Genomic DNA, 112319 nt, shown 5'->3' with positions numbered 1-112319 from the left:
TTTTCCTTGAAGATACTTTATAATTGCTAATTTTATGTGAAGGTGGTTTATTAGTTACGATTGGAGATGGATCTATACTAGTTCCATTATATGTTAGACGGTGAGTTTAAAACTTAATAACTGCATCTACAATAACGAAAAAAAGTACGAGGATGATCTATACTGTTCAATTTTTACTTTCTTGAACAAAGTAAAGGAAGTATTGTACACGCGAAATATTTTGGTTTCCAGATTTCAACAGAAATCCACTTTGACAATCCCTGAATCCATTTTGATTAGTTTCAGCGTGACTTCTGTACGTATGTATGTATGTATGTGTATCTATCTCGCATAACTCAAAAACGATTAGCCGTAGGATGTTGAAATTTTGAATTTAGGACTGTTGTAACATCTAGTTGTGCTCCTCTCCTTTGATTGCAATCGACTAGACCAAAAGTGTCCAAAAAACCCCCCCAAGAAAAAAAAAATAGGATTTTGGACTTTTTCTTAACTGCAGTAATAAGCCCCCCATTAAGGGCTTTTCAACAATATATCATATTGTGGTATTTATTTTCATTGGTTCCAGATTTATAGCTAAATAAAATTTTAATTAATGAAATATTTGGATCTTACAAGGGAAGGCAGATCGCTTCGAATCTCCTTTTTTTAATTTTTTTTTTAACTTAAATATATTGATTTAATAATAATTATTGAAAATAATAATATAACAATAATAATTTAAAATATTATAATTATAAATATGAAACAATATAAAGTTTTTAATGAAATAAAATTTGATGTACATTTCATTTAAAAAAAAAAATGTAAGTGTAATTTAAAAGGCATACATGGAAGTTATTGTTGTCCACATCAGATTTTTCTTCATAAAATGAATTGAAAAAAACCAAAGAAATGTGCCCTCTTTTTAATTACTCAGAACTCGAACTGGAATTTTAAGCTTGTAAAATTAGCAAAATAAAAAGTAAATATACACTTACACTTCTTAATTGCTTTACGGGTTTTTTACTATCATACTAATCGTTTTTGTTTTTTTAATTCATTTTCGCTCAATTTAGGAGGTTTTGGTCCAAAATTAAATCAGTAATCGATAATTTTTTAAATAATAGTTATTACGGTTAGGAGCAGTTATATTAAAAATGTAAAAAGAAATGTTTCGTTATAAAAATAATAAACATAATAAAAATTATGTATATAAATAAAAAACTATGTCAAGGAGCGAGAGAGAGAGAGAGAGATTAAAAAAAATATTTTTAAATATTAGCAAGCCCACCGGCTTGATCTAGAGGTTAACTCGTCGTCGCAAGTCAGTTGTTTAACAGCTGATTTTTGAATTCGAAGATGCTAAGGTTCAACTCCTATTAAAAGCTAGTTGCTTTTTTTACGGATTTGAATGCTAGATATTGGATACCGGTGTACTTTGGCGGTTGTGGAGTTCAATTAACCACATGTCTCATGAATGGTCGGCCTGGGTCTGTAAAAGATTACACCTCATTTACATGTCATCCTCATCTCATTGGGCCGTGAGAGGTTTGCTCACTAGTTGAACAGATTGCAACGCAAAATACTCTAACGGTCAATTAATAAACTGATTAGATAGCTGTTTTTGTGAACTGTTGGTCATTATATAAAATGCCAGCTATCATTTTCTTGTGAAAGTTATTGTACATCGAACGTACTAGCGCGAAATGTTTAATCACGTTCTTACTTACATTATTATCAATTCATTCTCGAGATAATAATGGTTATTACATATTTTCTAGCTTAGCCAATCTATACGAACTTCTTATAAAAAAATAATTATTTATCATTGAAATAGGTTTGATTTGAAAAACTAGTCTATAACTGGAAAACTATTGACCAAAATCCTTAAATTTGTAGGGAAGATCAAGAATAGATTAGTTATTAGACAGCTGATAAAGAATATACTCCTTATTTATGATTACGAGTATAATTATTAAGATTTATTGTGTAGCGCTTTATAATAGCCAAGCAGGTCAATAGGAAAAACAGAAAGGAAAAGAATATGACATTTGAAATGTGATGTAATAAGAAGATATTGAAAATTATCCATTTTACAAAATTGGATAATTTTTTAAAATGAACTATACAAAGTGAAATACTACCTTACGCAGTTTCTGAAGGGACATGGCGGGTTCAGGTCCAACTGCATAGGTTTGGTCTGGACCACTCCAATTTGTGCCCATTGTGCAATGAAGAAGAAACCGCTCATCACGTATTTTTCTGGTGTACCAGATATGATGATGAGAGAAAGTTACTAGAAGCTCTACACAAGGAGGACATGTTTGCACCAGAAGAGGTGCAAGACATGCTGTTACACTGAGAGAGGAACTGGGTTCCGATTGCTGCACACATCAAAACAATCGTGCATGACCTAAAACCTGGGAGGAGACCCGTGATAGAGTTAAGCTCCGGAGGGCACATGGGCGGACAGGCACCCAGCCGAGTGCCTAGGGGGTCCTCCGAACATGCGGGAATCGCCTGGGTGCGATGAAACTGTGAGCACTCCACTTACATATCATACGGCGGCCTATTGGGAATGACTGATTGGCTTATTAGGGATAAGCGATGTGACTATGGCACAGTTGTGCGTTGAGGCAATGTTCTACTAATTTTGGCAGTAACTGGTATGAAAACTGGTAGTAACTGGTCCTTTGCACCCTGACCTTCTCTTATGTACCTTAATGGATAGTAGGTAATACTATAGGCACCTGTATGTTGTATTTCTCTTACATCTATTGCTCACTTTGTATATTATGTAGTATCATTTTATTTATTGTATTTTTGTATTATTTATTTCTGGTACTAATTTTTTATTGTATTATTTTCCTGCACCAAAATTTTATAATGTATATTGTTTGCGGATGTATTAAGTATATAAGTTTTGCGGATGTATCTTATCTTTATAAGATACATATTTTGTACGAATGTAGTGTACGATTGGTGTATACTGTAAGGGTGATTGTATTGTATAATAATATACATTGTAGTCCCTTTATATGGGGGAGTAATAAATACAATTATCACTATTATTATATTATGATATGTTTTATATCTTGCATTATAATATTGTAAACGGTAAATATTGCCCTGAGGTAGGTAATCCCCACGTCCGGAACACAACAACTACGTTCCACGTCCAGAGCGGCAACAGCTGTACTTATGTACAATACATATAGCTGGCTAACGGGGTTCCGAGTGTTGTTCTCGGATATGTTCATTTTCGGCCGAATTACATCTACAGGCCGAATTTCAGGACTGGATTTCGCGGCCACCTGCGGGTACGAAACGTTTAACGATTATGGACATCGATTGATACCACCTTTAGAGCTGGCGATGTGGCGGCCACGGTCGAAGTTATTTGCAGGTATAACGGAGGCCTTTCGTTGTCCACATGCCCCCCGCGATGGCAAGCATGTAGTTAAGGTGCCCATGTTTTTCGGGGCATGGGAGCCCTGAAAACCTCGGTGTGTAAGGGCCTGGAGTCAGTGCAGAGACTACGCATCCGCTCTCTGCCAAGACATATGCCGGTTCCACCTGAGTACCGGAACGGACCTCCAGGGTTGGTAGCCCTGGAGTGGGAGTGTACCCCGGCGGCTAGTCTTACTACAGAAGGGATTAAACGTTCATGCAAGTTGAACAACCAAACGTGGCAGAGGGTTCACGAAAACATCCTCGTTTAGAACCGGCCGTTTCGCCAGAGGCGAAACGGAGAAAGAGTGCTGAATCTAGGCGTATTGAGGTCGAGGCAAGAAAGAGCTTGCAAAAAGCCTTTTTCAAGAGCAACGTACCGAAACCTAAATACTTAGTGATCACAAAGAAGATGGTAATTTCTCGAAGGTGAGTCCTTTCCTTATTACTCGAGAAATAAATAAATGTGCTGGAGGCCCTGTTAAGGAAATTAGAAAAACTTTCACGGGACTTCAAGTAGAGACTGTAAATGATACACAGTCTCAGAAGATCCTAGGGCTGAAAAAAATAGGAGAATTGGCTACGTGTTGATCCCCATGGCACACTCAACACTTCAAGGGCTGTTGTGGTCTGTCGGGATCTTTTAAATTGTTCGGAACAAGAAATTGTTGAACTAGCAGCACAAGGAGTAATAGAGTGTCGCCGATTGAACATGAGAAGGAATGGCGAAGTCATACCTTCAGCATCTCATGTTCTCACATTTAACCGGCCTGCTTTGCCGGAGAAAGTAAGAGCGGGAATACATCGATTGGATGTGCGGGTATTTGTCCCGCAGCCAATGAGGTGCTTCAAGTGCCAACATTTTGGCCACACCGCTGACAGATGTGAGAGACCACAAATATGTGTGTACGGCGATGAGTTGCATGAGGGAGAGCCATGTAAAGAGCCTCCTACATGCATCAATTGTAAGGGAACACCTCGTCTACAAAGGCGAGGTAGCTGTGCAGGAAGTAAAAACCCTGCAAAAGGTCAGCTACTTCGAAGCAAACAAGATTGTTAACGCCCGCAGGCCTCTAGCAACAACAACTATGCTCAGGCTGCGGCTGCTGTTCCTGCTCCTGCTCCGGTTGCTGTTGATGAAAGCCAGCTCATCAGCAAACTTGCGCCTACTTTGGCTAACATGATTGAAAGGATCATTGAAAACAAGATGAAGCCTTTCAATAGTAAAGAACCTGTAAAGCCAAAGATATTAGTACAGCCTCCTGAAGATAAAACTCCGAAAGTTGCTCTTATTCAGAAGAAAACGGACTTGGCAGAATGCCAAGTCCGTCTTAGTGAGATCCTTGATGATAAGAAAAAAGTGGTGATACCTGCAGATATACCTCTGTTATGGAGGCTTTCAAGCCTCTTTCAACTGAGGTGGCCTCTAAACCAAAGAGGCCACAAAAATCCACACAGGGGGCGCGTGTGTCCCCCTTCCACAGGCGGTGAGTGGTGCGATTTCCGTGTTGGGGGTCAGCCAGGTTGCCGCCTCTCAATCGGCGCCTGAAACCAGCGCCGATCCATGCCCGTCGTCGTCGGCGGCATCGGTTGTCTCCGATTCGGAGACGGGAAGCTACACGGGCAACGACGTTCTCCGCGAACTCGAAGCTGTTCACAGTATGGAGAAAAAAGAAAAGAAAAGTATGGAGAAAAAAAGGCTATAATTTAATTTAAAATCAGCGAGTCGATTGTACAATGGAACATCAAAGGATGTTTTTCAAATATCCATGAACTCCAACGCTTGGTACATGATGTAGACCCGATTTGTATATGTCTGCAAGAAACACATTTCAGCCGAAATGAAAATTTTAAACTAAAGACTATGATACATTTCGGCGAGAAAACCGCCAAAACTAAGAGTTAGAGGTGGAGTAGCCATACTAACATCGACCAGAGCTACCGCCGAAGCTGTTGATCTAAATACAAACCTGCAAGCGGTTGCCATTAGAATGAAGCGCCCGCTTCAGGTCATACTTGCCGAATTTTGATTGGAAGGAGGATGACATAGCGCGACTAATTTCTGAGCTTCCCCACCTATTTTACTGGTGGGTGAATTTAATGTTCATAATTCTCTTTGGGGATCGGATCGAGTAGATCACCGCGGAAGAGAATTGGAAAGGTTCCTGATGAATTCTGAACTTATTCTCTTAAATGATGGGTCAGGAACCTTTTTCAATGCCAGAGATGGATCGATGTCCTGTATAGATCTAGCACTCATAAGCGGATCGATAGCACCGACGTACACCTTCCATGTTTTAGACGATTTGCATGGAAGTGATCATTTCCCGGTGCAAATTGTAACTGATGTTACAAGGAAAATATACCCATCTCTAAAAGATGGTTGTTTGATAAAGCAGATTGGACGAGCTTCACAGCTAGAACGATATTCCCTGAAACAACTGGAGTTATCGGGGACGATGTCGACGCTACAACAAATGCGATACTTGGGTCGGCATCGAGATATATTCCCAAAACATCTGGGAAACTTACGAAGAAACCCGTTCCATGGTGGAACGATGAAATAAGTGAAGCTATTAAAAGAAAGAAAAGAGCGTATAACGCCTTCAAGAAACGTCCTACCCTAGATAATCTTATTGTCATGATAGATTCGAAGAAACGATCCTAGCAGCAATACGTGTTATCCATTGATAGAGCTACCACTGGATCAGATGTTTGGAGGAAGGTGAAGGCGATTTGTGGGCGTAAAAACTTTGCTCCCATAACTAGCCTTCAAGATGAAGATGAAATTAAGGACACTCCAAACGAAATCGCAGTGTTATCCAATCACTTCGAGAAGACCAGCAAAACGGCTAACTACGAAGAAGATTTTCGAGCGAAAACAGAAGAACTTGAAGGTCTACTAAATTTCAGAACTGAGTATAATTACTCATATAATGTACCATTTAAAATGGAAGAATTCGTGAAAGCGTTGGAGAGAGCAGGCAACACAGCTGCTGGTCTGGATGAAATCCACTATAATATGATCAGGCAGCTGAATTCCACTGCAAAACGCAGATTATTAGAACTCTATAATAAAGTATGGCGGGATGGAAGCAACTATGTGAATGACCGTACCTTCCGAGTACGTGTCAACAATGAATATTCGTCTGAAAGAATGTTGGAAAATGGCATACCACAAGGTTCGCCCCTGAGCGGTACCTTGTTTACCATCGCCATTAATAAATTGATATTAGCCATTCCAGTAGAAATCAGCAAAAGCGTCTATGTTGATGATTTGGGAATTATGTATGCCAGCAACAAGACTGCTATGGTGAAATACAAATTGGTGATTAACGCTCTAAATGAAGTTGCAAGGAATAATGGATTCCAATTTTCACCAGAAAAAACGTGCTGTGTACACTTCTGTAGGAAGATAATTCCTCACCAAAGTCCTACGTGGGATTATATATTGGGATATCCCAATTGGGATATTCCCAATTGGGAATAATCCAATACAATATAAGGATAACGTAAGATTTTTAGGACTAGTATTGGATAAATCCCTTACGTGGAGATTACATATACAGGACTTGAGTGATAGATACAAAAGAGCCCTAAACATTATAAAATTTTTATCGAACATCAATTGGGGCTCAGATAAAGAAATATTATTGAAATTGTGTAAGGCATTGGTTCAATCAAAACTAGACTACGGATGTATTGTATATTCATCCGCTAGGAAGTCGCATTTAAGAAAGTTAGACGTTATTCATAAGAGCGGAATAAGATATACGACAGGCGCTTTCTGCACAAGTCCGGCGACTAGTCTAATGTCCGAAGCCGGAATACTGCCACTACATAATAGAAGAGAGATCCTTTTGTTAAGATATGCAGCAAGTATATGGGCTTTCCCTGCTCATATAAATAATAAACTTTTCATGAATCATATTATGGCTGCAGTATATGAACATCGTGCTACCTATTCCAAACCAGCCGGAATTAGGTACCACGAATTAAGAAGTAAATACGAAATTGCTATTCCAGACACATTAGCAATTTCTACGAGAGAAATACCGCCATGGCTCTTGCCAGCGGTAAATACGAGGTTGGATCTCTCTCAGGGAGGAATAAAAAAGAAGCCAGCAGTTATCATCCAACAGCAATTTTTGGCAACCGTCAGTAGTTCGAAGAACATATAAGAATTTATACTGACGGTTCTAAAACCGAACATGGTGTTGGATGCTCCATATATGTAAATGGAGAAGCCCATTGTTGGAAACTGCCAGATATGGCCAGTGTTTATACGGCAGAACTTACTGCCATTCAGCAAGCTCTTCGCTACATAGAACATTATTGCGAAGAGAGCGTGCTAATATGTTCCGATTCTCTAAGTGCACATGTTGCAATTCGGAACAAAAACATTAAGGATATCCTAATTTCAAACATCCTGTCCATTTTGTGCATTCTAAACCAACGAGGACAGCGATGCGTATTTGTATGGACTCCAGGGCATGCTTGTATTACAGGTGGTAATGAAGGCGCAGACGAAGCTGCCAGAAAGGCGACAGTCTGCGATGATTTGGATGCATTTCCTGTAAGAGTGGCAGATGTTAAAAACTGTCTAACGAACATAATAAAAAACAAGTGGAATACTGAATGCAGGAGTTTAAATACAAAATTAAACTCAGTAAAAACTTCTCCATATAAAAGCGACGTGAAGTTGACTCGCCGAGAACAAGCAGCTGTGACCAGACTTAGAATTGGTCACACGCGATTAACAAACTCATATTTGTTAACCGGTGCGGTGTTTGTAATAAAACACTGACAATCAAGCATCTAATAGAAGAGTGTACCATATATGAGGACCTCAGAAAGAGGTTCCTGATGAGAAATGATATTACTGCTGATTTAGCTAATGGAAATGAAAGAAAAATAGTTTCATATTTACATGCCAGTGGACTTCTTAAAAGTATATAAAAATGAAAATTTAAAGCTGTGATAAAAGAAACTCTAAGAGGTAGTTTATATATTATATATATAATATATATATATATGTAAGGGAGTCTCGAAGCGTGGCACGTATAGTGTCGGGAGGTAGCCCTCTTGCCTGGCTCGTCTGGATCCAAGAGCAGTGAGTCGGGGTGTGCCCAATGATGGCATGGGGGACCCTCAAGGGTGGACTGAGGGCGTGGTGCATGCCTGTAACCTGTTTATAAGGAGGAGTCAACTGCCACGACATCCTGGCGTGACTGATATACTGCTCAACGGCGGTTCTGGTCGCCCCGAGGGTCCTAAAATAAACAAATAATCGAGACAGGTAGAAGAAGATAGTATTGATGTATTGATAACTTGTATTTTTTTAATTTCATGGTTTTTTTTGAGAACCTTAATCGGGGCCCTTTACACCCCGTAAGTGTTGTGTTTGTCTTTGTTATTTGTGTCTTAATGTGTTTGTGTAGTTTGTGATTTAAATAAAATGTAAGGGCTCTTTACACCCTTACATATGACGATCCTGATGGTGATACTAACCCCTTTTAAAGAATGTGACGAGGGCTAATGATCTTAGTAGTCTATGCCCATAAAAATAGAAAAAATAAAAAATAAACTCTAAATACAATTATGTATTCATGGTATTCTCTCTTTTACGGTAATATCAACCGTTGAATTGTATTATTATGTATTATTATTTTATTACATTGTATTATTTTTACTGTACCAATATGTATTATTTATATTGTATAATATATTTTAATACATATTTCCGTTATGCATATTATACATGAATGTAGTATAAGATTGGTGTACTAAGTGGGTGATTATATTACATAATCGCATACATTGTAGCATATAATGCATTATACTATTGTATATTATAAAGGATTGATTGTATAATTATGTAAATATTGCAGTATCCCTTTTGGGGTAGTAACAACCGTTGTTTAATAGTATTATGTTTTATTATTTTTATTACATTGTATTATTACTTTACTTTACCAATATGTATTTTGAATATTGTTTTGAAATTATATAACGTACTTTTATTGCTGAATACTATGTATGAATGTGGCGTACGAATGTGTGTATGGGCTATCTCCCCCTATCTGATGGAATGCTTATTAGCTATGCCAGGAGGGCGGATAGCCTGGGGTGGAGGTTTAGTCGGTCGTGTCGTGAATACCATTATTTTCGAGTATGGACTCAGAAAATTTAATTTTTGGGCCAATTTTTTTTAAGCATACTTATTATAGACATACTGAACTCGGACATGTTAGAGAACTTTGTAATTTTTCAACAGACTGGAGCCCCTCCACATCATGCAGATGCGCTCAACGACAGGTTCCCGTAAAACTCCCATCACTTGGCCACTGCGAAGATCCGACTTGACGCCGATGGATTCCTCTTTTGGTACTACGTAAAATACATACAAACCAGGAAAGCATTCAGTCACTTAACCACCTGCACCAAAGAATAACAGCAGCATGGAAGCGATTCCTGCAGACATATTCGTCCGTGGAGTGAGATAGATTATCGATTGAGATCTGCAAGGCTGTAAACAGTGCTCATATTAAGTTACAGTAAGAGGTAAAAAAACTTTGTACTTTCATCAAATAAAACGAATACATTCGTAATTCTAAAAGTAATAAAATTAATTTAATTTAAAACCGCTGAATTTTTTCGGACACCCAATATAATAAATAGATAACTGAAGATGTAGGAGGTAGTAAATATCTCGACGGTAGATTAGCACACAATAGAAAGAAATGGCAAATAACATCAACTAATCAACTAAGTGACGACCCAAAAATATATAAGTAAATAAATGAAAAAGTCGTACAGATAGAAATAGAAATGTTAGAAATAGAAATTATACCTACCGTGATTTATTGTCGCTCTTATGAATTATTATATTAACGTTTAAATTCATTGGAGAAAGTATAATGCGGCAATTAAAATTCTTGATAAAAAGAAAAGAATTATTATTTAAAATTAGCTTCTTCCAGGTGAAAAACAAATAATTTTAACAAAATAAATTTAAAAAACCATAAACAAAATCGACTTAGGATTTATCTATTATATATTTCTATAAAAAGAAAAACAACTTTTTCAATTATTCTTTAGGTTTCGACTTTTTAAATCGATGCCAAACTAAGCACAATACTAACAACTTATTAACCCTTATTTTAATGCAAACATCAGATCTTTAAAACTTAAACAAATTAAAAATAACTATTATTTATCCTTTAGTGCATTTTTGAAGTCGGTACTGTTTTTTTTTTTTTTTTTTTTTTTTTTTAGTTTATTTTAATTATATATATATATATATATATTTAGTTTTAATTTAAAGTAAAGTTAACAAAAATGCGTCCCGTTTCAAAAAAACCGTATGATAGGAAGGTAATTTTGCACATGCCTGTATAAATTCCAGTTTCGAAAAATATTGTTTTTAATAATTTACGAGAATAGTTTGGTGTTCATTGTTTATTTTTTTCCGGTTATAATAATCTTTCTCGTTGTTCACCATAAAAATTAACAAAAACGTTCTTAATAAACGCAGAAAGGAAAACCTGCATCTTATAAATGTAAGAGAAGGAATCCAGAGAAACGGTGAAGAGACAGTTACCGATAATGAGCTAAGATTCTCTGAAACGTAGAAATACAAGGGGATTCAAGGAAACGGGAAAGTTTTAAATTTGTAATGGTAACCTGAGCGAGTGTCAGCAATGAATAACTTAAGCTAGTTCACACCATCTTGCCATTTAGTTATACCATGAATTCTTGGAGTGGTGTACGACGTGATTTGCCATCAAAGCTTTTTATAAAAATGAGTGGAGGCTGCGCGTATAGAGAATTAAGCCTCCATTTAATATAAATAAGACGTCAAGATCGTGAACAGTCATCACATCTAATTATTAAGGAACAGATTCTGCAATGAAAAAGAAATCTTTAGGTGGTGTGCGGACCGATCGTACGCCAGACAATATCAAAACGGTTCGAGCTACTGTCATAAGAAGCCAATACCGTTCAATTCGTCGCCATGCAGTGTCTTTACAGTTGCACAGTTCAAGTGTTCAAAGAACAGTGCTGCAGGACCTAGTTTAGCATCCGTACAACTTGCAGATCGTCCAGGAACTTAAACCAAACTATCACGTATTTGTGCGCCATCAATTCTTTGAACGAATGGTTTTAAAGATAAACGGGGACAGTGACTTTCTTAACAAACTGTGGATGTCGGTCGAAGCCTAATTCTACTTTTAATAGATCCTTCACAACTACATCAGCGCCCCTTCACAGCAACAAAAGTCATTGTGTGGTGTGCTGTGTCATCGTATAGTATAATAAGTCCTTACATTTTTTTAAAACGAGGTTGGTCTCACGACTATGGATACATCAATATGTTAAAACAACTTTGTTGAGCAAAAACTACAAACATTTTCACAGATTATTTATAACGCTTGGATTATTATCACACACAGCACGAATATCGATGGCTGCTGTACGCCAATTGTTAGCAATCATATAATTCCGAGAGATGTTAACATTTTATTGCCTCCCAGGTCCCTTGATTTCAAATCAGCTGATTTCGAAGTCCAGAATTCTAAGGTTCAAATCCTAGTAAAGGCAGTTACTTTTATACGGATTTGAATATCAGATCGTGGATACCGGTATTCTTTGGTGGTTGGGTTTCAATTAACCACAACCACAAGTCTCAGGAATATCGTTCTCTACAAAATAATAAAAATAATTGTCGATTTATAGATGAGTAAGATATGAGCATTTATCTATATAAATGTTCGTTTTGTTCAAAATTTTAAATCTCCGAAAGTTCTTCACAGATTGCTTTTAAATTTTGACATAATATTGCATTCGAATACGCACGGGCTTTTATATACCTACTATTTGTATACCTAAGATGTCACACCTGTGACAGATAAAAATATGTTTTATGAAAAACAACGCTATTTATTGGACATAAAAGCAACACAGGCTTTAGTAAATACGATTCCATTTCAGTGTTTGCTATATGCGTCCGCTATAAACTAAAAACTACTGGACCGAGTCACGCGCGAGGGAAAAGGATAAAGGGAAAGATCGGAAAAGGGAAAGAGGGAAAAATTGAAAAGGTAAAAGGGAAGAAGGGGAAAATTGAAAAAAGAAAAAAGGGAAAAGGAAATGGAAAGGGAAAAGGAAAAAAGAAAAGGGGTAAAGAGGAAGGGGAGAAAGTGAATAAGGGAAAGATAAATGGGGGAAGGAAAAGGAAAGGTGAAAGGGTAATGAGGAAAACGGGAAAAGTGAATATTATAAAAATGAAAACGGGGGATAGGAAAAGTAAAAAATGAAAATTGCGAAAAAGAAAGGGAAAAGGGAAAAGGGGAAAGGTTAAATTACGTGAAGTTCCCTAATGTTCATTTTGTTAATGTTTTAGCAAAATTTCAATTGTGTTCATTTAATCTTCACAGATTGCTTTTAAATTTTGACACAATATTGCATTCGAATACGCACGGGCTTTTATATACCTACTATTTGTATACATAAGATGTCACTACACACGATTCAATTTGATTTCAAACACTTAACCATCTGGTGTGCGGGAATATCTCATATGAATCCCGTTATTGCGGTTTTTAGTTCGTTAATCGTCTATTGCGATACACTGCTTATTCGGCTGCTCCCCATAGAAAGTAATCTGGGGAAGTCAGATGGGAAGATCGTGCAGTATATATATATACACTCAAATTTAGCAATAGCGAAGCATTGCCGTATAAAATAGAATCGTACGTATGGCAGAATTGAGAAGTTTTCCCTTTTACTAAAATGTGTTAAAAATTAATTTAAACACCACCAACATAACAAACTGATAATATTTTAGGGGCAATTATAAATTCATCAAAGGTAGTTTTAGACATACATAAATCACATTAAATTTCTTAAGTAAATTTCTATTCATATTTATTAGCTATAATATTAGTGAATTCAATAGGCTAGTAAATATTAGTGAAATTTAATTAAGTGAAAGGTCAATATTACAGCCTATATATAAATCAATGACGGTTACAGTACTCCTTCTATTAACCCACCCCACCACCAGCCATGGTAGCTCAACTCATCACATTGTAAAGTTCTCTACATTATGAACTGATATTGCCCCATATATTAATCAATTATGTTTAATTTTGACTAATGTTCAATAGACACAGTTTAAATCCGTCATTTTTAAGAAATTTACTTTGAGAGATATGAAAATTTTTAAAATACAATTATTTCTTAACATAATACTAATCCTCACTTTAAACTGGTTCTTTCTTATCGGTTGTTATAAATAGCTTAAAACAAGATGTCGTCAAAGACTGCTCCGTTTAACGTGTAAGGCATTAAATTTATTACAAATTATTATTAAGAATGAAATGTATTAACAAAGTAGATGATGCAAGGTGTTTGCAATGATGCTTTTAATAGATTGTTAATAATTTGAAAGGTTATGTTCACCGTTTAATTAAATTATTCATTAATTATATTATTCTATAGCGCGTTTTGCACTGGAATTATGAAAGTGTAATGAAGAGACTTTAATTTTTACTTTGTATTTTTATTCCATTCCATAAACGAATATTATAATAACTAGAATAGTAATTTATAAAAGTTGTAGAAAATGACCTTCTCCAACTTCAGTATAACACTACACGATTCAATTTGATTTCAAACACTTAACCAGCTGGTGTACGGGAATATCAATAACCGTTATTGCGGTTTTTAGTTCGTTAATCGTCTATTGCGATACACTGCTTATTCGGCTGCTCCCCATAGAAAGTAATCTGGGGAAGTCAGATGGGGCGATCGTGCAGGCCACAAACACCTCGAAATGATTCGTTCACCAAAGACATTTAGTAAAAATGTTGTTTACCTGTTAGCGTTGTGCGCTGTGGCACCATCTTGTTGAAACCGACTGACTTATGTTAACTGACGGATGAAGTTTGTTGAAACAACGCAATAACGATCACTGTTAACTGTATTTTCAAAAAAGATTGGGCTCGCGCGTTCTATTCGCACCGACCCAGATTCCAATTTTCGCTTCGTGTAAAGATTGTTTGAGTAAATCATGTGGGTTAGTTGTCGACCACAGTCGTATATTTTGTGAATTAATATACTCTCCCACATGATAATTTTGGTCAATAAAACGTTTAAATCATTGACTATAATTTAGTCTTTTGGCATGCTCTGTAGGTTTTAGTTCTTGTTAACACATTACTTTGTAGGAGAAAAGTTTCAGTTATTTTCTTACAGCTTCATGTGCGGTAGCAAGTCCGATATCTTGCTGCTGTGCTAACTTACGCATTGACTTTCGCCATGCATCCGAAATATCAAGCTGCTTCTGTTCGTTTAGATTAGATAGTCTTCAACTTCGATCAGCGTCTTCAACAGAGCCTGTCGACCGAAATTTTTCGATAAGAGTACGAGCTGCATTGCAGTCTGAGAAACAAGAGTATTCGGAAACTTTTGAGAAAACTTGTGCTTCGCTAAACCAGTATAATCGTCGCCTTCACGAAGGACATATTCAATGAGAAAAATGCGTTCCTTTACCGAAAGAACCATTCGTTTTTGGTAACTATTTATTACGATAAACAAAACAACACGAAACGTAACGAACCATGTTCAGTTACAACTCAAGAACTGACATCTTGGTTTATTACTGAGCAACACTCAACGAAGCCATAAGGCAACCAACAGAATTCACCACATAATTCTAAAGCATACTGCACATCGAATCTCCGAACGCTCTATTCTACGACATCAGTTCATATATACGTTTCTAAAAATTACATTGTTATTTCGTTCAGTCTATATTATTATTTCTGCGGTACAATTATTACTGTATTACTAGATAATAATTTCAATAAATTAACGGACATTCCCATCATTTAAAAAAAAAAAATTTATTATGTTCTGATTAAACATCTTTTTTTTAAATATAGACACACTGAAAATACAGACTTAGTTTATTGATCTGTATAATTTTTTTAGTTATCTTTCACTGGATTTTATTAATTTTTGTTCTCTTAGAATTAACATATTTTCTGTTATATTCAATTTTTCCGGTTTGTTCCTTGTAACTGTACAAATCTTGTTGATTTAGTTTCTATGAACAGATAATAACCACGTTATGTTATATTGAGTGTTTTATATTTGAAAATGTATTTTACTTAAATACTAGCATACCCGTCTTGGCTTCGCTCGCACTATATGGTTACTTGCATTTCCAGACAGGGGAATATTTAGCCGGACAGGGGATATTTAGCCGGTCATGGTGCGTTTCGCCCGCCCTTCCCGTCTTGACAGACGCCTCTGTCCCCTGGACCCCTCTGAGTTCATTAAACTCTTACTTGTGAGAATAATATGATAAATAAAAATTAAACCCTGTTCAATTTATAAAAAGTATCAATGTATTGTAATTTTTTCAGAGCATCAGTTTGTTCAGTACAGGACCCGAACGAAACTTTGATCTGAAGAATGCAGGTTTCAAAATAGTTGGCTTCCATCTTAAAAATATTAGTTATAGCTGGTTACTGATTCGTACAGGTAAAAATGAACTTTGCCCGGTTCTGAGTGCTACCACTAGGAAGGGGGAGGGGTGATCGTACTTCGTTTCTCATTTTTTTTTAATTAAAAAAAAAAATTGTTTATTTTATGTGTTTTAGTCAAGAAACCGGAGACAGGTGCAGCCAGTCGCGTCGCACATACAGTAGCAATGACAGTGGCTGTATTGGTTGAGCAACCGTACATCGTCGCACCCTTTAAAAAATAGAAATTCAAAAAACCGAAAATTGTTTTTATATATTTATCTGAAAAGTACTTGCAAGTCCAAATCGAGTGAATAGATAGAATATTGAGAAAATTTGTAAAATGTTTTAGCTTTCTTCACTCCTTTTAAGGTCGAATTTCAAAACATTTAGAAATTTGTTTTCTAGATATTTACATGCAGATTTATACATAAAAAATCAAGTTGATATTTTCATTTGTTACTAAGAAATTAAAAAGATACTGGAGTTTCAAAAAAATTCTTTAACTGGGAATTTCAAAAGGTCTACAACTTTGTTTTTAAATATTCATATGAAGATTGTACATATTAAAAATCAAGTTGATATTAAAAAAAATTAAATTTCATTGTTATTCCACTTTAATCCTTTAAACTTGGAATTTCAAAAAATCCTTTCTTAATACCGGTATGCACTTAACACTAAGAAGAACGTGTATACAAATTTTCATCAATTTATCTTAAGTAGTTTTTCTAGGTGTTGATTATGAATCGCTCACAGCAAGTAGATTTTCTGTTAATCGGATTAAAATTAACTAAAAAATATTTTTTAAAAATGATAGTCTACTCTTTTCATTGAACAATTGTGTAAAAAAATTTTACTGTTATAAAACTGGTCGATTTTAGAGCGAGATTGGACTGTATGTTCATAGGTGATGAATGAAGATACGCCTTGTTGCTTGTTGAATAATGATTTAATGAATTGTGGTCTTGACAGTTAATGAAATGAATTGTAGCATAACGTTTTATACGTTATAGCATACGTTTTATACGTATGTAGCATAACGTATAAAACGTTATGCTACAATAACGTAATAATATAATGTATATAATAATAATATAATGTAATAATATAATAATAGAATATTAATAATAATAATTGTCATGCTACGTATAACGTAGCATGACATATAAAAATAAAAAAATATAAAATTAAAGCTAACGTTCATCCGAATAAACAATGGAGTCCATCCGGACTAAGAGTATGATGTGACCGCCTTGGATCAGATTCGAGTACCGAATGCTAGTAACTATGAGTAACACTGATTGTCCATCCGGACGAAATAAAAATTGCGACCGCACTGCGCAGGGGATTCTAAGGTAGAATGCTAGTACGACTTAATTATCCAATGAGCGCTAGCACCTACTAGATCGCAGCATCGGACGGCTCGACGTGGAACGGAACAAAAACAATTACATATTATAGTTGCTTTAGGATTATTTTAAGCTGTTGAGGGAAATCTCTGTAAGAAAGGAGTAGCAACAAATGTATCCTTAATAAGTTCATAGTTTACTTAGATATACGAGGTGCGACAACAAAGTAATGAGACTGATGTGAAAAAAATGTTGCTTACAGTTTGTCATGTTTAGTGTTGTCTCCTTCAAAGTAGTTCCCCTCTGATTGCACACACTTATTCCAGCGCTTCTGCCATTGATGGTAACATTTCTGGAACTCATCTTCTGTAATATCCTCCAAGACCCTCGTCACAGCTTTTTGGACATCTTGTGTTGTTTGAAAATGGTGTCCCTTGACCGCCATTTTGACTCTTGGAAATAGAAAAAAGTCGCACGAAATGATATCTGGTGAATAAGGTGGCTGTGGTAGTACTGAAATTTGTTTTGAGGTTAAAAATTGCTTTACTGACAGAGCAGTATGGGATGGCACATTATCGTGATGCAGAATCCAATTATCAGCAATGTTGGCACGGACACGAAGAACTCGTAGAAATATTGGTTAACTGTTTGTCCAGGAGGCACCCACTCTTTATGAACAATTCCCTTAGAATCGAAGAAGCACACAAACATGCATTTCACTTTTGACTTTGACATGCGAGCTTTTTTTGGTCTGGGTGATCCCTTTGAACACCATTGCGAACTTTGGCGTTTTGTCTCTGGATCGTATTGATTAAACCAACCTTCATCACCAGTGATAACATGGCTCAACAAATCTGGATTGATTTCCGTTTGCTCTAACAGATCGGCTGCCACATTTTTCCGTGTTTCTCACTGTTGTTGTGTGAGATTTTTGAGGACCATTTTTGCACAAATCTTTCTCATACCAAGATCTTCAGTTAATATTAGATGAACCGTTTCTCGATTGATGTTGAGTTCTTCTGCAATCATTTTCACGGATAATCTTCGATCAGATCGTACGATTTCACGCACCCTGGTCGGTTGACATCTGTCCGTGAGGTTGATGGTCGTCCACTGCGGTCTTCATCTTCAACATTCGTTCTGCCTTCACTAAAAATTTTATGCCACCGAAAAACTTGAGCTCTTGACATAACCTCCTCTCCAAAAGCCTTCTGAAGCTTACCATAAGTTGTCGTCGCGTTTTCACCCAATTTAACGCAAAAAGAAATGGCATACCGTTGCGCAATATTTTGCGGTTTCATTTCTGTGACGAGAAACACAAACACGTGTCCACTTATTACAGCACAACTCACGACTGAGCAGTTGCATCAATGTGCCGCTTGGACTAGAAGTAGCTTATAGACCAAGGTCAAAGATAGTGTGCCTACGCAAGCTGCAGGGTTGCCACATCTTGCAAAGAAAAATCAGTCTCATTACTTTATTGTCGCACCTCGTATAAGTATATTTATTTTATCAAACACATGAAAACAAAAGATAGGGAAAATATTGAGTAATTTAGACACGCATACGTGAAAATAGTTCTATCCACTAAGTTTTTTAACTTTTTTTCTGAGTTAAAAACAAAAATTGATTAGGAAATTCAGTATTCATAAAAAATTCAGTTTTCTTTAAGTATCGGTAATGATTTAACCAATAATCATAAAAATTGTTGGTAGCCCGTGCTACCAAAAAAAATTATCATCATTTTGTGGAATGATTAATCATAATTATTAATTATGAATAATTAATTTTTTTTAACCTCCGGGACTACCATTAGGTATTGCTTCAGAGGATGAAATAGATGATTTGTAGCGAGTGAAAATGTAGAGATGGTAAAATAATACGATCTGCTTCAAAAGGGGAATATTGACAACATTTTCCTTTCCTGGGGTAAACTGATTTCTTTTTGCCCAGTCTTTAACTGCATAGTTTTTACCTTTAGTCCAACCGTCCCACAATCACAAGAAACAAATATATTTTGTAAAGCCACTCTGGAGACTGAGAAGAAGCCCTATCACTTTCATATCAGCAATGATTTGCAGTTTGTGTTCATCATATTTAATAGCTTTTAAAATGTTTGATATACTTTCATATGTTTTTTTCATTCCTGCAGGATGTGCTACTGGTATAGAAGAAAACTTACTTGAGTTATGCCACAACACAGCTTCTTTTTTATGAGTCTATAAATGAATGCTGATCATGAATAACATATTCAGTGTCCAGTTCAGACATTAGCCACCTAACATCATGGCAGGAGCAAATTAAATCATCTCTTCTAAAATACTTCAGTAAATTTTTGTTTCAGTTTCTATATACTTAAATTTTAGTATCCTTGTTTAATAAATTCCATTCTTTAATATGTGAACCTAGGAGTTCTGCATGTTGTTTCGACAAACAAGTCATGAATTAGATCACTCTGCTTATATGATGAGCAGTATTTGATTCTTCTGGGATGCAATTAATATCTACTAAAGTTGAGGATTCATCGGTTGAGCCTTCTGAAGAATCAAAAATTTATTTCTTAGAAGTTGCAGCACTCAGAATCAGTAAATCAACACCATGAAGTAGTACTAGTCTCATAGCTGAACGAACATTTGGGTAAGAAATACTGCTTTCATAGTTTGAATTGAAACCAGTAACATTTGTTAAGCAAAAATAGCAGTCATCATAATGGTTAGCAGGTCTCGCCAAATTATAGGTATGCCAAAAGGCAAATGCTCCTTTTTTTCCTTTTAACCACTGTTAGTTTAACGTAGCACTTGATGCAAGCTACATTTGGAGCCCAGGACTTATCTTGTTCTCCCAAGAAACAATCAAAATAATGTTTGTAAGCAGTTTTAACCAGATCGATACTGGTTTTTGTTAACTTTTCATGGTGAATTTTCCGCAATGTAAAAAAAAAAAATTTGGAAAATTTTTACAAGCCTGATTTTTATTCATTGTAAAATTCAAAATGTTTTCATGAATGAAAGTAAACTGAAATATTACACAAATACACTTATTTAATTGTAAAAGTTTTAATTTATGTGCTTAATTATTTAAAATACTAGATAAAATTGTTTCACCATAGGGTCAATAAAACACAGTGTGAAACACACACTCACACCCAACTTAAAAAATCTTGATGTTCAATACAATAAAATCTTTCATTAAATTTATGGCATTACTTATGAAACAAACTTTATAATATGTGTATGATAAAACCACTACCACAACTAAAAGGCACAGCAAGTCATACCAAGAGCTGAACATACAGAATAAAATTTCATCACTTGAATAACTCATTCATTACTTGACTCACTGACATGTCTACAGCCTGCATCACAATATAAATCAGACGTGAATAAGACATAAAGACATACTAACTTATTTGTATTGCTTATTCCATGAATGATGGATGGAACAAATATATTTAACTAGGAACGTTAAGTAATGGGTTGTTTCGGAATACATATTCAGATTCAGCATATAAAATACTATATAGAACACCTACTCCCTTTTCAGTTGCAAATTTTATGCTGACGATTGTTATTAATACAGTAGGGCATCTCTTAATCGAGGTAAGTGGGGATGTTGCCGGCTTGGATAACGGAATCCGCGGCTAACAGAGACCTTAAGTTTCGTTCTTGAATTCGGGCAACAAACCATATTAATATCGAGTTGGTAGTAGAATAAGCCACAAATTAAAAATATAATATTTTTTTTTACTATATTTATTTTGTCACTAATCACTCTTGCATCGACTCACATAAACTTAGTTCGCTTTTTTAACGAAAGGTCTGTCATCTTTTTTTGTCTTAACTGAATAACACGGTCCATAGCAGCACGATCACGTTAGTTTCGTACTACCGTTAAGTCAAGGAAAGGAACTCGTTTGTTTCTTTGTTCTAAATGGAGATTTCATGGAGGTTGTTCACTGGAGGTTTCATTAACCTTTTCGGTCATGCAAGTAAACAACAGAACACACTACACTATTTACGATGCAGCAGATATACACTCAAAATAGACCTATCTTTACGCGTATAGAAGATAACAGAAACTACAGATTAATTATTGTTCTATTTTTCTGCTTTACTGCCACGCGCTGTAAATACGCAACTCTAGTTACTACGCAATAGTAATTACGACAACGAATAATCTTTAGTAATAGAATATAGTAAAATTCGTACATGGAGTAAACGCATCTGGGTTATTTTTTTTTTTTTAGTTTTACTGTACTTTAGACTTTTGTACCTGAGGCTAAGTATCGATTTAATTAATGATTTGTAATATGTGAAATGAAGTCATGCCTGAGCGGGATTTGAACCCGTAACCGCCGGATAAAAGGCAGAGACTCTACTCGACCACGCAGCCGGTCATCTTGATGAAGAGAGACCTCGGTTAAGGGAGGGCCTACTGTAGCTTTTTATTGTGTTGAATTTTATATATGTTGAATTCACCTAATAGAAGATATAAATATGTAATTATAGAATTGTGTACAGACCGATAATGCAGATCCCACGAAAGTCGACTTGACTATAGTATTAATTTTTTTTAGGTTTTTCTGTTAATGTGTTTTGGTGGTTAAGTTGTTATTTTTTTAATTTAATTAGCGCAACGGTCGGTATGTTGATGAATTATTTGAATTTTCAAAGATACATCTTATCTCAATATTCTGTACTAGGTGGTTTATTTACTAAAATATGTGCGTGCGTGTGTGGAGGGCACAACTCTGTGAGAAGTAAAAAATGAATAGAAGGTAAAAGAAAAATGAAAATGATATCATTTATGAAATAAAAGTGTTAAAAATATCTTTAGAAATATACATACTGGTAAACTTTAATATTTATTATATACAGATTTTTATGAAATTATTAATTAACAAATAAAGACCTACATTATTATGTGAATATTAATATGAAAAACTAATTCTAAAAATTAAACATTTTTTTCCATCATAAAATGTTTTTTTTTCCTTTCATTGCAGTGGAATTAGATTATGTACAATATAATTTATTATATTTCTCATTTGACTTACTACATATGTAAAAGTGGTTTCTTTCTCTTCTATTGTTTTTGATGGTTTTATTATGATATCGCTATTAGCTTTAGCAATTTTATTATCAGAATTTGGTTTCTCAGGGATTTCTAAATTTTTATATTTATCTGTACATTCAGAACCCTTGTTCTCATCTTCTTCTGCTGAATTTTTCAGATCATTTACTGAATTAAATATTATTATTTTGCTACCATTCTTTGATACTTCTGTAATACCAACTTTTTCTTTAACTGATGCCATTGGTTCACCATTATCATCCTCATCTTTAGCGCTCTCTTTAAGATATACATTAGCTAAGCCTGTCAATTTATTTGTTAAAGATTGAAAAAATTTATTTTTATCTTTAATCAACGTAATATCAAATGAATCTGGATCTTGCCATTTATCAACTTCTTTTGTATCTTTTAAAATTTCATTTGGTATGTATTTTTCTTCATTTAAATCTGTTTTAGTTTTATTTCTCGTATCCTTTTTTATTTCTCGTGTTGATCTTTTCTTAAAACGAACATCTTTAACAACCATGTTTACCGTACTATCAGTGTTTAATAAACTGCTTCGTGATCTTAAAGGATATTGCATTCTAATTTTTGGATATCTCGGTTGAAACACTCTTTCTTTTCTAAATGATGGTAAGTGAATCATTTCGTTCTTCATTGTTGCAATATCACTTTGTACATTGCGAAAGTAAGGTGCCAGTGATCGTCTGTGTCTATGATAACTTGGATTTGAGCTGTACTTTGGTATGTACATTTCTGGTGACACCATCATAACTGGCATCACTTGATACGGTGAGCTTTTAACATAATGAGGTACGTTGTTTTGTTTCCAACCATGATGATGTCTTTCTATTTTCCCATATACATCACCGGGTATAGAAATGTGTTCTTGGTGATATTTATCACTTCTATGTGATCCTTGATCATTATCGTAATACCTTTCTCTATAACCAGTATTTGGTTGATGTTTATGCATTTTAAATTGTTGTGATTTTATTCTCTGTTTTTGTGCTTCATGTTCATCAACATCATAAACATAATCATCAATGTCTTGTGTTTCTGTCTCTTTTTTCTCTTCAGAATAATCTTCGCTAGTTTCTTTATAATTATTAAAATATGAGTAATCATTCATTGTATCACCATTGTTATTAAATTTCTTATTTCCATGAAAATCTATTGTTTTTTCTGGTCTGACAACTTCACTGGTTTCCTCTGAAAATGTACCTTGATTGTTGTTTTCTTCAGATTGTGTTTTATGCTTTAAAATGTTCATACGATCACTTCTTTCTAATGAAATTGTCCGTTTTAATTGCTTAGGTTTTTTTAAATCCATGTTTTTACTTTTCACATCAATATGAATTTTCATGTCGCTGCCATCATTTTTATGTATTGATTTTTTGTTTTCACTGAAAGTACTCTCTTGTGATTTTGAATAATACTTCCATTGATGTTTTGGTAAATCATCATCATAATTCTTACTTTTTATATTTTCAATACTTTCTGTACTTATTTCACGTGAATCATTTTCTTTTGTTTGAACATTAGTTAGCATTGCTTCTTCATTAATTTTCTGTATATTTATTGCTGGAACTGTGAAATGTATTAATCTTCTATGTCTTCCAATATCTGAATGTTTTTCTAAATTTTGCATTTGTGCTAGTAGTTCTTCAAAATCTTCTATGTATGGTGCTGATCTAGATGCCTTACATGTTGGTGAACCTTCATCTAAATATTCATGAAATTTTGTTAACCCAATATTCTCAGTCTCTCTTCTTTGAATCATCCCTGATTTTTTATGAACTGATTTTTCTAGGGATTCTAACTCATCTTGAATCTGTGCTTGATGTTCATTATTATTCAAATTATGTTTACTTAATGGTGAATTTACTGATTTTATCATTTCTGCACTGTTCTCTAATGTATTCTTTATATTTCCTGTTTTATGTTCAGATCCAATACAAAATGTTCCAAAATTTTTTGTTCTTCCACAAATAATATCCAAGCCATGTTTTGCTATTTCCTCTGCAACATTTTCATCCTTCATAGTTTTAGAATGCTCTTCATTTAAATTTGGATGCAATCTATAACTTTTTTGCATAGGAAGATTGATAGAAAGTGTTTGTTCCATACTTTCATCTTTAATTTCTTTTTTATTAATTAATAAATTAATTCTTTTATTTACTTCAGTTACTGAATCCAAAACTTTTGTATTAGAATCATTGCTGGTTTGCTTATCTTCCCCCAATTTTTCATTTGATTGAAAATGCATATCATACCCTCTAGTTAATCTTTCTTTTTCTTCAATAGGACTTTCATTTTCTAGAACTACTTTTTTATCTTCATTTTTATTCTGTAAAACATTATGAATCTTGAGATTCTTCTCATTTTCATCTTCTCCTACACCCAAAAGTTTTGCATTAGTGTCATTGCTGTTTTGCTTATTTTCCTTTGGTACATAAACCCTATCACCTTCTTTATTTAATCTTTCTTTTTCTTTCACAGAGTTATCATTCTCTAGATGTACTATTTTATTTTCTTCAGTTGCTGAGTCAGACACTGCTTTTTTTTCTTGAATATCAAATTGGAATTTGTAATCCTTGTTCTCTACTTCTGTATTAAAAGATGAATCGTTTTCTTGCTTACTTTTGGCAATTAATTTACTGCTTCCATTATTCAGTGCTTGAAGTAACTCATTATTATGAATGTTAAAATTCTTTTTGTTTTCATCTTTTACTAAATATAAAACTTTTGCATCAGTCTCACTGCTGTTCTGTTTATTTTCTTCAGATTTCTCATTCAATTGAAAATGATTGTTGTTATATCCTCTAGTTAATCTCTCTTTTTCTTCCATAGTACTCTCATTCTCTAAAACTATCTTTTTATCTTCATCTTTATTGTTTTCTACTGTTGAAAAGTTAAGACCTCTTTTTTCAGAAAAAGTTTTATTTTCAGGCTTGGATAGGTTTTTAATTTGTTGGCTGAAGTCAGAGTTTTTCAACACATCACTGTCATTTAATATTTTTTCATGTAGTTTCAGTTCTTTCATTATATTTTTACTATGAAATTCTTTTACAAACTGTTCAGATACTGAGGGTTTAATTTTTTCCGCTTCCTTAGTATTTTCCACTTCTTTATTTTCACTTATATTTTCATCATTTTTGGTATTTTTATCTTCAAAATAGAAGTATGTTCTATTATTCATTTTGTTTAAAATATCATCAGGATTTGAAGTATTAGTGTTTTTCTCCATCATTCTGTCAATTTCTCTTTTTTTCATATGTTTATTATTAACAAAACCTAATTTTTGAATCTGTTTTTTTCCTTCTGTTGACATTCTGTTACCAATAATTGAAGTTTTCTTAAAATCAGAATGTACTTCATGATTTTTTCCCAAACTGTGGTCTTTTTTCTCTGCATTCAATACTGAATATTTCTCAGATTGCTTTACTTTGCTATTATTTCTGTTATGAACTATTCCTTCTTGATGTTTTACTTCAGAATTTGTTTTTCTTTTTTCCCTTAGTCTATCTAATTTTATAGACCTTCCTGAATTTATCCTTTCATTTTTTTCAAAACTTTCATCACTGAGTCCATCACTTCCACTTTCATTATCATCATTGTCATAGTCGTTCATTTCTTCTTTAATGTTATTTTTGTTATTACTTGTAAGTTTATCAAAATAGTTTTTTAGTTGTTTCTCTACCAATTCCTTGATTTTTTTATCTTGTCTTTCATCATTATAACTTTCTGTAACAACAGCTAAGCTTGTTTGATCTTCCTGACAGTTTGTTTCTTCATTATCTTTTTGATTAGCTAATTCTGCTTCCGATAGATCCTCAAGACCAGTAAGTTTGTCATTTATGTGTACTTTGGATAGTTTTCTATGTTCATAAAATTCTACTGGATGATATAGTTCAAAATTATCCATTTTCTCTTCAATAGATTCATTACTTTCATATGATTCTTCTTCTTTACTGACATCTTTTTCAAACCAATTATTTTTGTTAGTTCTATTATCCACTGTACAATCTTCATTACTCTCATTTGAGCTACTTAATCCTTTTAAATGAATATTTTGATGTGGAAATATTTTTTCATTTGAGTGAGTGTCTATTACTTCATGAAAATTTAATTTTCCAGGTCTTTTCAGATTTAACATAAGATGATGATTATTAGGTTTAGCATCATCATGTTCAGCAGTTTCTGCGTAAGATTGTGAATGATTTGATTTGATTTTATTATTTTTTTCATTTGAACCCAGTTCTCGTTTTATTTCTTTTAATGCCTCCAATAACATTGCCTCTTCTGTAATTAAATCTTGAAAAATTCCAGTGTTAAGCAAAGATGATTCATTAATAGCATGTCTTTTCTGTCTTTTTTTGTCTGCTGTTGAAACAGAAGTTTTAGTTGCTACAGCATCAAGTTTATCATTAGTAGAGCGGTGGTGATCATTGACAATTATTACTGCATCTGATGATATTGGATCACTATTGTTGCTGTGGTTCTTGTTATCTTGTTTCCCTAAAACAGAAGCTGTTAGAACAGCAAATTTTTTCTGCCTTAAAGCTTCATTTCCATACTGAATATGATATTTGTCATTTTCTACTTGCAATACTGATTGTTGCTTGGATGCACTTTGTTTTTTCTTCATCACTTCTGCTTCGTCAAAGGCTTCTATTATTTTTTTTGCTGCTTCAACAGCTTTCTTTGCTTGTGAAAAATTAGACATCCAGTCATCATCAGAAAACAAGATAAATTTTGTGTTTGACATTACATCCGACAAATCCTTCTCTTTTTCTTTATCTATATGAATTTCTTTATTTAAATCAGTTTCACTAATTTTATTGGTTTTGATAGAATCTTTTTTTAAATTCTTGAGTCTATCAGTTCGCCTCAAAGAAATTTCTTTCATTGGAGTTTTGTGCACTTTAGATTTTACAAGACTTTCTAAATCCTTTAATGATTTTGGAGAACGATCCAACTCCTTATCTTCACTTTTTTCTGACTCTGGTTCAGGAGATTTTGTTTTCGATAAACTTTCAGCAGTTCCATTATTGTCTTCATTTTCTTCCGAATCAGAAATTTTATTTCTTTTCTTTGAACCAAATCTTACATATACTTCTTTCTCTCCATCAGGAGAATCATTTTTATTCTTATTTATATCTAAAGTATTTCCAAACAAACCTTGTAGCAGATTCTTTTGTTCAGCATTTGAATCATTCACTCGAGAAGTCGGATAAAGTGTGCATTGTCGAACTTTCATATCTGGCAAAACTAAAAAGTAAACTGATCGTGCAGGAATATCAATCATAATGTTACGGCTTGCATTTTTTACTTTTGGAGAAAGGATAGGTAATTCTCCCTCTGAGGATAACGTCAAAAGTTGCCCATTTAGATAAATTTTTCTGAAAAAAGTTATTAAAAAAGGATATTTAGAAAATGTTCATTTTACTGTTTTATGATATTAATTAGGATAGCCAATTTCCATTTCATTTATTATAATTTACTTAACTGAAGACTGTATTTATAATTTTTTATTATCAGATTTATTATTTCATATCACTGATGTAACCCACAAATAATCAGAACATTCAAAATAGTTTTTTTTTTTATTTATCATTTTACTGAAAAACTTATTAATTATGATTACTCTTATTAAAAAAAGCACCATTACTCTTTACAAAAGACCAAATCAAACTTAAATAATACATATATATTATTATTATTAACCAAGCTTGGTTTGGTCTTTTTTTATTCTACTACTGTGTACAAGCAGTGTGGAATCCTTCCTTAATTTCTTGTGTTCTCCATCTTTCTCACAGATGTGACAAGTATATAGAGCATCTGAGTTTCATATGACACTAGTCAGAGATAACCCAAACCCTGCACTAACAAAGTGAGTGTCAGTTAATCAGCTGAATACCACCAGCATTTCATTAATAAAATATGTTTGGATCAGGGAAGAAAACAACAGAAAAGTACTTAATATCTCATTTCCACTAGAGACCTGACATGGATTGCTGCATATTCTTTAAAATCACAATGATATTTTTGTGAGTAACGTCTCTCATCAGATTCCTTAGAACTATTTGGTTAAAGTATTTAACAAACAGGTTTTTTATGGGTAAAGATAAGTTAAAACTGGAAGTTAGTGATCGTGTTTTTAGTATTTAAAGTTCATTAGAATGTACAAGAAAACAGTTAACAATCTCTTGAATTGTTAGTCTAAAGAAAAACATATGTCTGTTAGTGCTTGGAATAGAAGATGATTTCCTGAATTTGATTAATAATAATTATAGTTTCAGAGTTTACTGGTAACGCAATGTGTAAATGTTTTTATTGATATTTTAATATATGTGATGATAAAATATCTGATATTAATGGTATATTAATGAGATAAAATATTGTCACTGGTAATTTGTATAAATTTTCTACAATAATTTGAAGTTAATTCTAAGAAAATTCTCTTACTTAGATGAATTTTTTGTTTTAACTGTTGCTGGCATGAATGAATTTCATGCTGTTAATGAATTTCTCAAAAACATGTTATGATCACTAAGTGGTGATTAAAGCATTAAGTAGTAAGTATTTATTTTTTATTGGGGAATCAAGAGACAGCTCAGTCACAGGCTTTTTGTGTAGCCATTCAACAGGAAGGAAGTTCTTCAGTTAATCTATTTGTAATCCCCCCTATGGCATAGCTCATAGGGACTCTTCAGGAACTCTGACTTCAGGAAAATATGCACTACTTCTTCAGGTTTTATATAAACAATAAGAAAGAAGAATTCAAAGATAAGAAAAAGTAATGGGTAACAAGAAAAGACAATCTACCCATGATGATTTATTAATAATTATCAGGATAATTAACCATCTTAACCAGGACCCACGTAGCCTGTTACAATATATTTTAACAAATATTGCATACTTTTAGATCTGTGAGACTTAAGCTCAGCTGCAAGATACACTGTCTGAAAATTGTTATATTGGCAGCTGTGTGTTACTCTTACTCACATGACATTACTAGTTATCCAATAATTTTGTCTGCCCTGAGCATGTCACCTTACATATATTATTATAATGAAATATACATCATGAAATTATACATCACAACTATATTAAATGAATTTTAATTGCATATTTTAACTGATAGTATACTCTTTACCTCATAAAATCCCCATCTTGATAAACAGAAAAATCTTTATGAAAAGTTAACTATGGTCATTCAAACCTTGCTCTCGTGTTTTTTATTTCTGAATAGACAAATTATATCAGAATCTAGTCTGTTTAGAAAATTTCTTTTCTTTCTGTAAAGAAATTCATCCTAGATATCCATCCATATACATATGCGTAGCAAAAATAAAAAAAGTGTGTGTGTTTCAGTTAGGGAATCGTACTTTTATATACATGCTGGGAACCTTTGACCAATTTTTTAAGCAGTAATTTGTAAAATCTAATGTCCAATTTCCTTTAAATGCAATTCTGAAAAACACAATTGAATTATGTAACTAATTAAAATTATTGCACTTACTCATCATTTTTCTTGTTTTCTGCCGTTAAAATATACATGTGTACAGGTTCATCTTTGTAACTGGCCCGAATATTTAATTTAATATCTTCGTTAGCAAGATTTACACCAAATATGGTTACAGCTCCTCGTTCATATTCATAATCCCCATCAATTATGTTGTTTGCTGACATTTCTGTACAATGAGCAAATGTATGAGATGAATTTTTATCACCCATTACTAGTTTGGTTTCTAAAACAGCACGTCCTACCAGTGATTTATATAGCACTGACACCCAAAAGTCCTATAAAAAATAACATTTTTAAAAATAATCATGTAAGTGTAAAATTAAAAGAAATAATTATTTTTGTAATAATTATATTTTTGACAAACTAGAATTGATTTTATATTTAAATTTAGATATTAAAAAATGGTAAAACTGTTTATAAAAAATTCTTATATTTTAGTGTAATGGCCTCATATTGCAAATTGATGTCAAATATAATATTCTAATTGAAACCATCCTGAGGTGTTGACCATCATTAAAATACAATTGCAGAGAACTGTGTTTACGAATTTGTTTTAATTTTAAGTGATATAGATTGTTATGGCCATTAGTTATTAAATGCCAATAGTTTGCAGCCCTACTCAATGAGTTGTTCATGTAGTTAGACAAGAGAATTCTATTCTACAGCAGATGTAATCACGATATTAAGGTATATCTGGACAACCCCGACAATGAAAATATGTAATTAAACATTTTTTAAAGTGATACATTTTTTATAATTAATATATATATTTTTTATCAATGCAATATATTGCAAAATTCAAAAATTACAATTTTTTTTATTTCTTCTTGGTACTAGTGTACATGGAGAGAAATATCAAACAATATATAATTAAAAAAAAAATTAAAAAATGATAAAAATTACAATACATTGAGCTAGTGATCATAAAACCATCTCAAATTTTTAAATGATAATTTTTGAAATTAGTAACTTTTGAAATGTTGACAGTTCTATTTGAAAATTATTAATTAAATTTAAGCCTGAAACTTGTTAATTTTCTGAATAACAAGTAAAAATATTTGTTTTCTCTCATGCACCTTAGTCTGCTATAAAATATAGTCATGGAATTTTATAGTTGACTTGAGAATTAATATTTTTTAAATTTGTTTAATTACTGCCATTATATACAACTGAAATTTAATGCTAAAAAACATTATTGGCGAAACAAAGGTAGAAAGATGCTGAGATTATTGCATGGGCTCAAACTCAGTTGTGCATGACAGCCAAACCTCCTATCAACTGGATGGACAAAGAATTCAACTTATCGACCTCATCTACAATATTACATAAAACTGGCTGAAATTTGTTTTAATTATAATACTGTTACTGAAAAATTACTACTAGTTGAAACATAATGTCAGAATCGTTCATATCTAATCAAAATTAAAATTGTGTTTAAGACAATGAAAATGTGTATCATTTTTTGGCCATTGCTGGTCACTTTCACTTTACATTTAGTAACTGTTACTAATCGTGGGTCATAAGTATCCCAAACAATAATGCTATAAAACTATCAGGCAGTAAGAAATAGTTTACCATCTTACCCAACATTTTTTGGTTGTGTTAAAATTATGTATGTGAATGATTGTGGTATTTACCTGTATATGTTATGACATATAACATAACTATATGTAGTTATTTGCCCAGAGGCCTTACAATCTCTTGCACCACGTCTGTTTCCATTCTTCCATTCTACTGTTTCCAGTCTACTTTCCACTCAACTTCTAAGATCCTGATGCCTCTCATTTGATTTTAGATCAGCTATAGGTTTTACTTTTGTGACCTCTTTTTTTCACTAATGAAAATAATTTTACTAGTCCCTTAACAGTCACAGACAGTTCACTTAACATTCTTAATTATTTTAATTAAGTTTCTGTTCTTACTTACTCTTTTTACTATTTCTTCATTTTTCACTTTGTCCAGTTAATTTCCTCATCTTCTTGATGTCCACTTGAAATGCTTCCAGTTTTCTTTGCTTCTGTTTCTTAGTGTCCAAGTTTCACATCATGGAGAAGTATCATACTCTGAACTTAACAATTAGCAAGATACTACTACTTCTTCTTACATCACTTTTATTCCATAAGTTGTATTAGTGTAAAAATAAATAAAAAATTTGTTTGTTTTTTGAGTATGTAGCAGTAAGTTCTTTTAGTAACTATTATGTATCTAAAAATGTTTAAGTAAAATACAATGTAAACAAAAAAATAAAAAGTAAAACTTTAGAAAAGTTGAAGAAAAAAGATTAGACAGATGAAATTAAAAGACTACTTACTGGTGTAGACTGCCTAACAGAATTTTGAGTGATTTGCTTCATAAAGACAGGAAAGCCAAGCACTGCAGCTGTTCCTAATCTTTTGGCTAAAGTCAGTGCATCCGAAAAGTTGCCAGAATTTTCATATGGATTTGACTCAGCTGAAATAATTTTTTTAAGATATTAAATAATTGCAATGTTTATAAATTATTCTTGTGCACTTGATATAATCTTAACGTCTATATATAGCCTATAACTTAATATAGATATTAAGTTAATTGTTTAACATGAAACGGATCACGTGCAATGTGATAATGTAAAGCAGTCAAAAATACAGCAAAAAAAAATAAATATGAATATATATATATATATATATATATATATATAAATTTATTTTGTTCAGTGTAAAAATCAATATAATTTTTTGTTTTAAACCAACATAACGTGTTTCTCACTCAATCATAACACGAGGGATATCTCTAAAGTAAAGACCGCTGGGAAATTTCTCTCCTAAGGTCGGCGAACCTTACCTCGTTCATGCCACGCTAGTAATGTACACACTGCACTGTTATCTGTAAGTTGTGGCGTTGTAGTATCTTTGATTACGTGTGAGGTATTAAGTTATAAAATGAACAGGAAAATCAATGTTGCGCCGACTATGAAATACGTGGAGTCATACGTTTTTTAAGCCATCAAAATGTTAAGCCAGCTGAAATTCATAAGCAGTTGGCTGCTGTATATTATGATAAGGTAATGAATAAAAGAAACGTACAAAAATTGTGTGAAAGGTTTAGAAATAACAGAATTAATGTGCTTTATGAGGAACGTTCGGGGAGGCCCTCGATAATCACAGACGACTTGAAACGCGTCGATGACAAAATCAGAAAAATCGTCGCTCAACGATTTCCGACCTGTCTCTTTTTTTTCTGATTTTCCGAAAGCTGTTATTGGTCGCATTGTTCATGACCATTTAGGCTTCAGAAAGGTTTGTGCACGTTGCGTGCCGCACGTCTTAACGGAAACCACAAAAAAATGCGAATGGGTCTTCTTTGGAATTTTTTAATTGTAACACAAAAAAAGGTGATGAATTCCTTAATTCAATCGTTACCGGCGATGAAACATCGATTTCGTATTACACGCCAGAGAGAAAACGGCAGTCAAGTGAATGGCGTCATCCTCAATCAGCAACCAGATCAACAAAGGTCAAGCCACAGCCATTTGCATGCAAACTGATGGCCAGAGTTTTTGGGATCGGTTTGGCATACTGCTGATTGATTTCGTACCACGTGGAACGACTATAAATGCAGAAGTCTACTGCAAAACTCAATGTAAGTTACGGTGCACCATTCAAAATCGGCGATGGGGCCGCTGACCGACGGCGTCGTCCTGCTGCACGATAATGCTTATCGACATGTTGTGGGTCCGACACGTGATTTAATAAGAATAATTGAATGGGAAATTTACGATCACCACCATATAGCCCGGACTTAGCTCCTTCTGATTACCATTTGTTTGGGAAATTGAAAACATTTTTTAGTGGTAAGCGATTCGCGGGTGTACTTAAAAATGAATGATGAACTTAAAAATGCTGTTAATCAGTGGCTAAATGGACTAGCGGCAGAAGAATACGGCGAGGGTTTATTGAAGCTGGTGTATAGCTACGATAAATGTCTTAATTCATGTGGCGATTATATAGATATGTGGTATAAGGTTTGTAGTTTAATAAAGAATATTTATAAAGTTTTCAGAATAATTTTTTTTACAATGAAACGGGTCTTTACTTTGTAGATAACCTTTCGTAGTATGTTTATTAATGTTTTTGTTTATTGTAAAATAAAACTCTGTATGTAACAACATCAAAAAATAAATTGTTGCTTCAAGTTAAGTTTTAGTATCCAGTTGATGGTTAAAATGCTGAAAATTTAAGATAACTAATATTTAATACTATTAAAACAAAATACATAATACAAAATCCTTAAATTTTCTATATGTATATTATATTTTCTCAATCAAATCAAATATCATAATCAAATATGAAATGCACAAAGATCTTAAGTGCACAACATGAAAAATTGAAAAATACTATCTTCCAGTGATACTCCAAATTTTAAGCAACATGGCATAAGTCTTAAACATTCTGGAGATAAAATTGTTTTCCAATTCAGATATCCAGAATAGCAATGTAAGAGATTGCTGTAATCAGCTGTTAAAAAGGAGACATACAAAGATGGCTTGAACAAAAGATGATTGTAATATCCCCTTTTAAGACATTATTAGTGTATAATACACACAGAACTAAAGAAAAGGATAAGAGTAAGTTAGCTGAAATCAACTCATACCTTGCAACAATAATCTTGAAGCTACTAGTATAGAATTTTTTTTTTAATGCTTCAATTATCATTTGATTAACATAATTCTCTTACGGAGAACATTAAAAGAAGATCAGAAATATTTTTTGAAGAAGATTGGACAGGATACCAATTTTTACTTCCTTGTACGAAGTAAAGTAAATACTGTGATCGCGAAAAATGTCGGTTTTCAGATTTCAACCGAAATATCCATTTTGACCATCCCTGAATGCATTTTGACTAGTTTCGCGGTGACGTCTGTACGTATCTCGCAAACTCGAAAATTATTACTGTAGGAAGTTGAAATTTTGGATTTAGGACTGTTGTAACATCTGATTGAGCTCCTTCCCTTTTGATTGAATCGATTAAACCAAAAGTGTCCAAAAAAGCCCAAAATCGAAAAAAAATTGAATTTTGACTTTTTCTTAACAGCAATAATAAGCCCTCATTGAGATCTTTTAAACGATATACATAAGTGGTATTTATTTTCATTGATTCCAGAGTTATAGCCAAATAAAATTTTAACCTCTGATTGTAAAAGATTTTTTACAATTAATAATTCAATAATAACAATGAAATAAAAAATGTATGAAAAAATACCAGAAGTTTTTAATGAAATAAAATTTTACGTACATTTCATTTTAAAAAATTTGTAAATGTAATTTAATAGGTGTACAAGGAAGTCATGTGTTATCCACATAAAATTTTGTGTGTGTGTTTTTAATCTATTTGTGATAAGCATTAATGTAACCAGGGATTATAAAACTGTAAATTAACAGAATAAATGTTACCTATAGTATTCACATTTCTATTCACTTCAGTAACAACCCTTACAAAATAAACAATTAAAATTAAAAAAAAAACAAATTCGGTTACATAAGTAATTAAGCACACATATTTTTGTTTCTTTTAATTTGCTAGCATGGTTTAATTAAAAACAGTCATTAGTAACAAAATTATTAAGTAATACTTACATATCCATACTTCTTTTTTACTGATTTGTTTCATACTGGGTGGTTTCAGTGGATCTCTGGCCCAAATAACATTGTCAAGCTGACGTTGAATTTGTGAAAGCAAATGATAAACATCTTCATTTTCCCTTGCTTCATCAGAAAACTCTCTGTTTTTACATTAGAAATTATGAAATAACAATTATTTTCATATTGAAATGTTAATATGTAATTTTTATGATCAAAAAATTCATAAGAAATTTCAGTTACATGTTTTAGGTATTTTGTTCTTTTATGAAAAGCTGTAAAAGTTTTGCTAAATTGTTATTTAATTAACCTAAATTAAATATATATCTTTTTAAAATTACTTGAAGTAATAATTATTTTTTAATTATTATATCATATGCACTTTTCTGTCCATCAAACTCAAAAATATATCCTAGAAGAATAACATTAATTTTTAAAGATAGATGTATTTTAATGATATAAATAATAAACCCTTTATATATTAGACTTGCAATAAGCAAAATTCTTTGTTAAATAAATTTATAAACTAATAAATATTTTTATCCACTCTTTTGTGCATTGAAATATAATGTATCAGTCATCACATTTCTTGCTGAAAAGACAACCAAAAAAAATTTTCATTTGTCATAAAACAACTAAAAATATCCTATGAGCTTGAAGAATATATATATAGTTATCAACATTGACAACTATAATAATTGTAGCTGAAGTAAAAAGATTTTGTTGTCTTATAATTATAGTATTGGGTAATAAGTTATCTAAGATTGGAGGCAGTCTCTATGTGGGTTGATATTTCTTCTACAATCTACTTTTCCTTGTCCTTCATCCCTTCCTCCTTAAATAGGTACCATGGGAATTGTCAACTACCTATTTGTCTTAAGAGCAAACCTTCCTATTTGTCAAGAGCAAATCTACCTATTTGTCTTTGGCTTGAAGAGTATGTGTATTGTAGCACATTCTGATAGCCAGTAAGGTAGCTTCGTTTTAAATGAGGTAACTCTTGAGATGTGCTAGTAACGTGTGAGTTTTTCTCATTTCTTATATGGGAATTGGACAAAAAGGTAAACTGGTAGCTGGTTAGCAAATTGGGTAAAGCTAGCTCTCACAACCTCGTATTTTAATTTTAATTACTTTTAAATCATCCAGTAACATGATTTTGTTCGTCTGTTTATTTCAGCCTGAAGTACACAAACAATAAAAGATTTTATTTTTAAAATTTAAGTTTATTTTTCATGTACAATATATCATACAATTAAATAATTTGAATGAAAAATGGCTGAAGAAGGAAATGAAATTAACAATTTGCAAAAGATACAGTAATAATTTATTTATTTGCTTTGCCAAGTAGAGGCTGTACCCTCCTTTTTTGTTAAAGAAATGAGTTTTTGAAGCATGCAAAAAATGTTAAGCCTGATTAAGATTCAAAACCAGAACCTTCCAGTATAATCCCTTTCACTTATGTCTGAAACCAATTAAACAAACTACTCTAATGCAAAAGTTGGATTAGTAAAACCATTACTACTGTGGTTTGACAAAGGTGTTATGTTATCACCTATCCTCTGGTACACCAAGAATCAGTAGTGATAAGTAAAATAAAGGTAAGCACCACTTGTAAACAAACAATGTAATTATTATATATTTCACTTAATAATAATGGGATGTGCAATACTAATCACTTTCAGTGAGCTCAAGAGCACACATTCAGAAAGTTTATATCAGTTCTAAACATAAATGGAATGGAACTTTAAGGTAGAGATGCCTTTGTGACAAGAATGCCATTCTGCTTACAAACATACTAGTTACTTATTACTCCATTATGCTTACATTAAAAAAAGTTTGCAAATGATATCATTGACTGTTTGAGAGATTTAAGGTAAATGTTTTCACCTTAACTTCCCATAAATTAGTTACTTTCAAACTAATCACATGCAAATCAGGAAAATAGATTTAGGAGAAAAATTTCTGAGAGAAGAATCACTTTTATGTGAACAATTTTTAAGATGAAAATTCAGAATGATGCCAGATAAAAAGTAACACACCAGGATCGTTAAAAATTTCTCGGCCTGACACAGTGATTGTTCAAGTATGGACAAATGATTATGATATCTGTCAAGTATGATGCTTGAAATGGAAAGTTTTAGATGCATGCATTTGTTTATTTGTGGCAATCAAGTAAAACAAACAAGTTTCAATATTTTCTAAAAGATGGATAAAATTTAAATTCAAACTACAATAAAGTACTTCGTTTTAAAAATTTTAATAGTGATGGACAACATAAAAAGAGAGATTTCAGTTTAAAGGATTCTTCTTCTTCAATTTAAACATGGTCATACATCCATTCAAAATAATGATTGCTAGGGACCCCAAAAACCCCGCTATTATTGTCACAAATATCCACAGTGCTATGTTTAAATGATCCCAATTGAAGATATGTAAGCTTGGTGATATTGCAAATATCTATATAGCTGTGTATACTACATTTTTCAAAATGTTTTCAATATGAAGAAGTTTTCTGCTCATTGAGTACCACATTTGCTAACAATCAATCAAAAACACATTCTGCTGAATACTTCTGAAGAGTGTTTAGACATATTTAATTCCATTGAGTTTCTTAGATGTTTTATAATGCCAGATGAAACACGGATTCACCATTACAGACCAAACAATGGGTGAAGAGGTGAAAGTGGTGCCAAAGATAGCAATTCAATTTGCAAGAAAAGTCATAGCTATAGTGTGGTGGTGCTCATAGACAAGAGGAGGACAAAAGCAAGACCATCACTTGGAAGTATTAAGCTTCACCAGTGGACCAACTGAAGAGTGCAGGACATCCACATCATGCTAAATATCCACATCCACATCAGGCTAAATATCCACATCCACATCAGGCTAAATATCCACATCCACATCTGACCAAAAAAAGTGCTTTTTTACCAAGACAATGAATGAGCCTCCAAAACATTTTAGTTGTTGCTGCTAAACTCTATGATATTTGCTTCAAAATGTTTCCACATTCACTGAATTTAACTTCTATTGATTACTTTCTCTTCCCAAACATGAAGTAATGGCTAGCTAGACAAAGATCCACTTTAAATGATGAGACCAAAGTCTGGACAACCCTTATATTTCAGAGTTGAATAAATCACATTATATTGAGGGTATTAAAAGTTGCAAAGTCTATATAAGTTGGTCTAAATAAATCTAATTACAAGATGACTACAATTAAATAAATATTTCTGAAAAATTTTGTTTTCTTTATCAAACCTAAAACTTTACGAATGACCCTCATAGATGATCTTGTCAGTAAATTAAATAAAATATTTTTTTCAATAATTGCATCATTTTCAGAATGATGTTTTCTATGAATGTTTTTGGTTCACTAGCAAAATTGAGAAGGGTTTTTTTTGGGTTAATAAGTATAATTTTAAACTTCAAAATCATGTGTTGAGAGTTGTGTTCGGAGTAAATTCAAGATGTTCATTCAAGAAATAGTTCAAAACATTTCAATCATATCAGTATCTATTATATTCCACAAGTGATTGAGAGAACAGCTCAACATACGCATTTAAAATTTCAATAACTCATTGCCCGAAGATATTCTTTTTTTTGCTTGATGATAATCACCACATAAGCTTGAAGCTTGTGCGTATGGTATATGGAAATGGAATTTTGTAGCGTATGAAAAATGCCATGCCTGGATTCAAATCTGGGACCTCCCAGATTTTAAATTTTAAAAGGAGTTATGGCACTGAAATACCTATATAAAATGGTTAAGTATTTACAAAGACAATTATTTGTATTGATAATTAAGATGTGACATCTTAACTAAAATGTGATAGTTAAGATGTGTAACATGCCACACATCTTCTTATTGTGAACAATATATGGTAAAATTGTAAGTGATGTAAAAACAAAAATAAAAGTAATTTAAACAAAAGAAATTTTTACAGAACTACATGTGTCATACACTCCTGTAAAAAAAATCTATAAATTGAGAATAATTACAGTTTCTGTAAAAGTTAATAAGATACACTTCCAAGCTGTACTAAGTTAGAATTGTCATTATACAAAACTAAAATCATGTGAGAGAGTTAATTAAAATTGTTTTTCTTTCTTCTTTTTTTATCTCATTTTTATTTTTACCTTTTTTTAATATCCCTTGATTTTTAATCATCTAATACATTTTCAAATATTTTTAATTGTGAGACATTTTTAATTTTGAAGTAATGTATTTAATTACATAATTCTCGTATTATCATTTTTACTTTTTCTAATGTTTTTTAACAATAGACTGCTGTTAAGTCACCAGCAACCTAAATTATGCTTCCTGGAGATATTCATACAAGATTAATTTTGTTAGAACTATAATATTGTTTTATCATTAGATTTTATAATAAATTTATTTTTATGACATTTTATTTTTGCATCAAATCCTTTTCTTTAATCATTATAAATGAATTTGGATTCCAACTATCTAATGATGCCTAGGTCTTTGAAGTTGTTTAATGATAGGTTTGGTTTTGAAACACCACTTCTTAGTTTTACAGCTGGCTTTAACATACTGCATTATGTATATCTATTTCAGACATTTAATGTTTTATTCTTACAAAAAGTTTATTAATGTGTTCATTTGATGTAGTGGTATTTATTGACATTGTTTTTCTTTCTTCTTTTTTATCTCATTTTTATTTTTACCTTTTTTTAATAATATCCCTTGATTTTTTAAAATATTTTTTAAAAATTGATTCTACTCAATAGCACTTAACTTTTATCAACTGGATTTTGTATTATATTTAAATTTTTAATACTAAATAATAACTTTAAAGAATTTTTAAAAAATTAACAGTACATACGGGTGCCATGTCATAACTGAGAGAGCATCACCACTCTCATTAAGATACTCCTTTACAAACTGTACGTCATCAGGATTTGATGCTGAAACAACATCCGGGCCAATTATGAACGATTTAGAATATCGAGGATATGAATCCAGAATTTTACGAAAGCGTACAACATCTCTGCCTAATTCACTACCAGTCAAGGATTCTGATAAATTTCTAAGTCGCTGTAACTCTGTCAAAATAAATAAATAATCAGAAGTTTAGTTTATGTAAGATTCATGGTGAATTTAACATTTAACTATTATATTCATAGTACTTTTCATAGAATAAAAATAAGTATATACTATAATCAGGTAGATCCTCTGCCTGATTATAGTATATAGATTATATGTTTTCTGAACTATTGAGTAAGTAGTGATTTCCAATGGTTTTTATTTTTAAATCAGCAAATTTCCTGTACAGCATTGTTACAACTGAATTATTTTAGCCATATATTTAATACTTATAAATATTTTTAATACTTTTAAATAAGAATTAAGATTAGCATTTTATTCTGAACTCAAATTCTAAGATAAATCTGGTAATTGTATGACAACTAAACTTTAAAAAAAAGAAAAAGACTCGGAAAGAATGGTTTGCTAAATTTTGCAAATATATGCATAACATGGGAATGAAAGATGATATTGGAATGAAATAAAAAATGAATAAAAGTACAATACTTTTATTAACTACAAAATGTATGTCCCGGTTTATACTGACACTTTTCCCAACGTGTGACAAGTTTTTGCATTCAGTCACTAAGAAATTCTGGCTGTCTTTCTCGGATCCAAATGGCCACTGCTTCCTTTGAGATCTCTCTTGAAGTGAGGAAAGAAGTGGAAGTCTCACGGAGCCAAATCTGGCGAGTATGGCAGATGCGGAATAGGCTCAAACTTCAGCTTGCGGAGAGCCATTAGAGAGTTTGCGCGGTACCCATCGTGCACAGATTTTACGGTAACCCAATTGCTCGATAATATGGCCTACTCATTTTTTAGGTATGCATAACTGAATAGCGATGCGTTGCTGGGTAATTCGCCAGTCACTTTGAAGCAAATCGTCCACCTCCATTCGATGTTTCTCGTAAGTCACAGAAACTAGTCGTTCATTACGAGGTGCGTTCTCAATTGTCGCTTTACCAGCTTCACATTCGCAAAATTTCAACGCCCACTTATTCACAGTACTTATTTTAACAGTTTCACTACCGTATTCGCTGCCGATCATAAGAGAGCCGCTTGGCAGGGTGTTCTCGGGGTTCCTTAGCTGGGGTTGCTTTCCGATTTGTTGGAAGGTGGCTTTGGTGAGGGTGCTCTCAAAATCAGGAAAGGATCCGAGTGTGGACAGGAATTATCAACCCATCAGACTCTTGCCGGTATCGGCAAGTTGCTCGAAAGGCTGGTTGTGGAACGGCTCTAGGAAAATATCGAAATGAACGATTTTCTAAATCGTGGCCAATACGGCTTTATGAAAGGGATTGGCGCGAGCATTGCATCTTAAAAGCGAGCATTTAAGATACAAAAGCACAGTCGACGTGGAAAGCGCCGACTGTAAATATGTTATGGCAACTTATTAACATAGAGGCAGCATTTCCTTCCTTGTGTTGGAGTTCTTACTCTATGAGTTGGAGTTCTGTACTCTATGAGTTGGAACGCCGCAATGTTCCCCTAGCCCTGCAGGACATGGTACGTGACTATTTGTCTAAACGTACGGCTCTGTTTAAGGATGCGCACCTAATTGTGGAAAAATCAGTCACCAGGGGAATCCCGCAAAGTACCATTCTCGGGCCCTTGTTGTGGATCCTGGTATTCGACAGATTTCTGGGATTGACGTTCTCAGAAGGGGTTACGGCCCAGGCTTCGCCGATGACTGTCTCCTGTTAGTCCGTGGTAATTAACGACCACAGCTAGAAGACCAGGCGCAGACGGCTTTGTCAACCGCAGAGGTCTTGATGGACGTGCAAGATTTCTGTGCCCAAGACGAAGTGTATGTTTCCCAAGAGTGGAGACAAATTATTGTACAGTCCTAACCCCCATATTAAGTTTAAAGGCTGTGTAATCAGCCGAGTTGCAGTTCATAACTACCTAGGTGTTTTGTTTGATGAGAAGTTGATGTTTAGAAACTACATTAGGTAAGTAGCAGCGGATGCCGTTGAAACATTAAGAGTATGACCTCTTATGTTGCGTCTGTTTGGGCGCATAGGTTGGAAAGAAATCGAGCACTTAATCAAAATTTAAGGAGTAAATACCATGTAGTAGAATTTCTGATATTTTAAAATAGTATTTATTATCTATGTTTGATACAGTAAGGTGACAAAAGTTAAATGACTTGTAGCCATATTCTGCAGTAAAATATAAATTGGGCTGCAATTTGTTGAAGGAATATTGTCTAATGTTTTCTTCATAAAAGAGTGTGATTTTACCAACATAATTATAACAAGACTCTGTCTGCATGTTTCCTTTACCAATGGTTTACTAATTTCTAGTTAACCCTTTTCTTATCAGTTTTCCCTTTACCAGTTTATCAATGGTTTCTTGCACAAGTATATTAGATGAGACACTGGTTATCTAAAAACAGTGTGAAGATAAGGTAGAAAGATAGAAAGAGGTTATCAGAAAGTTAAATCTGTCAGTGTATGTAATTTTAATTTCAGAAAACAACTCATCCATAAAGAGTACAATATACCTTATTATTGCAAATCACCTCATACAAACAGGACACTTATAATCAACACTAAGGTCCAAAATCCAAGGTACAACTGCTTAAACAATATAAAATTTACAAATATCCTAAATCTAAAAAAAATATCCTACTAAATGAACAGATACAAATATTAGTCAATACATTATTCAATTATATCAAAATACATTAGTCAGTTACATTAAATATAATTACATTAAATATATAGTCAAAATACATTATTCAATTACAAATGTTAGGAGTTTATGAATCATTTTAAGACATGCACCATTCATTTACCACTGAGGAGTAATAGTAAATAATTCTCAGTGCTGAAGAATAATCACTAAAAAAATTGTTGATAAAAAATTTATAGTGTTCCAAAAATCATTTGGTTCTTAACCAAATTAGGGGCTTAATGAGTTTAAGGCAATGTTCTCTGCTTTGGTGAATGGATTTGAGGCACTTGCTTTAAAACAACTGAAATACCAGCATCTGTGCCTATTAGGAAGGAGCTTAAAGGCAAGTGGGAGGCCAGCTTAACTCGCAAGCAGCCAGAAATCATCTTTCTGAAAGGAAGGAGGGCTTCACAAAAACAAATGAAGAGATTAGAGAGGAATTTCAGACTGCCCTTCAGGGCAAGAGGTGAAATTTGAAAATTAGGAACATAAAGGATACTAGGAAAGATTTGATGGTCATAGTGGATAACAAAGAGATAGTTGTTAATTTCAGAATCTTGTCATTAGTAAAACGAGGTCAAGGTAGATCAGAAACATAAAAGGAGGCCTCGAATCATATTGTCCATGATGTAGATCATTGCCTGTGCAAGGAGAAGGTTGTGTCTCTCATACAGGAAAATAACACCAACTTGAAGGATAACAAACACTCGATTGATAGTAAGGACTGTGGTTGTTACTTGAGAGCTGTTGAGATGTATTCTAATTCATTGCATGGTTAAGTTTGGACAGATAAATTCTCAAGGTGCTTACATTGCTAAGATCAAGTTAGGTGAAATTGTTAAAAGGAGGTCCCTTGATATAATTCTTCTGCAACATCCATATACCATAAAGGACGATCTGCTAGGTTTTATTGGTTGGAAAAAATTTTATAATGGAAGTAACAGTATGTCTGCAGTTCTACATAGAAGGTCACTGGATTGTGTCTGAGGCAGGTTCCTGATACTCATGTTGCTGTTAAGCGTGTAATTGATGGTCTTGCTTTTGTATTGTTAGTTCATATTTTCAATATAGAGATTCCAGTGAGGAAAGTTTAGAGAAGTGGGATAGAATTCTTGTTCTTGTCCGTATCTGTCCTACGGTGCTAAGTGCTGATGTAAATGCTAAGTCGTTTCTTTGGCATAGTGAATCCGCAAATGATAATAGTAAATTAGTTGTAGACTTTGTTGTGCAGTATGGTCTTTAATGTTTTCAGTGAGTTTAACGTATGCTGGAATATTAGATGAAAGGAGATTGTTTGCTATAACGAATATTGATACAGTGAAACCTGTTCAAAACGGAAACAAACGGGATCGAATTTTTTTTCATTTTAGACAGGTTTCCGTTTTATCCAGTTATGACAGTAATGATGGACACACTGTGTACTGTTTGTGCTATGTAATAATGGCCATGCTGAAAAATTCACGGTAACTTACTTAGAATGCTGTAATCCACTGGAATAATACAGTATATAATTTACTAAAATAATTCAATTTGTAAGCTTACCAGATATTTTTATTACGCAATTAACGTCACAATAATTAATTACAAAAATTATAAAAACACATTCTTTTAAAAATACAGTACGTATGATTAAGTTACATTTTTATCACGATTATTTGTGTGATTTCCATATGTCAACCGATGTTACTTACTTTGTCTTTTTACACTATGCTGTTCTAAAGAAATACGCGCTTTACAAAAACATTACAAAAATTCATTACACTTTTTTCTTGCGGTGAACTTCAGTAAGTCACTTAAGCTTGGAGCACATCGAAATACGAGTTTATTTTGACGTGATCTTCAATTTTGCTTGTTGAATCACCACGTTCCATACGGTCTTCTTCATCTTCGTCAATTGGCGGTTCAATGTCATCATTATCTTCCATGGAACCGACAAAACTACCTCAGTTGCATTGTTAGCCGTAATACTGGTAGCAAATCACTGTCACATGAACCCTACCTCGACGAGTCAGATTCAAAGATATCCCTCGACGAGTGCAGATTTTGAGGAGTTTGGCTGTGAATATGGTTTTGTATGTATTAGTAAAGGTAGATGATGTGTCTGGTGGTGTGGGAGTGCAGAGAGATGTGAGGGCTGAGTATGAGAATTTGGTTGACTGTAGTGATCCTGTGGGTGAGTGTAGTTTGGATGAGATGGAATCGTGTGTAAGGGCCTTTGCCCGAAGTCTACTCTATAGGTGGACGTCTTCTCTTTACGCAAAGGATACTTATGCATAGAAGGGTGAGAGTGAGGTATGAGGGTGTGTGTGTGCGTGTGTGGGTGTGTGGAATGGGAGGTGACCAGTGATTGAGCACAGAAGTTGGTTCTCAGTCCACTGTTTTGGTTGTTATTATTTGATAGATTGTTGGTATGGAGCTTGGTGTGATGTTTCTTGTGTTGCGTATACGGATGATGTGTTTTTGTTGAGTCAGAGGACAAAAATGGTTGTGAAGAAGACAGCGAACATGTTGAAGCGGGTGTGTGATTGGGCGGATGAGTGTAAGTTGTCGTTTTCTGTGGGTAAGTGTCTTTTGATAAGTCTGAGGTGAATGCGCTCACTGAGTGAGTGGAGTTTGGTGCATTTGCGTGGGTGTTCTTTGAAGTATGTAAATGAGGTTAGGTATTTGGGTGTGGAATTATGGTAGGATTTTTGTATGTATGGGAATGTTAGGTATGTTTGTTCGCGTGTGAGCAGGAAGTTTAATTGTGGGTCTGATGAAGAGGGATTGGGAGTTAAGTGGAAGAATGTTGTGTGTGGGTATCGGGTTGTGGAGTCTATGTTTGTGTGTAGTTCTGTGTGTAGGAGTGGTGTTTTAAGTGTAAGGGTGAGAAGTCTTAAGAGTTTTTGAGAGCACAGCAGTTTTGTTTGTTGAGTGTGGCCAAAGAATATCGAACTGTAAGTGTGGATGCGTTGTGTGAGATTTGTCGTGTTTTACCTGCAGATTTGTTGGCGGGGTTGCGTGTGTGGTTGTGGGAGGTGAAGTGGGGGGGGGGGGGGATGAAGCTGAGGGATACAAAGAAGGTTGTGTGGGATGAGTGTCTGGATGTGTGGGAGAAGAGATGGAGTATGTCTGTGAAAGGACGTGTGACTGCGGAGATTTTTCCAAGTGTAAAAGAGCCAATGAAGGAGGGATGGTATGATTGGGGAGATTATGGTACTTAGTTTTTGACTGAGCACTGTAAATTCCGGGAGCGGGAGTAGGTGGTTGTTTAGTATGAGTGTGTATCGTGATTGTGGTTTATTAAGGAGACTTGGCGGCATGTGTTGTTTGAGTGTGAGATGTTTGAGGATGTGAGGTCTGTGCTCCGTGAAGAGTGTGGTAGATTGAGGGTTGAGTGGTCATGTGTGGGCTTGGTGACTTCTATGGTTGCGTGCGAGGCGTTTGTAAGGTTTGCAGATGAGTTGGGTAGGTTTCATGAGGATTTTGTCGGTGTGCGAGTGGTACTTCCTAGTTGTTGTGCATACCCTTGACCGGTGTGTGTGTGTGTGTGTGTGTGTGTGTGTGTGTGTGTGTGTGTGTGTGTGTGGATGCTGTTTCCTTTTGGGAGTAGCTATAGAGGCACGGAGTAGTCTTGGAGGGTCCTTAGCAGGCAATGTTCCCGGACAAGGGTGATGGTCGTCGAGGCCTTTTGGCTTCAGCATAAGGTCCAGGGCCGCTGCTGTCCTGATTCCGGGAGGGGGTTGCCCGCTGGAAAATCTTTCCTTGCCTGCAATGGTGTTGAAGGCCTCTCCTTGTGGTCCCCGCTGGACAACGACCGGTTCGGTTTGTTATGCGTCAATGCCCCTATATTATGGCATCGCTGGCCGCTACGGGCGGTCGAAGTCTTATGACCAATTCAACAGCAGTGCTGTTGAATTGGTTTTGGTTTTGCGCTTTTTTTCGATTTCTTTCCGGGCTCTTGCTGTATTACTGGGTTTCCAGGAAATTGAGTATATACGAGTATGGGCTAGTCGATCACTTGTCACAGTTTACATATGTATCAGCGTCTATTTCAAATTCATTTGTACTGTACAGATTTATTAAAATTCTCATATTTTCCTCTGCTTCATCTATGGTTGTTGCATCGGGAAGTGATAAGAATTTAGCTTTTTTAAAACATTTTGTTGTGTTTTCCTCTTTTATGTTCTTTACTACCATATGAATCCAATAGACAGCATCAAGTACTGAAATTGATTTCGCGATCTTGTTAGCACTTTTCACACAATTAAATTTCGTAATAATCTATTGCAACACCGTTCTTCTGTAAGGATTTTCATAGTGTAAATCACACCCTGATCCTACAGTTGTGTGACGCTTGCAGTGTTAGGTGGAAACCAGACTAATTTAACACCAGAAAAATTAATATGAGGATGACAAGTTGCATTATCAAAAATAACAAAACACGGCGGTTTGAATTTCCATTTTAGAATTAAAATTGTCCAGTCATTCCTCCATTATAGAAGAAGTCATCCGAGATTTTTTGTTAAATCGCCAAGTTACAGAGAGTTCATGAAAATTATTGTGAGAAAAACACCGTGGTCTTGCCGAATTACCGATGATGAACGGTTTTAGAAGTTCCCCGGCCATGTTCGCACAAAGGACAGTCAGGCATTCTTTTGACCTCTTTCCACCGACACATTTTTCTTCTTTTAACGCTAGTATTTTAGTCGGCGAAGTTCTAAAAAATATTCCTGTTTCTCGCAATTAAAAATATATTTTTGATCGTAGCCAGCCAGAACGATAGAAAGTTTTGTCTCCCATTCCTTAACAACAGATTTATCGATATCCTTGCTTCTCCACAAACTTCAATCCAAGCGATGTTAGATCTATTTTTAAAACTTTCAAGTCATCCATTAGAAGCTTTAAAATCAGGTTTGTTTAATTTCTTAGTTAACAGTAAAGCTTGGCTTTGTAAAGTAGGGCCAGAAATCAGCAAATTTTTAGTTCTACTACAACAAACCATTCCCACAATAGTTCGTTTATTTCTTCATATCCAGTAGTTTTCTCTCTCTTTTCATATTAACATTTCCTTTTAACCACTCGGCCATAATTTTTTTTTGTGTGTTTTAGATCTGAGTTTTTCCGCACTTAAACCTGTCCATTAACTGGCGTACAGTTAATTTAACTCTATTATTTAGTTCAATAACTTTAACTTTTGAGACATTTTGGCAAACTTTAAAAAAAAAAAAATTATAAAATTACGATAACCCGACATGTTCACAGGAAGGTACAGTACATTACAGTAATAAGATACAGGCACGATACACAAGAATACAATAAAGCACAAATACATTAATTGTTACACAGTAAAACAGTAACACGATTGTCGGGTAACTCGACATATAACCACTAATTTACAAGCATTTAACTCGACTGTAGTACTGGCAGAAAAGAAGCATAGACAAATTGTCACAAAGTAAACAATGACATTATTTTTGTGGAATGTGTATGTCGCCACGATAGCTGTTCTCGGCTTGGGTGTTCAACCGCCAATTCACGTAAATCTGTCACAGCTTCCTTATAGGTTACTGTTATTTTCTAAAAATAACCTTCTAAAAAATCTGATAAAATAATTTTCCTTACTTAATATCCGTAGTTTATATAGTATATTTTCCGTATTATTCAGGATACCTACCTTTTCGTTTTCGCATTGTGGCGGTTCCGTATTATACAGCTCGATTTACTTTGATTTTTCAAAATGGGAAGTTCCCATCTTGTTTAGGATCTGTTTTGAACAAGTTTCACAGTAATAGTATTGGTAGGAATACTCTTGGTAGGGTTGATGCTTGGTTTGTTGTTGATGATTGTTCTAATCATCATCGATTAATTATCTTAGAGTTGGTTAGGTTGTTGCATTTGACGCTTAAAGATGCAATGTCCCTGATCATCAGGGCGCTTCCTGCAAAGGAAGACCTAAATTTATTAATATTCACTCTCCTGGACTCTGTCGAGAAATAATTGCCCCTTGGTGACTGCACAGTTGTCTTTGTTAAAAAGGTTCGTGAACCATCTCAGGAGAGCTGCTCAGCGGGAGAGTGATCCTGAACAGCAAACGGTGGTCACGTGTGCGGATGATGGACTTTCGCTGGTTAAAGGAAATTCAGGATTGAGATCGAATTCAGGGTAGTCTGGACTTGCAATATGTGGAGTTGCAGTTGTGGAGTTTGCAACAAAAGATGGTGTTTTAGCCCAGAGAAATAACAATGATGTTGCTCAAGGACAGGCTAGCTGTTACACGGACGACCTCGTGGTATCAATGGTGGGTCATCGAATTAAGTATGTCCCACTGCAGAAGTATCTAGGTATTCTTGATGAGAATCTTCGAATCAAGGAGCACCTTCAATATGCTGCCAAAAAGGTCTGTTCTGTACTTCGATGCTTGGGGAGCATTTCACCCGACTGTGGGGGGGGGCGGTTAATTTCAGAATCATGCTTGTTCTATATAAAGCTCTATGCAAAGCTAGAATGCTGCACCTGTCTGGGCTCATCGAATGAGATACAAATGTTATAGGAAGATTTTTTGAGAGCCCAGCATCTCTTGAGAGGCGGTCCTTGTTATTTCTAGCCATTGAGCGCCAATTACGTTATGACCCTAAAAAAAAGACAACTTAGCTCTGAGTGCATAAAAGAAATAAACGACCAAGGTTTCCAGTTGTGGAAGGTAAGGTGGACTGAATTGTATGTCCCAATCGGTTTCTTTTTTAACATGGTGCTTTTCAAGATAGGTTGGCCAGATTTGGTTTGGTTAATTCATGTCTGCCTCAAGTACGAAGCTGAACATACCAAAGTAGCTAGAGAATTTGCAAGGATCAATTCTGGTTTTGATCTGAAGTTAATTGGAAAACCAAAAAGGAATGGAATATAGTTGCTGGCTTCCTTAGATTATTATCCCTGCAAAGGATGGCTGATGGGATCTGATGCTGTTATAGATGTATAGATAAAATAGCAACCCAAGTGGCTAGAGGCCCGCCTGGGTGCTTACTTCACCAAAATAGACGTTTTGGCATTGATCTGAGACACTCTCATCCTGTGGATGTGTAGAGAACTCTTTGATGGAGCTGCGGTGTGGGAGGGTGTAGGCAATGATCTCACTCCCCAAAGTGGACCAGAGCAGAGGGAAATAAGGTATATTTTAATTAAAGGCTTATAATTTATTGGCTTAAAGTAAATTTATTGCAGGGCAAAATTGTTGTTTCAATCAACAATTTGTTTTGTTGGTATGAGGATTGTATTTTTTATGTTTAAAGATACAATTAAGTTATGATCTGAGTGCAAAGTGTAATTGAAGTTAGATATAGGAAGAGTGTTTGTGTGAAACCTTCATGTTAGAGGAAGGCACAGGGATTACACTTCCACGAATCAGTTAAATTGATAGTTGAGGGTTGTAAGTTATAGAAAGTAGTTATGGTTGGAAAAGGTCATACGAAGGCGAGTAGGTTGTAGTAGATTGTGTAAATTCACTGATGGAAATGTCTATATTTGCATGGTGGCAAATGAGACATTTGCATCGGTGGCATCCTTACAGCGGCAAAACTGATGACTAAGCTGAGTTATAAAGTTTAGAGGGTCCAAAAGGCCACTTCCAGTAAAGCCCATCAGGGCTAGGAACAGAAGGGGTGGTGTGGTGACCGAGATCGCCTTGGAATGTTGATTTCAATCTCCATGTTGACTGATATTTTCCCCTATGGTGGTCAGGATGTCACAGATATCAACAACTACAAGATTATCACTTTGTTTAATTGTCATTTGTCCATTTTATTTTAAAAACTGATATAACTTTAAAAACCAAGGACTTCAACAGTAGGAGAGCTAACCAAGAATGAAATTAATAATGCTTGGATTCAACAAAATTCCATGACTGTGCGTACAGGCAGGTAGTCCATGAAGTTACTGCATGAGGATTTCAGAGATCGAATCATTTATAAGGGCTTGTGGCCATCTCGTTCTCAGACTTAAGCCCACCAGATTTTTTTCTGGGGTTATACAAAAAGTAATGATTATTTAGCAAACTTCCACAGCCTCTAAGAACTTAAAACTTCTATTCATGATTTCACCAAGAACATACCACATGAATAATTTGTGAGTCTTCGAGAACAAGAAGAAATATGTGCAGATACGTTTGGATGTACATGGAGATAAGTTCCAGTAACTACCGTAAGGTAAGTTAATGCTGTAGTAATGCAGAACAGGTGTACAGTTACTCTTCAAACTAAGTGTATATATAAATACATATACTTTTAATATAATGTTTCTTGTCTGTCTACAGCACACAATAGAAAACTTCTGTGCTAATGATATGACAGTTTTTATTTTTCTTCTTTATTTTGTCATTCTTTAAAAATTGTCCACCTAAACTACAGACTAGTTACCTGGATGGGCATTTTAATTTGTAAGGTTGTTTTAACAATTTTATTTTGTGATAATGGTTAAGATTCTTTTGATAGTTATGTACACTCACTCTGTTTTACAATAAGTAAATGAATAATACTACTGTAACATACTATACTGATAATAATGTATCAACAAAACTATTATTGTTTAAGTACATATAATTTTAATTTTGGCTCTTTAGAACTTACCATATCCTAGTTGCCACTCCAAATCATGTCCAAGTTTATCAGAAGCATCTATGAACTCAAGTGCCCCTCTTGACTGCCAAACTCCATGAACTCTTTCCATAGGATTTACACAAATTATTAAATCAAGATTAGTATATTGAGCAAATGCATTAAGTGTTTTCCATTGTTCATCTGTGTAAAATAAATTGACAAAAAATCATAAATAATATTTTTAAGTCCATTTCTTATCTGCAAGATTCAAAAGTTAAAAATAAATTATTTATTTTGAAGTTTACTGAAAATTATATTCGCAGTTAAAGACTATTGATAAAAAAATAAACACATTTATTTAAGAGGTCATGGTTCTGCCTAACAGAATCTTGATCATCAGTTAAATTGTATGTAATTTATTTATTTTTTTGGTTAAATCCATAATATTAGATTTCTTAAAAAAAAATCATATATGATGTTTTTATTTTCATGATCTACAAAATTCTAACTGAAGCAAGTAAAGAAATTCACGTATATACAATCACATAAAGTATCTGTTACATAAGTATCAAAATTATAATATATAATGGCAGAATATGGAATGAAATTGAACATTAAGAGAACCAAAGTAGTGAGGACAGGAAACAATAAGCCAATGAATGACTACACAAGAGAAGAAAGAATTGAACAAGTAAAACAGGATATGATGAACCATGTTTACAGAAGATTGTAAAAGTGAAAATGAGATAAAAATCAGAATAGAAATGCTAAAAAAAACTTTTTTTCTTCATCAGAGGAGGGTAAACCTTTTATAGGTATAATGTGGTCTCGTACCCTATAGTAGTGTGGGACTCTGTGAGCCTATCCACTAAAACCCCTCCGCCTCTATAATGTGGGATGCCGAACCCACCTTTTCTTTTTCCTGTTTAGCCTCCAGTAACTACCGTTTAGATAATTCTTCAGAGGATGATATGTATGAGTGTAAATGAAGTGTAGTCTTGTATATTCTCAGTTTGACCATTTCTGAGATGTGTGGTTAATTGAAACCCAACCACCAAAGAACACTGGTATCCACGATCTAGTATTCAAATCCGTGTAAAAATAACTGGCTTTACTAGGACTTGAACACTGTAACTCTCGACTTCCAAATCAGCTGATTTGGGAAGACGCGTTAACCACTAGACCAACTAGGTGGTGAACCCACCTGCATTATTATAACAGCACCCCATGTCTTGTCTCCATCCACATCTCCATTGCTCATTACAGGCCCCACATCTCGAACTCATCAGAATCCTACATTTTTTAAACCTCAATCTTGGGCAGAGACCTACCCCAAAGTAGGCTCCTGAAGGTTCTCAAAGAGGGATTCAGAGGTCTCTCTGAGAGGGTTACCCCTGGAAATCTTCTGCTAACTTTATTCGGATAATCTTATCCAACATTGTGGAAACTGAATGTTACGATTAAACAACATTTAAAAGAATGAAATTGCTACTGTGTATTTAGATGGAGATCTCAATGTTAGGAGTGCACTTTTATACAGTAAGAAACATAGATATTAAATATAAGGGAAAAGAAAGGCTGTGGTAATTTTAATAGAGAACATGAAGAAACTGGAGAAGAGAAATAGTCTGTTGAAAAATGAAAAATTAATGAAGCAAGTGAATGAAAATAGAATTTTAATCAGAATGATTAAAATTAGAAAAGGCTGGGGTACATTCCACAACAATGATGAGAAAAGAATGGTTGATTTGAAACAATGTCAGAAGCATCAATAGAAGGTTAAAAAAAATAATACATGGTATGAAAAAATACATTACAAGGTAAAAACATATATCATGGTATGATTTATACTTTGAAGTTTGAAAATAGGTCTTCACATTTTTACATTTAGTCTATTTCTCTAGTTAATTTTAAAAATCAAACATTTTTATAAATTTTTTTCTATGCAAAAATAATTATATTTTTGATTTTATCTAACTATTCAGGGATCTTCAATTTTTATGTTGGTTTGCAGTAAACTAGAAATTTGATTTTTAAATAAATAATAATGCTTTCAGTTGAAATATCAGTTCATATAATTATTATTGTAGAAAATGTCATTTCTGTATAGTTTAATGGTAGAAACTTCACCTTACTGTATGAATGATTATTTTCAAATATATTTGTATTACATTTGTTACCCCTCATTCTTCATACAAAATTTTTGTATTAGTAAAAAAAAGTGTACTTATTTTTATTCATTGAACAGCATGGCAAATAATGATAATGGTTTAAAATTATGAACAACCTGCTTTCTAAATTACACTCATTGTTTTTCCAGAGGTACTTTCAGAGATAATTATACAGCTCCTTCTCAGTGTCTTGATTAGTCCACTGAAGAAACTGCCAGTTAGCTCCTTCAGAATTTATGAAATTCTAAGTACTCGTAATTTGAAAGTAGTCATTTGTAATTTTTATAATTAATTATAACCTTATTTTTATGACGCTTCATCACCATATTTACCTGAAACTGTGTAATCAGAATTGTTTCCAGGGGTTATGAATGTCATATGATTAATCTCAGGTCCACCAATTCTTAACATGGCAGGTGACATTCCTTTGAACATATTCATAGTGGCAGGACTGAAACATATGAAAAATAGGTATATTATTTTAAAATTATATGATTTTTTTTCTAAATCATAAATTTCTAATGCAAATTGCAATCTTTAATTACTTATAAAAATATATAAATAATTATCATCAGGTACAAATTTCAATGGTCACTAGCAGACCTAGTACAAGACCCCAGAAAGTTTGTATATAAAATGCATGTAAAATATTTATTTATCATAGCCAAATTAAAATTTCTTAAATTCCTGACATATATTGTATAATTAATAAACACCAGGAAGATAGAAGATTTTATTTAAGTACTCAAGCATTAGAAACAACTCTTTATGATCTAAAAAAAATACTGTAGTTCCAAAACTGCAACTGGCTTTGGGTGGGCCATCCTGATTTTTCAGAAAGATAATGTTGCATTATTTTTTATTATTTTTCTATAACTGCTGTGATAATTCTTGAGAAATTTGTACCATTAATAAACAGAATTCTCTATCAATGAAAGAATAAATGCAGATTTTTTTTTTTATGAATTATGTATTATACTAAATTTAACAGTGCAATTACTAGCATTACTTTTTTTTTTTTTTATTTGATAAATTATTTCACTTAACAGCAACAAAATTAGTTATTCTTAGATTGCAAATTCACCAGTTATATAAAAAATAAATCATTATCACTAAAAATATGAGAATCTTTTTGTTTTAGAACAGAAAATGAAGTTCTATAAACTTTATGAACCTGTACTATTTATTACACCAACAAGAAAATGAGGTTTATACTTAAACATTTCTACATTTATTATATCTTAAGAAACATTAACAGGTTCTCCATTGGAGTGGTGCCTCAGTCTTTCTTCTGTAAAATCCGAGGTTTCATTACCAAGCACTTTTTTAGGTTTGTCATTTTCTTATTTACTAAAAAAATTCATTTCATATCCATGCACAAGCTTTGAACTTAAAGATAAATAATCTTAAAAAATTTCATTGAAATGTTTTGTAACATTATTTCTTTAATCAAGTTTACAAGGTTTATTGCAAATGAAAAATTGACCTAGTAACTTTATTATCAAAAGTTCCTCTTTTACTGTCTTCAATATTTTTAGATTTTTTTTTTCAATGCAGTATTAATTATAATTAAGCATTCTACAAAAATAATTTACATGTATTTTTTGATACTACTTTGCAAACAGGTGATGAGATAATTTGTCTAATCAGAATTTAGTATGTTTTATCATACAGCATTCCAGTCCAAATGATCCTATAAAGCCATTACTTGATCTTCAATGACCGAAGTCATTGAAATAAGATCGCACTTTAAAATAATATTAGTAAATAATTTAACTAGCATCTTAGCCTTTCAGGCTAATTTGGAAGGTCCAAGGATTTGAATCTCTTTCAGACATGGAATTTTTTTATACACTACATAATTTTGATTCCATAATTCCAATAAGCTTCAATTAACCAAATATGGTCATTTACCAAAAAAAATACTTTGTTTCAAAATAATGGAATTTCGTCTTCCAAATAATCTCTCAGAAATAATTAATAGAACCTTCTTCCCTTGAGTTATTGGTAGCAATGATAATGGTGTCTTCAACCATTAATATAAAATTATAATTAAAATCTATTTTTAAATAAATATTTATTTTCATTTACTTTTTTATTAAAATTATTTATTTTAATTATACTTAAAGTTTATTTTTTTATTTTTGTAGGGAATTAGAAGATTGCTTTTACCAATAGGCACTTCAACCTTTAAGAAACAGGTTATATTGAAAGAAATTTTCAAAAAATTTCACCTACAACTTTCACATCTAGATGAAAATACTGGTTCTGTAAAGGTGTTTGCAGATCTGCAATTTCTTAACCTGGATGCTTCAGGAGTAATTGCGTCATAATTAGTAAGTGATCAAGATTTTGAAAGTTGTAATGTAAATTAAGGAACCCAGATTTAATCATACAACAATCTGAAGACTAAAATAATAATACAGATGATGAAACTACAGATATGATTGCATGACGATTGAGGACACCTCAATCAGTGTGTTGAAAAAAACATTTACAAAGGATGTCCAAAAAAAGGCCGTAAGAGGAAATATGATGATTAGTCTTGAAATTATCGACAAATTAAGTGCCAAAAAAAAAAGATTACATTAATGCCAAAAGAAAATTTGTTGAATCTAGAGATTTCAGGGAAAATGTGCATAATTGCAAGTATAACCAAATAGTATCAGTGGAAGATCATAAGAAAGAGTTCTTGAAATTCTGGAATTTAAAGACCTACACTCCTGAATGCTTATTCATAGGAAATAAAGTGATAGTCAAGCCAGTTGAAAGGAAAAGAAAGAAAGGCCCTTCTGTCAAATTAAATTTGCGAGAATATTCATTAGTTGGTGTGACAGTCAGTAAAAATTTATTCCTTCAGACTTCAAGAAGATCAAGTTGCCATGTGAATACTTATCTGAAAAGAGTTGTAAATCTTGATTTAATTGAAGAAAGAGTAGATAAAGAAGGAGGACACAATAGAATTTCAGAAAAAAAGAAATAATTGACCGTACAGAAAAATATCCAATATATGTCACATTAATGCCATGAGAAATCAAGACTATCTTACTACTGAAACCACATTACCAGTAATGTTTGATGTGTACAAAGAAGGATATACCAACCCAGTATCACTTTCCATGGACAAAAAAGACTTTTTATTCAAAAGTCAATTTAAAAAAAAAACCCTTGATAAAGGACAAAAAATCAATTTAAAAAGAAAGCCCTTGAAAAATGCCACATGTAATTCTTGTGACCGCTTGACGGCTCAATAAACAATACCAGCTCAGATAAAACTAAACAAGAACTCTGATCAAAACATTCTGAACATCTAAAGAAAGTCACTTTTCCTCAGTCATTAATGAAAAGTGATTTACAAAGGACCAAACAGGATGTGCAATTAGAAATATTGATTTTCGATTTACAGAAAACATTGCCTCTGATTTTGACTTAATATATTCTTCTCAAATGACAGTTACGGGTGTACGATTTGGAAATACACTTGGATAAGAAAAATAAAGGATACTGTTACTTGTGATTGGAAGATGAAGCAGGCAGAGGTCTGTAAGAAGTAGGTTCATGTTTAAGAAAACACCTAACATGACAACTTGTTCAAAGTGTGAAAGAGGTGATATTATGGTCTGATTCATGTGGTGCCCAGAACCAAAATATAAGCAATGTTTTTTATTCAAGAACCTTTTGGCATCACATCTAATGCTTGAGAAAATTACACTTCAATATCTTGTTCCTGGTCACACATTCTGCCAAATGATTTTGAGTTTAGCAACATTGAATTTGCGCTTAAATTGCATTACTTTTTTGTCTTTAGTCATTTTACTGGTTTGAAGCAGCTCTCCAAGATTCCCTATTTTTCTTTCTTTTTTTCCTGTTTAGCCTCTGGTAATTACCTTTCAGATAGTACTTCAGAGGATGAATGAGGATGATATGTATGAGTGTAAATGAAGTTTAGTCTTGTACAGTCTCAGTTCAACCAGTTCTGAGATGTGTGGCTAATTGAAACCCAACCACCAAAGAACACCGGTATCCATGATCTAGTATTCAAATCCATATAAAAGTAACTGCTTTTTCTAGGACTTGAATGCTGGAACTCTCGACTTCCAAATCAGCTGATTTGGGAAGACACATTCACCACTAGAAAAACAAGTTATTAGTATATAAACGAAATATTTTCCTGGTCGATTTATTTCGCACAAGAAATATTTTCCTCAAAAGCTTCCAACCCCCTCAAAAGCCCTAATGTTAAACCCATTTCAAACAAAAAATTAACAGACATCAAGTCCTTTTGCAAAATACCAGAAGAAGATGCGAAGGAGTTTTACAAAAGATTAATTGGAAGTATAATATTGAAGCTTACCATACGTCCAGGAGTAGCCTGGACAGTCCTGGTTTTATAATGCTGTTTGGGGTAATGTCCAGGGTTTGAGAATTTTACGACTGGCGAGGATATTTTTTTTAATTTTAGACCTATATGTTCAACATCGCGTTTTTAAATATTTTCTTGCAGCCGTGCATCTCTCAGTCAACCTTGGAGTAAGTGCTGATGTTGATTTTGACAGAGGCGTGATTACAGGTCTCGCCACAACTTTTTATTTAGTTATTTAGCAAGACAACAGGGGTAATGTGTTTATGTTGTTTTCATGTGTGAAATAACTCGCCTACACGTTTTTCATAATTTTATCTCTATTCGTTTTTTGTTTCATCATTTAGCAATGGACAAAAAATAATGTGTGTTTAATGTTAACCTGCAACAGGAATACAAATTTTTGGAATTGTGTAATAACAGTAACAATGAACGTGTTTACTGGACACTACGTACTGGAGAATTTTCTGTTGTACATAAAGGAAAGGGTGATATTGATATATAAAAACAGCTATACATAGGTGTGCTATTACTGCTACTGCTTCAGCAAACATAAGAGATTTTTTAAAGCCAAAGATGGGAATAACAATAACAGTAATATAGTGTGCTGCTAAAGAAGCTACATTTTCATATCACACTGCTAGACACGAGCTCACTTTCAAAACATAAGACTGCACATCTAAACTGGTTAAAAAATTATATGACCCAAAATTTTCATCTGCTAGAACCAAAACCGAGGCAATTATTGTTAACATTATTTCACCATTTATATTTGATAATGTGTTGTGTTCTTTGGAAAACATTAATTATATAACAGTAACGATGAGTAGATCAAACAGAAGTGAAGTAAAACTTGTTCTGATTGTTGTGAGATATTTCAGTCTGGAGGAGAGAATTCAGATTAAATTTTTAAATTTTGATGAAGTGTCAGGTGAAACTGCTCAAATTTTGACTCAGTATCTTTTGTAGTGTGTGAAAAAATACAAACTTGAAGAAAAGTTGGTTTGTTATACTGTTAATAACAGTAATTTTGGTGGGGTGAAGAGAAAGGGAATGAAAATGTGTTCAGAAAAGTTCAAAGTGATTTAGATAGACCTATTTTAGGAACTGGTTGTTCAGCCCACATTGTACACAGTTCAGTACAAACAGCATATGATTCACTACCTCTGGACATAGAAGTTATCATTAAAAAAATGTTTAAATATTTTCACATATACACAATAAGAGAAACGAAACTTCTGTGAATTTGAGGAAACAGATTACAAAAAAGTATTAACTCATTGCAATACAAGGTTCCTTAGTTTGTTACCTGCAATAGAAAGAATTCTTTCCATTTTTGATGGCCTAAAATCATACTTCTTATCTTGTGACAAATGCCCAGAATTATTATTTGATTTTTTGAAAATCTAGAAAGTGAACTGTTTTTGAAATTTTTATATGGTACTCTACAGTTATTTAATAATGTAGTTCTGAAATCGGAAGCTAATTCTATCACAGCATCAGAAAAATTTCAGACATATTCTGAATTAATTTGTCAACTTCAGAAAAGAAAAACCCACAAGTTTATACCATCTTCTGCCAAAGAATTGCTATCCACTCTAAAAGAAATTAATGATCTTCAGGAAAAAAATTCTCTTCAAGTGTAGACAATTTTTATAATAATAGTATTCATATTTAGAATTGTGGAGAACCAGTTTTGATAAAGTTAGGAAGTTTCAGTGGATAAATTTATGAACTGAAATTGCCTGGTCTAGAAGAGAAAATTGCCTATTTAGAAGAGAGTGCATAAGTTGTTCATGAAATTTTCAATATACCATAAATATTGATGACCTATTTGATGAACATACATTGTTGAACAAGGTAATTCAAACCAAAGGAAAGGTTGTGGTTCAAGTTCTGAAAAAATACCAGCTACTATAGAAGAGAAGTGGAAAGCAATTTTTAAGGCATTTCAAAAGATTGATATTTCATGTTGCAATATTTCTAAAATGGTTGAGTTTGCAATGTCTTTGCATGGGACATATGCTTCAGCTGAGAGAGTTTTTTTCAATTATGGGGAACATTTGGTCTGCAGAAAGGGGTAGTCGTTCAGTATCTGGTGTTATATGTTAAAATTAATTCACAACTCTCTTGTTGTGAATTTTATGATGTAATTAAAACAAACAAACAATTTCTGAAAAAAGTCATGTGTAGTGAAAAATAAATAAAATAAAACTGAATAAATAAAGTTTAATGTTTCAGTAAAATGTTAAGACTTTTTAGCAATTTAGGTTGGACCCAAAAAAAAAATGGTAAGCCTAAGTGTTGAAGACAATGTAGAAGGATGTGATGGCTCTCTTGACTTTAAAGTTGAATTTGAAGATGAATAAGGAATTATTCATCACTGAGCTTTTTGTTTTTAAGTTTTATTAATGATTCATTTACAACAATATTTAAATACGTATTTGATGAAAAGGTATCATAAAAATTTCATTTTTGTATTTTTGTTTTTAGTATTTTATTTTAATTTCAGAAATTTTTGTTTGATTTTGGCACTGTTTTGTACTGAACCAATTTTGTTATTTTTTACTGTATGCATTTTTCTTCTTTGTATTGTCATGTAAGGATTCAAACAGCTTATGTTTATTAAGGATTTTTTTTTTTTAAAAAAGAGAATATTTTGTTTTAATTTCAGACTATTATAGATAGTTATTTTGTATATACATTATACAAATAATAGTTATGTATGCATTATTTTGTATTGATATTTGGATATATATTTTTTTTACATTGTATTGCGAGGTTTTTTGTTATTAAATTATATTGAACCATTTTTGGTTTTTTGGGGTTTTTTTTTACTGTATTCATTTTTCTTCTTTGTATTACTATTGTAAAAATTCAAAAACCTTATGTTTATTAAGATTTTTTTTATTTTTTAGAGTAAAGAGAATATTTTGTTTTAATATGTCAAATACTATTATAATTTTTGCAAAAGAAATCAGCACATGAAATAAAATATTTCTAAAACACACAAAAATGCTATTGTAATATTATTGTTGATATAAATAATACATTTAGTCTCTTGTATGTGAAACTAAATATTTTAATATGGAGATATGCTTTAATAGACCAAGAACCAATTTTTAAAGATATCAGACTACATGAATGATATTTTCATTTTTTTATATATTATTTTTAAAGTCTTTAGCTAACTTCATTTTGCAACCAAAAAAAAAAAATCTAAGTAAAAGTAGGACATGAATTATACTGTAAGCATTCACCAAAATAGCTTTATGAAAATACACAAGTAGGTGGTGCTTGGTCTGTTATTGCATAATGCAGTCCAATTGTAATAATAATTATTTGCTCACCCGTATTCTTGGAATTCAAGAGCAATATGTGGTTGTAATGTATAACTAAGGAATTTTTCATTTAAAAGGTGGGTCCATTTTCTTGTTATTACATTGATAATAACTTCTTTTGGTGGTGTTAATGAGGGTGCTGCAATGCTTTCTGGAAGCCAACATGATGACAATAACACTAACCACAGCTTCATTCCTGCAAGTTAATCTGAAATATAAGAAAAAGGAAAGATTTATTTATTTAAATTACATGTATTAATATGGCACCATAAAAAATCAGTTGTTTTTTATAAACATCAATTAAACAAATATTCTTTTCATATCACCATTAGCTTTATTTAATTATAAGCTGTAAATACACTTCAAATATTCAGAATTTCAGTATATTTAAATATTGTTTTTACTTCAATATAAAAAAGCACAACTTCTTTAAAGCACAATGTTGCTCAGTGTTTAGAGCCTCCTAATAGTCATTAATTCACACTGAATGAACCTTCATTAAAGAGCTTACTATAAAGCAGTTCAATCTATTTTGACTTTCTCTTTCAGTAAAACTGTCTGCTCTTATTCAACTGTGCAACTATATACAATAATACCAACTACTGGCAAGAGTAAAGAGCCTATATTAGAATATATATTTAGTTTGGTTCTCCCAAAAAAATAATTAGTTGAGTTAATTAAAATATTTTCGCTCTTTTCAAGAGACCATAACACCATTTACCCAAATTTCAAACCAACTAACTATTAAAGAATCTTGTACTATATTTTACTCTTATTTCTTATACTATTTGTACTAGACTTTATTTGATTCACAGTATAATGATGAGGATCAATTTATTAAGTTTTGTTCCTCTTATGAAAAACAGGGATTGTTAAAAAAAAAGAAAATTGTTGTCATTTAGAGTCATACATATATTTTTTTAAATCTCTAATTCAATCTCAATCAATAAACAATAAAGTTTATGTTTATGGATACATATTTATGATGTTCAGTGACCCTAGCTGAGATGGTAAACCAAATTTGTCAATTCCCAATTGGGGAAATGTCCAGAAGCCAGTCACCAGAAGTCGGATCAGTCTAATCTCTTTGCTCATATTTTTTGTTTGATAAATTTTCTAAATTTTTTACTATCGCTACATATTCTTAACTGGAGAATGTAAACAAATGCAAATTTACTTATTTAATTAATAAGTAACTTAATGTTTATTTAAGTTTTTAAGTGATAAGCTTAATTTGGTGGACTTTTTATTCACTTACATAATAAACTGATATTAGTTTTAACTACTGTAGTTGATGGAGGTTATTACAGCTGGTTTTAGGCCAACTATTTCTGAAATAGCTGTTAATTACCCAGCAGCTACTAAATATTATACTGGTACTTTAAGACCTAAATTGCTATCTATAATAAATTAATATCTATATTAAATTGCTATCCCAAAATTTCTTAATTTTTTTTTCATTGTCACAAATTTTCTTCTGTTCAGTTAATATACTGTTGACAGTTGCCAGTTGCTACAAAAAAATCCAGTTATTCAAGATGACATTAATTGAAATTTTTTTTTATCGGAGAACTGAAAAATTTATAATAGCAGCATTGGGAAGCTTATTATATCTAATTAACTTTTGTTACTTAAGCTCCTATGAAATAATTACAACAAATAAATAGAAAGTGTAAACAAAAAAAAACTACTATTACATCCACAAATTTAAAAAAAAAAAACATTTAATATTTTTGTTTAAATTTAACATGTAATAAATATTATAAGCATTTAGATATTGGAATTGGTATTTATAGTATAAAGTTATACTTAGTGTTACTTTATACTTAAATTTAATGTTAATTTATCTAATAATTTTTCCTTGTGTAAGTATATTAATATACTTCGTTAAATCTATATTTTAATAGATTTTATTAAAAATATATATATATATATATAAATTACAAAAATAAAAATTGATAAATTATAAAACTTACACTCTTGTAACTCTGACTTTGTATATGACTTTTGTATACAAAGGATGACAAGCAATACAAGCATAACACTTATTGTTTTGTGGAATGAATTCAATAAAACCTGATTTTTTTAACTGATGAGCTTATTTCTTATTGTCTATGAAAAAATGGTTTTATCTGATAAATCAGTAAAGAGAAAAAATAGTATTTTAACAATTAAATATACACAATAAAAGTGTTCATAATCGGAGGTCAAAAAATGTCTGCTATCTGAAAGTGTTTGTAATTTTAAGGATGCCTAAGAAAAAATGTTATTTCAGTTCTAGTTAATGACAAATTTAAATATATTTTTTTATTGGGCATTGTACGCATAAGCTTAATATAATCTTGTTAAATTATCCAATGTAATTTTAACATTTTTTATAACTGTTGGATACTGCATCAACACTGGTCCTGTGCTATTTCATTGAGAATGGAAAGGAAAATTTCTTGCATGAATTTTAAACATTTTTTAATAATGCAATTATTATAGAATAATGTATTCAGTTCATTAGTTTATTCGTTTTTTTTTTGCTTTATTATTTTATTCATTTCAAAATTTCTAAAAAGATTATTTTGTGTAATTTTAGTGTAAAATGGATCAAGGTCTTTGGCTCTCATATTTAACAGAATTGAGACATCCACGAGTTAAGTGAGGTTGAAGCTACACTAAGTATTTTTGGAAACTAGACAGTTGTACCATTTCCGCTTATTGTAATTTTTACTTTCTTGGCTGTATACAGTATTCTAAATGAGGGAAAGAATGTTAATTGCTTCAAATCTTGCATGTTGGTGTTTTTGCAGATCTTGACATTTCATATCCCCTTAAACAAAAAAATACAACTTTAGCATTGAAAAATTCCAGAAGGTGTATGGATGTAAATGTATCCTTTTGTTTTATATCTACAGATTTAAATGGATCGATTTGGAAGAAATTCAGCATAATTATTTCTATATATGAGGCATTAATGGCGGTAAACGGCAATTAATTGTGGTTAACTTTAACCACAATTGGTCAAAGAGACAGAAAGATATGGACCAAATGAATTCCATATCTCAGAGATTTTACTTTAAGTACTTTAATTCTGATTAAATAGCCAAGATACTTTCTGATGATGTTTGGTCTTATTCAAATCCTATAAGGGATGGGAACAAAAAATCATTTTTTTGTCATCTTTGAAGTCAAAGTCACTTTCTTATACCTAATTAAATCATTCCATTAGTATGTCACTTTGATTATCTGTTTTGCCAATTTCATTTTAGGAGTTTGGAAAATAAGCATATTTTTTGGCTTTTTTACATCTGCTATTGTTTTGCTTGATATCTTTAGATTAGATTAACCAATTTTTATGAAATTTTGTATGATAAATTTCTGAACACAGTTCATTGATCCCATTTAATTTTGGTTACTATTGGTCAAGGGGAAGGGTAGATACAGTCACCATGGGTCCCTTTATCTCAAAATGTTACTCAAACAAAAGTGTAACATTCCTTTTTACACAATTTTTTACTTACATTTTTACATACTTAATGTTCCACTTTTTCTTCTGACTAATAGTCTATAAGAGGACGAAGATCTTAAGTAGTCAGAATTGCATGTTTCATAACTTTCTCGACGAACCCGGAAAAGATTTTGCCAGCTTTTAAAGAACTAGAGCTTATTGCAAACCACAATAAGTTTGAACGGGAAGTGATTGATGTAGAAGAAAGTACAAAGGAGGAGAAATAGCATGGGATGTAATAAACTACTTATGAACATTGATCTGAACTACTACTTACCAAATCAAATCATAATGTTTCAATTCATCATCTCTTATATAGTCATCATTGATATTTAAACCAAAATCATCATTTAGCCATCATCACCATCTCTATTTAGTTAAATATATTTTCAGTGGCATTTCTATTTTCTTGAGATGTTCACACCTTGAATCCATTCGCCATTCAAAACTCAATTGACTCATTCTTCAATTAATGTAATATCATTCATCTAATTTAAAATTAGTTTTTTCGTGACAGTTTTTTAAAACCGCTTAAATTTTCCAATCGGATTTCATTCCAGAGAATAAGGAGGTAATCTCAAAACACTATGACCTTTCTTGACTAAAACTACATAGATTTTAAATAATGTAATACGCGGATTTTGCACTTTTATTAAACTGTACAGTTTTGGTTTCAATATTGTAGTCTTAAATAACGTGTTATTTTGTATAAGCCAATCGATCATGTCTGCTTTTCGCATGTTCGAATTCGGAGCGCGGTTCAGATGCGCTTTATGGTACGAAACATTATTTATGACGATAAGTGGCTTAAGATTAGGAATTAATTGTTGTTTTACCCACCGCTTGTAATTAACAGAATTCATATCGCCGTGGTAATCTCCTGTTTTGGTATCAGATAACTATAAGAAGAAATAATTGTATCTCCTGTACTTGGCCTTTGATATTACGATTCTATACAACAATGTTTTGATATTAATTAGTTTAATTGAAAGAAATTCGTTTCTGCTATATTTTGTCATCAGACAAGTTTGGTTATCTAATTACAAAATTATAAACATTGTACCTTTCAAAATCAGGAGTTTGTCTTTTTTCGATTTCATAATTAAATTCAGCTTCATGTTAAATCACTTTTTACACAATTTAATGTTCGGGGGATTTTCATTACCTAGCCTCACCTGCAAACTATCTGTGACTATTTTCATTGTTTTCTCGCTGTTTCACAATGTTAGTAAACTTATGATTTCACAACGTAACTCAATCTATGAATCATTTCTTTCACAAAACGAAATCATATTTCTTTTAAGAAACATACTTTATAAAAGAATTTTAATTTTAAATGTAAAATGTTCTGTAGTGATATTGGATGCGTGTATGCACATAGCTGAATAAATAAACATCAATAAATATGATACGCGTATGAAGAAAAACGGTTTAAGCAACATCATCCTGTGCATTTCAAAATTGTAGACTGCCTCCTCATTAAAGAACATAAATTATCAATTTGATTAAAACACTATATATTTATAAACACTGTAAAAAACATCTCGCTACTTGAAATATATTAATAAGAAACCCTTTGTCGAAGGTCTTTTTTCTTCTTTTGTTTAGCCTCAGGAAGCACCGTAACGTATTACTTCACAGGATGAAGTAGTACAGTGTGTATGAATGTAAATGAATTTTAGTGACTTTTACAGTCTCAGGTCGACCATTCCTGAGATGTGTGGTTGATTGAAACCCAACCATCAGAGAACACCGATATCCAAGATCTACTATTCAAATCCGTGTCGAAGGACTGGGATTTAAAAACTGTCCGTTATTTAGAGTATCCGCACTTCGAAGGTTAATAGAAGTTTCACTGCTTTTATCTTCCATTTAAAAAAAAAAAAACTAAAATTAGTTAATCCGTTAGATTGATATCTTTCCATTTGTCATAATCATTAAATAATTGCTTAACTGACTTCATTGCAGGATTAATTTATTATAATTCTAACTGACATCTAGGTTATGTTTTAATCTTAACGTTTTTAAAAAGTATAGTACCGTTCATATCATATCATCTCATCCAAATACAATTTTTTGGCATCTGTTTACTCATTCGGGATGGACTTTATAAAGAAAAAAAAATCAATGATAATTAATTATCGATAAGAAGAATTAAAGATCCTTTTGTCTGAAACATTTTTAAATTCAAACAATTTAAAAAATTTTAAACAATTTTAAATTCACCACAGCTCTCATTTGGGGGAAACTATTTTTTTTTTCTTTTTAAGGCAATATATTATTATTATTATTTTTTTATTTTTTTATCTGAATTTTACGGGCATCGACTGTTAAGGTCATTAGCCCTCGTCACAATCTTTAAAAGAAATTACTATCACCATCTGGATCGTCATATATAAGGGTGTAAAGGGCCCATACATTTTATTTAAAAGAACAAACTACATAAAACATTAAGACATAAAAGACAAGGACAATCACAAACACTTACAGGGTTAAAGGGTTTTAATATCGGGTAAAGGGCCCCGATATTAAAATTTGAGATAAGGTTCTCAAAAGACCATGAAATTAAAATTTCAACTTATCAATACCATTTCTTTCTTTATATATATATAGAGATACTTTTATCACAGCTTTAAACTTTCATTTTATAGACTTTTAAGAAGTCCACTGGCGTGTAAAAATGCAACTATATTTTCTTCATTTCCATTATCCAGATCAGCACTAATATTATTTGTAAGACGGAACCTCTTTCTGGCCCTCATACATGGTACACTCTTCTATTAGATGCTTGATTGTCAGTGTTTTATTACAAACACCGCACATTGGTCTCACTTCGCCGGTTAACAAATATAAATTTGTTAATCACGTGTGACCGATTCTAAGTCTGGTCACCGCTACTTGTTCTCGGCGAGTCAACTTAAAGTCGCTTTTCCATTTATAAGGAGAAGTTTTTACTGAGTTTAATTTTGTATTTAAACTCCTCCATTCAGCATTCCACTTGTTTTTTACTATGTTCGTTAGACGGTTTTTAACATCTACCACTCTTACAGGAAATGCATCCAAATCATCGCAGACTGTTGCCTTTCTGGCAGCTTCGTCTGCGATTTCATTACCTGTAATACCAGCATGCCCCGGAGTCCATACAAATACGCATCGCTGTCCTCGTTGTTTTAGAACGTATAAAATGTACAGGATGTTTGCAATTAGGACATCCTTAATGTTCTTGTTCCGAATTGCGACAAGTGCACTTAGAGAATCGGAACATATTAGCACTCTCTCTTCGCAATAATGTTCTATGAAGCGAAGAAATTGCTGAATGGCAGTAAGTTCTGCCGTATAAACACTGGCCATATCTGGCAGTTTCCAACAATGGGCTTCTCCATTTACATATATGGAGCATCCAACACCATGTTCGGTTTTAGAACCGTCAGTATAAATTCTTATATGTTCTTCGTATCTACTGACGGTTGCCAAAAATTCCTGTTGGATGATCACTGCTGGTTTCTTTTTTATTTCTCCTTGAGAGAGATCCAAACTTGTATTTACCGCTGGCAAGAGCCATGGCGGTATTTCTCTAGTAGAAATTGCCAATGTATCTGGAATGGCAATTTCGTATTTACTTCTTAATTCGTGGTACCTAATTCCGGCTGGTCTGGAATAGGTAGCACGACGTTCTTATAATGCAGCCATAGGATGGTTGTTGAAAAGTTTATTTTTTATATGGGCAGGATAAGCCCATATATTTGCTGCGTATCTTAGTGAAAGGATATCTCTTCTATAATGTAGTGGCATTATTCCGGCTTCAGCCATCAGACTAGCCGGCGGACTTGTGCGGAAAGCCCCTGTTGCATATCTTATTCCGCTATTATGAACTACGTCTAACTTTTTTAAATGCGACTTTCTAGCGGATGAATAAACGATACATCCGTAGTCTAGTTTAGATTGAACCAATGCTTTATACAATCACAATAATGTCTTTTTGTCTGAGTCCCAATTTAAGTTCGATAAACATTTTATAATGTTTAGGGCTCTTTTGCATCTATCACTCAAGTCCTGTATATGTAATCCCCATGTAAGGGATTTATCCAATACTAGTCCTAAATATCTTGCATTGTCTTTATATTGTATTGGATTATCATCAGTTGTCAACGCAGGACTTTGATGAATTCTCTTCCTACAAAAGTGTACACAGCACGTTTTTTCTGGTGAGAATTGGAATCCGTTATTCCTTGCAACTTCATTTAGAGAATTGATCGCTCGTTGCAATTTGTACCTCACCATAGCAGTCTTGTTGCTGGCATACACAATTGCCAGATCATCAACATAGACGCTTTTGCTGATTTCTACTGGAATGGCTAATATCAATTTATTAATTGCAATGGTAAACAAGATACCGCTCAACGGCGAACCCTGCGGTATGCCATTTTCCAAGATTCTTTCGCATGAATATTCATTGTTGACCGTACTTGGAAGGTACGGTCATTCATATAGTTGCTGAGCAGTACAGGCAGATTGCCACGAATGCCCCAGTCATATATCTGGAGCATTACTCCATAACGCCAGGTCATATCGAAAGCCTTCTGCAGATCGAAGAAGACTCCGACACAATGTTTCCTTGTAATAAAGCTGTTATATATAATATTCTCCAAGTTGATCATTTGATCGGTGGTGGAATGGTAATGTCGAAAACCTGCTTGGTATGGTGATATCAGGATTTTTTTCTAATACCCAGACGAGTCGATTATTAATCATTTTTCCAGTATTTTTCCCATAGCACACGTCAAAGAAATAGGACGGTAGCTATTGGGATCTGTTAAATTTTTATTTTTCTTTGGTACTGGAACAACATGAGCTTTTTTCCACTGCTGCGGGTACGTTCCATCCCGCCATATTTGATTATAAAGTTCTAATAATCTGCGTTTTGCAGTGGTATTCAGCTGCCTGATCATATTATAATGGATTTCATCCGGACCAGCAGCTGTGTTACCTGTTTTTTCCAACGCTTTCACGAACTCTTCCATTTTAAATGGTACATTATATGAGTAATTATACTCAGTTCTAAAATTTAGTAGACCTTCGAGTTCTTCTTTTTTGGTTCGAAAACCTTCCTCGTAGTTGTCCGTTTTGCTGGCCTTCTCGAAGTGATTGGACAATAGCTCTGCTATTTCGTTTGGAGTATCCTTAATTCCATCTTCTTCTTGAAGGCTAGTTATGGGAGCAACATTTTTACGCACACAAATCGCCTTCACTTTCCTCCAAACATCTGATGCAGTAGTGGTTCTGTCGATGGATGACACGTATTGCTGCCAGGAACGTTTTTTCGAGTCAATCATAAGACGTTTTGCATACGCCCTGTATTTTTTAAAGGCAACAAGATTTTCTATGCTAGGACGCTTCTTGAAGGCGTTATACGCTCTTTTCTTTCTTTTAATAGCTTCACTTATTTCATCGTTCCACCATGGTACGGGTTTCTTCGTAAGTTTCCCAGATGTTTTGGGAATATATCTCGATGCCGACTCAATTATTGCATTTGTTATGGCGTCGACATCGTCTCCGATAACTCCAGTTGTTTCAGGGAGTATCGTTCTAGCTGTGAAGCTCGTCCAGTCTGCCTTTTCAAATAACCATCTTTTAGAGATGGGATATATTATTCTTGTAACATCAGTTACAATTTGCACCGGGAAATGATTGCTTCCATGCAGATCGTCTAAGACATGGAAGCTGTACCTCGGTGCTATCGATCCGCTTATGTGCAAGATCTATACAGGACGTCGATCCATCTCTGGCATTGAAAAAGGTCCCTGATCCATCGTTTAAAATAATAAGTTCTGAATTCATCAGGAACCCTTCCAGTTCTCTTCCGCGGGGATCTGTTCGATCCGATCCCCAAAGAGAATTATGAGCATTAAAGTCACCCACCAGTAAAACAGGTGGGGGAAGCTCAAAAATTAATCTTGCTATGTCATCCTTATTCCAATCAAAATTCGGCAATTATATGCTGCAGACAGTGACCTGAAGCGGACGCTTCATTCTAATGGCTACCGCTTGCAGGTTTGTATTTAGATCAACAGCTTCGGCGGTAGCTCTGGTGGATGTTAGTATGGCTACTCCACCTCTAACTCTTATATTTGGCGGTTGATCTCGCCGAAATTTATCATATCCTTTTAATTTAAATTTTTCATTTCGGCTGAAATGCGTTTCTTGCAGACATATACAAATCGGGTCTACATCATGTACCAAGCGTTGGAGCTCATGGATGTTTGAATAACATCCATTGATGTTCCACTGTACTATCGACTCGCTAATTTTAAATTAAATTATAGCCTAGGTTTTCCTTTCGGCCATCCTTTTTTTCTCTTTTTCTCCATATTGCGAACGGCATCGTGTTCGCGGAGAACGTTGTCGCCCGTGTAGCTTCCGGTCTCCGAATCGGAGACCACCGAAGCCGCCGACGACGACGGGCATGGATCGGCACCGGTTTCAGGCGCCGATTGAGAGGCGGCAACCTGGCCGCTCCCCGACTCGAGGATAGCACCGGTCACCGCCTGTGGGAGGGGGGACACTCGCCCCCCTGTGTGATTTTTTATTATTATTATTATTATTATTATTATTATTATTATTATTATTATTATTATTATTATTATTATTATTATTATTATTATTATTATTATTATTATTATTATTATTATTATTATTATTATTATTATTATTATTATTATTATTATTATTATTATTATTATTCTCGTCAGGGGTGGTAGCCCCTGAAAACTTCGCCAACGGGGGGGACGCTGGCGCTGAAGCCGTAGTTGCTGCGACTATGCGGCTGATCGCTTCTGCATGCGACGCCTCCATGCCCCACGGGGGGCCGAGGCACCAGAAGCGACCCGTGTACTGGTGGACACCGGAGATTGCGGGGTTTCGCCGGGAGTGTCTTCGACTAAGACGAGTGGCGCAACGTGCGAGGAATCGCATAGACGCGAACGCCAGGTCAGCCGAGTACAAGACGGCAAAGAAGCGGCTCCGTCGAGCCATCAACGTGAGCAAGGCACGCTGCTGGAGAGAACTGACGGAGACCGTGGATGCAGACCCTTGGGGGCTAGGTTACAAGATAGTAACTCGGCGATTGGGGGTCTCGCGGTCACCAGCTCCACTAGACGAAGCTAAAGCGGAACACGTCGTTAAGACGTTGTTCCCGGCGCACTCGGTCCGTGCCGAACGGGACTTCAGCGACGTGGGCGACTTTTCGCTCTTCTCGATGGAGGAATTGGAAGGAGTCCTACGGTCGCTGAAATGTAAAAAAGCCCCTGGTCCCGACGGTATAACGGCCGAGGTGCTCAAACTAGTGGGGCGCTGCAGGCCCCGTCTTCTACTAGACATGTATAATGCATGTCTGAAGGCTGGGTCTTTTAGCGCCAGGTGGAAGACCGCGCGTCTTGTGCTAATTCCCAAAGGAAAAGAAAACCCAGAGTCGCCGTCCTCCTACCGCCCATTGTGTATGCTTGACACAGCTGGGAAGGTATTGGAGAAGCTGTTAAAAAAAAGACTGGTTACGGCGATGAATCAGGCAGGTGGCCTGTCACCTAACCAGTACGGTTTCCGGCAGGGTCGATCGACCCTAGACGCAATCCAGGAGGTTGTTGAGGCAGTGCGGCGAGCAGAGGACCACAATCATTTTTCGCGACGTGTGGTCCTTCTCGTTACGTTGGACGTAAAAAACGCGTTCAACTCCGCACGATGGAGCGATATGATTCGGGCCCTGGAGCATTCGTTCCATGTGCCTCAATACCTTCTGAGAATGGTAGACGCATACCTGAGGAACCGCGGTCTCATTTACGAGACCGCAGCAGGCTGGCGTAGGACTACGATCACGTCAGGGGCGGCGCAGGGGTCGATTCTCGGCCCCGACCTTTGGAACGCCGTCTACGATGGCTTGCTGAGGCTGGAGATGCCTGAAGAGTCTGCCTTGGTTGGGTACGCTGACGACGTTGCGCTACTTGTCGCGGACCGCGACGTGGAGCGCGCCCAACTCAGGCTCAGTCGGGCCATGCACAGAGTCGGTGCCTGGCTGGACGATCATGGATTGTCTCTAGCTCTCAGCAAAACGGAGATCGTAGTTCTCACGAAGAAACGTATCGACACCCTTCTTTCCCTGCGGGTCGGGGTAGAGGTTGTCGAGACCAAGCCGGCCGCAAAGTACCTCGGTATGATGATTGACCGGAAACTCAGCTTTGCTGAGCAGCTTCGTACAGCCGCCGACAAAGCTGCGAGAGCCGTAACTGCTCTCAGCCGGCTTATGGCGAATGTCGGCGGACCGAAGGCCAGCAGACGGCGATTGCTGATGTCCACGGTACATTCCATCCTGCTATACGGGTCGGAAGTGTGGGCCCAGGCATTAAGAGTGGCGAGAAACCGGAAGCGGCTCGCGCAGGTGCAACGCACCGCTGCCTTGCGAGTCGCTTCCGCGTATCGGACGGTCTCCGAGCCTGCAGTACTTGTGGTCGCCGGCGTCATACCGATTGCTATTTTAGCAAGGGAGCGCCAGGCGATCTACGGGAGGCGGCGGGCAGGCGGAGACCGGGTGACCATTGCCAACGAGGAACGCACTCGCACATACCTCGCATGGCAAGAGACCTGGGACCACGAGACCAGAGGACGATGGACCGCAAGGCTTATTCCTCTGGTCAGACCGTGGACGGAGCGACGGCATGGAGAAGTGGAGTACTACATGACCCAATTTTTAACGGGTCACGGGTACTTCCGTGCTTACCTCCATGTCATAGGGAAAGCGCCGTCCCCCGACTGCCTGTATTGTCCCGGTGTACGGGACGACGCCGAGCACACCTTTTTCAAATGTGCTCGGTGGGTGGCAGATCGAGGGACATTAGAGGCGGATCACGGAGCACTGAGTCCCCACAACGTGGTTGCGATGATGCTCCGTGACCTGGGCAGCTGGGAAAGAGTAGCCCGATTCGTCGGCAACATACTCAGGGCCAAAAAGGTTGACCTGGACAGTCCTGAAAATTAGGTAGCACCAAACAGGCTAGTATAGGAGGACTCGACCGGAAGTAATGTGATAAACGGTTCCGGGTCGAGCCCTGGTAGAAAGGGGGGTGGTTTTAGTCGGTAGTCCGCTGATGGTGATTGGATAATACCAACAGCGGGAGCCCGACACTCCGTGCGTAAATGCATTTCCACCTCCCTCCTCAAAAAAAAAAAAAAAAAAAAAAAAAAAAAAAAAAAAAAAAAATTATTATTATTATTATTATTATTATTATGCTTTTACGGCCAACATGGGACCACTTAAGTCAATTTTAGTTAGATCTATTCTGAGAAAATCGTGTTATTTTACTCTTCCGTGCTGCCCAGTATTTCTTCATCCGTTCAGATCTTGCTTTCTTTTCTTCATCTGTAAACACCCTCTTCGTTGTATTTTGTCGTTTGTCTGTCTTTTGTTTAAATCTAATGTTTTTGTCTTTTAGCTTTGTAATTTTTCCAGTTTTATTCTGTAGGTCAGTCAGGAAAATTCACAATTCTTTCATATCTTCTCTAATTTCTTTGATCCATCCTACTTCTAGTTTTTGGAACCAGAGCTTTTCAATGATATTTCTTGACAGTCTTGTTTCCGGTGTCCTTATGAGATGACCAAAGAAAGAGATTCTTTTTTTCCGCATAGTATCAGTAACAGGCTCTATTTCTCGATACACCACCTCATTTGGCACAATCCACTATTGGCCTTCTTTTTGGTGTTTTTTATTGATACACGTTCTGACAATTCTCTATTTTCAGAATTTTGTCCCTGTAAGTATATATATATATATATATATATATATATATATATATATATACTTTCAGGATCATTTTATCAAAATATCTAAATATATTAAAAAAATATATATATAAAATAATTTGAAAAAATGTTGAATGATGTTTCGTCCCTCTCTCCTACAAAAACTCGTTTTAATTAGTTATTCGTAGAATACACATTTTAGTAAAAATCTTTACCGGTTACAAAATAAAAGCAAAATTTTTTAAACAATGTTCACTGGATTGTTTTTTTTTTAACATTAAATGTAACCTACGTTTCTCATTTGAAAGTTTTTTTTTTTTAATACTTATTCCTGTTAACAACGTAGAATTTAGATAACACGAAATTCATCGTCCCTATAACAGTCCCTAACATTTCGAATTAAGCATTGTATACTTTTAACATTTTTTTTTTTTTAATTACCTCAAAATAAAGTAATGATTGTTTTATACTTTTGTAAATTTAACTTAAAAAAAGTAATATTTTAAGTATTTTAACCTAGAATTCTAAAAATATTTCTATAAATTAATAAATTTATATAAATTACGTTTGAGAATGTTAAAAATCAGATGGGTGGATAAAGTGACAAATGAATAGGTATTGCGGCAAATAGATGAAGAAAGAAGCATTTGGAAAAATATAGTTAAAAGAAGAGACAGACTTATAGGCCACATACTAAGGCATCCTGGAATAATCGCTCTAATATTGGAAGGACAGGTAGAAGGGAAAAATTGTGTAGGCAGGCCACGTTTGGAATATGTAAAACAAATTGTTAGGGATGTAGGATGTAGAGGGTATACTGAAATGAAACGACTAGCACTAGATAGGGAATCTTGGAGAGCTGCATCAAACCAGTCAAATGACTGAACACAAAAAAAAAATTACGTTTAAATTGAAGAGATTAATAAAATATACGTATTATCTATTTATTATTTTGGCGGTAATAGGCTAACATCTAGTTATAGACATCCTTTCTTTCTTTTTCCTGTTTAGCCTCCGGTAATTACCTTTCAGACAGTACTTCAGAGGATGAATGAGGATGATATGCATGAGTGTAAATGAAGCGTAGTCTTGTACAGTCTCAGTTCGACTATTCCTGAGATGTGTGGTTAATTGAAACCCAACCACCAAAGAACACCAGTATCCACGATCTAGTATTCAAATCCGTGTAAATATAATTGACTTTACTAGGACTTGAACGCTGGAACTATCGACATCCAAATAAGCTGTTTTAGGAGGACGCGTTCACCACTAGACCAAGACGGTGGGTTAGTAATAGATATCCTATGATGAGATAAATTTTTTTTAGCGTACGAGTAGTGCCAAGATTGACTGGGATTCGAACCCAAAACTTATCTTGGATGAATTGGAGACAGTTCATTACAGAGGTAGACTAGGACTGACATCCGTGGCGAAGTGGTAGCGTGTTTTGTAAAATAAGTAAAATAGTATATTATTAAAATAAGTAGTATATATAAGTATAATTTTATCAACTAATAATTTTTACCGTTTTTAATCAAGTCAATAAAAAAAAATGGTAAAACAAATCAAACAGCTAAAGTGTAATGTATAAATATAAATTAGTAAATTAAATGTAAATGTACTTTAAAAAAAATAATTACTTACAAAAACCAGATAGTTACAATGAATAACAGTAGCCTACTTGTCAAAATAACACAACTGAAATAAATGATACATTAAAACATACTGAAAATGAATCGAGTATGATGTAGTGCAATAAGAAAAACAAACAATATAATAAGTCAGCAAAAAACAAGTTATTTCCTCAGCATTATAAAATAATTTCAAATTCGCGCTGTATCAGCGGTTCTGGTTTATAAAACAAAACATTTATCGTACGCAATAACTTCCATAATGTTTTTAATATTATTATTTACTTAGTTTTATAAATTAATAAATATTTCTTCAGCTTGCACACGTGTCCGTTCTTTAATTAATGTTAACATAAAGTAGTACCTTTTTACAGACATATACGAAATTTTATTTGATCTTATTTTCTTTTAAATTACAAAAGTTCGAGGTTGAACAAGTTTTAAACAACTTATTGTATTGAAATTTTTTTTTAATCTGATTTTAATAAAGGGGAAAGAGGTTTTTTTAATGTTTGTTTACATCTTAAAATAATTTTTTTTAAGGAATTTCTCTGGTAATTCCATAGTAAATTTCCAAATACTTTAACGTGAAGATTATGCAGAAGAAAAATTAGACGATAAATTAAATAATTATAAATTAATTAAATAAATATAAATTACGATCATAATTTATATTACTATATAACAGTAGTTTATGATGATTTCCCTGAGAGTAATAATGCTAATTATATAACCAGTTTCTGTGGTGAAAAGAGTGAAGATGGATCGCTTATAGGGCTGAATATTACCTGCATATAGAGGTAATGACATATTTATTTACAAAAAAAAATATTATATATTACTGAAGAAACGTTCCACTCTTTCCTTGTAAGCCTGACATGAGATAATTTTCATCCTTGGTAATGCCTAAATTATTTTTGAGGGTAATTTATTACTTATGTCTAGTTACATACAATCATACATTTATGGTACTTGGTACATTCGTACATCGGATGATTCTTGCATGAATGACCATATAACATGAATGCAATAAAAAGTTCAATAATCCGTTTTAATTAAGACAGTGCTGTTCACTAACGAAATTATGATGATGATGGTGATATTAAAGAATCCGTGGAGTGATTAATCAGTAAAACTGATTGGTCAGTTCCTTGACAAGTTAATATACTGTACACTAAAAAAAAAAACTGCTGGTCTCTTTCCAAGTACTGTTAAACTTAATGATTACAATTTATGAACAAATAATATTAAAAATCAACGATTTAATTTAATTTATCAATAAAAATAACCCTCCGGGTTGATTTAGTTTCAAATTCGTCTTCGTAAAATCAGCTGATTTTCGAAATCGAGAGTTCTAAGGTTCGAGTTCTTGTAAAGGTTTTACATGGATTTAAATGTTGGACTATGGATACCGGTATTCTTTGGCGGTTGGGATTTTATTTAACCATACGTCTCAGGTGGTCGACCTAAGTTTGTTCCAGATTAGATGTTTATATCGGTAAATTTACCCTTACATTGCACTACGTCTGCATCTACGTCAGGCCTGGCAAGCCTCAGCGGTGACTGCAGTTGTTAATCCACGCGCGCGCGCATACCCACACACACACACAGATAGAGAGAGATAGTCAGACAGACATGACAGTAGCTGGATGTCTGATGTAACTGGATGGCTAAACAAAATCTTTATAAATAAAAATCAATTTTTATTCATATAATTAAAAAAATCAAGACGAATTTTCAAAAATTATGTAAAATAATTCAATTTTTATTTTTTGTGAAATATAATGCTTTATGAAAAAACAAAGTTCTTTTCCTTTTTGTTTTTCCTGTTTCAGGAAAAACAAAAACAAGGAAAAAAAATATAAACATGTTTATATTCTTTCCCTTTCTGTTTCAGGAAAAACAAAAAGGAAAAGAATATAAACATAGAGTTAAAGCAAATATGTTAGATATAATGTGGATTGATAAAAATTTGATATCAAGAGATATTATTATACGATTATGAGAAGAGAGGAGTTTGAAACAGAATTTCATAGAGCCGACTTAAGTTGGAGGTCATCCATTCTCTAATTTAGTCAATCTGTGGGTAGAGGAATGTACTGACAAGATTAATAATATATAAAAGAGATACTTAAGGACGTAGGATGTAGTAAATACATTGAGGTTAAAAGAATAGCACAGAACAGAAAAGAATGGAGCATAACATCAAACAATTGACTAATTACAAAAAAATACATATATACTTCTTTTTTTTAATTTTATTAAGAGAAAAAAGTTATTCAACGTCAGTAAATTAATTCAATTAACTAAACTGTTATTTACGATATTTATTCCGCCAGTGTTTGTTCCCAAATAAACGGACCCGGATTCTGATCGATAGAATGCTACTGATTATGTTTATTAGACTGAAGCCTCTAATAAAACTTTAAAATACACTAAAATTAGATTAGAGGGTAGTCAAACGGCTGTTAAAGCGCTAATCAGTGTGTTTACTCTAAAAATACACTATCACAAGCTGCAATATATGGAACAAATAAATGTAATTTATGTCATACCAATCTAGTGAGAATTGTTTTTACAATTATCATAAAAATTTGTTGCATCCAAAAAGATAACAGTAGGGGTTGAACCGATTTAACGATTCATGTTAGTGATTTCACTTTCCAGATGCATAGAATATAGAAACTGAACTTTTCAATTTATTTTAATTATTAATCCTTGTTGAATTTTAAATACTAATCCCCGAGAGGATTAAAGGATTTGATCTTTCACGATAGTAACTCCTTATTACTAAAGTATTGAATTTTATTGAATGCTAAAATTTGGTATAGTTATTATTCTTCTGAAATAACTTTTAAAAAAAACTTGCAAAGAATAAAACAATGTTTGTTTAATTTTCCTAAAGGAATAAGAATAAGTTTGACCGCACTTGTTTATATTTACAGATCTGCGGTCTACAAAAATAAACTCGCTTGCTCTTCACATTGTCAACGAAATTTCTAGTTTAGCGAAGTGAACCTTTTTCAGGGGTGTTAACGTAAAATATTTGGTACTATGAATCTGGTTATATTACGAGAAAAATTTTTAATGTTGTAAATAGCGTGAATTCAGATGCTATAATTTATACAGACGGCTCCAGACATAATAATTCTCTTGGTTGTACTTTTGTGATCACCAATAGAACATACATGTTTGGTCTCCCCATCAGTGTTTTCGTCGTCGCGGAGCTGTATGCTATTAATAAGGCCCTAAATATTATTAGCCCAACATTCTGACACGTACTTTTCTGTGCAGACTCCATGAGTGCCTTGCAGGCGATAAGTAACATGTACTCCAGACACCCTATTGTCTGCGATATACAGTCTGTTATCTCTGATATGACTCGGCGTAACACAACTGTGAGCTTTTGCTGGTTCCCTAAACATATTGGCGTTTCAGGCAAAGAGCGCCGCACTGATCCCTTAGGCAAAACTTTTAGCTGATAAGACACGAATTAAAATAGGCTGGCACTCCAACAGAGTGGAGCTTATGCATTATTATTATTATTATTATTATTATTATTATTATTATTATTATTATTATTATTATTATTTATGGAGCTTATGCATTAAATATTACAGATGTTGAGGTATTCGCCGTGGAAGCTCTGTTGTGGGCCGAACCGGTCGGCCCTCTGCTACAACTACGGGGGCAATGGCCACAAAGCTGATAGCTGCATAGAAACTAAAAAATTCCTGGACTGTGGCACCGTAGGACACCGTACGGGAGACCGGGATGTGTAAAGCTTTACCGAAATGTTAAGGTTATTACTGTCCAATGCTGGCAGGAGTAACGCAAGGTAAAATGAAGGGGAAAAACGGCCGACTGGCTGATCCATGTGGAGTCATCTGGATGTCAACTAACATAAACAGGGAAGGAGTTAAGACCATTGCCCCGGTGGAGGTTCCCCATTAGAGGCTACGGCATCCAAAAGACCGAGACCTGGCCTCTGGTGCAGGGGTGTCAGTGTCGGTATAGCCGGTTCTGCACTAGGGGTTAGAGGCAGGCGTAAAACAGAAGATCCAACTGGTGGACGGACCTATCATGCCAGATGTAAAGCTGGTAGGTGGGGAGACCCGTTAGAGTTAGGGACACTCCTCTGGGCTGAGTAATACTTAATTGTGGGTCCAACCCAGGGAAGGAAAAAAAGCTCACTTATAGATATCTGATGACTCAGACAGATACACCCGTTTGCGTTCGCTGTGACTACCGACTAACGGTGCACCGCATCCTTGTTGACTTGTCTGTTATACGGCATTGCGTCGAAAGTTTAAACTAGGTTCGAACATATCAAATATCTTAGGCAACAATATATCGATGTTATCTAATATCTTACGATTTTTTAAGGCCGTGCATCTGGATTCAAATATTTGATTAAAACTGTCATATGCTTTTGAAATTGACAATTTTATTGGTTTATGTTAAATTTTTAATATTGTTTTTATTTTGGTTTTATTTCGAGCTTAGTATTCCGCATAGGCGTTTTCCATCGTTTTAATCTTAAGTTAAATTTTAATTGTTAATTTTTAATCATCTACTATAGTAATTTTGTGTCCAAAAAAACGCACAATGAAAAAATATTTTCTAGAGAATTCCTTTTAGTTAAAAGACCTTCAGTTTCTGGTGAAAGATGTTTTTCATGAGACCAGTCAACAAGGGGTACTGGGACACTGCCATGATTTAATGGAAAACAACTTCTTTTCTAACCTTCGTTAAGTAACCCAGTTCCACGTTTCTTTCCTTATAATCTCGTCCTAGAAAAGCAAATAACCAGGGAAGTCTAGTCAGCAGTTCTTAGAATGATTGGTATCTTCAGCCGTTACCTTTTGCTTTGTTTGAACATTGTATTTTGCTTTACCATAAAAGAAAATTCAAAGTAAACCTGTTTTAATTAAGTTTTTTTGTAATTATTCTTTCATTACATACGTATCATTAAAAGTAATTTTCAACTTATTTATCGAATAATGTTCTTATTTAAATTTTTTTTTTTTTGTTCCTACTTTATAAAAATAAACAGTACTCTCACAACTAACTTTACCTTTTCTTTAAAAAAAAAAAAAAAACAAAGTTTAGATATTGCTTATTTTTTTATTTTTTTTAAATTAGTAACAAAAATATGTTATTACTGTTGAAATAACAATTTTTCAGCCGGAATTTGAAAATATTTTACTTATATAAATAATTTTGAGATTGCTTCAATAATGTTACATTTATTTGAGTAAATTTAACTGTCTAGACTTCATGGTCTCATTTGATATAATACGTTTTCAAAAATTCTAATATTTCTTTGTTTGATTTTATGACATTGATTGAAAACAAGGTTAGTTTGCGTATATGCTACAAGTTTATAAACAAAATTGAAATTCGATATTCATCTCGTTATCATTTAGTATAAGAAATATTTAAACATAATCATTCATTCTGATAAAAGTAAATCGTTTAGGATAGAAGTGAAATACAAACAAATAGACGAAGGAAATTTGGATTTACTAGTTCGCTAAAAGATTTCGAACATCTTGGTACCTCACTGTTAAAAGAGTGCATTTATTCTGGTGAACTGATTACTCTCTACTACCGTACGTAAAATTATTTCATGTTCTTTTAAATTTTAATTATTTTTAAATACTTTAACGTTTTGAGTTTGAATAATATTCTAAAAAAATAATCTATAGCACTTTTAACGTCAGAAAATTTCATTTTATTTTATAATATATTCGTATAACATCCCAACCCCGTAGGGGAAGACACACACCTTATGGCGATTTCGGTCGCCACACCAATTCCTCCTTTCCGAGCCCTGAGGGGCTTTACTGGAGGTCGTCTTTAGACCCTCTAACTGATTACATCTCACAGTCATCAGCCAGGCCTTAGTCGGTATGCCACCGATGCCTCTGCCTCGGCAGACATTTAGAATAAAAATTTGAATTATTTTTTATTTCTAATTATATTTGATAAATAATAAAATAATTTTAACTGACTTCAAAAACATATGGGCTTAATTCAACCCTATGTATTTGTTTTTTTTTTATGTTCAAATTCAACTCTTCAGTTTATGATTTGATTTCAATGATTATTTGTGTAGGAATTTCCATTGGTGTTCGTGATCAGTTTTTTTCAGATAAAAATAAAAATAACACTCTACCTAAATAAGGGAATTAAAGGTAATTTTCTTCTTTTATTTTGACGCTATTATTACTTAGTGGTGGATTATTTTAATGTAAAAATTTATTTTATCGCTTGAATAATTCTAATACTGAAAATATTTTTGCATGAAAATTCGAGAAAGTTTAATGTTTTTACGAACTTAGGGTAAAAAAATAATCGATTTTTGGGAGTACAGAAAAGCCAGAGATAACTATTTATTTATTTTCTTTCTTTTAATTTTTTTCATGTTTATTTAGATATAGTTTTATAGATTTTTACGTTTTTTTTTTAATGGTGTAATTTCATACAGGCAGCATTTTTTCTTGGCCTATCTATATTTAAATAAAAATATATTAAAAAATATTAATTAATATAAACTTCAAAAAGATAGATCATAAAACTGGCTTCAAAAAATTAAAAAAAATTTAATTTTAAAATAAATGATCATTTTTTTAAAAATATTTTAATTTATAGCGCATCAATAATTAGTCATTAGCGACTTTTCACTGTAATGAAACTGTACCTGTACAGTTTAGGCTGTACAGTTTATACCTGTACCTGTAAAGGTATAGGCTAGAAAAATCTCAGGCCGATCATTCCTGAAACGTATAGTTAACTGGAAAACCCAACCATCAGCAAAGAACACCGGTATTCACGATCTAATAATTAAATTCGTATATATGTTTTAAAATCCTACCTTTATTAGGATTCGAACCTGAGAACTCTCGACTTTTAAATCAGCTTATTTACGACGACGAGTTTACCGCTAAACCAAGCCGGTGGATAATATATTTTTAATCTTCTTTTTTGCTTAATTTCTAAAATGGTGGGCTGGCTATAGTTTTTCGGATTCTACTTGTAAAACTAAACAATAAATATTCTTAGGAAAAATGGCAGCAAAAGTCAAGCAAATAACAAAATGGCGGCCATGTTTATTTTTCAATCTGTTATATCTCTATAAATATAAGTTTTATCAAAATGTATGTCAATTACTAAAATATTAAACCTTTTATTTTGAACAAAATGATATTTTATTTTTTGAAATCGGTTAAAAAATAGCCGAGTTATGACAGAAAATTGAAGTTGTAATTTAGTGTCTGTTTTCATGTCCTCCACTTTACGTTCTATTCGATTAAATATTAATTATTTTTATTTAGTGTTAATTCTAATATTGTAAATTAGTGTCAAATTAAGTAATAATTTTCTCACAATAATAGACCTAATAATTAAAAAATGTTTAAAATCACTGTTAAATATTTATTGTAAGAATTGTTTTTTAATACTGAATTGAATCATAGCTGATTCAAATATAAGACAATTACTTTTAATATGAGTTGACTAACCGTGCTACTAATGCGCTATGAATATTAAATTAACAGTATTGTTTCGGGGATGGTCAGCTCACTTATGCTAGTTTTTTTTTAATTTGTACCTTATTTCGTCCATCCTTTGTGTTTTTACTCCCTCAATATAAAAATTCTGTATATTTTGTATATTTTGTTTTCCGATCTTAATATATAATTTCTCATAATCCTCATTTTTGACACATTTCTTTGATTTGTTGTAATTTTAATTATTTCCGAAGTTCATTATTTTCCTTACAATAAAACTGTCATTCATAATTTCTCTCAATTCATTTGCAGTTAAGTGGAAAACTATTCGGTTCTTTATCAAAGTCCGACAGCCATTTTTTAAAAGTACACTTACACAATTTTCATTTTTTTTAAGATTTTTAAAAATTTTACCATTAGCAGAGAAATTATAAATATAATCTAACCAAAGTTAACAGTTTACTCGCTTCACTCGTTAGTCAAGGTTAGCGAGCTAAGCGATCGTACGTTAAGTTTGGTTAGATTATATTTATAATTATAAGCAATTTTAAATTTAAAAAAATTGCCTGTTGGATTCCGAAAAAGTGCCAACTGTTCTACTTATTTGAAATAGATAAATATAGAGAAAGTATTCTTTGATTAATAGAATGCATTGTTTGAAGGAAACTATCGTAAAACAAGAAAAAACACGATTGTATTGGATAGTGTAAAGTATTCTGGCAGCGTAAATTAATTAATTATTTTAATTTAAAGAGTTTTTTTATTATTTTGATAGTAATTCTCAACACGGAATATTCTAAAGGAGATACCTAATTTCTTACATTAAATATGTTTTTTATATTAATATATAAGAAATTTAGGTTTGTAATGTAAAACAATTGTATTATGTAACAACTTGTATTAAGTAAAACAAAATTTAAAAAATAACCCACAGGGTTGGTCTAGTGGTAAACTCGTCGTCGTAAATCAGCTGATTTCGAAGTCGTATTTCTCAGGTTCAAATCCTAATAAAGGTGGTTACTTTTATTCGGAATTGAAACTAGATCGTGGATACCGGTGTTCTTTGGTGGTTGGGTTTCAATTAACCACTCGTCTCAGGAGTAGTCGACCTGAGTTTGTTCAAGACTACAAATTTACCAGTACAGTTACATTACACTGATAAGTCGTTAATGACTTAATTGTTGATGTGACTATAAATAAAAGTATTAAAAAAAAAATTTTTTTTTAATTTTATTTTTGCCAAAGGAACAATCAAATCTTAACAGTTTTAGTTTTAGTCTTTTGAAGTTTCTCTACTCTAATGTTATGTTTAATTCCTTCGACGCTTCTTCTTTGTATAAATTAAAAAGTTATGACAACATCCTCGTCTGACTCTTTTCTGGATTAGCTTTAATTTTCTTCACCTTCTATTCTTATTACTATCACCATACTTGATTCTTATTTTAATTGAATAAATGTCTTTTTTCTCTACATTTTAGTCTGATTGTCCTCAAACTTTTAAACCTTTCATTCCATTCTAGATAATCAAATGCCTTCAGATCTGCAAATACTTCATTTTTCTAAAGCTGCCTCCTAGTCTGATGGCCGAAACAGCTATTCGTATACCCATTTTCTTAAATCACTCAGATTCAATTAATCATCCAGATCAGATTTCGACGAAATATAAACAGAAAAGACCACAACGTCTGGAAGCTCAACCCATACGAATCCATTTCTCTCACTGGTGGTTAGGGTCGGCACACCGCTCCCATAAACCGCCGCACTCCTCAGCCCATCAAATTATTCACAGACAATAACAGAAGGTCTGCTCCCTTCCGCCTTCACAATTCCAGGAGCGCATCATGTGATGCCGCGCTCCTATTCGTGTTTAACTGCAGAACTCTAAGCATTTCTCTTACCGCAAAGGCGCTATCAATCCGATGCCCAGTTCCACACCTCAAACACTTCGTCATGACCTTGCACCCTTTGGCCTGGTGCCCTTCCTCACCAAAGTTATGACAGATTGCCGACCTATCAGGGCCACTGCATCTGGTCGCCATATGTCCCACCTCGAAGCACCTGTAGCACCTTGACTCCTCCATATTCAGGCACACCCTGCAGTGGATCCATCCCACGTGAATTCTTCTCCTCCCCGCTAACGCCATCGCCGACACTGCTGACAGTGTGACTGTGGCTCTGTTCGTGCCACCAAAGGCCGAGCGTAAGGAGGTTACCCTCTTATCCTCCATTTTTCCATTGTCACCAATGGCCTTACTAATGGAGTTTAGAAGCTCCACTTCTGTCACTTCCGCCTCGATCCTTAACGATAATGAGGCCTCTCCTACGCGACCCACTTGTGATACTCACACTCTCTAGTTTACGCGACATCTTCTTCTAAACCTCTACAGCTTCTTCTTTGTTGGCCATCACTTTCATATGCAAGTATTCTCCACTACCTCTCCTGATGGACAGTTTGTTCCCGATCTCTTCCTTGGTCATACCATTTTTGACTTTTTTGAAGAGCTCCGTATACATAGCCCCCTCCGCCTTAATCACAAGTGTACTGGTGGGCTGCTGCGGCCGTTTACTCGCCGCCCCGTCCGCTATCGCTTCGTCCAGATACACAACCCTATTACCACCAGTCCTTCTACCATGGTACTCTAGCATTTTCTTAAGAAGTACGCCTACCTTGTTCGTCATTGAGCTATATCTAACCACGGCATTAATCTCCTGCATTTTCTTTACAGCCCTGTGTAAGTCCTCAACAACTACTCTTTCCCCAGCCCAAGTGTCCGCTACCACCGTGTACATTCTGTCCTGGATATCTTCTTCGATATCCCCTATTAATACTTCTGCTAGGCATTGTTCCTCTACCGGCTGTCTTCAGCTTAGATTGCCTCACTAGCCTAAGCATGGTGGCGACTCTGTCCAGCAGTTTCCTACCATGGCTTGTCCTGCCATCCTCCACTAACTCATATGTAGCTAAAGTATCACCACTGGCCTCAAAGATGGACCCCTTTACCTCCTCACGATTATTAAAGTACTCCCCTGACCACCTCCTGGTAACCAGGCCGGGGACTTCCTCGTCTTGCACACCCTCCTCTATTTGTGACAACGCGATAATGCGTACAGCTCTTTCATCACAAGTTCCACATCCCTCGCTTTCTCACTGACCAGAACCGCGCACTTCTTAATTTCTTTTTTGGTGTTTGTGTACCGGCAACAAAGTTCTATCGATCTGGTAATGATCTCCAGAAGGTGGTCCATACCCCCTCTTCTGTGAGATCCCCTTCACTGCTAGTTTCAATGACTTCCACCTTCCTTTTGGGGCCCTCACCACTGTATCGTCAGTGTTTACTGTTAGATCCATCATACTAGACGCCGGCGTCGACCTAGACGACCTTGACTAAAAAACATAAAATAAAAATAATTGGCCGCGACGGGAAACGCAAGTACACCATATACAGCGATCGAAACCGCAACAAGGAAGCTAGTTTATAAACATATATAATTAGATATGAATACTGTAATTTTTTATAGTACATCTGTACTTACATAATGTACTTACTTTACAAGGCATTTTTATTTCTTGTGTTTATGGGATAACCGTGTTATCAATCTAGCATTGCTTAATTAAAGACTAAGCAAAAATAAGTACATGTTCACTTCACGAAAGAGAAATATAAAGAACATTCCGTTTGCTGAATCTCACCGAGTTATTTTACCGCATTTACAAATAAAAGTAGGAATAATAAAAATACTAAGTTGAAAGAGCCTATTCATTGAGCCTGAAATCAGAGAATTAATAGGTAATCATATATTTGATAACAAATTGAACTCTAACGATTTTGCAGCATGAAAATCACTTAAAAACGTTGTTCAAGGTTTTCTTATAAACAAACAGATTTTAAAAAGTGTTTTGTTAATACGGAAACTCTCAGTGAACTACAAAATTTAAGTTGAAGAACATTTTTTGTACTCTAATCTTGACATCTTCCCTCTAAATTTCGGTGCTGTGAGCAACGAAAAAAAGAAAGAGGCTCCATCAAAATACGAGGCATGTTTTTTAAGTAAGTATCATTTTTTGTATAAAAAAATAACAAGCAATTTGTTTTTTAAAACGTTTTTATTCATCTCAAGTTCTGGGTCTTAATATACAATTCTACATAATTCCGCCTACGTTAAGACATTTGTATATCGTGTGATCAGCTTCTGCACTCCCGTTTCATAGAAATCCACCCTCCGAGAAGATAACTATTGCTGAACGGCTGTTTTGTGTTTTGACGTCCTCACCGTGGTCGTGGCGCTGACCGTTACTTTAAATGCAGGAACAAGTGATAGTCACTGGGCTCCAGGTCAGGACTACACCGGGGATGATCAATCATCCCCATCAAACCTAGGATGTTCCCAGCACTTTGACGCGATGAGATCTTGGGTGCGATGAGCCGCGTGGGGTCAAACATTGTCGTGAAGCAGCACGATTCTCTTATTAAGTAAGCCTAGTCTTCTGTTCTGGATTGCGCGACGAAGTTTAGTCAAGGTCTCACAATATGTATCGGGCATTTATCATTTTATACCGAGGTAAAAAATCAACCAACAAAGGCCCCTGTCTATTCCAAAACACACTCCACATGATTTTCCGGGCTGAGATTATTTGCTAGAACTTCATTTTCTTGGAAGGTGTTGAATGTCTCCATTCCATGGATTTTAGCTTCGATTCCAATGTAATATTATTTACCCATGTCTGGTCACCAGTAGCAATTCGGCTTAAATATGGACCGCTTTCATTGCTGTATCTCGTGGGAAAATTCAAACCACTGATTGTTTTTGTGCAACTCAACCAGCATTTTTGGTACCCAGCGTGAGATGAACTTCCGATAATTTAAGCGTACCGGCATAATTTCATAGAGAACACTTTGTGAAATTAAAGGAAATTTATTACATAGTGATGAAATCGTAAATCGTCTATTCTCCCGGACTTTTCCGTGCAAACAAGTTTTCTCTACACAAGTAGCAAACCTTAGCAGGATTTGCTACTTGTGTAGAGAATGATTTAAGGAAGATTACTGCTTTTTCTACTCTCAGACAATCAAGATTTATATTTTTTATTCCTTCTCTGGGTTCTTTGATTCTTTGTTTTTTACACTTACTAATTCACGCGATCTTTAAGTCTCTACTTTTTTGTGTTCTGGATTATTTATCACCAGATCATTAGTAATGACAAACGGTTGCACACTCCGTGCCACATCGTATACGTTTGTACCCTTTTTCTCACCATTCCATCGGATATAACGTTATCCCCCGTACACTTCACTAATCTGTAATTTTCACTTCAGTTCATTAATTTCCGCCGCTTTTGTACCTCTTGCATTTAAGTAATGAATGTATTTCACAATCGATAGCACTGTCTATAGTCAGAGACATTTAAATCAAGACAGGAAACTGTAAACAAAGACTAACAATCACGTAATAGCGTCTGTAGCAAGCAAATAGATGTAGTTATTCAGTGCACATGCACGAAACGACAACAGTCCCGCTGCAGCGGACATATATCAGAACGATACTTTATTACAAATAAAAAAGAGTCGAGACAATGGGATGAACCTATGACGAATGACCACTGCTGGTTTTTACAAGAGTAGACTTCGAGGTACATAAAAATACCTAAGTTTATCTTTTTTATATATGTATATATATTTTTTTTTTTTTTTTGTCTTCAGTCATTTGACTGGTTTGATGCAGCTCTCCAAGATTCCCTATCTAGTGCTAGTCGTTTCATTTCAGTATACCCTCTACATCCTACATCCCCAACAATTTGTTTTACATACTCCGAACGTGGCCTGCCTACACAATTTTTCCCTTCTACCTGTCCTTCCAATATTAAAGCGACTATTCCAGGATGCCTTAGTATGTGGCCTATAAGTCTGTCTCTTCTTTTAACTATATTTTTCCAAATGCTTCTTTCTTCATCTATTTGCCGCAATACCTATTCATTTGTCACTTTATCCACCCATCTGATTTTTAACATTCTCCTATAGCACCACATTTCAAAAGCTTCTAATCTTTTCTTCTCAGATATTCCGATTGTCCAAGTTTCACTTCCATATAAAGCGACACTCCAAACATACACTTTCAAAAAACTTTTCCTGAGATTTAAATTAATTTTTGATGTAAACAAATTATATTTCTTACTGAAGGCTCGTTTAGCTTGTGCTATTCGGCATTTTATATCGCTCCTGCTTCGTCCATCTTTAGTAATTTTACTTCCCAAATAACAAAATTCTTCTACCTCCATAATCTTTTCTCCTCCTATTTTCACATTCAGTGGTCCATCTTTGTTATTTCTACTACATTTCATTACTTTTGTTTTGTTCTTGTTTATTTTCATGCGATAGTTCTTGCGTAGGACTTCATCTATGCCGTTCATTGTTTCTTCTAAATCCTTTTTACTCTCGGCTAGAATTACTATATAATCAGCAAATCGTAGCATCTTTATCTTTTCACCTTGTACTGTTACCCCGAATCTAAATTGTTCTTTCACATCATTAACTGCTAGTTCCATGTAAAGATTAAAAAGTAACGGAGATAGGGAACATCCTTGTCGGACTTCCTTTCTTATTAGGGCTTCTTTCTTATGTTCTTCAATTGTTATTGTTGCTGTTTGGTTCCTGTACATGTTAGCAATTGTTCTTCTATCTCTGTATTTGAACCCTAATTTTTTTAAAACGCTGAACATTTTATTCCAATCTACGTTATCGAAAGCCTTTTCTAGGTCTATAAACGCCAAGTATGTTGGTTTGTTTTTCTTTAATCTTCCTTCTACTATTAATCTGAGGCCTAAAATTGCTTCCCTTGTCCCTATACTTTTCCTGAAACCAAATTGGTCTTCTCCTAACACTTCTTCCACTCTCCTCTCAATTCTTCTGTATAAAATTCTAGTTAAGATTTTTGATGCATGACTAGTTAAACTAATTGTTCTATATTCTTCACATTTATCTGCCCCTGCTTTCTTTGGTATCATAACTATAACACTTTTTTTGAAGTCTGACGGTAATTCCCCTTTTTCATAAATATTACACACCAGTTTGTATAATCTATCAATCGCTTCCTCACCTGCACTGCGCAGTAATTCTACAGGTATTCCGTCTATTCCAGGAGCCTTTCTGCCATTTAAATCTTTTAATGCTCTCTTAAATTCAGATCTCAGTATTGTTTCTCCCATTTCATCCTCCTCAACTTCCTCTTCTTCCTCTATAACACCATTTTCTAATTCATTTCCTCCGTATAACTCTTCAATATATTCCACCCATCTATCGACTTTAGCTTTCGTATTATATATTGGTGTACCATCTTTGTTTAACACATTATTTGATTTTAATTTATGTACCCCAAAATTTTCCTTAACTTTCCTGTATGCTCCGTCTATTTTACCAATGTTCATTTCTCTTTCCACTTCTGAACACTTTTCTTTAATCCACTCTTCTTTCGCCAGTTTGCACTTCCTATTTATAGCATTTCTTAATTGCCGATAGTTCCTTTTACTTTCTTCATCATTAGCATTCTTATATTTTCTACGTTCATCCATCAGCTGCAATATATCGTCTGAAACCCAAGGTTTTCTACCAGTTCTCTTTATTCCGCCTAAGTTTGCTTCTGCTGATTTAAGAATTTCCTTTTTAACATTCTCCCATTCTTCTTCTACATTTTCTACCTTATCTTTTTTTTCAGACCTCTTGCGATGTCCTCCTCAAAAATCTTCTTTACCTCCTCTTCCTCAAGCTTCTCTAAATTCCACCGACTCATCTGACAACTTTTCTTCAGGTTTTTAAACCCCAATCTACATTTCATTATCACTAAATTATGGTCGCTATCAATGTCTGCTCCAGGGTAAGTTTTGCAGTCAACGAGTTGATTTCTAAATCTTTGCTTAACCATGATATAATCTATCTGATACCTTCCATTATCGCCTGGCTTTTTCCAAGTGTATATTCTTCTATTATGATTTTTAAATTGGGTGTTGGCAATTACTAAATTATACTTCATGCAAAACTCTATAAGTCGGTCCCCTCTTTCATTCCTTTTGCCCAGCCCGTATTCACCCACTATATTTCCTTCCTTGCCTTTTCCAATGCTTGCATTCCAATCTCCAACTATTATTAAATTTTCATCTCCTTTTACGTTTTTAATTGCTTCATCAATCTCTTCGTATACACACTCTACCTCATCATCATCATGGGCGCTTGTAGGCATATAAACGTTAACAATCGTCGGTTTAGGTTTTGATTTTATCCTTATTACAATGATTCTATCGCTATGCGTTTTGAAATACTCCACTCTCCTCCCTATCTTCTTGTTCATCATGAAACCTACTCCTGCCTGCCCATTATCTGATGCTGAGTTAATTACTCTAAAATCACCTGACCAAAAGTCGCCTTCCTCTTCCCACCGAACCTCACTAATTCCTACTATATCCACATTCACCCTATCCATTTCCCTTTTTAAATTTTCTAGCCTACCAACCTTTTTTAAGCTTCTAACATTCCACGCTCCGACTCGTAGAATGTTATTTTTTAATTTTCTGGTGACCCCTTCCTTAGTAGTCCCCACCCGGAGATCCGAACGGGGGACTATTTTACCTCCGGAATATTATACCAAGGAAGGCGCCTCCATTATTGATATGTGAAAATGCAGAGAGCCACATTTTCTTGGAAAAAAAGCAGCTGTAGTTTTCCATTGCTTTCAGCTGTGCAGTACTCAGAGGACTGAGTGATGTTGATACGGCCGTTTAAGTCATTGTGACTCACGCCCCTAACAACTACTGAAAGAGCTGCTGCCCTCTTTCAGGAATCATTCCTTAGTCTGGCTCTCAACAGATACCTCTCCGATATGGTTGCACCTTCGGTCCAGCTACTCTGTATCCCTGAGCACTCAAGCCCCCTCACCAACGGCAAGGTCTCATGATTCATAGAGGAGGATGTATATATATAAAAAAAATAAAAATATATATATATATATATATGATAGTTATATATATGATAGTTTGTCTGTCTGTATGTCTCTTATGCTTTCCTAAACCGTTCATCCGATTGCGATGAAACTTTAATGAGTTGTTGTGCGCACGTTCGCGAAGGTTTCTGACTTAGTTTGGACCTACTAGGTGGCGCTGGCGTCGAGATATTTCGAAAAATTGTATTTATGGTCCGATTATCCTCATATTCAGAATGCATGTTACTTACATGGAAAAAATTACCTCTGCAAAAAATGAACCCGCTAGATGGTGCTGGAGTTGAGATATTAAGAAAAATTATATTTATGGACCGATTTGGTTCATATTCAGAATATGAATATTAGTTAGTGAAAACAAATATTTTTGCAAAAACTATAACCGCTAAGTGGCGCCCGTGTCGAGATATTTACGAAACAAACAAATATACACACATACTTTTTATTTATATATATATATATATATATATATATATATATATATATAAGGTAATGTTTGTATGTGTGTTCGCTAAAGACCAAAAAACTAATGAACCGATTTACGCGCGGGCAAAAAGGAAAAAGGAAAACGGGAAAGGGTAAAAAGGAATCTGGGAGAGGGGAGAGGGTGAAAGGGAGAAGTTGGAAAGGGAAAAGGGAAGGAGAATAATTGAAAGGTAAAATTTGTGAAGTTCCGTAATTTTCAGTTTTTTAATTTTTTATCAAATTTTCAATTGTGTTCATTTAAACTCTCTCTCTCTTTCTCTATATATATATACTCAAATCTAGCAATAACGAAGCATTGCCGGGTCTGCTAGAATATATATATATATTGAAAGAAAGAGAGATACCAGTCCTCCAAAATGCAGGTCTAGATTTACATTTTATTTATTTTTATCACTTTTGAAATTATATATTATATTTATTACAAAGAATTGTATAAAAAGTGATTAAGTAGATTATAATGCCATAAGTTACTTCTCAAATAACATTTAAATCATAAAGTTAAAATTTTTCTATTATTTCTGAGTAGTGGTAACTAAAAATTTGAGAGCAATAGAGAAAACTGATTTAATTTTAAAATTAAGCATAAAAATAGAATTAAGTTCACCTACTTATAATTAAATTACGAAATTTTTCTTTAATTTGTAGACCAGTTTTATCATCCATGCTTTTAAAATACGTAATATATGCGCTTGAAAAAAGCCAAACAACACAACTGCCTTCGATTTACATATTTACCCGGACCACTAGAAAAGATTGTATATTTTTAATAAATAACAAATACTTTAAAAGATCTTCCAACTAATTATTTTTTTTTCCTTTTAGAATAATTTATTTCCTTTCACAGAGAAATAGTTAATGATGAGTTATAAAATAATACTTATTAGAACAATATAAATTTATTGCACACTCAGTTAACGTATACTCAATCATTTATTAATTTAAAAATCATTTATTAATGCCTTTAAAATTGGTTTTTATTCTGGTACAAACTTATTTATTACCTTCGTATATTTGTACTCCTAACATTTTATAAAATAATTATGTATTAATATGAACCACTTATATTTTATATTAAAATATACTTTTACTTTGTAATGTTACTCTGACCAAAGTTTTTCACGATTTTCTTAAGTTCTTCCAGGCAAATACTAGAGCATTTCCTTTTTGGTATCTCTCTTTTCTATTTAGCCTCCGGAACCACCGTAAAGTGGTACTTCAGAAGATGAATGAGGATGATATATATGATTGTAAATGAAGCGTAGTCTTGCACAGTCTCAGTCGATCATTCCTGAGATGTGTGGTTAATTGAAACCCAACCATTAAAGAACACCGGTATCCATGATCTAGTATTCAGATCCGTATAAAAGTAACTGCCTTTACTAGGATTTGAACCTTAGAACTCTCGACTTCGAAATCAGCTGATTTGTTACGTCGAGTTTAACCATTAGACCAACCCGTTGGGTTCCCTTTTTGATATCTGAAGAATTGCAAACCCACCATTTTTTATGTGAACTACGGAATGTATAACTAAATTATGATGGAAATTAAATATTTATTCATTAATTTATTCGATTCAAGGCACTCCAAGGCACTGTTTTTTCTATTTACTGATTAAGTTCCCATAAAAATATTGCATTCTGTTCTGACGGCAAAACTAAAAGAGAGGTGCCAGACTCTGATGATTTTTGTACTTCGGTCCCCAAATTGTCTGAAGGAAAATGTATTAAATTTCTTTATCAAAGTTTCATAGATAATCACAAAAGGTTATCTAATCTTCAATACTTAACGCTAATTTTGCGGACTTCAGAAAAATACAGAAAGGCTTCAAATCTGCTTGAATACAATATCTACCATCAGCTTGACATATTACAGTGTTGTTGTTTTTTTAACATGGTCATCAGAATGTACTTTAAATTTACAAACAAAAGAAAGGAAAATGTTGAGGAAAATCGAGGACCAATAAAACAGGGGAAAACGAATACAAATTCAACAGTAAAAAAACCTTTACAAAATACAATAAACTGAGAAAAAATATTAAATTTCATCAGAAAAAGAAGAACCAAATTATTCGGCCATCTTTTGAGAATGAATGACAATAGGTTCATTAAAAAAGTCTTCAATCAAATTTACAACAAGAATAACGGAAATTAATGTACCTCAGTGGTTCAAAAAGACTTAAAATAAATGAAAATATGTGAAGAAATACTACAAAATAAAACAACGTTCAGAAAACTGTACAAGACTTCAGTGGTTTCCAAGAAAAGAAGAAATAAGAAACCGACGTCATATCCGAAGAGAAAACACAAAAACAAGTCGAAAGAATGAAGTACTGTTAGAAGATCAGGAAAGAAAATGCCCAAAATAAAGAGATATAAAATGCAAAATTTTGCTTCACGTGATCCTCAGTCGGCCAAACACGAAAAACATACATGGCCGTTTTACAGTTTTTTTCAAAACAATTCCATTACATGTGTGCTTACATCAGATAAAAAAATTAAGAGCAATTATTATAATACACAGCTTCATACTGTATTACTTAAAGAAAAAATAGATCACAAGTAACCGTACAAATTAGAATAAATAAAGCCGGTGAACAAAACTCCTTGCGATAGAACTACGAAATCTAACAGATCTCAATTTGTCATATAAAAGAAAGTTGATAGCGTAAAAATATGCTCATTTCTCTTTTTTTACCTTCCCTATTTTTAATAATGAAGATAGAATACAAGCAACTCTTCTGCACTATTTAAATTTTTAACGGTATTCAAAGTTCCCAAGATGGAATAAATAATTAAATCCTCCCAACCAACATACAGATCAACAAAACTGATAAAACTACACAAAAAAATCAATAAAATATACACCTATTTTAATAGTCTATTTCGAACTAAAAAGTGCCGTATAAGTTACATTTTTATACTTTAAATAACACCAAACTGAAATTTTCCTAGAATTGAACTATAGAGTGCCAAGCCACTAATTTATTAAGTTTAAAAATAACAAACACCATTAAAATGAAACATGTTCATATTAATTTTCGTTATTTTTAATCACAAAGAACAAACAAAAACAGTAATTATCAATATTACAATAAATAATATAATTTTCTAATATTTCTTAAGATTCAAGTACCTAATGACTGGTGAGCCTTTTATACAAATTTTAAAATTCAATGAAAGCGATTAAAAGGTGACAGCATTAAAATATCATTGCTAAATATTTATAAAATCTGAACTGATTTTACAACATGAAAATAAGCGAGACGTCTCACTTTTCTACAATTGACAAAACATGTTACAAATTCCCCAGTTTTGTAATATCAACATTCAAAGACTACCATATAGCAGTTGAATAAAATTAATAAATATTGAGGCCTCATTATAAATATCGATAAAATATGCTCATAAAAACCTATATTTTCATATTACCTAACAAAATACTAAAGCACGGGCAAAATATTTTAACGACTTCAAAAAAGGGAAGGTTCTCAATTCGATACGTATTCTTTGTTTTTTACTTCCTTGTACGAAGTAAAGGAAATATTGTCATCGCGAAAAATTTCCGTTTTCAAATTTCAACGGAAATATCCACTTTGACTATTTTCGGTGTAACGTCTGTACCTACGTACATAACTCAAAAATTATTAGTCATAGGATGTTTAAATTTTGGATTTAGGACTGTTGTAACATCTAGTTGTGCACCTCCCCTTTTGATTGCAATCGACTGGACCAAAGTGACCAAAAACGCCCAAAATCCAAATCTTTTGGATTTTGGACTTTTTCTTAACTGCAGTAATAAGCCCTCATTGAGAGCTTTTCAACGATATATCATAAGTGGTACTTATTTTCATTGGTTCCAGAGTTATAACCGCCATAAAATGTTAATTAATGAAATATTTGGATCTTACAAGGAGAAGGCACATGGTTCGAATCCGACTTCATCTCCTTTTTTTTAAATTTAAATATATTGATTTATTAATAATTATTAACCTGTGATTGTAAAAAAAATGTTACAATAAATAATAATTCAATAATAACCATACAAAAATTTAAAAATATGAGAAGTTATTAATGAAATAAAATTTTATCTACTTTTCATTTTAAAAAAAATGTATATATGTAATTTAATAGGCGTACAAGGAAGTCATGTGGTGTCCACATATTTTTTTTATATACTGTTACGTTCCACTTGTGCAGTTGGGTGCTGCTACCTAGCGAGGGCTAGAGCTCTCCGGCATGGTCATTCGTTGGTCACACCATGTCCTACGTCATAATACCGCAAGTTGTGGTCATTATGATGTAGCGACCTTTTTTCATTCGGCGCCAGAATCTGACCCAGAGCGGTCGTGTTGTACATTCAGTCCGGATGGATACGCATACTAATGTTCGGATGAACGCTTATTTTCTTTTTATACTTATATGTTTTGTTAAATTATATGTGTTATGTTATATGTTAGCTGTTCAATCATGTGTTATCGAAATGTCAAGACGGCAAGAAATTAAGTAACAGTTCAATAAGCAACAAGGCGTTGTTTCAATTCATCACCTATGCATCTACAGTTAATATTCGCTCAAAACCTACCACAAAGGTTTTATGGTCCTCCACATCGCAACGGCCATAACATAAACATTGATTACTCTACAAGGCTGGATGTATTTTAACATGTCTGAAAGGAAATGATCTTTAGTTGGTCACATCCAAATTTGGTTTACATTGATTGAATACTTTTCTAGTACTTTTTCTTTTTTCTGTTTAACCTGCAAAACTACAGTACGGTATTACTTCAGAGGATGAATGAGGATGATATGTACGAATGTAAATGAAGTGTAGTCATGTACAGTCTCCTGTCGACCATTCCTGAGGTGTGTGTGATTAATGAATATTTAAGCTCGTTGATATAAATCAAAAAAGGACGACGTTCTCAATTCATTTCGTATGTTTCTGTTTTTTTTTTTTTTTTTTTTTTCTTACATAATGTTTTACTGAATGCACCAAATGAGTAAGCGGTTTTTTTAAATGATAGAGAATGACCTAAGGGCGGTTCCTTTCTATTATTGTATGATACTGGGCGAAAGAAAAAATACTGATTAAGTGTTTCTCAATCATTTCTTTTCAATGAAGTTTTTTTAATGTTATTTTATTTTTGGGAGTTTGTTCAATGCTTTTTTTTTAATTTTTATTACGCTTTACAAGAGAGTAAAAAATATATGAATATCACTGATTGACCAGTCAACTACCAAATAATCATACCAAATTATATTTTCAATGATAAATAAAAATTTGGATAGAAGCCTTCGGTCGACCACTATGTGCATTCTTTTTCATTAAAATCCACTAATAAGTTTCACAGTATAAAAATTTAAATATAATATTTTTATACTGTAAAATAAAATATTCAACGATTCTAATTAAAAAAAAAAAAACTCCATACAAGTCAAATTATTGCACCGTGAAATAAATTTTAAAAGATTTTATAAGATCTTTCTAAAGAAATTACCAAATGTTCTAGGACGCTACCTTTAATTATGTAATATAAACATAATTACAGAAATTTCCTAGTTCAGTTAATCGAAATAATTATTTTTCAGTACGGTTTTATTACATTTTAAACCGAAAAATGTTGTCTTATATTTGTTGTTAGGATTAACAGTAAATGTATGAAATATATATTTCTTAAAATATTTTAATGGTGTATACTTATTTTAGTAATGTTAAATTCATCGCTGGATTCTACAATTTAGTTTTGAGGATTCTTTTAGTTTTGTTTTCTTATGGACAAAGATGTAGCTTTATTTTAGTATTTTTTTTTAAATATGAATATTGAAAATGACTAACTGAAAAGCCTTATGATATGATATTTTTAAAAAAATTGTATACTATCAATTTTAATTTGATTTTTTTGGAGCATATTTTAAAGTGTTTATTTATTGTACAGAACAAGAAAGTTTTCTGATAATTTATTTACTAAAAATGGAACAAATTTAGATACTACGAGCATATTTCGACAATATCTTTATTTTCTTGTTTATCTATTATTATTTAGATATATAAAAGCTAATTGGGAAATTCAAAGATATTTTGCTTACATCCCAACCCCGTAGAGGAAGACACCCGCCTTGTGACGCTTCCGGTCGCCCGCCCCCGTTACTAGGCCCTGATGGGCTTTAACGAGAGTCGTCTTTCGCCCTCTAACTTTTTACATCTCACAGTAATAAGCCAGACCTCGTTGGGATGCCATCGATGTAAATGCCTCAATAGACATTTACATCGGTGATTCCTAAATTCAGCTTTTGCCTTCACTGTAGGCCTCGTCCGGACATCTTGAATGTCCTACATCGTTGGCCTCTGAACTAGCTAACCGAGTTCACAGAAGCATGAACTACGCGCCTAGTTCTACTTTTAAGTGAACCACTTCCTGTAAATGTCTCATAAATTCGAGGCAAATTGAAAAACAACATACCACCAAAATTGTTGTCCGCAACAATGAAATTTAGTCCTAGTTCCCTTAGTGAACTCAAACTTTCAGTTCATACTCTAGACTTAGGTTAATTTACGGACTCCGGTCTGGACTACAAGGGAGAGGCGGGCAGACCTCCTACTTCCACTCAACTCCATCGCAGAGTCCTGCGTGACATTTACTTGCTTTCTACCATCGTCGAGATGGCGCTACAGCTAATGGCTGCATGGTATCCATGCCCTCGGCAGTGCATGGTATTCTGAAGACTTCATAACCTGAGAACCTTGCATGCCTGTGTCGCTCTGATCTGTATCTCAGCACGCGAGTTACCCTCAACCAGCAGCAACCAATCGACGGCATACGCCACGATGCGGCAGCCATTGGGCATCCGCATCCGCATGAGAGAGTCGAACTCAACGAACCAGATGAGTAGACCTAATACACTGCCCTGTGGACAACCTTTAGATAGGGTCTTTCCCACTTCCGAGCCACCATCGTAAAGGGAAGAAGGTTCTGTTGCTGAAATAACTCAAGAGAGTTCTAATCTCATTTAACGTGCACCCACGCAGCTGAAATTGAAGCAAGGCAGAGGGCTACCACAAGTTATTGAAGGTCCCGGATATGTTCCAAAAAGACGCCGAGTACATATTTGCACACGCTGGATGAAGCCAGATCAATTACACTAAGAATTGCGTCCTCTGTGCCCTTGCCGGGGCGAAAACCATAATGATCGATTCCATAATGGAAGCGTGGTAAGAAGAACTTATAGTCCTTGTAGCCACCTTTGAAGAGCAGTTTTAACTCACCACGCTTCCAACACGCTGAAAAATGTCCAGCAAAGAGCATCCTATTGAAAACCATAGTCAACGGACCAAGAATCACTGGCAATGTGCGAACAAGGAGCTCCACTGTGATACCATCATATACGGGGGCTTTATTCCTAGCCAGGCTAAAAATTACTTGGTGGACTTCCGGCTCAGAAATCTCAGAAGACAAATTCTCAAAGCGAAAACCTAGACTTCCCTGCAAACACGTCGATGATAAGAGGTTTCAGCAACCTCTGTATCATCTGGAAGTAGATCATTCATCAAATGAGTGAGGACACGATCTTTGTCTATAATAACTCCATCTGGGTCGAGAGAGCCGACATAAGAATGTCTTTCTTCTTCTTCTTATGACCAAGTACTCTATAGACAATACCCCATGGGTCTTTATTTCCTTGCTCTTGCACAAAAGACAGCCAGGAATCACGCTTAGAAGTCATAACCTTGTGAAAATACTAGGTCCTTTTCCGACGATAGTCCGCCAGAAAAACTGCACGTCGATCAAGATCACCCTCACACTGTGTGGCTCTCCTGAGCCAGCCCATAGTTCGCTTCATCGCTGTCCAGTCCCGAGTCCACCATCCGGCTACTATCTCTCGACCCATGCCTCTGGTTATCGACTGCTCAGCGGCTTCAACTACGCAGAAGAAATATTCTCGGCCAGGTCATTTAATGGGGACTCGTCTAGACTTCGAGCAAAAATTCGGAGTCAGCCGCAAGAATTTTTGAAAACCTAGGCCAATCTGCCCACCTGTGCAGGAAGCGCCCCTGCTGAACAGGGACGTTCCCCATATAGACATCGCGTAGCCCACCTACCAACTCAAAAACTATAAGCCTATGATCACTCGCGCAATCATCGACTACTGACCAGTTCAGAATCCTACCAGGGATATCCTTGCCAATGGTATCATCGATGTTGGTACGATGGAAGGCCCTCCGCAAGTCAACTGCACTGGCGAAAGTAGACAATTCGCCGGCTACATTAAAAACATCAAAATGATGCTGCGCGATAAATCCTTCAGTCAATTCGCCACCATGATCCATGATCCCACTGTCCCAAAGAGGTGATTTGACGTTTGCATCAACACCTATAAGAATAGAACGACCCGCTACTAGCCTAACAATCCTATCCCATTTTTCCAAATCCTGTGTAGTGGGATCCCTGTACTGAAAGTACGAACTAATAATAACTAGTTCCAGACCATCCACGGCAAGCTTGACAACAACGTGATGCGTGTCACAGGCTTACCGTATGAAGACACGATCCTTCACAGTACGGCGGACTTGCTGTCACCAATGAAAAACTTCCTCCAACCGGGGAAATCTGGCAGATCACGCTTGACCACGTAGGGATGTTGTAAAAGAACAACATCGGGGCTCCGTTTTTCGACAACTTCACCTAATTCAACTTGGATTACATAGGCACCCTGGGCATTTATCTGACCGAATCTAACCATGGAGGGAGTTGATATAAATCTCAACGGCCCTCTTGTAACAACCACACTACTTACTTTTCACGGAGTGCCTATGACTCTTTCGCAACCTTTTACAGTTGACGCAAGTCGAAGCTTCTTTTTTCTGCGCACAATCCTCACGCTTGTGGCCTTCTTCACCACAATGCACGCAGACCGACGCATACTTGCAGTATTCGGCCCTTTGGCCAAAGCGACAACATTTGATGCTGCATTTGAGAATGCTTGACGTGCCAGGATGCGAAGTTCAGATTCTACCCTTCGACAAGAACTTCTGTAAGAGACAGCACCTAACTCAAATACCCCGTGATACAGAGAAACATCACCCTTCCCTGTCTTGAAGACAAACCTACACTCCTGTTTGAACGTAGCCTCGTCCATGTCGGTGTTCTGTTCCCTAATCAGGGTCAGAACCTCCTCGTCAGAGAAACTACGATGAATGTCATAGACAATGACACGGGGTCTACAACCTCGCTTGGGGTCTATCTTGACCTCAAGCTTCTGCACGGCAGGAGAGTCCTTGATGTCTTGGACCGTCTCCTTATTATCAGCGACCAGAACTAGACCCTTGCTGGTCTCTTTTATGTCCCTAATTCGCAGGCCCTTCCGGCTGCCGCGAAGTGCAGCCTGGAAGTACTTTTTCAAGTCCGCACACGTCTTGGTTGATCCTCTGGCTTGTTGACAAACAAGACCTCTGGTTTCTTGGCCTGGCTGGCCTCTCTCTTACCTTGGACGACTTCAGTATAGTACCTGGGCTGTGCAGGAGCAGTAGCCGGTTTTTGAACCACTTTGACCTCCCTGCGGTTGGAGGCCAAAGTCTCATAGCCTTCTGCCACAGCAGAAAAGGCTTCTTTAATTTTCAGCAAGCGGGGAAGAATTGTCTTCCTCGCACCTGAACCGACGCTGCCGGGGAGAACCAAAAACTCCAATAACTAGTCCAGGTCGCCCTGAACTTCTGCAACCAGCGGGACAGAACTGCCAGGTCTGCCCTTCGCTTTCTTGAAAGCCTCTACCAACGATGAATTCTTAACCTTGCTACCTCCTTATTTCAGACCTAATCTTCAGAGGAAGTCGTAGCCACCGGCTCCGGCTTCCTCTTCCGCCTGGACCTACTAGCTACCTTGGTGAATCCTTCCACAGCCGGAAGATATGTGCTTACAGTTGAGATACAATTGAATTGTTCGTAATTTTTTTATTCAAATAATTCCTAACTTCTTCGCAAAATTGAGGTCACAAGCTCAGCCATCTTGAAAAATACTTCTTCATTACTAATAGAATGTCTTCTAGAAGAGGTGGTAAATTATTTTCTAAGAATTTTACGACAGATTTCCCGTAGGGCGATCTTCAATCTTAATCGGTCCATTAATATGTTTATCAATAATATTACACTAAACATAAAACCGGTGTTGGAAACTATTTTCTACTGTGTCATGTGGATTTTTGAAACCTCAACGACGATTACTTCGCGAATTATTATTAACTCCATTTCTTGAAAAACTGCCTCATCAGTAAATAAAATATACTACACCGTAAAATTTGAAATTCGTCGAGTGCTGATCCTTATCTATATTGAACTTGCCGAATTACATCCTGCTCTTCAATCGATGCGATTATAATCATGACGTTCAACAGAATACGAACGTAAAAAAAACCTGTCGAACGTGGAAAAGAACCAGTCGTGGGTAAACTGAAATATTGAATATCGGATTTAGAATCCTTCTATTAGGGAACCTTTCTTGAAGTGCCACTATCGTAATTGTGAAAATAGGGAAGCTATTACAAAGATTATATCTGCATATTCTTCATTTGAACCAAAAAGTAATTTTTCGGGATCTATATTCAAGCACTGTAATTCTCAAAGCATACAGATCTATTCAAATGCAATTTACAATTTTCAATTGTTGATCACCTGATAATACTGCCAACTTACAAAATAATTTTTTTCCCAATTTATTTTTTCAAACCTATTTCTAAATAATTAATTTCTTAATTTACTTATTTATTTATTTCTACAGTAACAGCTGGCTTTATTTTTAACCTCCGGGATCACCGTTAGGCATTGCTTCAATGGATGAGATGAATGACAATTTTTGTAGCACGTGAAAATGTCATATAAATTCGGGACCTCTGGATAAAAGGCCTAGACGCTTCCACTCCGACACGGATATCGATGGATTAATAAATTATATTATAAATATTTATTACAATTAATATATTATAAATATTTATAATATAACAATGAAATTTAGTGCTATTAAACTATTACCTTATTTTTTATTTATTTCTAATACTTGTTTTTGTTTCTAAATACTTTCCAACAATGAAATAATTCTTGTTTTGAATGTAAGTTATAATATAGTATTTCTCTGGCACGTTTCAATCTATTTTGTTTTTAATAAAAGTCAAAATTCTTAAACTCTTCTTCATGATAATCAGTAGATGTTACTAACAGATTTTCTCAGAAAATAAATTCTTTAAAAATTTTGTTGCAATTTTTTTCTTATTTAATGGCAATTTAACGAAGTTCTACACGCCAAACCACAAAAATAGTGTTTTGCTAAACGAATTTTTGTTTTTCTATAATTTTTTTTAAATATTAGATTCAGTTCTGAGACCTGCTTTATTTAATCTTATATATTTATGAATATTAACTTAAATGTAATTTATTTTCCTCTTAATTGGATAAAATTAAATATAATAAGACATATTTTAGTTTAAAATATTACCTTCATTAATTTCTTGGATTAATCCAGTGATTCCCAAACTGTGCGCTGCGGCGCCCCGGGGAGCTGTGTCCTCTTCACAGAGGCGCCGCGAAATATTGTAAAAGTTTCATAATTAATTGAACCAAGATATTTATAATTATTAATAAAGTAAAAAAATAATGAAGATACACGAGTTTTATTTATTTTCATCATACTAGTCATATTTTCATACTAAGTAGTCAGTCAGTCATACTTTTACTTAGGGTAGGGCGCCGTGGAAAAAAATTGAAAAAGGGCGCCGACCCGCGGAAAAGTTTGGGACCACTGGATTACCCAATCAACTACACAACTTATAAATTAAATACACAACGTTTCACTTGGAATTCTCTAAGCTTCCTCGGTGAGAATACACATTCATACACACATCATTCAAATTTCTCTTACATATTAAGAAATTAACTGGTCTACCCATCCTAGATAAAAATATCTTATCCCCACCCTTGTTGTAATAGATCCCCCTACTCATACCTGATTCATCTTATGTTTACATAATTATCTCTTTGCATAACCAGGTTGCGATTTCCTGTGTATTGAAATCTTTACAATGCACATATTTTCTTAAAAATTAAACATTATTTTCCTTAAAACTAAATTTACAATATAAATATGATTTTTAAAAAAATTAAAATAACATATATGTAGCTTAATCCGGCTATGCCCGTTCTATTGTTGACAGCGTTTGTATTTGTCTTGATGTATATCATTTCTCTAGAGTGGTCCTTGTATATGTATTTTGTTCTTTATCTAGTATTTTGGTGCTGTTGAAATCGAACGAGTGTTTTCATGTTCTACTGTATGTTTTGTGAGCGCTGTTACTTTATTTTTTTTATATTTATAGTCTTCTATTCTTTTTTTTAAGGTACTAAGACGTTTGTCCAACGTACAACGCATTACAATCTTTATACGGAATGCTGTATACTACGTTGGCTTGTTTATTGCTGGCTGTGTATTTAATTTATAAGTTTGTATACTTGATTGGTTAACCCAAAAATGTAATAAAAGTAATAATTTTAAGTAAAATATGTCTTTTTATCATATATATAACAAGAATACAAAATATTCAGATCCATATAATATTATCGAATAATAATATTGCCATGTATATATATATATATATATATATATATATATATATATATATTGATTAATAATAATATTATATAATATTGTAGAACGATTGTTGTTACCTGAAGATATAATATGGAATATTTGTGATCTAAGTATTTTTTATCTCCCTATTTATATTTATTCCTGTTATTTGCGTAGTGACTTATTTGGTTCTGAATATTTTTACATCCAATCGAGATTTTATCATTTAATATACAAATATACAGTATATATATATACACACACACACACAGTGTGTCCGAACTAAATTTAGCCAAAAGTAGCCAGTTGAAAAAGAAAACCAGTTGTAATTTCTTAAACGTAGGCTCATCGACAAGAAATAACTCCAAGATTACTTGTGTACTCTCAAGGTCAGCAGAATACTCATTAGCAGGCAAGTCGACCCACAATGCAATTGTTTCAGTAGTAGCAGTAGTCAAGATGTGGACCCCACAAACAGACGTTTCAGTGCTTTGGTGAGGAGAGTTTCAAACAGTTACACGTGTTCAACGGTATGTACGATCTTCATGGAATATCGATCCTCCTACATCAAGTCTATTCATCAGTAGGATACAACTTTAAGAGAGACTGGAAGCTTGGTTTCACAAACTGAAAATCATCTAAAAGTTTCAGTTAGCGATGAAACTGTAGATGTGTATGCGATGCATTCACTGCCATGCTGGAAGTCAGCAGGCTAGCTAAAAACTGCAAATTCCTCGTTCCATTGATCACGACATTGTTCTTAACTGTTCCGATTGCGAGCGTATAAGTTATAATTCCTTCACCACATTAAACCAAATGATCGCCGTGTACGATATCAGTTTGCTGTAGAGGTAATGCACCGTGTCGAAAACAATCCTAATTATCTTGATACGTTGTTATTTAGTGACGAGGCAACCATTCATACGTACGGAAAAGTTAACAGACACAACTTTAAAATTTGGGGTACTAATAACCCCCACACAGCAATTAAAAATGAAAGGGACATATCGAAAGTCAATGTCTGTTTAGGGTATCACAAAAATGGCATCATCGGTCCGTTTTTTGTTTTATGGAGCTCACTCCATAAAACAAAAACGTGTGACAGGACACACGTACCTCGACATGCTTGAGAACTTTGTTTTTCCTCAGACGATAGATTATTCCAATTCGATAAATTAAATAAGAGAAGGCTGATCTCTTAATTAATTTATCAAATTATGATGTAGCTTTAATTGATTTTTTTTAATTGAAGATAAAAAACTTCATAAATATATTTAAATTTTATGTATTTTGATTAAACGGTGAAAGCTACATCATTTTTTTCTAATAATTAATTTGAGTACATAATTTTTCTACAAAAACCTACATGTCCTAAAACTTACTAGGTCCTAAATTTAAGTTTGATCAGAAACATTTTCGTCTGAAAAATTTATTTATCTCAATTGTTGATTTCCAAAAGATTTGTTTTCATTTTGAAAAACTTTGTTTTTAATTTGAAAAAAATTTCATCTGATATCCATTTGCTTTTTTCAACTCGTCGAATATTAATATCAATAGCTTAATATTTTTTATATCAAAATCACTTTTATAATATCGTCATTTAAGAATACCTAGACAGTAATATTATATATAGGATCGAGATTTGTCACATTACTCACCGTGTAAACAATTGCAATTTAACCTTTAAAAAATATTTCTTTAATAATAAATGTGCCCACTTATTTATTCCAGATGTAGGCATAATTTACAATATCATTTAATTTGTTTTTTTAATATCCGTAAACAAGTTATAATTGTAAAGTAGTGTTGATAATTTAAAACTCAAAAATATCTATACATATATTACCAGAATTATTAAATTTCATAGGTATTTAAAATGTTGAAGAAGTAAACACCTAGAGTAAAGGCAATATAGTATTAGCACGACATGAATCGCTCATTTCTTTTCTTTAAAAATAACTAGGCAGAAGAAGACCAATACTGTGTAGTTACACAGTATTACATCGTATTATGATGTATGAGCATAATGAACTGTATATACACATGCACAAAGACAACTTCTAAAGTACATAAATCATCCATATTACAAGGTATCTTATTGCTCAACAATATGACGACAGTGATTTGTAACAAATCAATCCACTTCCGCATCCCACTTTAAACGTGAATTCACTTTTATCCCTAAAACTTTAATTTAGAGTGCTTTACATACGCCATCGATTATATTGCAATATACATATACTCCCTCAGTTTGTAGAGGAGAAAACTGTTTAAAATGTTATTTTTACTTCCTACTACGAAGTAAAGGAAGTACTGTGATCGCGAAAAATTCGGTTTTCAGATTTCAACGGAAATATCCATTTTGACCATACCTGAATCCATTTTGACTAGTTTCGGCGTGACGTGACCTATGTATCTCGCATAACTCGCAAAACGATTACCTATAGGATGTTGAAATTTTAGATTTAGGACTGTTGTAACATCTAGTTGTGCACCTCTCCTTTTTATTGCAATCGACTGGACCAAAAGTGGCCAAAAAATCCAAAAATTTTGATTTTGGACTTCAACGATACATCATAAGTGGTACTTATTTTCATTGGTTCCAGAGTTATAGGCAAATAAAATTTTAATTAATGAATCCATATTTGAATCTTATAAGGGTAAGGCACATCGGTTCAAATCAGATTTCATCTCCTTTTAGCAATGCAACTTCCTCTTGACTGTGCGCCATGTCCTTGTGAAATGTATACGTTATGCGGCCTTGTGTCGTAAATTTAAAATTGCCCAGGAAGTTTCGTCAAATCCTGGGCAATAATAAAGAAGTTTTGGACCAGGTTTTTTTGTTTTTTGGAAGTATTGATATTTTACATACTTTTTAATAGTGTTTTTAAATTTTTTACAGTAGTTGAGAGTTTTCGTGTGTAATGTTTTAGTTTAAGTTTTTTATTTTGTCTTTGTTTTAATATTTTAGTTTGTTTTGATTTTGTTTTTAAATTTCTACCTTAATTTTGATTTTGTTTTAATTTTTGTTATTGTTCTATTAGATTTTATATTTCATATTTATGCTTCCCGGGCATTGATAACATAAAAATGTTTTTCGCCCAAAAAAAATCTCCTTTTTTAATTTAAATGTATTGATTTATTAATAATTATTAACCTCTAATTGTAAAAATCTTTTTACAATAAATAATAATTCAGTAATAACAATAAAAATATATATGTATGAAAAAATATCAGAAGATATTAATAAAATAAAAGTTATGTACTTTTCATTTAAAAAAAAATGTATGTGTATATGTAATTTAATAGGCGTACAAGGAAATCATGTAGTGTCCACATCAGATTTTTTTAAATTGTTTCACTTTTGATTGTTTCAACTAATCGATTGAATTTTTTTATATACGTGCTGTTATTATGGAGGGAAAAATTCCTTTTTATCCAGGGATAAAGAAGTAAAGAACTACCTTCTCCTTAAAGGAAAAAGAATTGTAAACACTTAATACTATTACAATCAATCTGCTTAAATAATTGAAATTATTTTATATCTAATGAGGAGTTGTTATGGTATCAATTTCAAAGTTTATCAAGAATGTATTGGAAGATTATAAAAATGTTTTTACGATTAAACTATTTTATTTTACTTTATTTTTTGGTGTTTTATTTAAAATTTCTAATCCCCAATCCCTAAAAAATTTAAAATTTTTAAATTTAGAATTTCCCCATCCCTAAAAATAGGAATTCTATAAATTATTTTAACTTGTTACTGTTAAAATTATTTCATTTTTTTTTAAATATACGTTAAATATTATTATTTGAGATCTTTTATTATGTTTATGATAAAAATTAGGTAATATAAGTTTAGTGTAGAATTAAATACACACTAATTTTTAAAACTTTTTTTGTGGTTTAACAGATCATTATAAGAATTATTTTTTGTTGAAAAAGTTGAAAATTTGAACTGTAAGCAAATTCTGAAAAAATTCAGCAAAATCGTTGCTATATATTTTTTTAATATTATATTTATTTTTATTACTTATCTCAGCATTTTTTTCGTTGCTCTGTTACCTACAGATTTTCTTCATCTCTCCAGACAAATTCCTAAACAGTTCAATATACTACCTGCTGAGGAGATTTGAATAAAGTAGCGGAAAAGAATAATTAGCTTCTTAAGAAAATTAATATGTGAAATAGTAACTTAAAATGTTATTTGTTTTGTTTAGTTGTTTATTTTTATTGTCATTATAAACTAAAAAAAAAGAAGAAAAAATAGATTATATTTTTATTTAGTTTTGTTAGTAAACAAATTAGCTAATTTTCTAATTGATCTGGAGGTAAGCTGTTGTGAAATTATACACAATTATCTTGTTGCATAATATTAAAACACAATATAACTAACTACCTTAATATTGTTTGTACATTCGCTACAAATTAAAAAAAGACAACTAACTTTCAAAGTGAATACTTTTGTCCAACAAAAGTTCACCGTTTCTAGATAAATTGTACATGAAAAACTACAATTGTTCGTTATAAGTAATTACTGATAACTACAAACAAATTCTGATCCTGCATAAGTAATTTCTTAAAAGGGTATGAATAAAACAGACAAAATACTTATTCTTATAAAAAATTACTTATTGATTTTTAAGGTACCTCCAGACCAACCTTATAATTATTTATGGTTGTATTTATAAATGTTCGTGATACAAAAGATCATAAAAACAGACGGTATATCAGTCCAAATCGTTGTAAAGAGCTACTCCGTTTTGAAGAAGTGTATCAATTAATCTTTTATGTGACATTTTCCTACAGGACGAAGTAAACGAGAAACAGGAGTAGCATTATTATCAAAGCAGAAAATGGGAATATTTGTTTAGTTTTGGATCAAGTAACGTCAAAAGCAAATGACTGGATTTATTTCCCGCAAAATGTGCAAGAGGTTAATGAAGGAAAATTTATATGGAATTTGAGGTTTAAAATGCTGTGTGTGCTAGGTGCCTAGATTGCACCCATATTGAAATTAAAAAACCGGGGCAGTTTGGTGACTCTTATATCAATAGCAAGGTTATGCGAGTATTAATGTGCGGGTAACTTGTGATGCACATGAGAAGGTAACCAGTGTTGATGCTTCAGGGCCAGGCAGCACCCATGATAATCGTATTTTGAGACGCAGTAAAACACTGGAGGTAATGACAAAATTGAATGGGGGTGCTTGTCTTTTGGGAGATAGTGGTTATGCTATTGCGCCAAGGCTGCTTACACCATTTAGAAATCCTGATAGTAATGAAAAAAAAAAAACTCTCAATCAACAACTAAGCAAAGAAAGAGCAATTATTAAGAGTTTTCGGGCAAATAAAGCAGCAGTTCTCATTGTTGGAAAACCATTTTTTTTCTTTTTTTAACCTCCGTGACCACCGTTAGGTATTGCTTCAGAGGATGAGATGAATGATTTGTAGCGTGTGAAAACGGCATACCTGACCGGGATTCGAACCCGGGACCTCCGGATAAAAGGACGAGACGCTACCACTCGCGCCACGGAGGTCGGCATTGTTGGTAAACCTGGCTCCAGTAAAATTACAAAAGTTCCAACAATTTTTCTTGCTTGCGCCATTTTACACAATTTTGGAAAATTTATGAATGATTTGTACGAAATAGCAGATCAAGGAATTCATGCTGATGATGAAGAAATTTTGAAAAATGATGAAGTAGAGGAAGAGTTAAATAGACAGATAAAAAAGAGGGGAGAACTAAAGAGAGCTGAAGAAATGGGTATACTTGGAGTTAATTAATAATTGAAATAAAAATCCTAATTTTTAATCTTTTTGTCCTGTATATTTACATTTATCCTTTTCATTTGATTAAAACAAATAATTAATGTTACAATGTAAAATGTAGTTGTGTCTAAAACAATTGCCAGTAAATAAAGTTAAAAAGATTAGTGGTAATAAAAAATAATTAAATAAATAAATAATTATTATATTCGTATAGCCTCATACGAATGCAGAGGCTGGTAGAAGCTACGTACATAGGCTAAAATGTATGTTTCTACATATACGTACGTGTATGTTCACACGTAAGTATGTAAGTCTACATAATATTTTCATATTCTTCT

At 33.7% G+C, this 112319-nt stretch overlaps 1 protein-coding gene across 1 annotated transcript; it reads right to left on the bottom strand.

Annotated features, from left to right (window-relative positions):
• Positions 1–22169: 22169 nt before the first annotated feature.
• Positions 22170–102737, bottom strand: LOC142317560 (uncharacterized). The gene is made up of 10 exons (XM_075354118.1): positions 102524–102737; positions 61717–61903; positions 54339–54457; positions 51866–52036; positions 40387–40606; positions 35534–35679; positions 32233–32372; positions 29916–30196; positions 27332–27792; positions 22170–27190 (listed from the first exon to the last, which is right to left on the bottom strand). The coding sequence occupies exons 1-10, from the start codon at positions 102735–102737 to the stop codon at positions 22311–22313; spliced, it is 6819 nt and encodes a 2272-aa protein (XP_075210233.1). The 3' UTR covers positions 22170–22310.
• Between the last annotated feature and the right edge of the window lie 9582 nt (positions 102738–112319).

Source organism: Lycorma delicatula, chromosome 1, assembly GCF_047948215.1.
Source record: "Lycorma delicatula isolate Av1 chromosome 1, ASM4794821v1, whole genome shotgun sequence".
NCBI classification, from domain to species: Eukaryota; Metazoa; Arthropoda; class Insecta; order Hemiptera; family Fulgoridae; genus Lycorma; species Lycorma delicatula.
This window is presented reverse-complemented; position numbering and strand designations above follow the sequence as displayed.

What these genes read in the sequence shown, in the direction of transcription:
- LOC142317560 (XM_075354118.1), bottom strand. Translation starts at nt 102,737, where the DNA reads ATGGACGAGGCTACGTTCAAACAGGAGTGTAGGTTTGTCTTCAAGACA. An exon ending in CAAAGGGCCGAATACTGCAA is followed by an intron (nt 61,904 to 102,523) that starts GTATGCGTCGGT and finishes ATTAACTTGCAG; the next exon opens with GAATGAAGCTGTGGTTAGTG. An exon ending in TAAAAAAGAAGTATGGATAT is followed by an intron (nt 32,373 to 35,533) that starts GTAAGTATTACT and finishes AAATTATTTCAG; the next exon opens with CTGAGTCAAATCCATATGAA.